The 144,179-nt window shown below is 39.5% G+C and overlaps 1 protein-coding gene and 1 long non-coding RNA gene across 4 annotated transcripts; one reads left to right on the top strand and one right to left on the bottom strand.

Moving 5' to 3' along the window:
- Positions 1-33,336: 33,336 nt before the first annotated feature.
- bahcc1a (BAH domain and coiled-coil containing 1a) lies at positions 33,337-130,413 on the bottom strand. Of its 3 annotated transcripts, none has more exons than XM_065263694.2 (29): positions 130,180-130,413; positions 127,815-128,100; positions 97,398-97,580; positions 88,514-88,636; positions 85,709-87,835; positions 85,361-85,469; positions 85,064-85,269; positions 83,777-83,932; positions 80,764-80,993; positions 79,101-79,431; positions 77,620-78,441; positions 74,127-74,296; positions 73,493-73,629; positions 72,060-72,173; positions 67,842-67,959; positions 66,336-66,537; positions 63,859-64,056; positions 62,801-62,974; positions 55,852-56,102; positions 50,447-50,524; positions 50,143-50,278; positions 48,372-48,489; positions 47,649-47,724; positions 40,102-40,210; positions 39,897-40,004; positions 38,918-39,055; positions 37,514-38,718; positions 36,903-37,139; positions 33,337-36,635 (listed from the first exon to the last, which is right to left on the bottom strand). In XM_065263694.2, the coding sequence occupies exons 2-29, from the start codon at positions 127,984-127,986 to the stop codon at positions 36,426-36,428; spliced, it is 8,238 nt and encodes a 2,745-aa protein (XP_065119766.1). In that variant the 5' UTR covers positions 127,987-128,100; positions 130,180-130,413; the 3' UTR covers positions 33,337-36,425. The 3 variants fall into 3 exon arrangements, with proteins under 3 accessions (XP_065119766.1, XP_065119765.1, XP_065119767.1); XM_065263693.2 differs by having other exon boundaries at positions 88,514-88,639; positions 130,180-130,412; XM_065263695.2 differs by lacking the exons at positions 127,815-128,100; positions 130,180-130,413 and adding an exon at positions 100,781-100,997 and having other exon boundaries at positions 88,514-88,639.
- Positions 88,083-97,390, top strand: LOC135745393 (uncharacterized). Its single transcript, XR_010531216.2, has 3 exons — positions 88,083-88,179; positions 88,531-88,658; positions 97,291-97,390. It is a non-coding gene; the product is annotated as an uncharacterized lncRNA (long non-coding RNA).
- Positions 130,414-144,179: the final 13,766 nt, after the last annotated feature.

The following is a 144,179-nucleotide window of genomic DNA, read 5'->3' as shown; positions in this document are numbered from 1 at the left end:
GGGGGTGCTGAAAGCAGTTTTATGATTGTCATGTTCAGCCACCTCAACCTGCCAATAGCCAGATGTAAGATCTAGAGTTGAGAAGTACTTTGCCTGTCCCAAGGCTTCCAATGCATCCTCTATTCTTGGCAGTGGAAAAGCATCTCTAGTACTGCAAGAAATGAGTTTTCTGTAATCCACACAGATTCTCAATGAACCATCCTTTTTGGTCACCACAACAATTGGAGATGCATATGGGCTTTTGCTTGGACGTATAACTCCTGCCTCTTCCATCTGTGATATGGCCTGCCGAACCTCCTGATACTGTGAGGGGGGTATCTTTCGATAAGGCAGGCGAAAAGGTTTTGGATCCACCAGGGGTATGTTCATGTTGCACAGTGGTGGTATGTCCATAGTCCATGAAATGTTTGGAAAAGACATCCTCATTTTTCTCCAACAACTCTTTCAGTAGTGAAAGCTGCTCTTTACTTTCCACTGCTGCATCATTAAGATCAATTCCAAACATATTTTCACTGTCTGCCCCAACACTGGTTACCTGTTGCTGACTTTGGCATGATTCCACCACTGGGCTCTTCACAGAATGTATCTCAGGCATGCATTGGTCACAACTAAACATTTGGCATTCCCCTTCTGTTTCGACAACACTTTGAACCATGAAAGCATCTGCAAGGAAGGTTCTGGGTTTGATGACAAGATCTTTCTCAGACAATTTTAGAACACGAACAGGAACACGACCCCGTTTCACATTAGCAAGCAGCCTGGCAATTACTAGACCCTCTGGGACCTTTAAAGGGGACTTACTCTCCACAAGAACTGTATGAAGCTTTTTCTTTGGTCCACCTACAATTCTGCCAGTGACATCCAGCTCCTTACCAGCTGGGATTTGTATTTTGTGGCCAGCATTTTGCACACGACCCACTTTGCCTTTAACTCCCCCAGATTCATGTTTACTTATGTCCAACAGAGCCGAGTGCCACTCAGGGTTTGTCAGCTTCACCTTGGCAAGATATTGTCTTCCATATGATGCCTGGAGGTCATTTCTAGAAGCTCTTATGACATTAGTACCAATGAGCAATGGAACATTGGAGCGATACTCTGTTACTGGGACAACAAATGCGGGAACATTCGAGTATGCTCTTCCTAAAAACTTAAGGTTGATGAGAAGTACACCGACATAAGTTACAGGTTGGCCAGCAGCACCTTCAATTGGGATGTCAGAAGGCTGCAGTTTCTGCCTGTGCCAGAGTTCATCAGTAATTGTAGTCACTTGAGAGCCAGAGTCAATGAGAGCCTTACACATTTCACCATTCACTTCTACCATTCCTTCATTACATGGTCCTACCAGGGGTGATCCAGCTGGTTTGGGGTTGCCTGTTAAATGATTCTGGGGATCCTGTTCAATGCCTGTGGTCGCCCCCGAAACCACAGGCTCTACGCGTTTAAATCTTTCCTTGCCTCACCCACACACTCAGCTCCAGCAGCATCATCTGTCAGCACCGTCCTGCAGAGACGAGCAATATGTCCAGGTTTTCCACACCGGTAGCATACCACTCCTCGGCTTGCATCATCATAAACTACTTGAGGTCTTTGAGAACTCGCAGTATTGGGTAAAGCTCCAAATCTGGCATCCAGCTGAGTCAGCCTGCTAATTTGGTCCTCCTGGCTGCTTACCAGTTTCTTTACCAAGGCTGTAAGTTCAGATAGGTCTGTGTTCGACCGGTTTACTTTCTCAGTTCTTAGATTTTCTCCACTCTGGTGACCATTTGTAGGTGTAAACTGAACTTGATTTTACATCTTTTTAGCTTTTGGCTGCATCTGAAACTTCTTTGTTTCATGAGCCAGGTTACGAAGTTCTGCTTGGAGTTCACAAAAACTTAGGAGCCTAGGCTTCATTGGAGCAAGTCTGTGATAAACCTCTTCATCACTCAGCCCTTTCATAAATTGACGTGTCAGTTTGGCATCTCGATCTGGAAACGGTTGGCCTCCATACTGTGTCTCTTCTACTGAGCGTAGGGTAGACTCCAGTGCTATGGCATATGAGCACGCTGCCTCACCAGGACGTTGGCCTCTTTCATAAAAGTCAGCTAACGGGTCCAAAGATGTGTGCATATCACTATACTCAGCTCTTAATTCTTCAAAAGCTCTGCCTGGATATTGCTCTGGAGGAGGAAGGTTCAGCACTAGCTTTCTAGCTTCACCACTCAAATGTTGCACTATTGTTGCAAATTTTGTGGCATTCCCCCGGCATCCAAGAGATACTGCATGTCTCGTATCCAATCTTCAATAAGAACCCTACAGTCTGGACCACCACTGAATACTTGTACATTTCGAACCTGATGTGTCTGTGTAAAGCCGGGTTGTGCTGTGGTCAGTGTAGGGACATGGATGTGTGCAGCTTTCTGATCAGACAGATGCAGGGGCACAGAATGAGGTTGCGGCACAAGGTGAGGCTGTTGTGCATACATATGTGAACCAGGATATGATGACATTGCGATAGGGGCATAGGCAGGAGAAGAGGAAGGCACAATAACATGGCCAGAATGCACAGGATGCAGCCTATCACTTGAAGTTTCATGTGATGGTATGGAGTCTGTTCTCTGAGGCTTGTTAGTTTCAGCTAAGATGGTAGATACTGAAGGCAGATGAGAGTCAGGTAAGGTGTTGGACATGGCTAGCGGAACACCATAGGAGGAGGGTGGAGCCTGCATGGCAATCAAAGTGTTATGCAAGTTGGTCTGAGGTAAAACTGCAGCTGCAGGAGATTGGTGCTGGCTAGAAGGAGATGCACATGTGGGAGCTGACAATGGATAAGAGGTATTAAATGGAACTTGGTTTGCCCCATTGTAGCAAGACAAATGTGTTTTGGGTGATGCCGCTGATACTGGAGCTTTATATAAGTAGTTTGGAGAGTGGGGCATGTCATTTGGCAGTCCATTGGCAAGAGCTAGAGGGGTCTGGATGGTTACAACATTGCTGTGCATGCTCACCTGGGAGTTAGTGGTCAATGTAGTTGGTTGAATGGAGCTAGCTGAAGGCATGTGTATGATGACTGGGAGATCTTGTGGAGGATTTGCTGTGGCTGGTACATGTACCTTGGGCTGAAACTGCATAGAAGGTGTGGAACTATTGTCTTCCTGGTGCCGGCTTACTGCTAATGGTGACACAGGTTTTGCATAAGCAGCGTCCTCTTGGGCCTTACAGACTTATCAACAAACAGTTTATCATCCAGCTGGGATACAGGTTCTGTAATCAAATCAACAGGCATGTTAACTTCATACTTTTGCATTCTACCCTGGTCAGATGGTAACCATGGAGTGCCCTGGAAAGGCTGCCTTATTGATAATGAAGGGCAGGCAGGTGGTCGACAAGGAGTGTCTTCAAAAGATCTCTGCATTTTTTTTTTTATTGCCTCCACAACAAACAATGTTTCAGTAATGTATGATGTGTTGTGCTTGCAGACTGAAATGTGCAAACTGTGATGGTATTGTAGGGTAATGTAGATGAATTTGTATTTCTTAGTTTGTTTCTTGTTTTGTAAAAGAAAGAAAACCTCTTAATACATAAACTCAATTATATCACAATATTCATGAACAGGTACAACAATATCAATATAGTTTTAAACTTAAAATCTTTTACAACAAAAAATTAGTATTCAAATACAAAAACATCCAGAGGTAAAACAGTTCTTTTTCCACCAGAAATTTAGTTAAGTCCACAATTTACATTAATATTGTGTGTTCACTTTTAGATCATCAACAGCATATATATATATTTTATAGCACTACCTCATAATCAGAGAGCTTACTCCAGTCTAAATATAAATCAGTCATCCGGGTCACGGCACCAAAGATGTAACCCTTATTTGTGCTTTGTCCCCTTGCCTATTTGCCTGTAGTGAGAAGTCTCTGCGTTGTGTTTAAATTTTATGGGAAAGGAGAGGACACAAGGCTTGACTGATGGTTGAACAGGGCAGCTCTCTTTATTTTCTCTGATGCAGACTCTTTATCACCACCCAGCTATCCAACTTTCCAAGAGGAAAGAGAAAATGTGTTACAATCACAAATTATGAAGAAAACTGCATATAAGAGCAAGTAAATTCGAATAAAGGATCAAAACTAAAGTCAAATCCAATTAAATACAAAAAAATGCAAAACATATTGAAATATATATAAAATGAAATGTCTTTAAATCAAGTTAAATAATGAAACAATAACATGGGATAGGCCAGACATCATGGTGCAACACATAAGTGCACAAAATACTGCTTTTAAATGTTCATCTGCCTTCAATAACTCCATGTATATTTTAGCTAACAGCAATAACGTTAGAAAATGATCCCAAATAACATGGATGGTCATTTTAAAAGAATTATTAATAAGGATTGCAAAAGAGGGAAACAGAGCATATCTTACCTTTCCAACAGGAAAGAGAAAATGTGACTAGGTCATAGCTCCACCCCCACAAAGGAAGTGCTCTGAACCCAGATATACAACACACAAGATACAGCTCCCTCTAGAGGACAAAATTTTTACATCAACCCTACATCTGTATAAGTCACTAAAGGTGGTTATCAATTCTTTTATGGATTCTCTGGGATTGGTTAATGACTCAGCTGAGAAATCCACATCTGGGACGCACTCATCCTCATCCAGAGCTATATGACTTGCCATAATAAAATATCCTGTTCAATTTTACAAACAATAGTCAGGTCCCTGCTCGGGCGCCACTTTATAACCACTACCCCTAACTTGTAAGAATATTGGTTATATATCTATTTATAGGGAGGGAACTACTAACTATTATTTTGTTTTACAGAACACAGAACATTCAATAAATCAAACAGGCTTCATATATGGTGCATATACAACAAATAATTATTTGTAAACCCAAAAGAACTGAATAAACGTTTTTCACTGCTTCAAATCCTTTTATCTATTATAATAAAGTATAAACATTTACAAAAAACATATATACACATTCAGAAACATTGAAGTGAAAGTCTTATCTGCATTAAGATGGAAATGATGATGACAAAGATGATACCAACGATGATGAATGTCCAGTTTTTCAAAGTGCAGGAGACAATTGTCTAAAAAAAATTAATTGTCCAAGCCAGTTATTCAAAGTGTCCCACTCAACAAGCGAGTCTTCATAAACTTAGGTGGTAAAGTCCTTTCTTCAGATCCACCACATTTACAAAAGGTTACATCTTTCTTCAAAATCTCTTCTGATACAATTCTTTTTGAAGGATTGAGCAGAAAACTCAAGGTTTCTCAATCAAGACAGAAGCCGTTTCTCAATGTCAAGGAAGGATCCTCGGAAGCTAGAATTTCGAGGATGCTACGTCATCGACGTCCGTCGAAGGACTGTTCCAATGTCGAGGATCCTCGAAATTTCAGCCAAGGATTGAGTCCTTCGTTTGAGAAATATCCCATATACAGGAAAGGATGCAAATTTGTATCCTTCGCGCTCTTCACGCGCTGGAAATCGCCCACAATCCTATGCACGCAGCACCGAAAGCACACCTTTCAATCACGCAATGACGTGCACTTGCTAGTCTGTTCCATTTAACGTGTTCTCCGAATGCTTAAAAGGAGCCTCGCCTAGCCTCTGAAGGAAGTGACTTGTAAGGATTATTCCTGCAAAGGAAGTATCCTTGACATTGGGAAACGGCTCTAATGTTTGTTTGGAGCTACAAGCCATGCTTGCTCCTCCATTACCCATCACTTGCTCTACACCACACACCTACTTAAACCTAGGAGTATAACTCCTCATTGCCCCCTCATGGAGTGTAATAGCATTACAACCAAAAAAACAATGTGACAGTTTTGTGACTGTTACAATATAGCCCTACCAGCATTTTGCCAGGTTGGCCTGAATCATCTTTATTTAATCTGAAGTTTAAGTTTAACCTATTTTCTGTAAGTTCTAGCCCATGTAGGTTGGTCGGCCTTTAAAATTATTTTTTTACTGACTGGAATCTGATTGTTGATTATGTAAAAAATGTTTAGGACTTTTCAGTTTGTTGGCACATAAGTGAGGAAACTTATTTTGATCTAATTTATTTTTTATCTGTTACTTATATTTTATTTATTACTTGTTTTCCAGAGATTGTGGAAGTGCACTACATTGTTGATCTTATTTGTGTTTCATTTTATTCTAATGTATGCTATTTATACATTTGAAAATGTTATTTTATTTTAAGGAGAATTCACTGTTTTGTTAAATGCAACATCTTCAGTCAGTGAGTAATCGTGTTTTCAATTATAATCAAATCAATCGGGATTATGATTTTTGCCATAATCGAGCAGCCCTAGTCTTTTAGCTCTGTCCCCTTGCACTTCTTCCTCCCCCTCCGCATTTTCCGGCGCTGGCCTGATGTGTTCGCGAAGACCCTGGGAAGGGTCTGGTGTTGGAGCATAAAAACGTCTAGTAGTGGACGAGTCGGTGTCAGTATTCCAGTCTCCAGAGGATGCACTGCTTCCTGTGTCACGTTGCCTTTGTTTGGGCCTCCCTCCAAGGCCATGATTATCCCAAAGCCAGAGGTAAACACTGTTGTGGCGATAGTTCATAATCTCTCTACAATATTTCTCCATCTGATGTAAACAATAGACTAAATATCTATATTTCACGGATTATACGCATCTGTGGACAGAAATGGTCATTGGATGATTCACACATCTGAAACAGACTGATTCGACTTGTGATCCACACAAGGGTAAAAAGTCCTGTTTATTTTTGCATGTTGTCATTCGGACTTCTGTCACAAAATACTACATATGATGCTAAAACATCTGTAACTCAAAATGGCTTTACAGGGGGTATGGCTTAGCTAAATGAGATGTAAATGAGCCCTATTGTCTCTCCCGGCAGGGAAAAGTGTAAATTTCCTTCTCTATTTTCTCGGCTTTCTCTTTCTTGAATATGTTACATTTAAATGGCCACAACTTCTCCAAATCGTATCAGATTTCCATGTGTTACACATCGTTAGAAAGCTTAGAAACTGCACTTTCAGAATCTATGAATAACTCAAAATGCCCCAGATCCGACTTGTGTCCCTACTTTCCGTGACTGGTCACATATGCTAAAGTATGGACAGTGTTCTGTCCATACTTTTTGATAACGCCAAGACATGTTTAACTAACGTCCGCAAACTGCCACCCGTTAACCCGTTTAATAGCGCTAATGTTAGAATGCACATGTAACTTAGAGGTGGCTTATCTAGTTAGCTAAACTAATTATCTTTGGATAATACGTATGTTCATATGTTTATAGCTAGGGAAAGCTAACATTTTGTAATGTTACTCAGGTAACGTCAGCTTATGCCCACTACCCAGGTTAGGCATCGCTAACTTGGCAATAAATAACAAATAAATGCATTTAACGTTCTTCGGAGATGCCAGAGCTGTTGCTTTAATTATCATTTCTCATTCTGCGGACCAAAAGTGTTCAAACCCACCACAGACTTTCACATGTTAAAGAATCATGTCTCCAACCACTTATCTTTGGCAGTACAGCATGAATGCAAGTTGGAATTGATTTTTTTATTCAAAGTCATTGTTAACATTATCATTATTATAAATGTGTAACACTTAAACAATACAATAACATATGTGACCAGTCACGGAAAGTAGGGACACAAGTCGGGGCCATTTTGAGTTTTTCACAGATTCTGAAAGTGCAGTTTCTAAGCTTTCCAACGATGTGTAACACATGAAAATCTGATAAGATTTGGAGAAGTTGTGGCCATTTGAATATAGGAACTCAGAAATACTCAAACCGAGAAAATCGAGACGAAAGGGACTTTAGCTAAGATATACCCCCTGTAAAGTCATTTTGAGATACAGATGTTCTAGCATCATATGTAGTATTTTATGACAGAAGTCCAAATGACAACATGCAAATATAAACATGACTCTTTTTATCTTTGTGGGGATCACAAGTCGAATCCAGTGTGTTTCAGATGTGTGAATTATCCAATTACCATTTTTGTCCACAAAAATCGTATAATCCGTGAAATATGGATATATAGTTTATTGTTTACATCAGATTTCGCATCAACGTCTGGTAATACAATATAATATACAATCTGAGGACTATTTACATCGTAACATGTAAGGGTATATCAGATTACACTCCGGTAATTTACGTTCCGTTTAACACATGAACCCGCCTTCAAAGTTTGTATTTAAAATAGGGAGGTAGTATAATAGATAATCCAAACAGCAAAACGTGAAGTCCTTTAGAGATGTGACCAATCGCTCACTTGTTCCTCCATCAGCCAATGACTTCATGGAAAATAGTGATAGACAAAACATGTAGCCAATTATATAAAGAATTCAACGATCTCTGCGTAACTTATGTGTGTTTGGACTCATGCTGCGCTGCAAGAACTGACAGACAGATGACTTCAATGTACCGCAAGAGTGAGTCGAAATTAAACTACTCTGTAAGATTTCTTGAAGAGCTCTCGCGGTACTTTGACGTCGTCCGACTGCGGCGCCGCATAAAGTCAGTGACGCGACTGACGTACGACGTGGCTGACTGTTATCTGTTCCGCACCCAGCTTCTTTTATTTTATTTTGTTTTGTGCGCCCGAACTTCGTTTACAGTCTGGGGAGACGCACGCTATAAGTTAAAAAAAAAAACTTAGCAAAGATGTCTGAGGAACAGGGCAGCCGTGTCACTACAAGTCACGTGACTTCACGCTCGAGCCGGAAGAGAAGACAATGCTGAATAAAGTCGTAATTCTTGCTATTTTTGGACCAAACTGAATTTTTGATGCTTTAACACATTCTTACTGACCCACTGAGGTCACATGGACTACTTTGATGATGTTTTTATTACCTTTCTGGACATGGAAACCGTACATAGATTTTCCATAAAGGGGACAGAAAGCTCTCGGATTAAATCTAACGCTAAAACATCTAAAACTGTGTACCGAAGATGAACGGAGGTCTTCAGAGTTTAGAACGACATAAGGGTGAGTCATTAATTACTTTATTTTCATTTTTGGGCGAACTATCCTTATTTAGTGGTCACGCTGTTCCCTTTGGGGGCGGAGGCGAAAACACAAGCTTATACAGTATGTAAATATACACACAGACAATGACGCCCCCCGCTGCACGCTAGAATCTCTGGAAAAACAAGCCTATTTCAACCGCAAAATGTACGCTTTTAAATATACAAAAACTGCTATCTCAAACATGGAGAGGCTTCTTCATGATCTCAACTAACAGATTCTGCAATAAAACGAAAATCACAAATTTTGAAAAAAAACGTTGTTTCTCATTTTATCGAAACTTGTGCTGCCGACTTGTGTCACTGGTTTCCGTGACGGTGACGGGTCACATATTCACTCTAAAAAAACAAACGGTGCTATATAGCACCAAAACAATTGCTTTGGATCGTAACGATAGAAGAACCATTTTAGTGCCATATAGCACCGGTGAAGAACCAGTGAAGCACCAGTGAAGCACCAGTGAAGCACCAGTGTAGAACCATATAGGGGCCATATAGCACCACATATGGTTCTACATAGCACTATATGGTTCTACACAGGTGCTTCACTGGTGCTTCACTGGTTCTTCACCGGTGCTATATGGCACTAAAAATGGTTCTTCTATCGTTACGATCCAAAGCAACTGTTTTGGTGCTATATAGCACCGTTTGTTTTTTAGAGTGTTGTTGACCTTTTTTAGCATGCTTCTTACATTAGTCTATTTCATAAATAATATAGTCATGCAAATAATACATCTTTTGTTAATTTAATCAGTTATTTCATCCCTCATTACCATGACTTGCCACTTTCAGTAAAGTGTGATCCCCCTATTTGCATAAAAAATGTAAATATGTAAATTTTGTTTTCTTTGGCAGATTTCCTTATTGTCAAGTGCAACTTGCAGTGTAGAGAACTGGTACATTTTCACTGTTGTTACTGTTCAAACATAGTTATAAGAAAAGTTCAGATTATAAAACATTTAGCATTATGCAAAAAGTTCCACATACAGAAACAGCCACTGTTGTGACAGCTGCAATCAATAAACCCATTGTCACCTGTGAACCTGTTGTCCCCAGTGCAGCAGTTGCCATCATTGAACCAGTTGCCACCAGTGAACCAATACTTCCCAGTGCAGCAGTTGCCATCATTGAACCAGTTGCCACCAGTGAACCAATACTTCCCAGTGCAGCAGTGGTTGCCTTCAAAGAAGCAGCTATGGCTGAATGAGTCTCCTTGCCTGTAAAATTCCTGCCTGTTCTCAAAAATGTTTGTATTCTGAAAAAAAGTGCAGTGCGTTCACTGTGAAGTAACCATCAACGAGAAAAATCTAAATGTTCATGTTAAAAGAACACTAAAAAGATCTGTGATGTTACAGAAAATCGTCACCTACCTTCACAGTGCATAGACCCAGTTAGTGGCATATATGCAGTTGAACATTTTTACAGACCGTGTTCTGTAATCCATGTTTAGAAAAAAAACTCTGGTCCACATCCAGTTGTAGTATGCATTACCAATGCAGAAATAGCCACTTGAAGTGGTTTTCAACACTTCAAGTGTATACACCTGATGTTGTTGCAGTTTTGTCCATGGCAGGACACCTGTTGTCCTTGAGGAAGATGTCCTGTTAAACATGATAGTCGCAAATGTCTTTGGAGAACAGACAAAAAACCCCTGCATTGATGCCAAGCTAGCAGCAAGTGCAGCTGGTGTTTCACTGTCTGTTGAGGTGACAATCGGAGGTACATCTACAAAAAAATATATTTCCATCTATGAAAGCAAAGTCTCATACTACAGTAGACTTGGTAGAGTCATTGCTTCATATGACAGCACTTTTAACACATAGCATTGTCCCTGTGCAAAGCCAGGAAGATTGTGTTTGCACAAAAACATAGTTAAGTGGCATCTGTCCCAGGTACACAGAGAGTTGTTTACTTCCGGTGCGCTGCTCGGTGGTGCGCTGCTCGGTGGCGCACTGCGTCTCAGTATTGTGTTTGCGATGTCTGATTTGTCTGTCTAAAGTCAACGTATGGTCTTTGTGGTCTTGTTAAAGTGGAAAGAGTGTAAAAGTGGAAAGATGAATGCTGAGAAAAAGGCAATCTTGATCTGGACTTTGGGGACGATATGTCTCTACGGATTATGTTCGGCCATACAAACTCCAACCGCACGCGGATCGCTGACAACATGCGATCTCACAGTTCCGTTTGCGCGTTTGTACAGCCGGGAGACGATCATGGAACTAAACTTCGTGATGACTCAAGAGTTGAAAACAAGCCAATTCAGAGATGTGCTTGGAAATATTCCCGATGAGTTGGTGAGAACCAAACGGAAGAAAAGAGGACGAAGAGGGGGCATTCGGAGACGATTGAGAAGACGATTCAACCGGCCTCCTCTGCCATCTATCGTTTTCAGCAACTTGCGCTCTCTAAACAACAAAGTGGATATGATAAGATCGCACACAAGGTACTGTCATGAATTTCGTGAGGCATCTCTGCTTTGTTTCACAGAAAGTTGGCTGAAGTCGGCAATGCCTGACTCGCTCTTTGAAGTCCCTGGTTTTACATTAGTACGAGCTGATAGAGACGAAGTCTCGGGTAAAAGCAAAGGAGGCGGTATTTGCGTTTATATAAACGATAAATGGTGCCAAGCGTATTCAGTAAAATACAAGGTGTGTGACTCTAATGTGGAATTTCTCAGCATGACTTTAAGACCTTATTATCTGCCTAGAGAATTTGGCTGTATTCTGCTGTTCGTGGTATATGTGCCACCCAGTGGTAAAACATCTCAGGCAGCCAGGCTGATTGCGGATCATGTTCATGAATTGCAACTTAACTACTCAGATGCACCTGTGATCGTGCTTGGCGATTTAAACCAATGCAAACTGGAGACTCTGTTGCCTGGATTTGAACAGTATGTGAAAACTCAAACAAGAAATCACGCTATTCTTGATAAATGCTTTGTGAACGTTAAGGACGCTTATGTGTCAAAGAGTATGCCACCAATCTTAAACTCTGATCACAATGTAGTACATATGATTCCAGTGTACAGGTCCAAACTTAAAAAAAGTAAACCAGAAAAGAAAATAATTAGATTGTGGACGAATGAAAGTGTACAACAACTGAAAGCTTGTTTTGATTGGACAAATTGGGACGTTTTTGAGGAAGAATTACTTGATGAAAGAACTATAATTTTAAATGACTACATCAACTTCTGTGTAGAGCTGGTAATACCTACAAAAGAGATTAAAGTTTATCCAAACAATAAACCATATGTCACTAAGGGTATTAAAGAAGTTATAAATTCAAGGAAAGTAGCATTTAGGAATAAGGATATTGTAGTACTTAAACAAGCAAACAGAGAGCTAAAAATTAAGCTAAAAGAAACCAAAGAAGTTCATAAGAAGCGTTTGGAGGAAGCCTTTAAAACTAATAACACAAAAAAGGTTTGGGATATTATGAAAACAATGACTGGTCTGTCACCTTCAAACAAACCCATTGTGATTGATAATGAATTTCGTTTTGGTAATGAACTAAACACATTTTTCACCAGATTTGAATCAATAGGTACTTATTCCAAATGCAGTGAAATAATAGATACTGTGGCTTTATCATCATCTGACAGAATTCTGATTGAAGTTGAGGAAGTAAGAAAAATGTTTCAGTCTATTAATACGAAAAAATCTTCTGGTCCAGGTGGATGTAGTGCAGGTCTCTTAAAGAAGTGTGCAAGTGAATTGGCTCCAGTGTGGCAGTCAGTATTCCAAGCTTCAGTTGACACACATACAGTTCCTGTGCTATGGAAGACAGCATATATAAAACCATTACCTAAAATTTCATGTCCAAGAGAATTTAAAGATTTTAGACCAATAGCCCTTACTTCAGTAATTGTGAAATGTCTTAAAAGATTGTTACTTCAGCACTTAGTCAGGATGGTTAAAAACAAACTTGATCCTTGGCAGTTTGCCTACAAGAAAGGCTGTAGTACCGAAGATGCAGTTGCTGCTTTGGTGCATATCATCTCCAAACAGTTAGACAAACCCAATGCAACCATCAGAACTCTGTTCCTAGACTTTTCGTCCGCGTTTAACACTGTTAAAGTCAATACATTGGTGTCAAAACTTGTACAACTGAGTGTAAACCCCTATTTGATTAGGTGGTATATGTCATTCCTTACTAACAGAATTCAGAAAGTTAAAGTGAATAAGACACTGTCATCTGCTATTACAACTAATGTTGGAGTACCCCAAGGCTGTGTTAGTTCTGCCATACTTTTCACCTTGTACACAGATGATTGTCGAACTGACAGGTTAAATCAGTATGTATTGAAGTATTCTGATGACACTGTGTTAATATCTGTGCTGCATGATGGGAACAGCCCTGAGTTTCATCAACAGGGTGTCACTAATTTGGTTGAATGGTGTGAGAAAAATGATCTTGTCATTAACACAGGTAAAACAGAAGAAATTATATTTGAGTCTACAGCAAATACTAATATAAATACATCGCCTGTTTTCATCCATAATAAAACAATTAGACAGGTCAAAACATATAAGTATCTAGGAGTAACGATTGACAACATGTTATCGTGGAATGATCATATTGAGTCTCTTTGTAAAAAAACTAAGCAGAGAATTTTTTTTCTTCGTCGTCTTAGGTCATTCGGAGTAAGAAAACCGATCCTTCTCATGTTCTTCTTGTCTGTTATAATGAGTGTAATGCAATATTGCAACTGTATTTGGTATAGGAGTTTGCCTGTTAAGTTAAAAACAAGGTTATTTAACCTACTAAAAATCTGTTCAAAGATTGTAGGTCAGCCCCTTGTGCAGCTATATGAGTCAGCATACTATAATAATCTAATGAGACTGGCTAATAATATAGTTACTGATCCTAATCATGTTCTGCACAATGAATTTGAATTACTACCATCAAACCGAAGATACAGAGTTCCAAAATTTAACAAAGTGAAGCTGAAAAATTCTTTTGTGTATCAGGCAACCCTAGAACTGAATAAGACGCTTAACCAAAAGTCAAGAGTACTGTGAATGTGATGTAATTGGAGAAGGGTATGTAATGTATAATGTGTCTTGTGTCTCTGTGAAGTGTATGTCATTGTTTAACGAATGTTAATTGTTGTAAACCTGGATACTGTGATGCAAGAAAAATTTCAGACTTTGTCTGACAATAAAGTACCATATCATATCATATCATCATATCACCTCTCAACCAACCTGCTCAGGGCTTAGCTCAAGAACATGCCTTTCAGGAATAACCCCCCAGTGGTGAAGGTCTCAAAAAGATGGTATATTACCTGATGAAATACAAACTCTGCCAGCCGTACTCCACCAGAAGTATGTCACAGGCTCAATGACAATCAATGACATTCCCAAACACCTTGTGCCAAAGGAGACTGTTTGTGAGAATATATCAGCAATGTGGTCCTAAGTGAACCTGTGTTAAAGGAATACTTCACCAATTTAGCATTCAGCTTTGTATCAGTAGAAACCTGGCAGTATTTCTGAATGACAATGTTTCCCTCCCTCATGTCCCCGTGAGAGGAGAGATATCTGTATTCTGGTTGTGCAAAAAATTCCTCCGATGACGCAAAATGATGTTTTTTACGTCATCGGAGTAGTTTTTGGCCTGAGGCGAAGACTTCAGCCAGTATTACGAGCTACTTCCGCATGTTTTCTCCCCGCCCATAGGGGTTGGAGTGCGAGTCCATTGGGAAAAGCCCGAATCAAAACGAGAGTCAGCCATCTTTAATCTTTGCTAAGCTAAGCTAGCCTGGATCTTGCTTTGTGGAGAAAGCAGAGTAAACAAACCACGACGGCAGAGTGAAGTTTTGAAAACGGATGGCAGAAGGGGATTTTGATGACCTGTTGCTCGAATCTGATTGTCGTGGTTACCTGTACGAGCTGCAATACGACGAGGAACAGTTACGAATGATCAAGGAACAAGAGGCTGCCTAGCAGCTGCTGTAGCCGAGGTGGTGCGAGACTTGCCTGGCGGTCAGGAGAAAGAGCCCAGTCAGACTCGAGCTGGAGCGGTGTGGTCATTTACGTGCTCTCGCTGTGCGCCTATGGACACCGAAAGAGAGTCATATTGCTGTCGCGAATTTTAGCGATGCCATTTTCTTCTTGAAATGGCTGAATCTGCTGTGGAAACGGCACCGCCAGTATGTGTAACACAGCACCCGAAGCTTTGATCCACACATGGACGGCGAGTCCTGGAAACTTATTTCAGGATTCCGAAGGTGAATTGGAAACACCAGCCAAAGCCTGCAGGTAGAAACGGAGGTATAAAGTGAGTATTTTGTTTTACACGTCCGTCAGCTGAGCTATGGTTGTTATATTTACACCTATGTTAGCCTACTGTATGTGAAAATAGCTTGCATTGCTAACGTCGTGCTTACTGTTTTTAGACAATATCGACTTACATCCTATCATCATTTCATGGAATGGGTTTTGCAAGGGCATTCACAAAGGAAAAATATTGTGCCACCATTGAAAAGCACACATTAAAATAAACAAGGACATAATTTAAATCTAAAAATGTCCTGCACAAAATAAAAACAAAGCAAAAAAAAATTATTATATGTGTGTGTATATACACACAGTATATAATAATATAAATATAAAGACAGAGTGGTGGCAGAATCTGATTAGACACAGAAATAGGACTCAGGGAAGAGGTGATTGTTATTATTAGAAAGTGTCAGTCTCAGAAGGGACTTTTGAAAGAAGTCGTGGCAGCCTCCTTTGATGGTTTAGGCACGGGTACAATGTTGGGTGGCAGCGCAGGCTGTGGCAGCGCAGGCTGTGGCAGGGCAAGTGAGGAGGTTGGCACGTTGAACACAATGTTTGGATTAAGTCTTGTCAATGGCCTTCTGGATGAGTTCGTCTACAAACTGTGTGGTGTGTGGTATGAAGCTTTTCTTCAAGACCCACTGCTTGGATCTCTTGCAGAACATTTGGTTGAACTGTGCTTCTCCTGTAAAGGGTAGGAAATTAGATTAGATTCAACTTTACTGTCATTATGCAGAGTACAAGTACAAAAAAAAAACAAAGTGTAATTTGTGTCCAATCAGAACTGCAAAAAATATAGTGCAGTGTAGACAGTAGTATACTGTTTTTTACAGAAGGTGGTTAGAGTAATATAAACAAAATTTAAATGTGTTTATTAGCTGTTACCTTGTAAGAGCAGAATAAATATGGATTTGTAATATGAAGCATGTATAAACAACATGTACAGATATGTGCGATGTAGTAGCAGTAACCTATTAGTATAAATAATAATGATTTATGCAGTGTATAAACAAAATATATTGTAAGAAAAACAGAATAAATATTCATATTCAGCAAGAACCATATAGATAAGATATGTACAGCTATGGGCAGTGTGGTACCATTGTAGTGCAGGAACTTACATTATAAGAGTAGTAATATAATATTATGTTTAATATATGGTGTAGAATGGACTTCCACCTGCATTTCAGTACCTGCATGAAAATATGATTATTATCAATAAGTCTAGAAAATTTTTTTTCCTAAAAAAGAAACAAATGTGACCAGTCACGGAAAGTAGGGACACAAGTCGGATCTGGGCATTTTGAGTTATTCACAGATTCTGAAAGTGCAGTTTCTAAGCTTTCCAACGATGTGTAACACATGGAAATCTGATAAGATTTGGAGAAGTTGTGGCCATTTGAATATAGGAACTCAGAAATACTCAAACCGAGAAAATCGAGACGAAAGGGACTCTTCTTTTCAGCTGGGGGAGACAATAGGGCTCATTTACATCTCATTTAGCTAAGCCATGCCCCCTGTAAAACCCTTTTTGAGATGTTCTAGCATCATATGTAGTATTTTATGACCAAATGACAACCCGCAAAAATTAACATGACTCTTTTACCTTTGTGGGGATCACAAGTCGAATCCAGTCTGTTTCAGATTATCCAATGACCATATTTGTACACAAATGCGTATAATCCGTGAAATATAGATTGTTTACATCAGATTTCGCATGAATGTCTGGTAATACAATATAATATATAATCTGAAGACTATTTAAATTGTAACATGTAAGGGTATATGAGCGTACACTCCGTTAAACACATGAACCCGCCTTCAAAGTTTGTATTTAAAATAGGGAAGTAGTATAATAGATCATCCAAACAGCGCCGTCGAAAACGTGACATCCTTTAGAGATGTTACCAATCGTTCCTCCATCAGCCAATGACTTCATGGAAATATTGATAGACAAAACATGTAGCCAATTATATGAAGAATACAACTATATCTGTGTAATTTCTGTGTGTTTGGACTCATGCTGCGCTGCAAGAACTGACATACAGATGACGTCAAAGTACCGCGAGAGCGAGTCGAAATTAAACTACTCCGTAAGATTTCTTGAAGAGCTCTCGCGGTACTTTGACGTCATCCGACCGCGGCGCCGCATAAAGTCAGTGACGCGGCTGACGTACGATGCGGCTGACTGTTATGTGTTCCGCCCCAGCTTCTTTTATTTTTCTTTTGTTTTGTGCGCCCGAGCTTTACAGTCTGGGGAGACGCAGGCTATAAGTTTGAAAAAAAAAAAAACTTAGCAAACATGTCTGAGGAACAGGGCAGCGCGTCACTACAGTCACGTGACTTCACGCTCGAGCCGGAAGAGAAGACAATGCTGAATAAAGTCGTAATTCTGCTATTTTTGGACCAAACTGTATTTTCGATGCATCAACACAATCTTACTGACCCACTGATGTCACATGGACTACTTTGATGATGTTTTTATTAACTTTCTGGACATGGAAACCATACATAGATTTTCAATGAAGGGGAAAGCTCTCGGACTAAATCTAACGATAAAACATCTTAAACTGTGTTCCGAAGATGAACGGAGGTCTTCCGAGTTTAGAACGACATAAGGGTGAGTCATTAATTACTTTATTTTCATTTTTGGGCGAACTATCCTTATTTAGTGGTCACGCTGTTCCCTTTGGGGGCGGAGGCGAAAACACAAGCTTATACAGTATGTAAATATACACACAGACAATGACGCCCCCCGCTGCACGCTAGAATCTCCGGAAAAACAAGCCTATTTTAACCGCAAAATGTACGCTTTTAAATATACAAAAACTGCTATCTCAAACATGGAGAGGCTTCTTCGTGATCTCAACTAACAGATTCTGCAATAAAACGAAAATCACAAATTTCGAAAAAAAAACTTTGTTTCTCATTTTCTCGAAACTTGTGCTGCCGACTTGAGTCCCTGGTTTCCGTGACGGGTCACAAATTAGAATCAAATGTCTTACCTCAACGTCCCCCTTACTGGTTGCACAGGAAAACCACATATGATTTATGACAGACCTATGAATGATAATACAATTAGTAAATTTGGACCTTGCAAACCAATGTAAAGTCTCCCACATTACAAACAAACACTGACCTGGTCCATGCAAGGAGGATTTCATTGTTCTTTTTTCCCCTTCTTCTGCATCTTCCTCTGGAAAACCTGTGAGTAAATGCAGAATAATACTTTTGCATTTCTTTCATCAAAATAACAGCAGAAGTTTGACTTTGCATGTAGTTTTTGAATTTATCAACACCACCTTATTAATAAAGTCTGAATATGAATATGGTATTTACGTGTAGCAAGCATACATTTTATTTAATTAATAATGTACATCTCGCAAATGTATCTGCAGTTATCTCGAATAACTTTACAGCAACAGGCTTGCGTGGTAAAGTAAAACTCTAGAAGTAGCTCGGTAGCTAACAGTTGTTTTATTTTGAGAACAGCCAACTTATATGTCATTGTCTATCTAACATTATTTTGCTAACTTTACTGCTTATAACTGTATCACTATGTAAAGGCTACTGTGTGATCAGAAACGAGTATTTGCAAGAGTCTTACCTCTAACGTAGACGAATGCGTTTGATACCAAGATGCTTGAAATGGAGACTGCAAACCCTCAGGTTTTTCAATTTTACCGCATCGGGGTCTTCTCGAAACTTTGGGTGGTTGATAGCCAGCAGCCATTGTTTACACTGCGGCAAATGATGAAAACTTACTGCTTGTCCTTTCCCGGTTTTGGTTGAACATCCCGGTACAACGCAACTTATCATTATTTCGATGTGGAAAAGGTAGTGTTTATAATAATATATTAACTAAATCAATGCAGACGTGTCTGTAAAAGTTGTATTTTGTCTAGTTGAATCTCCCTCCCTCCTGCCGTCTTGAACCAGTAGGCGTGACTAGGGAGTGGCCTCGTAGAGCAGCGAAGCAATGCATTCTGGGACTTGTTGTTTTTCATCCACATGAGCCAAAAAACACATTTTCTGTATTTTCTCGGCCTAGAAGGCACCAATTTCTTAAATAACTTCACACATCTACTACATAGGTGACCCAATTTAATAATATATTCAAATTTAAATTGTCTTTAATTACTTCCAAAGGAAAGTGTATAACATACACTGCAATTGTTGAGGGTAAGTATAAGTAAAATCTACCTAATTAGTGTAACATCACTATGTTAAGCTGTCTGAATGAATACTTTTTTTTTGTGATTTTAAAATACTTTCACAATGTTCATGAATACTTTTTTAACCTGTTAGCCAGCACTTCTATTTTTGAGCATTTTCTGAAAAACGACAAACCCAAACTACAACCCCAAATCAGAAAAAGTTGGGACACTGTAGAAATTGTGAGTAAAAGAGGAATGGAATAATTTAAAAATCTCATAAACTTATATTTTATTCACAGTAGAATATAGATAACATATCAAATGTTGAAAGTGAGATATTTTGAAATGTCATGCCAAATATTGGCTCATTTTGGATTTCATGAGAGCTACACATTCCAAAAAAAGTTGGGACAGGTAGCAATAAGAGGCCAGAAAATGTAAATGTACATATAAGGAACAGCTTAAGGACTAATTTGCAACTTATTAGGTCAATTGGCAACATGATTGGGTATAAAAAAGCCTGTCAGAGTGGCAGTGTCTGTCAGAAGTCAAGATGGGCAGAGAATCACCAAATCCCCCAATGCTGAGGTGAAAAATAGTTTTCTGAGTTTCTCAGAGAAAAATTGCAAAGAGATTGAAGTTATCATCATCTACGGTGCATAATATCATCCAAAGATTCAGAGAATCTGGAACAATCTCTGTGCGTAAGGGTCAAGGCTGGAAAACCATACTGGATGTCCGTGATCTTCGGGCTCTTAGACGGCACTGCATCACATACAGGAATGCTACTGTAATGGAAATCATAACATGGGCTCTGGAATACTTCCAGAAAACATTGTCAGTGAACACAATCCACCGTGCCATTCACAGTTGCCAGCTAAAACTCTATAGGTCAAACAAGAAGCAATATCTAAACATGACCCAGAAGCGCAGGCGTTTTCCCTGGGCAACGCTCATTTAAAATGGACTGTGGCAAAGTGGAAAACTGTTCTGTGGTCCAACGAATCAAAATTTGAAGTTCTTTTTGGAAAACTGGGACGCCATTTCATCCGGACTAAAGAGGACAAGGACATCCCAAGTTATAATTAGCGCTCATTTCAGAAACCTGCATCTCTGATGGTTTGGGGTTGCATGAGTGCGTGTGGGATGGGCAGCTTACACATCTGAAAAGGCACCATCAATGCTGAAAGGTTTATCCAAGTTTTAGAGCAACATATGCCCTCATTCAGACGTCGTCTCTTTCAGGGAAGACCTTGCATTTTCCAACATGACAATGCCAGACCACATACTGCATCAATTACAACGTCAAGACTGCATAGAAGAGGGATCTAAGTACTAAAATGGCCAGCCTGCAGTCCAGATCTTTCATCCACAGAAAACATTTGGAGCTTCATAAAGAGGAAGATGCGACAAAGAAGACCTAAGACAGTTGAGCAACTAGAAGCCTGTTTTAGACAAGAATGGGACAACATTCCCATTCCTAAACATTGGTCCTTCTCCAGCTGTTCCTTTATATGTACATTTAAATTTTCCGGCCTCTTATTGCTACCTGTCCCAACTTTTTTTGGAATGTTGTCATGACTGCTGGGTGATCGATGGCTGTGTGGGATGTGTGTGTGTGTTGTTTACCTGTGGTGCCGGTTCCTCGTGTGTTCACTAACTCCACCCCCTTGTTTCGGTAATTGTTCACCGGTGGTGTCTCGTTTACCTTTTCCTTTATATTGCACGTAGTCCTGTCTTTCGTTGCGCGCTCATTTGTTTTATCACAGTCTTGCTGCCCTGCCTTGTCTTGTCGGACGCTTTCTGTCTCTTCCTCTTGTTACCCCAGGTTTGGTTTTCGGCGTCCGGGGACTCGTCTTCGCCCGGACCGCTCGCTTGTGGATTACTGGAACTCATTGACTTTGTTTGTCTCTCGGAACAGCTGGTTCGCTTCGTTTCTAGGCGGTACACCAGCTGTCTCTGTTTCTCATCGGTTTGCATCATCACCCGTGAGTGGAGTACACCTTTTTACCATTGTGGATTACATTGACTCTATGACTGTTGTTTCTCGGAACCGCTGGTTCGCTTCGTTTTTAGGCGGTGACCAGTTGTTTCCGGGTGGCTTCATCTACATCAGGATTTCACAGTGGATTACCCCGTCTGAGAACTTGGATTTTCCACCTTCCATCTCCGCCTGTCATCCACCTTCAGGGCGGCGTGTTTCATCCCTCTGTTGTGTGTGGTGACTGTGCTGGTGTTCTCGACGGAGTGCGTGGGTGGCTCTCTCTCTCCCTTCGGATCTGTACTGGACTATCGTGTAGCGCCGACTCACTCTCTCCTACTGTGGGAGTGCTTCATTCCCACAGTAGTGTTGTCATCCAGAGTGAGTCAAGGGTGTGTGCCGTGTGTGGATCTACCAGGGACTTTGCTCTCCAGATCTCGCATTCTATTTTTCTCAATAAATATTGTTAACTTGCACTTGACTCCGAAGTCTTTCCTGACAAATGTGTAGCTCTCATGAAATCCAAAATGAGCCAACATTTTCATGACATTTCAAAATATCTCACTTTCAACATTTGATATGTTATTTTTATTCTATTGTAAATAAAATATAAGTTTATGAGATTTGTAAATTATTCCTTTTTTACTCACAATTTCTACAGTGTCCCAACTTTTTCTGATTTGGGGTTGTAAAACGTCTGCAGCTCTTAAACCCTATGATCTATATTCATAATTCTGGTCTTGTTTGAAACTAGACATTTTGACAAATTGTTGCCCAATAGTCATAACAACTCTGAGTGGTATAGGAACAGAGTAAAAAACAAGGTAAAATATACATTAAATGACTTCCAGTTTTCTTTGAATAACATTCACTTTGCAAAAAAGGTATGAAATGGTCATGTAAGACACCTGGGGATGCCATATAGGTAAACTGAATGTCTGACCATGTTGTGATTCAAATTTGAAAATGATGCTCCAAAAAATGTAGTTTCAGTGAGCTTTTATTTAAAAAAGTGCGCCTGGAAACTTCAAATAGACACATGATAACAAAATGACATGTTAATCAAAAGAGATAAGTTAATGGTCGTGTTTAAAATGTTGATCTTCTGGCCATGTTGTCATGATCCCTACCACAGTAGGGATCTCAGTTCGCATTAATCCAATTATTACCATCTTTTTTCTCTCCATTACAGAAGCGATGTCATCACCACTCGCACTACCACAATAAGCCAACCCACTTCCATCAACATGCTCACCTAATAATTATACAATGTTTTATTCGTTAATGTATTGACTTGACATTGCTTCCAATATAATTTCAAAGTTGATTCAAGAGTTCAAACTTACAAATTAGTCAGATAGAATTAATGATATGCTTATTTGGCGTGCTGTCTGTTTACAATCAAAGTGTATTACCGCCATCTGCTGGACTGAGGTGCAGTTCATTTTCGTTTTTTTAAAGAAATAAAGCAAAAAAAAAAAGTTCTAAATCCTACTTGCTAACTGTGTATCTTTGATGAATGCTACTATAGAGCTATTTATGCTTCCTGACCTGGGCTCTGCCAATAATGTAAGGAGAGTACTTTCTTAGCTGTATTAACCGTCCTTTTCAGTATTTCTCTTTCCCTATTAAACCTTCTACACCTTAAAAGGACATGCTCCACATCTTTGCTCTCTCCGCAAACCTCACAATTTCCAGATGCATGTTTCTTTATGATAAATAAATTGCTATTTAAACCAGTGTGTCCTATTCGTAATCTGTTAAACCAAACCTCCTCCTGTCTATTTGTGTAACTGGTCCTTTTCCTTGATATTTCTTGTTGCAATTTATATAATTGTCTACCTCTCCTCTCCCCATCCCATTCAGACTGCCACATTGCATTCACTTTTTGTTTGATTATTACCTTTATTCTCGTACAGGACACCAAACACAAGGACTTTAAATAGGGAAAACTAAATGACAAACACCTGAAAAGAATCATGAGTAAGGGATCGGGGAGAAGGTGACGAGACATGGGAAATGCGTGGTCAGAATAAACCAATACTAAAACCACGCATCTCCCACATAAAACATTGTACTGTCAGAACCCTGCCATGCTGACTAGCAATGTTGGGCAAGTTACTGAAAATTTGTTATTAGTTACAGTTACTAGTAATTCTTTTAAAAGTAATTGAATTACTCTACCAGTTACTGTATAGCAAAAGTAATTAGTTACTAGGGAAAGTAACTTTTAAGTTACTTTTATGTCTGCTTTATAAATGTAAATATGAACAGTACTGAACAGTCACCAGTTTACATGTTACTGATAAAAGTAGTGGAATTACACTCCCATCACTGCTGACTAGATCTAAATACAAACAAGGATCTGGCAGGATCCTGACAAAATTTAAGTTGGAAAAATAAATTTTTGTTGGAGGCAGAGCGTTGCGGCGGTAGAGAAATTATGTGAAATTAACCCCCCAAACAGTGAAGGGCATGAGAAGGTATTTGCAAAATCGAGCATGACCATTCAACCGGGAGGGCTCTTGCAGCATCAGACCGGGCTTAATGCTCATAGGATCGGACGGGTAAGCCCCGCCAGCAGTTGAACGGTATGCACAGTGCGAGCGGGATCGGGTTTTACTGTTAGACCAGGAGGGCTCTCGCAGCATCCGACGGGGCTTCATGCTCACAGCATTGGACGAGTAAACCCTGCCAGCAGTTGAACGGTATGCACAGCACAAGCGTGATTTGGGGTCGAGTTTAGGACCAGGAGGGCTCTCGCAGCGTCCAACGGGAGGGTTTTAGTGGCTGCGGTGGCAGGGGGGCCATGTAGACACGAAATAGCGATCTTGATAAAACCGTCCCAGAACTTATGGAGGAAGCTTTGTCGGTATACAATAAAATATACACAAGGAGAGAAACCAGACTGGTGTAGAAAACAGACAGACCGTTCCATTGTTTAAGGAAGGTTATCCATAAACTGAGCTTGTTGTGGTATGAGCTGTTTAGGGAGATTTGGTGTTCAAACACGTAAACTGATAACGCGAGATAGAGGACATTCGGGATGAAAGGGTGGCCTTGCGGGATATTGCACATCGCAAAGTTTATGTGGTCGAGTAGCGATAGCGGCTCGCGCTTAGAACAATTTGGACTGTTTATGAGTGTGGATGCGACCAGAATTTTCCTTTCAATTTTATCTTTGGGTAGAGGCTTGGAATTTTTACTGTTTAAAATGCCCAAGAAATTCGACCCATGGTTTTATCTTGAGCAATTGGAATCTCGAGCTCACTGAAAACCCTTTGAACTGCGAGAAGGTGGGCAGCTGGAATGGTGTCAGGAGGCAAGATGATTAAAAAGTCATATTGCAGGTGAATGACGTAAGGAATTGCTTAGTTGTTTAAGGGAATCCAGAAAATTGCTTCTGGTAGCATATCAGGAATCTTTGGCTGATTTGCAGCAAAAATACATTATAGGTACCAACATACAGTATGACGAATAATCCGAGTGAATGGGTATAACTTTAAATGCAGAAGTGATGTCCACTTTTCCAGCAGAGCGGTATGACTGGCGTTTTTGATCAAGAGTTATAACAGATGCACAGCTGTCACTCCCCCCGGCTTGCAAATATTCTTGTAAAATATGTTTAAGAAAGAGATTTATTTAACTTAAACTAAAAACACAAATACCTTTACTTGGTGGCTTATTAAGGGCAAAGAGATCATTAAAATCAACTCCCCTTTATTAATTATGCACATGTTGGTAATTTAATCTGTCTGTAAAAGATGTCATGGGAAGACCACTTGACCGAACCAGAGACTACCTGAAGGAGGTGGCCTGAGCTTGATTGCAATAGAACTGTAGCACAGTCTGCGCAAAAATGAAAGTACCCCGGACCTGGGCGTGCAATCTGTCTGGGAAGCAAAGCAAACTGGGCATGCGCCTTAGCCAATGACATCAATCATATGTTTTCATGCATGATCACCATGCCAACTGAGAAACTCCACATTCAAAAACAGATGTGCAACTGTCACTACCCCTGACTTGCATGAGAACAAAAACTTCCCATACGAGCGCAATGGTGATGACGCGAGACTACTCAAGTGAACCGGAGTTTGATTTACTCGAGTGACGGTTAAACCAGTCCAATGCTGCCAGGGTGCCGTGATTCCGATATAATCACCCTCGGGATCGGACCGCAGCAAGCGAGCCTAGTGCCCCTAGAAAACTGCCCCAAGACATACGGGCCTGTGCAGGTAGCGGAGGGAGCCTCACGCTTAGGGGGATAGGGTGAAAGAAGGGAGTTGAGGAAGAAAATAAGGCGTCCAGGCCTGTGAAGGTAGCAGAGGCAGCTTTGCGCTGCAGTTGGGCCACGGACAGAGGAGAGAATTAGATAGAGATGGAGAAACATGTGCTGGCTGAGTCTGTGCCACTGATGGAGGCATGCTCACGCAGAGTTAGGAAAAGCTTTGTTGAGGAGTTCGGTGGAAATGGCGAGTTAATTCCCTTTTTTTCTTGCCATGGATTCCGCCGCCGCCAGGCCTTCCGGCCATGCTAAGAACTGTCGGAGAACATAGGTGAGTTGGCTGCATGTTTATATAGGCATGTTCCACTCATGCTGATCAGGTGGACATTTGATTGCTGATTGTTGAAAGCTGGTCGTAACTCCGGGATAGTTTGGTGGATCATTTGAACATGCTCCTCTCGAACTTTGTTAATTAAACATCATTTATAACATCTCAAGTTGATTATAACATCTTAAACGTGGTTTGGTCGATGCTCTATGAATTTGATTGTCATCTATGCTTAGGCAATTGACCCAATTGACTTCATCCCCAAACGTCAATTTCTGCTAGAATTTTATAAGGAGTAAATATTGCTATTATATGAAATATTAGCAATATTGTCATTATTTCATGAATGTTTAAATGAAAACGAGTGTAACAGCCATCGTGCAAGTAGTTCATCATTAAACAAGCTTAAATGAATTTAAAGGGCTTTGACCAGTGAATATGGAAAATGTTTTGTCCAACATTGGAATAGCCGCTTCTGAATAATGTCAATCTCGCATTATAACAGTTGAATGTTGAATGCCCATGTTCACTGCATTGATTTTCCCCATAAACTTAATCGGCATATATCATTAAAAATTCTGCAAGCCAAGTGTCCTTAAAGGTTCTTTCTGTGTTTTTGGAAACTTTGATTGTGTTTACAGAGCGCAATATAACATGTGTTCATGTTTCACGTGTAAAAAAGTGGTATTTTTCACACAATTTACTTATCTGTATAGCGCTGTTTTCACTGTCCTCAAAACAGGCTGATGTCTTCCTTGTTCTATGAAGTTCCTCCTTCAGAAATACGTATCGAGTTCTGATTGTGTAGCTTGTTTAGTGTGTTGTGATTCGATAGCAGCTTAGCTTGTCGTTAGCTTAGCTGGCGACTGATGTATTCCTGTGGGCGGAGTTTAGTCAAAAAAACTACTGACGTCATTAAAGCAGGAAGTAGAGGGCTGTAGTCCAAAAATGGCCGTTCGCTGTAGGCTTTGAAAGACGAATTCTGTTAAAGAAAATATATCGTCTGACAGTGAACTTTGAGCTTCATCATTTTACAGGTATTATTTATGCTATTATAGCAACATTACACACTAACTAGGGTTAAAAAATGGGATCAAGAAGAACGTGACCTTTAAAAATGTCACTCTTCCATTCAAATTTTAAATATTTTTATTCATTTGTTGACCTCAGCATTTCTGCTAGTTATTAACCCCTTTCACTGATATTGACCTGCTCACACTACCGCTATAGTGATCCTAGCGGCTTGCGCTCTCATTCAATTATCATCGCAACATTCTCTCCCGGCTGCAACAGCGATCTTATCCAGTTCTCACTACCAAACTAGTGATTCGATCCCGCAGGAGCCCCAGGCCACGCACTTCCCATTAACTCCCGCAGAAGTCATAAGCCGAAATTTTGCACAGCATTATTCTGTACTCTCTCTGTAGGTTCAGAGCTCAGCTGCAGAGCTCCCTTCAAGAATAGCGAGCCAATTTTGTTTACCATTAATCATTAAGATCTGAATGCGCAGGCAAACTATTGAACCAGCAGCAACTAGAGACATACAGAAAGACAAAGAAAGATGCATTACTAAGGAATATCCATTGTTGATTTCTAGCATTTCTCTCTGAATTTCTTTTTTTAAGTCTTCTATAAATTTTTTATTGCTTTTTAAAAATGTATTGCTTAAAGAGATGCTTCACCGATTTGCATTAAGCTTTGTATCGTTAGAACCCCAGTCATGTTTTTGAATGGTTGTGCATTATTCCCTCAGTTTCCCCTGAGACAGGAAAAATATAGATTTCAGTGTAGCACTTCCTTCTTTCAGTGATGTAAAAATCTTAATTTTGCGTCATTAAAGAAGGAAGTGCTCAGATGACAAGATAAAACTCTGCAGTCACAACAGCTACTGTTCACAGACATAGCTCAGGCTGAGTCCTGGCCACAGACCTCGCTACAGCTGGATTGTGAATCAACACCCAAGGACGTTTCTGTGGATAACGACCAGGGAAGGCATGATAACACTCCCCAGCCTTCAGGAGCACCAGAATCACAGCTGATGTCATCACACTCTCTTTTCCTCTCTCCAACATCACCACTTCTGTGCTTTTCAGAGAAAATTGAGAAACTGGTATTTGCTGGATCAAAGCTCTCCCAATCTATTGCTGCGAGTCCCCAAATATCAACCAAGAAACGGCGGGCTCCTCAACCACCAAAGCCTTCGGGCCCAGCCCGCCCTCCCCCTCCATCTGAGAGAGCAATCCGACCTCTGCCTCAACGTCAGGGATCACACCAGCCCTCATCTGCAAACAGCACTGGTAACTGATATGTGTTGGGTCCCTCCTACAACAGCAGTAACAATCATAAAAGTTTTCACAACAAGCGGGAGCCCAATGTCCATTTAGCTTTCCCTATCTCTGTCCTGATATGTGATAGAAAGACGAAGGCCCTCTCCAGCCGCACAGCAATTCTATCTAATCTACTGCCTATTATATGTCATACAGAACCGTTTGCCACTGTACGTTAGTATTAACGACGGCAGTGGGGCCTCTGGCCTTAGTCAAACGAGTTCTGTTTCTAAAATCATAAACTATATGCAATACACTAATCTCCCAATAGCTAGCTTGTACAACCTAATAAATAAATTAATTAATGAATAAACTAAAACCTTTTTTTTCGTCAACATCCCAAAACATGGTAAATGTCATTAATACTCTTTAGTAATATGCTGAAACTTTGCATTGGTTGTCAATTGAGTCTTAATTGCCAAATATGGTCGGTTTGCAATTTTGGCCTTTTCCCATGGCCTTAAAAATAGTATGTCATACAGAACCGTTTGCCACTGTACGTTAGTATTAACGACGGCAGTGGGGCCACTGGCCTTAGTCAAACGAGTTCTGTTTCTGTTTCTAAAATCATCAACTATATGTAATACACTTAACCAGCAATAGTTAAGCCTGCCCGGAACCGAGCTGACTAAAACCACATTACTGTGTGACACCTGCTTTTTATGTGAATGGCCCCTACGCTAATAAGATTTTGTTTCTCTCTCCCTGTCTCGTCCTCAATCCCGAGGACAATAAGACAAACAGATCCAGATCCAGTTCCGGTAAATATGAAAGTCGGCACACCTCTGATCTACTGGCTGTTCTTCAACGTGATGTCCAGCTGATGCCTGACCAAAGACCACCGGCAGAACCCGCTTAATCTCCGCTTAATCTCCTTCCGTTTCAATGTATATATATATATATATATATATATATATATATATATATATCTCCCAAGGTTTTTTTCCTCCTAGGACTTTTTTTTTACTTCCCCGGCTAAAATTCCGGGGGTTTTTTCTCCTAGGGGGTTTTTCAACCCGGGGAGGCAGCCTTTTTGGGCTTAACTTCTATACGTTACATTAGTATTACGTTTGATTATAATGTTGATTTATAGCCACAGCAAATTTAGCTGCTTGTGCTATCGTGTATTATGTTATGCTATCTGTCGGTTTTCTGTGCTTTTCACTACATCTATTATGTAAAGCTGCTTTGATACAATTACCAAATTGTGAAAAGTGCTATATAAATAAAATTGAATTGAATTGAATATGTCATTCTGAGATTGATACAGTGCCAAAACCAGTTACTGTTAAGTTTGCACTTCTGAACATCCGAACACTAAAGAACAAATCCATTTTAGTTAATGATCTTATCACCACTAACAACCTGGACTTTATGTTTCTAAATGAAACCTGGTTAGATGACAGCTGCAGTGCTAGAGTCCTCAATGAATCAGCCGCACCAAACTTTAATTTTTTAAGTGTCTGTATAGCTGTTAGAAGAGGTGGAGGAATAGCTGCTTTATTCAAAGATGCCTTTCAATGCAAGCAAGTGTTACGTGGTGATTACTAAAGCAATAAACCCCAAGAAGCAGTGGGTTACCAGTGCATTTTATAACAGCTAAGGGGCGTTGGTAACCCAACGCTTCGAGGGGTTTATTGCGTTTATAAAACGGTTACTTCATATGCATAACGTTAGCAGGATTTTATAAAATAAAACACAAATACGTTGTAATTATATTAGTACAAATATTACTCTTCCGCCAAACAAAGTAGTTCCTCAGAATCAAGTGTGACTGAAACAGAGCGCAGTTCACAACCAACACAGATGCAGCAAAGACACAATGAAAATATGATTTAAGACTGTGGTGTTTATTTTATAAATCACCATTCATCTAATTTATACATTAACATTTATATGGTACCAGAGGCGATTCTAGGGTTAGAGCTTTAGGGGTGCTGAGCACCCAATGAGCTCCACTGCCACCACCCGCTCTTTTTTCCTACAGAAACCAATAATATGTCTATTGTTAAATAGCTATCATTTTAACATTGGTTTTACTAACTCCAAAATAAAGATTTTTTTGGAGACCTTTCAGGCATGAAAATGGGTCAGGGGTGAAAAAGATGAGAAGAATATTACCCCTCTAGGGTCTAGCATGCTCCCCCTTAGGGGGATAACATATTTTAAAGCATCAATCTGATGAGTTTTCAGATGCATTTTTTGCCAACCTTTTTATTTCTAATTAATGGTGAGCTAGCACATTTTTGCCATTAATGCCATATTAAAGTCTCAGGACAAAAGGTGGGCTACACCAGCAGTGTGGGTATGGTTTTATGTGAATATACAGTGTATCGTTTTAAGCCTTTGTCAAAATGACAAATCTCCTAATTTATAACTTTTATGCCTACAACATATGGTAGGTTTATTAATAGTTTGTTAATTTGCAGCTTTTCTTTTAACAGTCCTTTAATTGAACCATTACCTTTACTATATGTCTAAAACAAAACACTTGTGACTCCTGCACTAAGGGTTAAAAACGTTATCCCCTTCATATTAGTCTACATGTGACAAACTAAAAAATATTTATTGTCTAGTTTGATAGTCAGACAGTTAGTGATTTCACACATAACTTACCGGTAGCCTACTGGTGGTATACAGTGATATGTAGTTTATTTTCACTCTGTTCCAAACGCCATGTTTTCATGACGACTGACCAGAAAAGACGCACGTGATGTCATGTTTACATGACTCCCGATTGTTAAAATGAGTCTCAAATTAACGATAAATCATACAATAAACTTTAACAATGTAGATACGTATGCAACTTTCCCACTGAGACGCACAAAACTGCATGCGTCTTGCGGAAGAACATTGTAACCGGCGCTACTTCTCTCCGTTTAAGTCTATGGACGAGTCACCCAGGTACTTTGCTACTCCGCAGCGCGCGGGTATCCGCCGGACTAAAATAATCCGAAAATAAACACGGTTACACTTTATTTTGATAGTCCACTTTAGACATTCTACTAACTATAAATAACTTTGCAACTACATGTCAACTAACTTTCAATAATTTGCAACTATACGTCAACTAACTGTCATTTGTGTATTAGTAGACTGTAAGGGTTGGGGTTAGGGAAGAGGTTTGGGTTAGTGGAATAAGTTGACATGCACCTGCAAAGACACTAATAGACAGTTGAATGTCTGTTGAGATATCATCACAATAAAGTGTTAGTAGATATTAAGCAGACAGTCTACTAATTCACTAAACATTGGTAGTTGATAAGTAGTTGCAAAGTTACTTATAATTAGTAAAATGTCTAAAGTGGACTATCGAAATAAAGTGTTACCATAAACACTTATTATACGTGTACCATGGTGATTCATTATAAGACAAAAACACGGCTTGAAAGATTGATTCGTGATGTACTCGCTCATTATAAACATAACGTAAACATTTTGTAAGATTTGAACAAAAAAGTTGCATCACAACACTTTTAACTGATTCTCACTCTGCGTGTTTCGCGCTGAATGATGGACGGGCTAAGCGATGCAGGTACAGAGAAGTAGAAGAGGATGACACCATTTGCTAAGGGGGGAGGTTTTCATTTTCTACCTTATTATACATTTTAAACCACAAACTACGGAGTATGTTTTGGACATTATTTAACCTGGTCAAAGATGAACGAACATTTTAGAATAATTAAATTTCTTGCCCCAAGTTTTAGGGGTGCTTAGCTCCTTTTTAGGGGTGCTGAAGCACCCCTAAAAATGGGCTAGCCTCGCCCATGTATGGTGCAACTGTTGAAGTGATGATCAAATATGCTTGGAAGCATGCTGAACTCTTTCCCCGTCAGCATTTTGTTTTTTTAAGTTGCCACCCAGTTTTAGTTTAATGCCTTGCAGAAAAATTATCTTCTTTAAATAAACATAAAATATCAAATTTAAACAGACCATCCTCTTTCAAACAAAAACAAACAAAAAACCGTTTCATCCTACCTTCATTTGTTCTCTTATCACCTCTAAAATTTTCAGCTAAAAGCGGAGATAATTCCATTTTTGTGAAGAACTTTTGTAAGAGATCAGAATCAGAGCCTGATGAAAACATGCTGTTTTGAGTGAATTAATTTGGGTAAGATCGCCACCCCAGATCGGCAATTTGGGTAAGATCGTGTTTAAATTGGGTAAGATCGCCACCCAGTGGATAATAGCGGACGTATGAACTTGACTTATAAACTCCTCAGACAACGTTTTCTCTTTATCGACGAGATGACTCAACAATATTTATTGACAGTTATCTGGATATCGCCATTAATTGTGCAATTGTAGACAAATTAAAAATATGATTAAAGACTGTGGTGTTTATTTTCAGAAATCAGTACGCAGCAACAGTGGCTCAGTAAAACTTTGTGGTCTGAACCGTGAGGTTACCGGTGTATTTTATCACGGCTTGGAATGCCTCCCAAATACACCTCAGCATTTGTTGATGAATTCACAGAACTTTTATCAACAATTTCCTCTGAATTTGATTATTTTATTATTGCTGGAGATTTCAATATTCATATAGACAATTCAGAAAACAATACTGCGATTGAACTGTTAAATGTTTTAAACACTTTTGATCTGACCCAGCACGTGCAAGGTCCTACACACAATCGGGGACACACTCTTGATCTGCTCATTAGCAAGGGTCTAAACATTTCATCCACTGTAATCAATGATGAAGCTCTATCTGACCATTTCTGTGTTTACTTTGATTTATTGATCTGTCCTGCCACTGATGCTAGATCTGTCTATGTCAAAAAAAGGTTCATAAATCAGAACACAATTACAGTATTGGTTAAAGTATAAGGTTGAGACTTTACATACAGTACAGTTGTTTTAGCAGATCGCAGTGAAATTTATTTCACTATAACTGTGCAAAAAAATCCGGAGTAGAGCTGATGGGAAATAAATCTGTGACAATGTGTGTGTGTGTGTGTGTATGTATAGACAGATAGACAGATGCCAATAAATGTGTAATAAAAGCAAATTCAGTGGTTTTTATTTATTATATTTATTCACAAGTCTTCTATAAAAAATTTGAATACTAAACCACGTTTACAGTTGATATTCATATTTTTTTTTGGAAAATGTTTACCTCAAAATCAAACCTTACTTTACAGATTTACATTCTTTACAACATTTTTAAAGCAAAGAAAGAAAGTAAGAAAGGACTCAGTTAAACAAAATAAACATATAAAGGTACACAGTTTTTCATTAACAACGTTAGAACATCTGAGAGATTCTTGGACAAGCAAAATAGTAAATACAGGCCTTGCGACTTTCTCACATAAAAATCAAAACAACACTTAAAGTTGATTAATAGGACAGACGATCCTGCGTCCTCCTTATCGCTTCATATTACCCACCAGCTTTGCAAAAAGCTTAAAAATGCTGAGTGCTATTTGAATATTTAGCCAAAGTAGTATTGCACCTTTGCCATGGGCATGTCACCTGTTCTTTTTGACCTGAATACCCACAGATCCTCTCTGACTTTCATATGACCTAATCACCTTTCTCTCCTGATACTAAAAAACTTTAGTTAACTGATACTTAAACCAATAACAACTCCGAATCTGTGTTTAAACATCAGAGTTACAGATAGAATATATGCGTGCCTAACTTATGCCAAGTACACACATGACCCTATCCAGTGCCCTCCTGTGTCAAAACAATAAAACGTAAAAAGGCAAAATACAAAAGGCACACACACGCACGCACACACCCACACACACACACACACACACACACACACACACACACACACACACACACACACACACACACACACACACACACACACACACACACACACACACACACACACACACACACACACACACACAGAGCACTCTAATTTAATCCTTTCTTAGACAAGGTGTTTAACGCATCATAAACACGGGCTTTGTTCGGAATGTAATGCTAAATTCTAGCTGGTCACTTGGTAAATACTGCACAGTAAATACTGTTTTACATATAATAGTTCAATGACACAACAATTAACATTGTTTTCAGATGGTGTTCAAATACTAGTGTTGAATTAATTTCTGTATAGAAATGAGTGTAAATGCTCTCTCGGTTGTATGGATAGAAATGCCTGCTAAATGAATAAATGTAAATCTAGTTCATTCAAAATGCTGGATATGTTAAATCAAGTAGCACGCATTGCATTGTTGAATACAGTATTTTGGCAAATGCAGCAGGTCATCTTGGTCTTCTATTCTTACAGAAGATCTGCACAGTATATGCACTTTATTAATAATACAAATGGTAGACTATTCCAAACATAGTGTAAGTGCACATGCTTTTCTTTTAGACAAAATATGCAGATTATGTAAAAGCAAATTACAAGCCAAACTAGGCAAAGGGGACATTCTGGAAGTCCATTTGTAAATCTAAAATAGGGGCTGGGCCAGTGAAAGACCTCATGTCCCCCGACAGGGCCGGCCCATCCATGTGCTGAGAGGTCTGACTGTAGCTCAAGCCCCAGAGCAACTTTCTATGACGGGACTGTAGACAAATATGTCTCAATAAAAGACATGTCCCTCCTGGTCATATTTTTTGTGTTAAACAGTAACACTGACAATAAATAAACACTTATGATAAAAAAACTAGCACAAATTAAACTATAACACTAGTACAATACAGTGAAGATTGCATAATAAGAAATGAAGACAATTTTTGGCACAACAAAACAATGCTATGATTGTGTGAGCCATTGAAAGAGTTGACATGATTGTCTCTCACAGTGAGAAATACAGTTTGACTGTATGCCAACTTATCTATCATCTTTTGTTTTTAGTGCGTTTTAAAAAGACAAAACGTTCAGGGCTCATTTACCAAAAGAACACGTTTAAGGGTGCTGCTATTAAAATGTGGTTCAAATGGCCAAAACATTAAAGCAATATGTAAATACAGTGCAGGATGCATTTGACAAAAAATAATTAATTGGGTACAGTAATAACACACTTCTGATATTTAACAACAGTGTTTTGGGTAACTATTTGAAGAAAATGAATATTTTGGCATGTTTTCCAACAAGATAACAAGCACGATTTTTAGGATCAACACGAGTTTTGCATTGTGCCATTTCTTCCCTTCCAATCTCTTATTACAGTAATGTGGGGAAACATTGCCTATTTTTGGGGTGAAATGTGACCCTGACATTTGTTCATGTGATTCACCTTTATCTAGATTAAACCTTGATTCAATCTAAGCACTGATAACAATTGTAATGATTTTGTGGAACAATTTTAAAGTGTCACCATCCTTGGATGGAGTCTGCAAACATAGGCAACAATGAATAAGAGTAAGAGAGTAAGACATCTGAGGAAGAAATACTCTAGAAAGTGCATCTGACAGAAGGATGTGCCCCCGTGTAACAAAAAGATCTCTAGCACTTCTCTCTCGATCTCTCACTCACTATATCAGCAGGCCATGTGCAGTGCAATGCAAATATCGTCAGTCCAACATGATCTCACAGACAACAACCATATCATATACTTATACAAAAATAAATCAAAACATGTTAAGATAAGCTCTGTACAATACACTTATATAAAATAGATTTGTATATACATATAAACAACGACAAAAAAAAACTATGCACACACACAAAGTGACCTGTACAATACACCTGAATAAGAACGGATGTCAAGAGGTACTGAAGTGTATGGCTTGATAAGTCCCTATATGTACATAAATTAACTTACATAACTATATATTTAGATTTACATCTACTTAAATATCCCTGGAATTGTGAATGTGGCATGTAGGGAATAGCCCAAACATCACCGCTGCCTACACAACACGGCTCAAGTCTTTAAAGTCAAGAGCCATGTTCTCCTAACCAAGAGTTTTACTTTGGTGATCTTAGATCAGATTACATTTTTAAGAAAGTAACATCCACAGTTTGTCTATTAGATAACCTCAGAACAGGACCATGGACAAACTGCATCTACAGATAGGCTATCAATTCCAGAGTAGATCGAATAATGGTAGTCTACATCCAGGTGCACCCCAGCTCCTATATTTGGGGACGCCGGACCATGGAGAACTCAGTAGTATTCACAAACAGCCATGTGCTAACAAAGTATGGATATTCCGTCTGCATTAAGCAGCTGGCCGCTGGTGGGGTCATAGGTGCCGGCCAGGTAGTACAGGTCACGACAGTTTCCATCAGCCTTCCTGTCACGGGTCAATCTGTCAAATTCCCCACGGGTGACCACCTGGCATTTATGAGAGATTGTCTGGACGTCATTTTCGTCCTCGTGGCACGACTGGTACAGGGCATGCTGAAGAGAATGAGAGAAAAGATTTTAAAATGTGCATGCTGAAATAAACATTAACCAAGATATATAAATGTTGTAGAAGTAATGGCAGTTCATGTAAACTAATGGAACTTTTAGTAATGTGTTGATTCCGAGTGATTCCATCACAGCACATTTTGCCAATCCCCTAAAACCCTAATTACTTCTTTATTCATCTTATTATAATTGTTCAAATATTTATCAAACATAATTCTCAAACAGGTGAAATCCATAGGGAGTCTGGAAACTTACTTTGCCATCTCGGTGTCTCTTATCTAGCTTGGTCTCTTCAGGATGATAGAACCACTTGACCTTCACAACCATGTGGCTTTGCCATGATTCCCAAAAACTCTCAATGCGACCAATTAATGGCAAATGAGCGTGGCTGGATGAAAGGAACACAGCACAGTCCCCTACCCTAACCACGTCCTTGCCCCGCATTATGGCCTTGTAGAAAAGCTTCCGGGCCTTTCCCTTCAGTCCACGCCGCTGATGTAACACAAACACACACACACAGAGTTTTAGAGGTTTGCACACAGCACACAACATTTGACTTAATATTATTTATTAATAGTGAGAGTAAAGTACTGTGCTGGAACCATGGTACAGCGATGGTATCAGGAAGGGTATTATCGACTGATATTGTGGTATTCCAAACTATATCCATCATTAAAATCCTACTAGGTAATTTAAGATCATGGTACTTAAATATAGCTATTTCCGAACAACCCCAGTAAGCATGCTTTCTAGACACCTTCCCTAAACTCAAGACACTGTTTGATTTTAGTGTTGCTATGCTGAATTTGTCTGGATGGTCAAATACAAAGAGCAAACATTTTGTGGGTTCGTTGTAAGCGACTCACCTGCGTGGGGTTTCCAGACCATTTCCACAGCTGCCTAGATGACAACACAGGTGACAGTTTGGACCTGGTCTGGTCTGCCAAAAGCCGTTGCCTCTTAACCATGTCCTTCGAGGTTTTGAAGAGGGAGCTGGGACATTCTTTCCTCTTTGGTGGCTTGCTGTTAACACTGTGGTTGGCATGTCCGCTTTTGGAACCTGACACGGCCACAGCTTTGGCCACAAACGAGTGACGCTGAGGTCTTTCAGGGGGTTCAGGGGCCTGTAAAAGAGAGTGATGCGAGGTCAAACAGCTCTGCAACAACAGCGTGGAGTTTTCTTCATCCTCCGAGCTGTACGATGAGTCATTGTCAGAGGAACATAGACTGGAACTGGAGAAAGAGCCTGAGGTGGAGCTGCTCGAGGAACCCGAGGAAGATGAAGACACAGAGACACGAGAGAGAAATCTGCCGGCAGTTAAACCTCCCAAAGCTGGAGCGAGTGATGACCTGTCTGTCCTCCTTTGTGCCTCTACCTCTTCTTCATCCATGTCTGAGTAAGAGCTGTGGCAGTCTCTGTGGCAGCCAAGGTTCAAGTCTCCATATTCATCCACGCGCGAGGACAGTGACTTCCTCTGGACTGGTGTCCCTTTTAGCACAAGCTCTGCTCGAGAGCTGTCGGCTCTGCTGTTGTCCTTGACCAGGAGGACCGGGTGTGAATACGCTTCTGTCCTGCTTATTCCAGCCACACCACTGGAGCCAAAACTTGAAGCTCCCAACAACAACAGAGCTTTACTGTTCTTGGTTTTTGGAGATGTTACACCTTCGTGATCCAATTTGATGGGAAATTCAGTCTTTTTACCACGGAGAGGACCTGGCTCCGCGATCCTTTTCTTTTGCCCATAAGAGGCTTTCTTGCCCTCCAGAGACATCCCAGGGGTCCGGCCGAAAGATGAATATCCATTTGCTATGCTGCTAAATGAGTCCACCTCAAAGGAGCTACTGCCAAAGAGCCCTTTGGCTGGTGTGGCTGTGGAGACGAAAGATCTTGGAGGCGTTTCAGCCAGCCTGCCTTTTGAGATCTTCTTTGATGCTGAGCTGCTGAGTTGGAAGAAGTTAACTGCCATTCTTTTCCTGGGTGTAGGAGCTGATGTCCAGGACAGGGCAGATGCTGAACTATTCAGCACAGTGTTTGAGATAGACTTCTTTATCCCTGAGCCTTTAGGCCTCCCTTGGAACAGATAAAAACATTCAGGTGTCTATGAATAAACCTTTAGATGTCTAAAAGATTTGGCATGAATCCACAAAGGTTCACAAAATCTAACCAATGAAGTACTTAGGATGAGATTTTTGCCATGGTAGGCAGCTTATAACACAGACACAATAAGACATTTTTTGTTGAGCAAGAAAGGTTATACAACACACTGTACCTGGTCTTCGCACTGGCTTCTCGTGAACTTCAGATGTGTCTGTACCTGTTGTCCTCTCACTCAGAGATGCATTTTCTTGCAAGGAGCCGCTTTTGCCAGGTTGTCCATCGGAGACCAGCACATGACTTGACTCAGCATCTGACATAGTGGAGGAGATGTAACATTAACTTTGTGAAACACTTGCATGACAAACAAACATCTATATGTCTGACAATCAGAATACAAAGATGAAGTTACTCTTCTATGGGGCTAATCACACCAAAAGCGCTTTAAACGCTTGGAAACGCAAGGCGCGGCTTTTTATATTGCTAAGCAACCACCGAGTCAGCTGTCTTGTCAATCAAATATTGAAGCGTGAGCGCTCTTTTGCTGTTAACTGTCATATTAGCAGAAACTTTAAAAAGAGGAAACTTCCTCTGACCTTGTTTGAGGGTGAGAGGTGCACAAACACGCAGGAGAGAGTGAGTGACTGCAGTCCGGTTCTTCAAAGCAACTGTAAACTTCCCTCACTACAACTTAAGGCCCACCTCTCCCCTCATTCGATTGGACAATGGAAAGACGAGAATGAGGTCGGGCGCTTCTCCGCTCTCAGCGCTCCTTCAAAAGAGCGTGCTGCGGCCGGCGACAAAAACCGCAAGGCGCTCTGCGTGCATAAACGGCGTGCAAACGCTCCCTGACCATAGAATATCATTCAAAAAAGGCGCCTGCAACTGCCATAAATGCTTTTGGGGTGATTAGCCCCAAGAATCCTTTGCAGATAAAGGAGACTTGCAGTGGTTTTTTTTTCAGTCTCTGATTGACATCTTTTTGGTCCTGGAACAACGTTCATGTCAAAAAACTACTGTATAATCCTTACCTTAAACACTATACAATTTTGGCTTAAATGCTTTTCTACACAGAACTCACAGAATTATAACATTTACAGAAAATCTGAGTAATCTTAGTGACATGGAACTATATAAAACAAGATGGCACCTACATTCAACCTGGTAACCGGGCGGAAGGAAGCGAATATTGGAGAAAGATATCCATCCTCTGTCACCATCATCAAACTCCACCATAACACCACCAGGTTTGCCTTCATCACCTGACAGAAGCAGAATCATTGAGTGAAATCTTTCATCATTCTTGTTAAGTTTAACAAACATGAACTTAAACTAGGGAAAGAGAAAATGATCTCTCACCCCTTCGTACATATCCTGGGTAAAGGCATCGTGAACGTTCGCTCCAGTAAGCGCACACTCTTGTCCCCTCTGTTAGCACAGTCTCTGTGTCAGGACGAACTTCCAATACCTGACAAACACATGGACACAAGCGCTCCTGTCAGTCAACGACAACACAAGTGTTTTTTGGACTCCCAAGATATAATGAAAAGTCATTCACATACACATGCACAAGTCAATCCCAGTGAGGCCTTCATGAAAGCAACACTTATCTCATGCCAGCACGGAAAGGCACGGAAGCGGAGGCGCTGTAAACATCAACTTACTGAGGAATAATGAGGAGTTTGTGAATGGTGCGACTGTGATTGCAGGTCTAACAGAGCACCCAGATACAAATCCCTTTCAGCTTTCTCTAATCCACTGATGCTATGCTGATGAGAATTAGTGTGTTTGTATGTGTGTTTTTGTGTATTTTCTGTGGGTCTGAATGCATCTGCTTTACGTAGTATTTCATATACATTGTTTATAGAAATGATAGCTCACTTTTACCATCTGTGTAAAGTCTTTTTCAGTACTGAAAAGAGTGAGGAGAAACATTTTTACCCACATTTCAGGAAAGTAAAACTCCAAAATAGCAACAAACACTGAAAACATATATTTAATTTGGGTCTGTACAGTTGCTTTGGAACAAAAAAATGTTGATCAAATTGACCCGTGCACATAAAAATCGTTCGAAACATATCAGCGTGTCAAAACTTTGCATGCATGTTCAAGGCCATAAATGAGAAAAAGTCACAAAATTTCAAGAAAAAAATAACAGGTTAACTGGTTTTTCCGACAGCTTAAAATTAAAATGGGTGAAATTGATCCGGAACATAACATGAGGGTTAATGGATTCTACCAACAAACCAGTATTTCTGAATGACCTAAGGCTGGGATTTGAAGCAAAAGTATATGATGAATGTATAATACGTGCAAAGAGCATTTGGTTAATATCATTATCACATTTTTGATGGAGAGGGCGCTTTTGCATCATGAGCTTCTCAGTTATTACCAGCATGTACACAGACATGGGCATAAATACATGGAAATGTATTTCAAATACAAATACAAAATACCGTGTGGAAAAATGTATTTAAATACAAATACAGTATTTTGTATTTTGAAAATACACAAAATACATGTGAAATTGGCTCTTCAGTGCAAGTATCCCTATTAGGCTGAAATCTATTGGGGTCTATTTCTGAATGGCAAAAAGCATTTACATGTGTGCAACTGCATAGAAACTTTAATTTTGTTTTACATACCTCTTGCCTTCCCTGCCCTTTAGGAAATAAAAAACTACAAAAAACCTTGGTAACACTTTACTTGAAGGGATGTGCATAAGACCTTCATAATCATTAGATAACACGTGTCATAAACATGAAGAAGATTTTATGCACGTTTTTGACAATTGCCATTAAGTGTCATTCACTCAATTATGTCATTTTTAATGCAAAGATGAAATTGTTTGAGACATCTTTGTTATGACAACTTGACATAAACAAATACAACACAACTTGTTATAAATATGTCAAAAACAATAATTATCAAACTTAAGAAACTACCTAGCTTTGTGGGTTAACATTACATTAAACTGTCATTTAAATGTCATTAAGTGTTAATAGTATGTCACATAATATTACTTACTCGGTCAAATAAACATTATGAACTGACAAATATTCATGACGCTGTTATAAACTATTTAGCAGAGTATTAACACTTAATGACATTTAATGACAAATTAAATTTGTATCACTGGTAAAAAGTGGTCAGATATATTGTCTTGGTATTGTCAAGTTGTCATGACAAGTTATGATGTATTGGTTAATGTCAAGTTGTCATAACAAAAATATCTCAAACAATGTCATCCTTGCAATACAAATGACACTTAATAACAGTTTCATAAACATGCATAAAATCTCCTTCATATTCATGACACGTGTCATGTCAGCCTTATGAACACCCATTCAAGTAAAGTTATGTTTTATAAAAACATCATAAAAACTTTTAAATGTGTCCTCAAAATGACCCACAACCTAATCAGTTTTTATGTAAAGAAATCCATGTATTTACAAACTTCTCACGAGACGAGTGTTTGACAAATTATTCGGCAAACTACTTCCTGTCATCCCTGCTTTTTGATGGTTTTGAGAACAATTACTCAAGAGTCGCCCTCTGTCATTTCACAGAATTATACAACGGAGAGCACGTCAAGCATAAAAGTCCACAGGTTCAGCAGGTTCACGCCTTAGAGTAGAGCCATGCAAATTGCAAAAGTATAATCAAGGCTTTAAGTGCACAAATCTAAAGAGAAACCAGCAACTGTGTGCTGATTCCACCACTTGCCGCTTCACGTGTGAAAGGGCATTTAAAGGAAAACACCACCGTTTTTCAAAATTTTACTATGTTCTTCTTACTTCAACTTAGACAAATGAATACATACCTATCTTTTTTCAATGCGTGCACTTCATCTTTGCACAACGTGTCATGAATGTGTTAGCATTTAGCCTAGTCCCATTTATTCCTTAGGATCTAAACAAGGAAGAATTTAGAAGCCACCAAACACTTCCATGTTTTCCCCATTCAAAGACTGTTACATGAGTAGTTACACGAGTAAGTATGGTGGCACAAAATAAAACTTGGTGATTTTTTAAGTGGATAAAAAATTAGAAATATATTGTACAGTGGAAGAGCACTTAGTTTGCAGCACTTCGACTTCTGGTGCAGTAACATCATCACTCCTTATTTTTGAGAGTGTAAAAACACTGTCAGAAACGTCCAATCCTGTGTGGTGACATCACTACATGCATGCCTGACGTGCACCTCACAAAATGTTTAACAACGTGTCCAAACAAAAATTCCTTGCGAAAAAGCAGTCAGACCATTCAGACGACAAAAAGGAGAATTTTACACTGATGGGCAACTTCTGTCATGTCTGATCTGAACTAGTTGATGCATGAAAACAGCACCCTGACTGGTTGACTGGCTCAAAGTATTTTGTGTATTTTAAAAATAAAAAAAAATACTCATCCTAAATGTATTTAAATACAAATTACATTTCATTTTTCCAAAGGTTTTAAAATACAAACGACTATTTTGTATTTCAAATACATGTATTTGAAATACTGCCCATCCCTCCATGTACATAGTAGGGTTATGCTATGCCTGGCCAATATTAATAATTAGTCTCTTTCTATAATATGCATACTCACGGCTGTTTATTATATTTTTACTGTTTTAAGACACCTGTTAAGGCACTGGTTGCAAAGAGAGCCAAGACTAAGATCCAGGCAAGCAGCAGGCAGCGTTTGAGTATGGCAGAGTATGACAGTTGCCATACCCTAGCATTCAGACAAAACAGCAAAACAATTATAATTTTAAATAGTTTAGAAGAACATATCTTATAATTGGTCCTTCACTAAAAGTGATCATTTACACAGGTTTTCGACTTCATGCTACACATGAGCAGACAGGCGGATGATTATAATCGTGATCTCACTTAAGGATTGTGGGTTTTGTAGTTTTATACCTTTGTTTTCACAATTAAAATCCTTTTTTGTTTTAACATTCAATCAGATTCACTTTTTTCCCAACACCCGAGCTAAATTCATATTGCATACATTATTCCAGAAGTAATATGATTTGTTTTCTGTGGATATATAAAGTTCCACTGGGAATGTAGCACAGTCGCAGTAAATTGTATTAATTATTTGCACACATTTTTGAATATGGCCACTTATGCAATAAAAACTTTAAGACCTGTTTTTCCATTTAGCCCTGTTTTACTGAGAGTTTTATTTAGTATTTTAATCTTAATTGGTTACCTCATGTGCTCTATCACATCATTTAAAAGTCTGTTTATTGGCAGTTGTCACGACAAGATTTGTGAAGGGATGTCACAGTATAAATGTTTTGTTTTGATATTATTTAGTTTATATGTTGCTGGAGTTGCACTTAGTTAAACATTACAAATTACAATCATGATTTTCAGATTATTTTGCAGTCTATTTGTGTTTTCATTTGAATTGCTTCCGTATTGTTGTCTGTAAGTGTACGTCTGTGCAATCTTATGATTTTGTACACGTTGGTGGAGTTTGCACACATATAATGTAGTTTTACAGATTCGTTATTTGAGAATGTCCATCTTGTATGATGAAATTATGTCACACCCTAGGTTTTCGTGAAATGCCACCAATTATGGTACCTTTTTAAAAGGTCCAAATATGTACCATTTTTGTACCAATATGCACCTTTTAAAAATGTGTACTTTTTAAAAAGGTACAGCCCCTGTGAAAACTTTTGTACCTTTTTTCCTACAAAAGCAAAGGACCTGGGGCCTCATTTATAAAAGTGTGACATAGGAACTATCCTACATTTCATCTAAGACCATTTCTGAAGTGATCGTACGTGTGATTCAGAGAAAAGGAGCGTACGCACAAAAAAACGTGCGTAAGCCTTTTTTTCCAGATGTGCAGTTTATAAATCACAAATGATCTTGAAATTGTGCGCAGCCGAATGCTCTTAGAACTCCGCCTTGTAAACGCCCCTAATTTAATTCATTAGCATATAAATGTTAAATTATCAAAGGCCAAATTCTCTGACTGCTACAATGGCAGTGGTCAAAAAACATCTTTGTTGTTGATTGCTTAAGTTTTTAATATTTCTAAATTCTAACATGGAAACTTTATTGACATCACTCGAGTTAAGGCGATTATTAGTGGACCTTTCAATTCACGTGTTTTATTTAACTTTACAACAAGGTTCATTAGTTAACATAATGTAATGTATTAACTAACATGAACAATGAGCAATACATTTCTTGCAGCATTTATTCATCTTTGTTAATGTTAGTTAATAGAAATAAAGGTTTAATTGTTCGTCCATGTTAAAACGATTGAATTCGCATTCACAGTGCATTAACTAACGATAACAAGATTTTAATAAAGTATTAGTAATTGTTAAAATTAACATTAACAAATATTAATAAATTCTGTATAAGCGCAGTTCATTATTAGTTAATGGTAGCTAATGTAGTTAACTAATGAACCTTATTGTAAAGTGTTACCCATTTAAATATATTTTTTACACGTAAACGTAATATTTGTGTCTTAAACGTTTTGTTTCAGTTTGCCATGCCTCCTGCACGGCGGTTTCGACTTTAAAATTCAAAGATCGTATCATAAACTGTCTGAATATATACCATATGAATTCATTTGGATTTACAGATGTTTAACATTAAAATCGATGCGTGGGAATAATTTATATGAATTTTTTAAATACCCATCACGCATGTCGCATGTCCCTTATTGTAGGCTGCATCGAGGCTTTAAAATGTAGTTCCTTTCACGCCTTTTAAACATTGAATTCGCTTTTTACTTTTTATTTAATAAGCACATTTTGTAACATTTACATATGCGTTAAACACCGTGAAACAATTTAGCTATATTAGTTTTATATTTTTTGAAAAGATGACGAACTAGAAAATTGTTTCCTGAACATATGGACATATTTTTGCATCGGAATTGCCATACATTTTAAAATATCAAAATAGGCCAACATATTTTGTTTAAAATATATTCTAAAACCTTGTTTAATTATTTTGAAGTAGTACGCCTTTCCTTCTTGTTCATTTGCTGTGTGCAACATTGTTGCATGTTTTTATTATGTTTCTATTCTGAATAAACCAACAGCGCAGTTTATAACACAGTCTCACCCCATTTCGTCAATATTTGACGACACTTGACCATTCGTCATATGTTGACGTGAAGGGTATACCTTTCGCGTCATTTTTTGACGAACTGGGGACTTCAATACTATTACGTCCGTTGCATTCTCTTTCCTATTTTATTACCATTTGCGCGTCGGTTTAGGGTTAGATTACGCGAAATTAAACAGTGTACGCGAAATTAAACAGTGTATGCGAAATTAAACAGTTGTCACCTGGCGTTGGGGTTAGAAACAGTTGTCACCTGGCGTTGGGGTTAGAGTTAGGTTTGGGTAGGGATGTCATTATGTAAATCTAACCCTAAACCGACGCGCAAATGGTAATAAAATAGGAAAGAGAATGCAACGGACGTAATAGTATTGAAGTCCCCAGTTCGTCAAAAAATGACGCGAAAGGTATACCCTTCACGTCAACATATGACGAATGGTCAAGTGTCGTCAAATATTGACGAAATGGGGTGAGACTGGGTTGCAGTTTACATGCTTCGTCCTCGTTGCATTAGTTCATTAAGATAATTCTGAACAGATTTCTGTAGTTCAAACAACTCTGAATTGTAGTTGAGAACGTCATGGCGCACTATTAAAACATTGCCGGGCTTAAATTGGGCTCGAGCTTATTACAGTTAATTTGTCAGTCGGGCCGGGCTCGAACACAACGTGCAGGGAGCTTCGGTTACGTTTTTTTGGGCCCGATAAGCTCTAATACAGATGATGCTGACGCTGTAAAAGTTTCGAATATGCCTACCTGCAATACTGCAATATTGCCACAAGGAAACGTGCGTACGTCAAGTCGGAACCTGACGTGGAGGTAAGTACTTTTCCACGTCAAAGACGAGTTTTATAAATCTGAGCGTTGGAGTGGATTTGAGCGTACGCACGGTCGGTATAAGATCAAATCTGTGCGTACGGACGCTTTATAAAGGAGGCCCCTTAACTTAACTTGCTAGAGTGTGGAACTGAAAAATAGCTTTTTCACTTTAGTCACTTTTAGTGTTATTTAGTGTTTTAGTTATTCTTCTTGATAGTTGTGAAAAACAACAACAACATTGACATAAGATACTTATCCACATGATAAAGGAGGTCTTGAATGTCCCAAAAATATTTGGAAAAAACTCATTTTGGACCAATGGAGGGCAGTAATGGAGTACTTTATATTGCCAAGTATTTTAAATGCACTCCAAACTGTACATTTAATCATTCATCTTTACTTAATTGAATTGTTGTTGCACTGTCTTCTGCCTTATGTTGTCTTTGTGCACTTTCTCTTTTGTCTGGCACGGTTTGCACTAGGCTAAACTTGATCTCCTCAGGTGTGAATCACATCAAGATTGATGACCCTTGACACTCCTTTGCATATGGCTGCTTTAGACATCAAAAAGTGTCTAAACAATATACTGTACTTAATGTGATCTCTTCATGTAACCCATCCTAGTGAGTAGTGAACACACGCACACCCAGAGCAGTGGGCAGCTATCCCAGCACCCGGGTGCATTGCTCGAAGGCACCACAGTGGCAACCCGTCGTGAGCTCTCGGGTTACAAGGCCAACGCTCTGACCACTAGGCTACCACTGTTGTAAACGAATGTTTATGTGTGTTTTTTATTTACTCAAAAATACAAACATATACATCACATATTTCTCCAGGGCCCAAAAAACACCTTCAAACCCCAAAGGGTTAATGTGTGTAAAGTTGTGTATGTGGTGTGAAGAAAGCTTTTGGAGGATGTGCAGATGTATGCGGGTCCTTAGAGGCCAAAGCTCAGAGCGTAGGCAGGTTTGTTTGCTGTGAGTGGGAAACTTACGGCTTCCTGCAGGAGCTGCTCGAGGGAGTAAACTCTGGATCGGTTTCCTCTCTCCCCATCAATAACAATACTGTAACTAGAGAGAGAGAGAGTACAAAGCACAGAGTTATTTTCAGTGGTGTGTGATGTCCGGATATGGATGGCTCACCATCATTAATAGTACTGATCAAATGTTCTTTATTAACTTAAAACTCCCAAATGTTTGTGTGTGCTATGTATTTCTGTGGTATGACAACATGCTAACATTAGACTACCGGTCAATCAAATATTTAATGCGCTTCAGGTGAGTACAATATTTGTCTTGATATACAGCAAGAAATAGCAGAAGGTTTAGGGGTTGTGCATACCAAAACTTCTAAATGCGGCTGAAAACACCTGGAGGACGCCGAATGCCATCTGTTTCTCAGCTGAGTGCCAGCTGTCTTTAGCCCCTCCTCCACTGTGATTGGACGGTCGTGTGAGAACTGACATTGACAAGTGGAGCTTTTTACCCAAAGTTGAATCTCTTTCAACTCTCGACACTTGGTTTTCAGCACGGAAGACAAAACCGCTAGCTGCTGGCTTCATTGAAAAACGCCAAGCTTCCATCGGAAACAATTGAAAACATGCGCCGGCCGCGGGCGTAAAAGCTTTGGTGTGCACGCACCCTTAGTGTGACACACATCCCATAAATCCTAAAGCAAAATGTAGCTGTACCGCCTGTGTTATTGGTGACACACTTACAGATCTGGTGACTCTGTAGATCTCACACGAGCAGCATACAGAAGTTCATCTTCTTTGGAGATGAGAACTTTCAGTCCATCGGTCAGTAGCTCTTTGGTAAGCACACAGTTTGGAGGAGCTGCAAAGCAACAAAAACAACATATCAAAATACACATTTGCATACAAAACATTTTTGATTATATATATATATATATATACATCTAGAGAAACAGGCTGCAAAATAGGATGAATAAATCTCTCAGCGTTGTATTGAAGACATGAGATATCAAAGTTTTTAACATATTTAAAAGCAATGAATGAATTGGATGCTATTGGTCTGCCAAACATTGTGCCCAACTCCAAATTCTGAAACTGAACCAATCTTGTTATATCTACAGTAACCTATTTCTGTCATTCAAACAAACTAAACAAGTTTCCAAAAGCCACTGTTCTGGATTTTAAAGGCAAACCTCTCTCTTTTATAGCTGATAGGGATGTAACGAAAGGAAAATTCTTGGGCCAAGCTGAATTTAATGAAACACTCCAAATACCGAACATGTTTTTTTTCACATTATTTAACAATGAACATTTGCCTTTTTACATAACATGAAACAACATGGCGTTTTACACCAGGTCACTTCTCTGATTAGATAGTTATCTGATTTGTTTAAACTGTTCCAGTGACATTTATAACAAATGGATATTAATCCAATCTTCTATTCCTGTACAAAATGCAAATACACTATTCATTTTCTCTCCCTTAAGAAACTTACAACCAGTGGCAAGGCCAGAAATTTTAAACTGAGTGGACCTTGGTGAAATTGGGTGGACCTCAATGCCTACTCTCAAATTTCATCATGTTGTGATTAAACACATTACATAACAGTTTATGAGTCACGGATTTAATCATTTTTGGATCAATAAAAAAGGGGAAAATGAAATAACAACAAATCAAGACATTACAAGCAATGACAATACAAAAGTCAGGTACAAAAACACAGTCAAATAAATAATAACACCCTTCTTCTTTCTATAAATAAATAATTCATCTTTTTAAAGCTATAGAAGTGATTTTCACTTTAATATCGGATAAGCACGGGTTCAAATACTGACACACATTTCTTTCTGAACTGTTTACATTCACTTTAAAACATAACTGACTGATTTATGAGAATACTTGCCAAGACTGTGGTATTTTGAGATAATTTTGTGTGTATCTGTATCGGTGTGCTTTTTTTAATGCGTGTCTCAGTGTGTGCGCTTATGAGTGTGTGTACATTTGAGTATGTGTCACAAAAAGCAGCTCACTTTAACGTCATATTGTTTAAAATTGCTTGAATGTTAACATTTGCGAGGCTTAGAAACACATGCAAATGACACAAATGTTTTTGTTAGATGCAGCAGCACACCAAAGAGTCTCTCACTGTCCGTGCTTGTGCATGGAGCAGACAAGCACCCTCATATCATAATCGCTGTGGTGTCTCTTTCGTGCTCTGCATGTTGTTCAGGATGTCTTGATTTTAAATGATAAACAAAACTTGTAGTGCTGTATGTTTTTGTCTTTCTTGGGCACTTTAAATGCTTTCACTGACATTTTAAAAGCATGTGCGACTCACTATATGCTGGTTGCTATTTAATTGCGCATTAAAAAAACGTATGGTTCTGTAAAGTTTATTCCATCTTTTCACTTGTTCGGCCAAACACAGAAAAAGCTTTTTTACTCTTTTTGGCCAAATAATTTCTGTGCATTCTCAATAGCTGAAGTAGCTTTTTTGAGGTTGTTTCTGGTTACCTGGAGGAGAATTTCTGCTGTAAGATGAATGCTTCCTCTCCTCATCTTCATCTGAAAAGCTGCTGTCCTCACCCAGGTGAAAGCCGTCATCTGCAGCGAAACTCTCGAAAAGACGGCTGACCGCTCGACCTTTAGACTGGACCACAGAAATAGCAGAAACTCTGAATCAGTTGAAGAAAATGAAGGGAACTGTCCTCACACCTCCAGACAGAACGTCAGATGTGCCATCATCACCTTTACATCAAACTACATCTTAATCAGACAGAGGAAATAAAAGCTGTTCAATGAATGTGTGTGCTTGTACCTCTCGAAGTCTGGTTCTCCTTGTACCACAGTTATCATCAGTGTCTGGAGACGGAGCTCCGCTCGACCAGTAACTTCTCTACAGTATCAGAAATAAAACAACAAACTGTCAGTAATATCCTGACTACTTTTAAAGATGTAAACATCTCTCTTAATCTGGTTTTAACTCTTTCCCCGCCTTTGACGAGTTATCTTGTCAATTAAGAGAAAACATTTGCATAATTTTTTTTCCTGATGAATGTTTATGTTAATCTGCAATACCGTGAATATAAAATAAAGACATTATTTAAAAATCTGTATATGTTTTGATTATCATTCTGAATCTGACAAAATTCCTTCAAAAAAATGCAATTATTTAAGCTTTTTACTACACAATGTGCAATGTGCATAGAGAAAAAATATAGATAGGATGTGTGATGTTTCAGTTTATTTAAGAGAGACAGACACGCATGATGTGTGGTTGAACCAATGTTCCGTTTACTGAAACCTCTTTTGCAAAACATGCGCACTCATCATAGTGCCATCTATCTGCTGAACTTCTGTCTGCATACAGCGCAAACGCATTCAGAACAATCTTTTTACTGAGAACATTACAACAAATTTTTTTTTACATTTTTAACAGTTCTAAACACAGAAAAGACATCAATATGAGCATTATTTCTGAATACTGTTATTTAAATATGGGCATGGGTATGAATTACTCCATGTTTGACCTCAACTACGGAGTCCAGACTTTGAAGTTCTACTTTAAACTGTAGTTTGAAAGATATGCATGAGATGGTCTATTTTGCTGAATGGGATATCTTGTTGATGTCACAACTTCTGGAAGATCATTACCACATTCACATTGCACTGCATTTTGAGGAGAGAGGAATCTTTTGAAGAACGATGTGTACCGAGTGATGGAATAACTACCTCGTGCTGCTGTAATCATGGAGCCTTTGGTCACGGTCACAGTGTGTGGAACAGCATTGTTGGGTGTTGTGAGTTTATGTTTTTTGGGCTGCCAGGCAGTGCTTGGTCACTAATCTGTAGAGTATAGGAGGAAGCATTTCGGCGGGAATCAGCATATGCTTTCATTTTTTGCTTTGGCTACACTGTCCGTTTTCCTCAGATCATGATCAGACACAACGGGTGTTTCTGTGGCTATGTTTGGGATCATTGTGCGAATCTTGCGGTGAAACATTAGCTCAGCTGGGGATGTATTGGTAGTGCTTTGTGGTGTTGCACGATACTCCCTTAAAAAGATGCACAGCTGCTGTCTCCACGGAATCTGTATGGCTCCTGCAACGTGGAGTGCCTTGCCCAGGGTCTGGATGAATCTTTGCAGTGATGGATCCAAGGTACTCTGCGAATTTGCTGTTGAAAGGGGGTCCATTGTCTGTCTTTACAATTTTTGCAATGCTAAACATTAAGAAAATGTTGTCTATTACAGGAATCACAGCATTTCCGTTGATGAAAGTTGACACTTTTTGGAGGACTGGGCTGTTCAGGGTTTCCTGTGTGATTTGATCAATAGTCCTGGCTTTTGGTGTGCTGTATTGTTTATGTATTCTTCTGCAACTTTTGTAGCTCGAGTGTTGCATGGCATGTGTGAAAAAAGGGTGACAAGACATAGTCTGCTGGATTGTCTGAGCCTTTTTTGTACTTCACAGTGAAATCATAAGGTTAAAGTCTGAGTCCCCAACGCTCAATCGGAGCGGGTGGTTTGGAGCATGGATGTTCCAGATGAGCTCAAGAGGTTTGTGATCTGTTATCAGTGTTAACGGATTTCCGTAAATGTAAAGGTGAAAGTTTTTACAACTCCACAAGATTGCCAGTGCCTTACATTCTCTGTTTGACTATAGCATCTTTCAACATCAGTAAGAGCTTTGCTGGCATATGCAACAATGGATTGCTGTCCATTTTGGTTCTGCAGCAGAAATGCACCTAAACCCACTGGGGTAGCATCGACTATGAGCTCTTTGAGGTAATTAAATGGTGACTCTTGCTCAATACCCCTTGTTGAACTCACATTTGCTGTGCAAATTCATGACACCACAAATACCTTGAAGTGTTTGTCTGATTGCATTTTTAAATACTTCGGCAGCAGACAAAGTTCCAAAGTTGAGACGTTTGTATTTCCTCAGACCAAGATGTGTCGAGAATTTGGTGATATATCTGCTGTCAGGATGCAGTTTAAGCTGATGGTATCCAGCCTCAAGGTCCAGCTTTGAAAATACTGTGGCACCATTCAATTCATGTATGATGTCATTCATTGTTGGTGTGAGGTGACGTTCACGCACAATGACAACATTGGCTTACCTCATATCAACACAAATTTTCACTTTTTCTGGGTCTTTTGGTTTTGGAGGTGCGCCTATGGGGGAAACCCATGGTGTGGGGCCAGTTATGGTTTCTATGATATTACTGTCTTCCAGCGTTTTTAGTTCAGCTTCCACTTTTCTTCTTATATGGACTGGTACTCTCCGATGAGGTTGGCATGTTGGTTGAAAATCAGGGTTTATGTGTAAAGTGACTTGGAAATCTTTGAGCTTTCCTATCCCTTGGAACAACTCTGGGTGCTTTATGAGTTTATCTGCTACACTGCATCCCATGAATTCTTCGGTAGCTGATTAGAGAGCAGCCATTACTAGGTATCACATAAAAGGTTCCACGAGTCATGCGCTGCGAGATTTCAAAGTGCATGTGAATGTTCCGAGAATAGGAAGTGCCTGTTTTGAACCATAGGAGAATATTTGGATGTTGTACGGTCGTAATTCTGGTGGTTGCACTAGAGATTTGTATGTGGTCTCGCTGAGGATGTTCACAGAAGCTCCTGAATCAATAAGTGCAGGTATGTTTGTGTCACATAGGCGTGATGAACTTTGTTCTGTTGTTTGTTTTGCACCATACGCCTGAATTTTTTTGTGTTGTGTGTCTCTTCATTTTGTTGGAGAATCGGCACACTTTTGAAAAATGATGGGGTTTACCACAAGCATAACAAACTCTGCCTTTTGCTGGACATACCATTTTGTGAGGAAAGAGACTTCCACAATTTCTACATTTTGTAGTTGGGCGTGTTATTCATTGTCATAATTCTTTGGTTGATTTTTTAAAGTGTGGCTGATTGCATTGACAGATTCGGATGTTTTTGACCTATTTCCAATACCTGTTGCTTGCTCATCTTACCCCTCATCTCCTACTTTGGAGTCAGAAGAATCTGAGATCTCTTAGTGCCATTCATATTCCTAGACAGCCAATGTTGCGGCTGATGTACATTTTAAGAGCAGCGTGCCCCGGAGAATGGGACTCCACCCCCTGTCAGTTCAGCTGATTTGGAAAAGTTTCGACAGAGTGCAGATAGATCTGTTTGCATCTCCACAGAAAATCCACTGTCGCCTGTTCTATTCACTAACCGACGATTCACTCGTCGTGGATGCACTGGCAAACAGCTGGCCATGGGGTTTGAGCAAATATGCGTTTTCCCCAGTGAGCCTTTTCGCACAGACACTGTTCAAAGTCAGGGAGGATGAGGAGAACATTTTACTGGTTGCTCCTTATGAACTGGTTTCCCAAAGTCATGCTCCTTGCGAAAGACCCCCTGGCTGATTCCCCTGAGAAAGGACCTTCTTTCTCTTACTCCCACGCTTCCATTTGTGGAATCTCCACGTCTGGTCTCTGAACGGGGCGCAGAGGTTCTGAGTGATTTACCGTAAGCAGTATCTAACACCATCACTGCAGCATGGGTGCAGTCTACGAGACACACTTATTCGCTAAAGTGGAATACGGAATACATGATGTAGAAGTGACCGACTGAAAGGGAACATCTTGGTTACAGATGTAACCCTCATTCACAAAAAGAAGGGAACAGAGACTTCAAGTCCCATCGCCGCAGTTTGCTGGTTCACTGCAGATACTGACTGGGCACTATGCTCGGCTTTCTCATTGAAAATAGCTGATTAGGTACTGCACCTGCCTCTCGTTAAATACTCACATGGCGGGGCTAAGCTATGCTAAGCTAACAGACGATGTGGAGCGAGCCAGACTTCAAGTTACTATAATAGCGGAAGGTAATCAATATAATATGGAAGAGGGTGATTTCGCAAGTGTGATGCTCTAATCTGTGGTTTGTGGCACCTTTATGAGCCACAATACAGGGAAGAGCTGAGGCAGATGGAGGAACAGAAGGCAGAGAAGCCCGGGGAGGAGGCCTCGGCCTCTGCTGTGTAGAAGAACTTGGATGGTTAGTAGTGCCTGTACTCTCGCTGTGTACGAAATGTCTGCATCAGATCAGGATATGTACGTTTGTGAGGTGAATGGTCCCGGGGAAGAGAGGTACTTAGCGTTTCGGCGTGTTTGTTTCACAGACGCGTGTCGGCTTACAAGCACAGGTGCTGAGCCGGCGCGTCTGTGGAGTAAACATATTGTGCAGTGGAGGCGTTTGTGTGCAGGGTGAAGCATTTTCTTCTTTGGGATTTACACGTTTGGCCAAGCACTCTCAAAAATAAATAAGACACTGAGTGAAGCCTGCTCCTACGACACAATTCGTTTGTGTGGTGAACCAACCACCCAAGCGTTGTACCGCATATGGACAGCGGCGCCATGGATACATAGCTTAGAATCCTAGACTGGAAGCGTGATTGGAACTATAAAGTGTGTGTTTCTATTTTCTCTCTCATACTAACATGGCATTTATGTACACAATAGCATATAGCGGAGTGGTGTTCTGGATAAGTGGTGGGGGCTTGCAGATCTGTGCATTGTGGGAGTTGTAGTTTTCCATACAAATGCACCCTAAAGTCATGTTCTGTCTTTTCTCGGTCAAATAGGCACCAAATTATACATTTATGTTACATTTCGACTACAAATATGACCCACTAAAGATTAATAAAGAATGTTTCTACAGGTGAAATGTCCCTTTAACGTAACCTATCTCCACATGTACAGTTGAATGGTCATTTAAAGTTAAAAGCTTGTAAAATCCAACTTCCAACTCTTTGTAATGAAGAGAGGCTCTCTGACTGCTGCTCTCTATTGAGCGAGGTACATTCTAATTGATCGTGAGGAAGACATTTTTAAAAACACAACAGACAGACGGGTATTACTTTAACTCTTTCCCAGTCAGCGTTTTTTTTTTAAGTTGCCAGCCAGCTTCAGCATTTTTTATGATTTTCACAAAGGTTAAATGTCTTCCAGAAAAATGTCTTCTTTAAATATATAAACATACAATATATCAAATTAAAGAACTTTCAAAAAAAAAATTCACTAAATACACTCAAAATATGAATGGCCAAATGGTCATAAGATGAATTATAGGGAATACTTTAAATTTCAGTTGAACTATTCCTTTAATGTCAGCTGGTTGTATGGTTCATATGAGGATCTCTGTATGTGTGACGTATGTTCTCTGCTCACGTCTCTTACCGTGACTCTTAACATGGAGCTCCTCCGTGTTGCTCTCTTCAGCCTCTCGCCGGTGCTGCTGGGAAACGTGATATTCTTTCTGTAATGACCCGAGCGGGCCGTGATCCCAGGCCAGCGTTTGTCCTGCAGTCTGGGCCTGCCTGGTCTCCGTCTGACACCCGGAGGTTTGGAGACCGTAATAGGGACGGATCTACAGGGGCCGCGTTGCTTTACCTTCACGTCCCCTTCTGTTACCAAGTGAAGCTGAGAGCCTGAGGTTTTTATACAAAAAGATAGAGTGGTCAGAGAAAACATCCATGATCAAGTTTCACTTCCGGTGCTGGTACATTTCAGTTAGGTCACGGTCACTCTTTATTTCTATGTGTATTAGACTTTTTACAGAATAGTCAGAGCTCTATCTTCAACAAACTAGCATGTAGTACTGAACCACAAGATAAAGAAAAACGTCTCGGTTACGTATGTAACCCTCGTTCCCTGAAGGAAGGGAACGGAGACGTCACGTCGTGACCGACGAATTGGGAACCGCTCCGCGGGTGACCTATCTACTTCGAGAAACTATAAAAACGCCAATGAACTTGGCATGCAGGTATTTGCATAATGCCGGCGCCGCCCCGCCAGGTGCGTATATAAGCCGCAGGTGCACAATACCAAATTAGCTATATTATTGCTGAGAAGCCGAGCAACAGTGCCCGGCCTGAAAAACAGCAATGGAACAGCAAACTGTGGCGACGGGACGTGACGTCTCCGTTCCCTTCCTTCAGGGAACGAGGGTTACATACGTAACCGAGACGTTCCCTTTCAGTCGGTCACTACGACGTCACGTCGTGACCGACGAATTGGGAATCCCTACCAAAACGCCACTGCAGCTGAACCCTTCCAGTGTCTGTAAAAGCCCTCCGCCCTCCACATAGGGGGCGGAACCTAAGGCGAAATGCAGAAGGCCGGTCACTACCTGTTCCTTAACCCACGATAGTGAAGCAGCGAACTGGGGAAGCGTCTAAACTGAGCGGAGCTAGAACACTGCGGAAGCCATCCCCTAAGAAGGTTGAATGGATGACATAAAAATATGAAACAACCGATAGGTTGCTCATAAAAAGTCTCTGAACAAAACATAGTATGCAGAGAGATGCAGAGCAGGCTCTGCTAAGGAAAACGTGGAGGATTAGTACCCCACGGAGTATACACACAAATGAACCCCACGTAGGGGACAAATGTGGACGCCTAGCCTACACAGGTTTACAGAGAATACATCAGTGATAGGTTGACAGCGGATGCTCCGCAACACCAGCTATCAGGGCGGTGGAGGAGAGGCAAAAACAGTTTTTTTTTTGACGTTTTTGCCCCGATGGCCTTCCATATTGGTGCAGATGTGCAGCACCAAAATAGAGGCTCCAAGCCGACACACGAGCCGACCCTCGGCATTCTTAACTAGTTAGTAGAAAGAACCCGAGTGGAAACCGGTTCGACACGAACACTATAGAATCTTTTGAACGTATTAGGTGTCGCCCAGCCTGCAGCTCTACAAATATCTGTTAGCGAGGAACCGCGAGCCAGTGCCCAAGATGATGCCACACTGCGTGTAGAGTGAGCACGTAAATTAAATGGACAAGGCACATTCTGCTTTTGATATGCAAGGGCTATAGTATCCACAATCCAATGGGACATCCTCTGCTTGGTGACAGATTTTCCTTTCTGCTGACCACCGTAACAAACAAAGAGCTGATCTGAGGTCCTAAAACTTTGCGTCCTGTCTATATACACACGTAGTGCACGAACAGGGCATAACAAAGCCATGGCTGGGTCTGCCTCCTCCAAAGGCAGCGCTTGGAGGTTCACCACTTGATCTCTGAAAGGAGTGGTGGGAACTTTGGGCACAAAGCCGGGCCGGGGTCTCAGTGTTACGCTGGATGCAGCCGGCCCGAACTGAAGGCACGATTCATCGACCGAAAATGCATGAATATCCCCTATCCTCTTAACAGAAGCCAAAGCAAGGAGAGTTAATGTTTTCATAGTAAGAAATTTAACACTCACACTATGCAGAGGCTCAAATGGGGCTTCCTGGAGTGATTTCAGCACCAAGGACAGGTCCCATGGAGGAATAGAGGGAGGACGCGAAGGATTCAGTCTTCGAGCGCCTCTAAGAAATCTAATGACCAGGTCGTGCTGACCCACTGTCCTACCGTTTACGGGTGAATGGTGAGCTGATATCGCAGCTATATCGACCTTAATAGTGGATGGTGACAGCCTATTCTCCAAACGGCGCTGGAGATATAAAAGCACAACACTAATCGGGCATTCTCGGGGGTTTTCACTTTGGGAAGAACACCAGTCGACAAACAGGTTCCATTTAAGCGCGTAAGCCTGTCTCGTAGACGGCGCTCGCGCAGCAGCAATAGTGTTAGATACCTCTTGCGGTAAATCACTCAAATCCTCCGTGCCCCGTCCAGAGACCACACATGGAGGTTCCACAGGTCGGGGCGCGGGTGCCATAATGTGCCCTCTTGTTGAGAAAGAAGGTCCTTCCTCAGGGGAATCTTCCACGGAGGGGCTGTCGCGAGGAGAGAGAGTTCTGGAAACCAACTCCTGGTTGTCCAATACGGTGCCACCAACAGCACGCTCTCCTCGTCCTCCCGGATTTTGCATAGGGTTTGCGCAATGAGGCTCACCGGAGGGAACGCGTATTTGCGCATGTTTCGCGGCCAGCTGTGTGCCAATGCATCCACGCCGAGCGAGTCGTCGGCTAGTGAATAGAACAGGCGACAATGGGTCGTCTCTGGGGAAGCAAACAGATCTATCTGCGCTTTGCCGAAACGTCTCCAAATCTGCTGAACCGCAATAGGGTGGAGTCGCCATTCGCCGGGACGCGCAGCCCGAGAGAGCGCATCCGCCTCTACATTGAGCGTGCCCGGGATGTAAATGGCACGAAGAGACCTCAAATTCTTCTGACTCCAAGTGAGGAGATGACGGGCGAGATGCGACAGGTGACGCGAGCGTAAACCGCCTTGACGATTGATGTACGCCACGGTCGCAGTGTTGTCTGTGCGTACTAATACATCTTTGCCCTGTAACTCGTTGCTGAAACGGACGAGCGCAAGATATACAGCCCACATTTCTCGGCAATTTATGTGCCAATGCAGCTGGGGTGCCGTCCAGACCCCCGAAGCCGCAAGCCCATCGTACGTGGCCCCCCACCCCGTGTCCGAAGCATCTGTGCATACTATTGCATGCCTGGAGACCTGTCTCAGAGGCACACCGGCTCGGAGAAACGCACGGTCTGACCACGGAGTGAAAGTGCGACGACACGCAGGTGTAATGATAACACGGTGAATGCCGCGCAGCCACGCTCTCCTCGGGACTCGATCGTGAAGCCAATGCTGAAGCGGTCGCATATGAAGCAGTCCGAGCGGAGTTACAGCTGCGGCTGCTGCCATATGCCCCAGGAGCTTCTGAAATTGTTTCAGCGGGACCGCGCTCTTGCTCTTGAATGTATTCAGGCAAGTCAGAATCGACTGTACACGCGCTTCTGTTAGACGAGCTGTCAAATTGATCGAGTCCAGTTCCATCCCGAGAAAAGAGATTCTCTGCACGGGGCAAAGCTTGCTCTTTTCCCAGTTGACCCGAAGACCCAAACGAGCGAGGTGTTTTAGAGTTAAATCTCTGTGATCGCACAGCGTCTGACGTGTTTGAGCTATTATGAGCCAACCGTCTAAATACGCGAGAATGCGCACACCTTTCTCTCTCAGGGGTTTTAAAGCCCCCTCCACTACTTTGGTGAATACACGGGGAGACAGAGAGAGCCCGAATGGGAGGACTTTGTACTGGTATGCTCGCCCCTCGAACGCAAAGCGGAGAAACGGCCTGTGCCGGGGGAGAATCGATACGTGGAAGTACGCGTCCTTCAGGTCGATGGATGCGAACCAATTGTTTGGACGACTGCATGGAAATATGCGCTTGGGCGTCAGCATCTTGAACGGCATTCTGTGAAGTGCACGGTTCAGCGAACGCAGGTCCAGGATCGGTCGCAAGCCGCCGCTTTTCTTGGGTACAATAAAGTAAGGGCTGTAAAACCCCGACCTCATCTCGGCTGGAGGGACCGGCTCGATCGCGTCCTTCGCCAGTAGGACAGCGATCTCCGCACGGAGGACGTGCGCATCGGCAGCTCTCACCGCAGTGAAACGAACGCCGGAGAATTTGGGGGGACGCCGGGCAAATTGGATCGCGTAGCCGAGACGAATCGTGCGTAAAAGCCAACGCGACGGGCTGGGAAGCTGTTCCCACGTCCCCAGACACCGTGCGAGAGGGACTAAAGGCACGATCGGTGTACCCGCGGCGGGCGCAACGGAGGTGATCGCCGGTGTGTGCGTATTGGCCGCACCGACAGCAGTGTTGTGCATGATAACACTCACCTGAGTCCGCTGCTGGGTGGGTGAGTAAGGGAGGCTCTGCTGAAGACACCTCACGCCACTCGATGCACCCTCTGGCGAAGGGGGAGGAAGACGATGGGTTATGAGCCCGTGATTGTCTTCTTTCCCCTGAGAAGTCAGAGAGCGCGATGGGGTTATGAGCCTGTGCGTTGCTCTCGTACTCCTCTGATGAGTCGGAGAACGAGGGGGGGTTATGAGCCCGCTCGTGTCTCCGGCGCTCATCTGAAGACCTAGAGATGGAAGTGGAATTCGCTCTTTTTGTGGAATTGTGGGTGCCGACTGAAAAGTCGGCGGAACAGAAAATTGAAACAAAGGATTCCCCAACCGGCCCTCCTCCGGTGGGGGGAGTGGTGCTTTCACCATCTCCCGAAGAGCGATCCCCTCCATCTCTAGGTCGCCCGTCTCAGGGCCGCTTCGATTTTCTTTTTCCACCCTTTGAAGCGGGCTGAGCGGGCGGGGCGGGCTGCTGACGACCGGTTCCTCGCTTCTTAGAAGAGCCCCGGGGAGGAACGGAGGCGGCCGCCGCAGGACGCCCTCGGCGAGGAGCAGGCTGAGGTGCCGACGTGGACGGGGCAGGCGCAGGACGCTTCCGACGTGGCATGATCTGAGCGATGGCCTCAGTCTGCTTCTTGGCCGCGGAGAATTGCTGGGCAAACTCCTTGACCGTCTCGCCGAACAGGCCGGTCTGGGAAACCGGAGCATTCAGGAGCCGGGTCTTATCAGCATCCTTCATGTCCGCCAGACACAGCCAGAGATGGCGTTCCTGGACTACCAGGGTAGACATCGCACGCCCGACGGCGCGTGCGGTGACCTTGGTCGCACGGAGCGCCAGATCCGTAGCCGCACGCAGTTCAGAGAACTCCGCCGAGTCGTGACCTCCCGCGTGCAGGTCCCTCAGAGCCTTAGCCTGGTGGACCTGCAGCAATGCCATGGCATGCAGGGCAGAGGCTGCCTCCCCACAAGCCTTGTAAGCAGCACCGGACAGCAACGAAGACTGCTTACAGGCCCGTGAGGGGAGAGTAGGCTGGTCCCGCCAGGAGGAAGCGACACCGGCCGGACACAACTGCATCGCGACCGGCCGCTCCACTGACGGGATACCAGTGTACCCCTTGGCATCTCCACCCTCGAGAGAGGTGAGGGGTGAAGGCTGAAACGGTCGGTTCCGGGCGGAAAACGGGGTTTTCCACGACCGCGTCAGCTCTTCATGCACCTCGGGGAAGAAAGGCACGGGGGGCGAGGACTGAGAAGCCCTGGCACCCCCGAAGAACCAATCATCGAGGCGGGACGGTTCAGGTGGGGGAGGTTTAGTCCACTCCAAGCCAACCGCCTCCGCCGCCCGGGCGAGCATGGCTGCCATCTCGGGGTCGAACGCAGAAGCCGCAACCTGGCCCGAAGGCGGGAGCGGATCCGGATCGACGTCCGAGGCTGACAACCCCCCTTCCGATGTTACGGTGGACATCGCGTCGGGTGGAGGCTCGACAGAGCGCGAGGACACCGTAGAACACGGGCCGCTCGTCTCCATCGGGACCTCCGCTGGCAACGGATCAGGGCGCTGGGAGCTGCTGGACGAACCAGCAGACCGACCCAGCACCGTTATACGGAGATCATCCTTCGCAAGTCTGGTAGCTGCGCTCTTAGCAGCACCAGACTTGGAAGGCGGGCGCCGTTCCCGGAGAAACGACACCCGTCTCCGCAAATCCGCCATAGTCATGCCCTCACAGATGGAGCATGAACTATCACGCAACGCTGCCTCTGCGTGCTGGAGCCCCAGACACGAAAGACAACGCTGGTGGCCATCCCGGGGGGCGATGAACACACCGCATCCAGAAACCGAACACGGACGGAAATCCATCTTTAAAAAGACGACCCCGACCGTGACACGAATGAGTGGCTGTCTTTAAAAAGACACAAAGCTCAAACGTGCTGCTCTTTTAGGGAAATCACTCTTTTGTGCGAGCTGGTGAAACACACAGGGAGAGGCAACGCACTCACTCGAACTCAAGTCCTAAATTAAAGAGACAGAGAGAGAGAGAGAAAGGGTGGAGAAAAAACACTGCGAGCCTCCGCTGAGGTGTCTTTGCCCAACCAACTTCAGCAAGCTGAGATCTTATTTTCTTCCCTTCCAGAACAGGATCTACGAAGATCAGATAGAAAGCTTCTCGAGAGCAGATGTCTGCCGGCTTCGAAGCAATAAAAGCTAATTTGGTATTGTGCACCTGCGGCTTATATACGCACCTGGCGGGGCGGCGCCGGCATTATGCAAATACCTGCATGCCAAGTTCATTGGCGTTTTTATAGTTTCTCGAAGTAGATAGGTCACCCGCGGAGCGGTTCCCAATTCGTCGGTCACGACGTGACGTCGTAGTGACCGACTGAAAGGGAACTGCGGTATTCAGCACACATAGTTATGGATGTGTTTGTAATGTTACTTAATTTCTATTCATGTAGTTTATCTAGTGACTCATTAGCTAATAAATAAGCACAAATTGCATTCAACAGATGAAATTAATTCTTAGTGAATTTACCGTAAAGCTCCTGTCGTTCTCTCTTAATCTTTGCCTTTTGATTGGCTTCCAGTTTGACGACAGAGAAATGGGAGGGGCCTGTGATAGCTGGGCTGAATGACAGATTCCTGTATGCTGAAGCTTTGATGTCTCGGCCTTCCTCACTGCCATAACTGCCCTCCTCTTCATCTTCTTCTGTATCATGAAAACCAAGCAACTGATAGTTTCACTGTGTCATTGTTCGTACAATCATCAAGTAAAACAAAATAAGTGATCATTATGGTTTCATTATGGTACTACATGTACAGTAAATACATCTCTGTAAAAGTACTGCAGTAGTAGAGAGACTACAACAGACACAGTGGAATCATTGAACAAAGTTTGTAATATATTAATGGAAAACACTACAATACAATCACAACATATACAGTAGATCACATCATTACACAATGTGCACTAAATCATCAGAATTGAACAAGCAGTTACAAGGGCCTGCATCTATACAGTGCAGTGATAATTGGCTCATGCTCTATGCTTATTGGTGACAATGAATCTCGTTATCGTGAAACTTTCATGACTTTCAGTAAACTATTAAGAGTAATGCAACAGTTACTTATCATTTTGAGCAGTTGTACTAGTTAGATAATTGTAAGGAAATGAATACTGTAGACACTTATTTGATGAAATGTGTGAAATGCCTTTTGAAATAGTAGTACTTTGAAGTTAAGTTGTGTATTGAACAGGTGATTTTTCTTGAATGAACAAATGATCTAAGTTTTATGTGCATTGTATCCAAGCAATTGAGAAAGAGGTTAAGAGTTTTGAAAAAAATTGCATTTTGGTCATTGGTTGTGTGTTTTGTGTCTAGAGTTGTGAAAATGACATCAAGGTTCTGAAAATAGTAGCAAAGTGATTGTAAAAACTGTATTAAATAAATAAAAGAGAGAGAGAGAGAGAGAGAGAAAGAGAGAGAGAGAGAGAAAAGAAAAGAAAGCAAAGTAGACCTAGCTGTAGACCAAGCTGTGTAAAGAATTGTGCCACATCACCAATCTATTGTCTAACTTTTGCCCGACACTCACCTTGTTCAGAGGACTCGCTCTCGGGTGGGGATGTCTCCCTGTCCGCGTCCACTTCCGGTCTTCTGTCCTGTAAGTTTCTGCTTCGTCGTGCCGCCTGCAAACCTGCTGCATTTCCAGCACTTTTCTTCCTTCCCCTTTTAACCGCTGCTGGTTTGAGCCTCTTCCAGGACTCCTGTGGCCCACTGTCACCACTGGTAGCTTAAAAAGAGACAGACACTATCACTCTCACTTTATACTACATACTTATTTCAATGGAGTATAAGAGAATTGCAAAACCCCATGTAAAGATGTATAAGGCAGATTTTTTGGCATTGTGTTTTTTTCAAGTTTGTCCCCCTCGTCATTATATATCAGGGCTAGTCAATTGGCAGCTCACCGGCCAAATGCAGTCAAAATTATAAATCATGTTTTGTTTAACTTTATCAGTAATACTTGAATCCTTTAAAAATGATTGACTACTGATAAGTCAATTATTAACTATAAATGAAGAGTTTTGTTGCAAAATGAGACTCAGTTTTTTATTTTTCAGAAATCTCGTTTTTTGGTTGTGCATTCCAATCACTGATCTATATAAAAGACTGGATTGCGCATAGAACGCTTGACGTAACTGCGTGAGGTGAAGCCAGCATCATTGACTTCCATTAAAAATCATGATCAAAATGTACCCCCTTTACAGCATATCAGTTACACAAGGTTAATTTTTAGGATATGTGTACGTTAATTATTTGTTAATTCTGGTGTTATTTGCAATGTTTATGTTTTAATCGGGCAGGATAATGGATTTATAAAAAAACGTTAAGGTGAGTGTGTCTGTTGCATTTGTTAATGACACGGGTATAAATAAAGTTTTTTTTTGACATTCAGCTACACTGTGACGGTCAGCGTTATTTCTCTAAATAAGTTTAGGTAACTTGTAAGTTTAGATAACATAATTACAAAACTAGCAAATTATTGCATGCACATACGGTACAAAGCATGAATCTTTATTTAGATTTCAGAATGAGCACGTTTATTGTCATTAATACTAAATATGCTGCGGTCTGTCTGCTGATCTGATACTGTAATAAAGATGAATGTATAATAACTGATTAAAACGCAAAATGTACAACTTTCAGTAAATAACTATTTACATGCTTTGGACGTTTGTGTTGTAATAATGTACAGGGTAACTTCACATATAAAAACAAAGACGAGTAAAATGATCTTTTATCATTAAAATCTGATAACATCCATTGATGTAATAGAACGTTTGGGTATACCAACATGGCGGCACGGTGGCTTCACAAGTGTGACGTCATGCGCAATCCAGTCATTTATATGACTGCAGTTGGTTTGTTTTGAATTAAACCTTCATAACTTAAAAAATACAGTTAAGTAGCACAATTAAACAAAATAATAACATGATAACATAATAATAAACATTTTGACAAAAAAATTAAAAACGTTATCTCGTTTTGCAACGAAACTCTTCATATATATTCAAAGATTAAAGACTCTTGCGCTGGAATGAGCTTCTCTCTGATGTTGACAAGAATTTACAATTAAAATTACATTTCATTATGACTATCACTAGGGGGCGACTCTGACAACCATGTCTGAATGTAGTGTACAATTGTTTAGCCTATATATCTTTAAAATATATAAAAAAAGAAAACATGAAGTGCAATTTTAGTCAAACTGGCTATATGTTGTGAATACTTAAAATGTTACAATTTACGAAAGTTAAACACTTATAAACAAGAATTTTGAAAATGCAGATTCTGTAATATATGACCTATAACAAAAAGTAATAAAAACTAAATAAGTTATAACATAATTATAATAATAATATATAATAGGTAAAACTAAAACATATATAAAAGGTAGAAAAGGAGTAAAAGTTTGGCCCGCATCATTTTACAAATCTGTCCCTCGAAGTATAGTAGTTAATGACCCATGATGTAGATGGTTTGTGCAATCAGTTTATTATAACTTATAGTAGTGAAGCGCCCTCTAGCTGGAGTAAAAACTCATGAGGTTAATCTCATGCTGCGTGTATTGTCATGACATTGGAGCATCACCACCAATCAAAATGCAGGTTCATTTATATGTAATGTGTTATTTTTACATGGTACCTTATCCACTGTTTTAAATATTATTTGAATTGAAAAACATTTACGCATTTGGTAAACAATCTGGATAAGTGACATACAGTGTATTCAAGGTTTTCATTAGTATGTGTGTTCTCTGAGATCGAACCTTTCACCTTAAACGCGAGGCTCGACCAGTTGAGCTATGGTAATTCCTGACCATCACACAGGTTAAACCCCCAAGCACCACAGAGTAGTAAGGCAAACGTTTCTGTGGCATCACCTGCTTCCAGTGATTTAAGGACACTGATTTCTTGTCTAATTAGTCCCATGTCATTTAGCTCAGTTTATCGCTTTCAAAAGTGAGTGCCTATAATGGTTGTATACTTCAGTGTGATTTATTTTTACCTGTGTCACTTAAGGTCTCCGACTCATTGGCTGTGCTGGGTTTGGAGTATGTCTGTTTGGAGTAAAGGCTCTTAGACACTGAGGAAGACTCTCTGTCCTGTGATGAAGGTCCAGACAAAGCTTGTGCACCTGAAGCCTTCTGCTTTAACTGTGTTACGTGTTGATCATGGAGACTGATCTTTCGACAGCACTGTGACTTCATCTGAGAGGAGCAGAGAGCAAAGAAACAAAACATCAAACCTCCCAAAAAATAACACAAATACAGCATAGAGAAGCACATCTCTACAGCTATCAAGCTCAAAAAAAAAAATATGGACTACATTTTTATTACTTTTGTGGGGCAACTTAGGGGTAATATCCCAAACAGGCTTATAGTCCCAGACCAAAGTTTGATCTGCTTTCATTTAAAAACATCTTGCACTGACAAATCTTAACATATATCATTGCCAATGTTTTGTTTTAATATACATATTAGTATTGTTTTTTAAGGTATGTCTGTTAAAACTACTTAAAAGTTAAAAGTCCTAATATAACTAAGGCCTAGTCCTGGATTAATCTAAAACCTGTTTAGGAAAGATTTTTAGAGATTACAGCTCTGGGGCCTCATTTATAAAACTGTGTTTAGGATCCTTACTAAAAGTCTACGTACTCACAAAAGCCAAAAATAGCGTACGCAAAAAATATTCCGATTTATAAAACCATGCGTACGCACACCAGCAAGCAATGTTTCTTTTACAAATCACAGATCACCTGAAACACGGGGGTCACCGAAGCATTTATATATTTTTACAGCAATTATGTTGTACGCCTTGACAAAATCACAGCATAAATGAGAGGTATAAATAATAGGTTTCTTCATGCCGGTTTTGTTATGAACATCATTATAACAATATTATAACATAGAGCCGTCAAGCTCCCAGACAATCGCTTCTCTCCATTTCCACACTTTGACATTTGATGGTAAAAATAAACTGTAATTAGGAAAATATAATATGGTTATTTACACTGGGTTCTGCTGTTATCTAATGGATGCGTATTCAATGCTATCCCATCTCGCACTCCCGTAGTGGACAATGTGACCATTCTCCTCTGACCTCTAGCATCAACAAGGCATTTTCACCCACAGGACTGCTGCATACTGGATGTTTTTCCCTTTTCACATCATTCTTTGTAAACCCTAGAAATGGTTGTGCGTGAAAATCCCAGTAACTGAGCAGATTGTGAAATACTCAGACCGGCCCGTCTGGCACCAACAACCATGCCACGCTCAAAATTGCTTAAATCACCTTTCTTTCCCATTCTGACATCAGTTTGGAGTTCAGGAGATTGTCTTGACCAGGACCACACCCCTAAATGCATTGAAGCAACTTCCATGTGATAATTATATAAATGAGAAATTGAACGGGTGTTCCTAATAATCCTTTAGGTGGGTGTATTTCTCTTATTAAACCTGCTAGTTAACATGACTGAAAGGGCAGAGATGGGATCATCTTTAGAGATACTGACCTGTGTGGAACTCAGACGGCCAAACCCTTGACTGGACAATTTCTTCTTTATCTGTTTCGTAGAATCTCCATATGCCCGGTGCTCCTCTGTCAGAGGACTTAACCCCGCCCCTGTTAATCTGTCAATCAAATAAGGGCAAAGACAGTTAATTATCATGCTGATGTATTGATAGAGATCCAGCAAATCAAATAACCAAACTGATTCCTTCAGATTTATTAAGCCATTGAATTTGTTCAACTTGATTACAAAATGAAAAAGCAGGAGGCATAATTTTACTATATATTTTAAATATATCAGATGGTTCACATAAAAAACAATAATAATAGCCAAAATAACAAAAATCCTCTTTAAAAGGCAGAAAAAAAACCAATCACAACAGTCACAGAATAAAATGATACGTTCATCTAAAAGATTCACTCAAAAACATGAGCTCTTTTCCTCAATGTGCATTATTGTCTGTACTTGTGAATTTGTGAAAGGTCAGGGCACAAGTACTGTTCTGATTTCAACTTAAAAACACAGATGTGTTCTTGATCCGCCTCTTTTATCAAGAATGCATCAGTACTTAGGGCAAAGTTTCCCAAAATGCATTTCGCATCAACTAGAATGGAGCAGAAACCCTTCATAATATTTGAAGTATTATTTGTTCTGTGTCTGTAATTTTTAAGAGCTGTTTAGGTAAGAACATAGATGAATAAACTTCAACTCTGTAGTCACTTAGTAAAGATTTACAGGCAATCAGAGGACAGACAGCGCTCATGTACACGCCGAGAGCAGCCTTACCTTTGCAAGACCTTATGATATTTTTCGGTGTCTAATGTCAAACATGTAATATTCGCTTTGGATATTTCTAACTGGCAGAATTTTGGTCTTATTTATTAATTTCTCTTTATTCTTCGTATGAAGTCTGTTATTTGTTATTATCGTTTAAGCTGAAGTTAACTTTCATAACTTGACTCACATATAGACGCTTTTATCAGATGCATGCACGTTGTCACTTATACGCGTCTGAGCAGAAGTTAGTTTTCGGTCCCAGTTTGTTTTATTGACTGGTGGCTAAACTGAATTAGAACTAGAACAAGATCCTTGCATAAAATAACATTGTTCCACTTACATTTTCTTCCACAAAAGCCGTTTATTTATGTTGTTAGTGCTGAAAACGTCTATATTTTCTATCTAATCTTAACACTTCAATAATTACTGCCTTTGTACCTTTAACTTGAATAAAAAACATTTGTACAACATGAAATAAACTCAAGAGAAAAATCATGTTGTACTTTTATAATAAGGCGAGCTAGGGAGTTGGTGTCGATAGCCCCATGGTTAGTGCGCCAGTGCGCTCACGGCGATCCAAGTTTGAATCCCGTCTCTACGTCTCGCTCCCTTATCTCCACCCAACACTTTCCTGTCAACTACAATACTATCCAAATAAAGGTAAAAAGGCCCTAAAAAAAAGAATAGCTATGGCTCCACGACTAAATGACGACCTCAAGTACTCTGCTGTTTCATTTGCATTATATCTGGACTATGTTTAATGTCCTGTACGAAGGATAGAAGTTCAAACTTTTTGAAAAACGGCCATTGAAATAAAACATCTGTACAGCTCAGGCAATCAGAGAAAGCATGAGCCTCAGTCCCTTCTCTTCTGATAAGCATCAGGAAAAAATATAATGAAAGAAAACATGATCTTCATATGCCAATAAAAAGCCCAGCATGATCTACCAGTAATGATTTCTGCTACAACAGACATGTCTGTCTTCAGCTGAGAGAGAGAGAGAGAGAGAGAGAGAGAGAGAGAGAGAGAGAGAGAGAGAGAGAGAGAGAGAGAGAGAGAGAGAGAGAGAGAGAGAGAGAGAGAGAGAGAGAGAGAAAATGCCCTTGAATTTCCCTGGAAGCCTGACCCATAGACCACACAAACGCAAGATTACCTTCAATCCTTCTACTGGGAGTCGAGTGCTTTAGCTTTTTAGTGCCATTGCATCTCTCCAGATTCTGTCTTTGCAAAAATCTCATTGAGATTTGGTATAAAAACTAATGTTTTACTAATGTGAAAATCTTACAGCTCTTTCATAGCTTGGCAGAATAATGAGGTCTCAGTTATGTTACACTCACATATGTAATAGATTTTATGTGCCTACTAAAACAAAAACAAATGAGAGAGTGTATACTGTATCTTTGCACAGGAATGTGTGTAAATGTGTGTCTATGATTGACAGGCAGGGGGACACCGGGCACAAAGAAGTGTTGTTCCCCGCGAGGCAAACCCTGCCGAACCATGAAGTGACAAACACGACATGACACAACCCCACCACCCTGTTCTCCATGCCATCGTATTCAACTGATCTCTGTCTCTCTTACACCCTTAAATAATGGCAAGGAACACACACACACACACACGCACACACACACACACACACACACACACACACACACACACACACACACACACACACACACACACACACACACACACACACAGACACGTGTTACCTACTGACCCAATGCCCTCACTCACATGAGACTAAATGGAAAGCAGCACATTCACAATATGACCCATACATGTCTTTTACATACTGTATCATCTCAAAAGAAACATTATTCAATGCAGAGGTAACAACAACACATTATCTTAAAACACACAACTATAGCAGAAGAACACAAATCTGGTGTTTAGTGATATATAAGAATCATTTAGGTTTTAATTACATTTGACTGAGCAGCTTCACTAAAGGTTACATAAAGGATTATCTTACATGTTCTTGGTCGATATAAAACCCACTGAGCCCATGTTTGATGAGTCTTAACTGTATAGGAATATAATAATGGGCTGAAACAACTAAGAGATAACATTCAAATCAATAATGAAATTGGTTGTCATTAGCAGTCTGTGACATCACATGCTCCCGCACCACAGTCGGACAACAAGGACAAGCGTCTGCTTCATACAGTGTGAACTGTGCGCTTATAATTAAAGTTGGACACTGTTTCTTCATACAACACGAGCTGCACGTTGATCAGGTTTATCTTCTTCTTCTCACCGCACAACCAGCTTCTTTAAAAGCAAGGCAGCATTGCCCAGACCGCGGCGTTGCCAGGTCCCCTGCCTTTCGGCTGAATTCTAAATTGAACTACTTTTAAACTGTTTCTGCAGGTTGATGTTTTTCTGCTGGTTAAAAATAAAGGATTTGGTTCATTAGTTGTTGGTATTTTGGCTGTGAATAATCATTGGAATGCTATTGGACTCATTTCATATCATAATGACTTATTGGTTTTATTAATAATGAATAATGTTAAATCTCTATAGTAGTGTGTGGCTTTTGCCCTTTTTAAAGAACACTTTTACCCGTGGATACCCAAATTTGCTTCCTTTTTAGTTATAATAAGTGAAAAATCAAATTAACTATTTATGTTTTTATCCGATTAGTCAATTAATTGAAAAAATAATTGTCAGATTAATTGATTATGAAAATAATTGTTATTTGCAGCCCTAATCATTAAGTTATATACATTAAATTACCATTGTAAAATAATCTTTCCCAAGGGTTACTGTAGTTAACCCCTGCTAATCACTATGGTCACTATTGCAAGGGCTTTTTACTTGTAAGTACATATAGTTGATTATAGCTATAATAATGTGTGATTACAAGCATGAGCTCTGAATTCAGAAGGCAGATGTCTGCTTATATGACAATCATAAACACATAAACATTTATTTGAGTGTGTGTCAATGTAACCTCCTCTTCTTCTGGCCCACATTGACCCCAGTGTTAACAAACAGGAATCTGTCACATTCCTGGCAATGGAGAAGATCAGAGGAGTATTCACAGAGCTCCAATTACATTTACAGCCCGCTGAAGACCTCAGGCCATTAGCACACAAACACACACATCTGTTTATCAACAGGCGCACACACACACACACACAACTTTTACAAATGTAAGATACTGTACTAGTTCACACACTCAGGCCATGACCACAGAAACACTGGACAGAATATGTAGACACGGTCACCCGATATTTGCTGCCAAATTCATGTAACACAATTTCGACTGAGGGAATTGACCGAGACAGATGAGGTGTAACCGGTCTTCCTCATAAGGTCAATTGAGTCCCTCATATCCTGTTTATGGTTTGAGGAGTCATCGGCTGGGTTATGCTGATATAGGAGCCGAATCTAATGTGTGTGAGAAACAGTCCAGAGGTACACCAGTGACTTACTTGAGTTTTTTCTGAGGTTCTGTAAGGACCCCGGAACCGAGGCCAGCAGCCAATTTTCGTTTGCGTGGTCTGCCAGGACCTCGACGTGCAGGACTACGAGGATTCTCTTCTTTCCTAAAAGAGATTATGGTTCAAGAAATAGCTGATGTTCAACTATTGATGTTCCAAATTACTTTCTTCAGTGTAACACAAAAATTATTTTTTTTAATTAAAAAACAGTTCATAGTTATACCGTCAAGTTTCAAAAAGCACCATTAAAACAAAGTTTTAAGTTTAAAAAAAAAACACCCGTCATTGAAATGATTAAAACCGACCACTTTCACCTCTAAAGTGGTGCTTCGCATTTAGTTACGTAGGGGAGAAAACTTCATTTAAAAAAAAATGTTTTAGACAGAGATATATTTTTGCTGTGGTCAGTAACTCACACGTGTGGTCTATCAATACCAGGTGGAGTTTAAACAAATGTAAAAGGACTTCAGTATAATTTCACTTTAAACATAAGTAGCGCATTGTTACTTTTGACCCTGACAGCAGGGATGAAAGTAAGACACAGGTGAATCAAAAATAACTCAAGAAGATAGATTTTTGTGTTACACTTGTTTTTAGTAAATATACATGACTGTGACCTTGTTAATATGTAACTGCAAACATATTTTGTCAATTATTTTTGTAAAAAATAATGAAATTATTAAATTTATTTTAAATTTCAGTTTATCAAATGTTTCAAAAGCAACCGACAGTACAAAATTGTTGAGAATTAAAAAAATTGAACAGTTTGAACGCAATTAAATTAAATTAATTCAAATTAGAACAATAACAATTTTCAACATATACGTACAATAGTATTAGTAGCGGTACAAAAGCGTTACTTTCCCAAAAGGAACTCCAGACATTTTAACCTGATTTACTTTTATTTTGGAAAACTCTGAGAAGTGAAACTTCAGGATGTTTTAGAGCACTAAATAACCTGCCGATTGATCAGTACTGTAACAAATGAAACCAGAAACACAACGCGTTATAAGAAACAAATGACAGCTTTAGGATTTTACTTATCATGGTTAAAAAAACATTTTGGACCTACACGCGGAAAACGGTAAGTAAATAACGCAATGTTTGTCAGCTCTGTCAAGGGTTGTGTGCTTAAGATGCTGTCATAGTTTGGGATGCAAATGTAATCAGAGAAAATTGCTGTATTACTTTCGCCCTGGTTCTTCCCCTACTACAAACGTAAAACGACTTTTGTTTTTGCATCAGTTTCATCAACACAAAGTTTATTTGTGTGGACACAAATGGAGACTAGCTGTGAGATTTAGTAAAGATGAATATAAAGTAGGTGCAACAACATTGGGAGCAAGATGTCTCATGTGTGCATAAAGGGTTAAATGAGTTCACAGTATAATGATGGTAAACATCGTCTCTAAACTGGTGCTTACTTGTGATCGTGTTTTCGTTGAAGTTTGGCCAGTTCTTTCTGTTTCTCTTTATATTGTTGTTGCAGCTCCGCAAGCCTCATCCTCATCGCCAGCTCCTGTCCATCCATACTGTCAATGGCACCTTTCACTGGACAAACCTTGAGCAAACAAACAAAAAGACCCCTTTCCTTAGGTCAGTGGTTCCAGTCTTAGGCCATGTTTACATGACAACCATATAGTGAAAACTCAAAAGTTTTTCCTTTGCGGTTATAAATAATTTCATGTACACATGACAAACACTGTCAAAAAGATCAGCATACTTTATGAATCCACAAAGACGACTTAAAACGTTGTATTATGCGTGACAGGCCAGTAGATGGCGAGGTTACTTTGTAAAGAACAAATTCACACGTGTATATGACTTTACAGTTATCACAGATTCACATTTACAAAGTTTACCCTAGAGACAACAAGGCATCATTATCAAAAACTTGCACATTAAAACTCATCTTCAAAAAAGCGCATGAAATTGTTCTCATTTACGGTTGAAATCACTGTTGCGTAAAGAAAACCCAAGAAAAAGATTACAGCTGTCAGCTAATGCGTTTCTTCCAGTTATCAATCTATAAGTACATTAAAAACAGGTCTGTGATACCGGCTCATGCCGTGGTGTCCAGCTGCATTTTCGGCGTAGGTTGAGAGTTCTTCGAGGGGGAAACTGCTTCTCGGCATCTTTAGTGCTGTTCTCCACTGAGTCCAATTCAAGGGCACGGGCTGTTGCCAAAGTAGCAAGACTCTGTAGGTCGAAAATCCATTGCTCCTCTCCTTTAATAAAATATAAAACAGGACAGGAATACTTATTGTATTAATTTACAGATATCAGGTTGGTTTGCTTAGTGGGAAACAGTATCTCTCAAGAGATATGCTTTTAACAAATAAAATCCAGAAAACAAACCAAACCCGTTTAAATTTGATAAGTACTAAAGTATTTTGTATTTATTTAAAGCTAGTCTAATAAATTGATTTTAGCTATCAAACACCAAACATCCTTCTGCATTCAAAACTAGTATTAAATTGAGGTAAGCGTTTGAACGAAATAATGCAAATGGTTCATTAACCAAGCCATTGCTCTTTTGTAAGACAAAGCAACAAATCAACTTGTTCAACGAATCAAAAATGTCCCGTTCAATGGGGAAGACAATCTACAACTACTGGAAGTAACCCTTGCAATATATCAGTGAATACAGCCTGATGAATAAATGTGATGTGTACTCATTGACAAGTCTTATATTCTTGACTTTTACAGTAGCATAAGGTTTGGTCCACATTGCCGCTTTCTGAACCACCTATCTAGACAGGGAATGTCTGACTAACATGTAAACTAGCCAATCACAGTTTGGTTTATTTTGTTTTATCACAGCATTTAAGGTTGGAGTTATCTAAAATACATTTTTCATAATAATAAGCCAGGGCAGAAAAACATTTAGAAAAATTGTGTATACAATGTGTATCAACTTAAGAATTTAGAGTCAAAATTTAGTACTGGCACTGAAACAAAGCACTGATGTATTTAATACTGAAAAGCACAATACCTAACTTTGCTCATGAATATTTAAGTGCCTCAAACCAAACTCTAAGGGGCGGTTTCCCGGACAGGGATTAGACTAGTCCTAGACTAAAACATTTTTAAGAGCTGTCCTAACTGAAAACAACTTAAACTAACATATCTTAAAATACATCGATGCCATTTGTTTTGCCTCAAAATGCACACAGGTAATGTTTTAAGTAAGGCATGTTTGTTAAAACTAGTTATATTTCCTAATTAAACTAAGGCCTAGTCCTGGATTAAGCTAATCCTGGTCCGGGAAACCACCACTAAATGAGCAATGATCATAATAAACTTGGGCAAATCCATTAAAGCTTTTGAAGGCTTCACTATAAAAATTGATTATGCCTTAGTAGATTTAATGAAATCTAAAGAGTAAACATATTTAAAAAATTTGAATTCTTTTTTTTATATTATAATAATTTTATTGAGTAATTCTAAATGAACAAATTATTCAGTAAATATAACTTTTATCGTGTTTAATCCACTTAAAAATTGTTTAAGGGAAGTTAACTTAATAATTTTGTGTTGAAACCAGTGTTGGGCAACGCGCATTACGTAATAATATTACTTTTCTGAAGTAACGAGTAAAGTAACGAATTACTTTATAAATGTACACATTAATATTGTAGTTACTTTTTAAAAAAAGTAATGCGAGTTACTTTTCAGTTTAATTAATTCAATCTAAAAATAAAATAATGTACTGAATTAAACTGAACATATTAACGTAGAATTACGCACTATGTGTGCCTGAGCGGGAACAGTTTAAGTGAGATGGCAGGCCAGAGCTTGACATTTTTGCGATCATAAAAAACACCTGCAAGGCCTGAAAGAGATCAAGCCTCAGCCAAGTAAGAAAAAGTAACGCAAAAGTAACTGAAAAGTAATGTCAGCATTACTTTCCATGAAAAGTAACTAAGTAACGCAATTAGTTACTTTTTGGGGGAGTAACTTAATATTGTAATGCATTACTTTTAAAAGTAACTTTCCCCAACACTGTTTGAAACCACACGAATGATTTTGGTAAACATAATTAACTACTGGGCAATGGATTTGTAGTTTTCTAGATTTGTAGCATTTAGAGAGTAAAGTTTAAAATTAAACTTTTTTGGTCAATAAAATTTTTTACCTGATCATCATAATATAGTATTTCATAATAAAATGTTTTAATTTTTTTTTTAAAAGCAGTAAACTTTACATTAACAGTTTTGTGATCTTTTTCCATAATTCAACTCATTCGGCGGCAGTCTTTTTTTTTAAGTTGCCTGCCCGCATTTTCACAAAATTTTTCACAAAAGTTTCACAAATTGCCTTCAAGGAAAATTTTTTTCTATTAATATATATAGTATGGTGCAAAAGTCTTAGGCCACCATGCCAGAATTAGATCAAATGAAAGAACAGACCCTCTGCTTCCAAACAAACAAACAAAACGGGAATAAAACGTTTCATCCTATCTTCATTTGTTTTCTTTTTAGAACCTGTTAAATATGGGTAGGTTTCTTCAAAAATACAAAATTTTGAGCAAAGAGCTGAAATAATTGCATTTTTCTAAAGGAATTTTGTTAGAGATCAGAATCAGAATGATTTTAAAATGAATTTAATTAATTTTTGCCTTAGTTATTTTATAAAAGTCCCATCTCGTGGGTTATGTTTTCTCTTAATTGACGAGATAACTCGCCAATGGCGGAGAAAGAGTTAACATTTTAGGTAATTTTACATGATTAAGGGACCGATCACACCAAACGTGTTTAAATGCCTGGAAATGCAAGGCGCGCCACACTGGCTTTTTGGTCACTTTAAAAAAGAGCAGTGTGGCGTGTTTTTTATATTGCTGGGTAACCACCGAGACAGCTATCCTGTCAATCAAATATTAAAGCGTGAGCGCTCTTTTTCTGTTAACTGTGATATTAGCAGAGACTTTTAAAAGGAGGGTGCTTGCTTTGACCTTGATCAAGGGTGAGAGGTGCACAAACACGCAGGAGAGAGTGAGTAAGTGCAGTCTACGGTTGTTCCAAGCAACTGTAAACTTCTGTCAGCACAACGAAAGGCCTGTCTCTCCCCTCATTCGACTGGACAATGGAAAAAAACAGAATGACATTTCCGCTCTGAGTGCTCCTGTAAAAGCACATGTCGAAGGAGGCGGCCAAAACGCAAGGTGTTCGATGCAGAAAAACAGCACGAATAACGTTTACTGCTCAAAGAAAATCATTCAAAAAAAGCGCCTCCCACTGCCATAAACGTATTCTGTGTGATTCGTCCCGAAATCAGGGGGATTCCATTAAAATGCCTTAAAAAAGTTTGGTAACAATATAACAGATTTTTAAGTAGATATCACATAACAAGTGTTCTTATATTCTTAGATGATTTATAATCTTAACTTTTGAAATATGTTGTAGGTTAAACATAAAACTTGGACTCCAGTAAGTTGTATACTGCTTTGAGCAATCTGATGTGATTTTTTGTGCTTGGGTGCAATATGAAACTAGATTTAGTGTACAGTTATGTACAGTTGAATTTTTTTCTGATTTCTATTGTATCCTACCTTGAGTTTTACCACAACTTTGGTGGTACTGTTGCCGTTCAAGATCAGCCAGCTCACTTAGCAATTCCATGCCATGATAGGAGTTGAGTGGCGCATTGTATTTCTGCTGTGAGGAAGAGGAGGCTGGAGATGAAGGAGGACAATCTCCACAGAAGGCTGCAGCAATCAGGAGCTCTAAGCTCCAGTAGCTTGACACAAGACTCTCAGAGCTGTTTTGCTCTTCTTTCTCTTTCATTACTGCAACTTCTGATTGGTTGGTGGTGTTTGGTGAACCCAAGGAGACACAATCTGAGACACAAGGTTGTTCTAGGAGTGGAGCTCCCTGAGCCTCCAGGGTATTTTTTTCCTCCTTAGGAGGTACATCTTTACCCACTTCTTCCTTGTAGGTTACCTTCAAATCATCTTGTTGGGTTACTTCTTCAGATGAATGGACAGGTCCTTGTCCTAGTTCACCGATCGAAGCTCCAACGGCTGTGCAAAGGAGCAGTTCGGTGTGATCCTTTTTCTGATCTACAGATTCGCAACAACCCACTGCTACGACTCTCTCCACATCCTCCTCACCATGTGCAAATTCTGGTTGCTTTTCAACAAGACTAACTGCATCTTTTTCCACTGTTAACTCTTGTGTCTCTTGAAGTGGCCTCACAATTGCATGACATTCCAGGCCCTTTCCTAAGCTGGAGATAGATGGAGGAGCATGCACAACCGATTCAACTTGAACAGTCACTAGATTAGCAGGCTCTGCCAACTGAATTTCCTGAGGGGTGGGTCCATTCCTGTATTCCATGCCAATGTCTGGATAGGTGTATCCAGGATGCAGATCTGTGACAGCAAACAAAAACAAAACGTAAATGTATCACAAATAAAGCGGTAAAAAATCAGCATATAAAATGACATTTGGCTCGGTTTTACAGGTTGAATAAGCTTTGCACTGTTTGTCTGAACAAGAACACGTTTCATTCAGCATGACAGCGGCACTACGTTAGATGTTAGTTTGACTTTCGGAAATGCAGCTGCTATTGGGGTGACTCTAAGGTAAAAAAGGGCACTATTTCTGGCACTGCTGTGTCTTCTGGCACTTTATAATAGTTAGTGAGGTGTTAATGATGATAAAGAGGGTGTAGTAGGTAAGGTGTGGAGATTCTGGACGAGGTGTTTCTCCATCATTACTGATGTGACAGAGCTCAGGAGTTGAGCTGGCAGCCATTTTCTCCATCTGTTGGCAGCTTAGTCAGTTGTGCTCTTGCTTATAGAGCCACCCACACAGAGCCACAGCGTCTAAAAACAGTCTGATTGTTTCTGCATGAGATTCAACATGTGCCTTATGTGCTTTGGCAAGCATGCAACTCAGCTTCAAGAAAGAAGCACAGAGAAAAGTCTAAGAACAGAAAATCCTGTTCGACTCTTCACATGACACAACCAAGACAAAACTACTTGTCAACAAGTGTAATGTAGAGACACAGCATGCAAAAATCCCTTACCTGGCTCTATGGACGGAGGGTAGTCCTGTGGCGGCTGCCCCTCCACCATCTTATCCTGTGATTCGGCAACTTTGGGCACCTGTGATGGAGAAGGGCTGATGGCAGGAGATTGGGGCGTTGCAGCCACGGGACTAGGGGCGGAGCAGGGGGTAGACGATGTGCTTTTAGGGTGAGGACGCATACAAGGAGACTGGCAGCAGGGTGACAAGTGGGCAGTAGAGGCTTGTGGGGGTGAGGAGCTGTAAGCAAAGCACCTGGCAGGTTTAAGGGGCCTGGCGTCAGACAGGATGTCTTCTAGCTCCATGCTGTGTTCCTCTGGTTTCTTCTGCACCTGAGCATTGAAAAATGGTGAAATTAGGAGGGGGGAAATCCATCAGGATAATGAGATCTGGACAATTTGGTTAATTAAGTAAATTGACTAATATTCTAAAGACTTCCAAGGCAGACATAAACGGCGTTGTAATTTAGCATTAAGTTTGCTGAACCAGGGATCAATTTAAAATCGAATAGCTCCATTTTATTTCGTGAAAGAAAAGTAACTCGAGTCAGACAAAATTTTGTTCTTTGTTTCTAAATTGTTACAAGAACTCAGGGCATTCAAGGGAATTATGCAGCATAGGGAGCAGTTGTGGTTTGACAGGGACTTTTTTGAACTCATGGCTTTTTTACTCCCTTATTATTGTTCCACAGACAAATTTAAGCACATGCTCTCCAGTACCAAAACCAAAATCAATGCATTTCTTTAGGGGCTTTACATATTTACTCTGATATACAGAGATGTGAGGATATATATGTATTAGTCAGAATTAACTAATTAATCATAAAAGTGTTAAAATAATTGAACGCAGTTAATTGCAGTCAGTCAGCAGTGAGCTGTGGGCAGGAGGTTTATTTTCAGTGCTGTGCGGACAGAGTGGCATGTGATGGAGCAGAGCTTTGTCAGACAAAGTGCCAATCATCAGGGTTTTTTTACTCCCAAACGTTAGCTGGGAGAGAAGCAAACAAACAAAGCTTGTTGCATTATGGAGCGACAGCAGTGGGTAATAAACCTTTCAGCAACCAATAAAATAGTTCAATCGCGCCATCACATTCTCCAGCTGCTCTGTACTGCACGCGTTCCCTTCCCTACATACAGTACTACATACAGTAAGTGCTGCCTTTTTGTTGCATAAGCGTCGTCTTTTTTAAGTTTTTAAGGCGGTGTAATGAAAAAGTGCATTTGCACAGGAAAATCAGAGAAAAAGTGACCAGGTGTAAAAAGGCCCCAACATATTTTAAAGGCACGACATCATTTCAGTAATGTAACCTTAAATGTTATAGTATATTCAATTAAAATTCAGGGTGCATCGCTTGCTTTGTAGTTCAGTAACCAGTAATAAATCTCTATTAAATGCCCCCACTAATTATTCTATAAACATTAAACGTGTTCTGAACAGTGATGAACTCTGTGAATCTTATTTATCTTACGTATGTGGCTTGTGTGCCCTATGATCACTATTCATACAGTATATACAAAGATTTTACTAAGAACATTAAATTCCTCATAGATCTAATCACTTATTTTATTTACCTTAAAATGCACAAAGTGACTGAATTTGTTCAGTGATTGACAGCACTAGTATGTATATGAATGGTTGTGTGTGTTTGTGTGTGTGTGTGTTACCTGACTATGGCCAGCTCTGTGCTGTAGCTCCACATTGTTTGCTGCTCTATGTGTTGGTGGCTGATGGCTGGAGTGTTGCTGATGCTGCAGCTGCTGGTGTTGCTGAAGAGCATAAAGCTCCTGTTGCCGTAGAAACTGTGAGCGAGGATACACAGCAGGATGCTGCATATGGGAGTGAGCCCCTTGGGCCCTGTACACTGGAGGCCACAGACTAGGCTGTTCCATGACATCTAGAGAGTTGAAGATGACAGCCATGTGTTAGTTGATAATGTGGGAATAAGAAAAGCTATTTTAGAAAACAGATTGTTATTTTATTGTGGGTTAAAGGCAGGCTCGGCGTCAAGGGGCAGGCTTTGGCTCCGCCCAATCTTTTAGTCTGTGTTTTAGCGCTTTTTCAAGTTCATTTTAGAATTTCTGCAGCCAAGGCACAGAGCAGAGTAAACGTCAAAGGTGAGAACATTAACTGATAGATGAGATCTGCAAGACACTTTCCTAGGCATTTGAAGGGCACTTCGGGAAGGGGACGCTGCTTAAACTTTCACTCCATATAAAAAGAAAATTACGTTGTTTTCATTGCTCTATTCTCCAGGTGTATTTTAGCGAAAACCATGAGACATAGTTGCACAACTCTCTGGACAATAAAGAGCTCTGATCCTCGAAGGGAATATAGGGCATAGGTAATATTACTTCCAATTGGAATTCTCCCCATGTGTGACATGGAAAATTTGTCGTAATGGGCACGGGCAAAACAATTAAATAAATGTCGGTTTTCACAAAAATACGGTTATTTAGCTCTCGTCTAGTGATCCCAATGCTCCAAAGAGTAATTAAACATCCTGTATTATCTACATTTGCATGTTTTCTGAGAGTTTTTATGATGCACTGTGATGCTGATGTAAACAATTCTACATTGATACATAAAAATGAAAGATTGACTTTTAAAAAACATAATTTAAAGGGCCTATAATACATATTAATGCACAGTTTTATTGTAGACAAAAAATACATCCATTTCATACATGGACTTAATTGATTTAAATTGAAAGATATATGATTGCTTAAAGCCCACTGGCACTGACACTGTGTGCCTCCCCATACAGGAGTCATAGACCCCCTGTTAAACCGTTCTGGTGCAGGGGCTGGTTAAAGGTGTGGGCAAATCTTCATACTTTCATAACTGACTAATTGGCCTGAACAACTAGCAGTCTAGCAGCTTTTGAATAATATGTTTTGACTTTGTAAGTCTGCATGTATATTTCCCATCATTAATCTATTTCCTATAGTAGCAGTGTTTTAAAGGAGAGAAGACAGCACACTAAACTAATTCCCAAAGTTGTTTCTTGAATTTCATATCCCTCAAAGTGTCGCCACTAAAAACTAATCGACTTCACTAATCGCTTGGTGGAACATTGTGGGCGCAACGCTAAGACATGCATACTGTACATGATTATATAAACAGCCTACAATGAGTGCATGGGAGCGAACACAATAAAAGCAGATCCCATTAGAATTAATGCTAGCATGAGAAGCTAGGAATTTGTATCCACCCCCGCACCAAAAATTCCCTTCTTTTAAATCCACAGTGGGCCGATGCTGCTGAATGTAGTCTCAGTGAGATCTTAGTTCCCATGTCAAAGACAAACTCCTGCGGTTCCCCTGGCAGCGTCAAAGGCAGCCTTGCACATCCAGTATGACACATCTACAGCCCCAGCCTCCGCAAACCAAATGTGTTTTTCTACTCTTCATGTTTCACACAGCTCTCATAAATGTGCATGTCTGACACATCACAGACCTTTGCTCTGGAACATTAACCCTGTTTAGCTAATGTTTCCCAGGGGAAGGCTTTTGAGGATGCACTTCCCCTTTCGGCTGGAATTCCTGTGGAGCGCGGAAGGAAGCGTGCCATCCAAGACATGAAGATAATTGGATTTCACAGCCTGTTTGCTGAGCAGAGGCCCGTGTAGGCATATATGGCTTTTTCTACTGAAATGTGTTTTAGAGCACATTGTTTTAAGTTAACTGTGGTGGGAGCATCCTTTCCTAGACCACATGAAGGCGAAGTAGGTGGTCTAAACCTAAACTAAACCTGACTGAGGACCGTGGGATAAAAATAAATATTGCTGTGTTATATTAAAATGAAAGTTGTCCTGATTCTCCTAATTTATAATTTTATATTATTTTAAAAAATAAATAAGCAAACATTACTTTGTTTATGCATAACTAATGCAGTTTATTTTCAAAGGTAACTGTTGAGAAAAAGAAATCATTTTGCCAACCTTTCTTTGTTTTAATTTTTATTCACTTTAATTTGCAGATATCCGAAAATGGGTAAAAAGGCAGGATGTGGGTGAAGCTGAGGTGACTGGTTGCTGAAACCACGCCCACCCAGCTCGACTCTAGTGACAGAAGTGGCTATTCACCAGTCACTCAACTGGCCACGCCCTTAATTATCCATATCTTTAAGGCTTAATATAATTTAAAGGATGAGTTACAAAAAAATTCACCCCCTCACAGTTGTCATGAAGGGCAAAATTAGCTATACAAAACATAAAATATTTTTGTACCAGGCTGTAAACATATTATTTTAAAGTTGGTCATTTTAAAAGGTTGCCCCTCGCTAAAGGGGGCTAAAGGATACCTTTTCACAACCTTGAGTGACCAAGAGAAAATATCTTGCCTCATTGTTAGTTAGTTTGGGCACCTCTGGTCTATAGGAATTAGCGTGTCTATTTGCCTGCACGTTGTGTGCTGCTTAGCTGTTAGGTATAAAACGTTTTGTGCTAGTTTTGAACCGATGACCTTGAAACCAAAGTGGAATCATTGTTATACAGCACAACTGTGCAGTCTTACAGTGAAATCCTGAGCAACCAACCCTTTGAGAGCTGCCGTGTGTTTCACAAAACGAATGAATGCTAAATCTGACAAATGGGTCATGTGCAGCAGGTCAAAAAAAAAAAAAAACGAAGGATATATGAGGTAAAGAGGATAACAGGCAGAGATATTTGTGGTATACCGAGGTGGGTGGCTGGATGGGCGGCAGGTTCACTGGGCAGCACCACCAGTTGGGCAGATGGATCTTGGGGTAGGGGCAGAACCGGCTGTAGCGGGGAAGGCATTGCTGCAGAAAACCCAGGTGGGAGGTTCTGATGCAGTGCTGTATGTCCAATGCCTACAAAACACACGAGAGAGAGCAAAGATTGATAAAACACAAAGCATGTCCAATTTGAGTAAGTAAATATTTATATTGATTCATTAAGATGCTTTTATCCAAAACAGGGTTTAAATTGTATCTTTACGTGTGCTCACTGGGAAATAAACACATGGCTTTTAAGCTGATAGCGTAAGGCTCTACCATTTGAGCTATAGGAATGAGTAAATCAGACTAAAGATACTATAAGACTCGGAAAGAATAACACAACAATATAAATATGATTGAAATCTTAACTCTACTCTGTGTTGCAAGCATTAAAATTGTCAAAAGAAATGATAAAATGTATGCAAATGAGAGGTAAGTAGCTGTTAGTTTCAAAACCTTTCTAGTGAAACTAGCACTCACAGTATATCGCATTGTTGCATGTTACCATATTTTAAATTCAGTTTTTGTGTCTTATTGTGGCTTATTAGTGGCAGTTTCACAAAAGGGTTTTAAACGGTTCACACAAAAATTAAAATTTGTCATTATTAACTCACAGTCCCTGTGGCCTTATTTGTTTTTTATAAAGTAATTTTTTGAGTTTTCCATTTACAGTGGATTGTGAGTGTTTCAAAAGCTTCAAAAGGCATGAAATAATGACAAAATATGTGGAAAAATATCAAATCAGTTATCAGATGATCTGTGAGGTTTTACCAAAACTAATTTGTATGTCAGGGGTGCCAAAGTTGGAGCTTAACTCTGCAGGGCACAGGCCCTCCAGGACCGAGTCTGGCAACCCCTGCTCTCGGAAATTACAAATTTATGCCGTGAGTTATTTTAGAAGGCGTTTGCATCCTCTTTTAAGGTTTGAAAAGAGTAAGCAAAAAGTTTTGGTTCTTGATAAAGTTACATTTCGAGTATGGGTTACCACACTTGACAAAACATGTCTCATTTTTAGGTTTTTTTTATTTCAGAAAGCATGAGGAGGTTTGAACAACATGAGAATGAATAAACAGTAATAACATGCTCTTTTATACGTGAACTTTTAAAGGTAAACATATACTTTAAGCATTCAAGAATAAAGAAGACATTTTACCAACTGTAGGTTAAAACAAAAGATAACCACACTGCTGAACATTATTTAAACATACCACAGTTGACACTTACTATAAGAGTGACCTGTCATCCAGAGGGAGGGATTTCCTGTGCGTGGCATCCAGTGGTGGTGAGCAGAGTGAGTATGAGCATTCGGGTCTCCTAACTGGCTCGGCTGCATTGAAGTGCCACCTGGTACCATAATATGAGAGGTGAGGTCTCCATGGCAACTGTTAGAGGGATGAATGTGGGCAAATTCCACCGTTTCCTTGTTATCCCTGCAAAGGCAGATGGGCGGCACGTAAAAGGTTAGAAGTTAAGCGAGTGTGACAAGTCAATTAAAAATGTGTGAAGGGGTGGCTCATTCACCTTATATATGTATCTCTGTCTGAGCACCGATGCCCCATGTGCTCTATACTTGTTCTTTTCCTTTCATTCTCTCCTTGTGAATCGGATGGGTACATGGAACGTAGAGTGCCTAAAACATGGTTAACAACCTTACATTAACTTTCCTCTCATTTCATATAACTCACTCTGTGGTACTTGTGTCTGTGGTACTTGTAACCAAAACAGCAGTTTTTTAACTTTAAATCTTGACAAGCTCTGCTATTTTTTCATCAATAAAGTCTTCCAGAGGTAATGCATAAACAAAAGTATACTATACTTCAGCCCAGTGTTTGTTTTAAAAGGTCCTGACAGAACAAAGGTCTGGCTTACCTTTCATGGTGAGGTGAACCCGCCCCTGCTGGCTGTTGGGATGGCTCCCTGAGGCTTGGCATGGTGGGTCTTTCTGTCTTGCCACAGCAACTGCAATCCCTACCGGAGGCTGTCGCACTTCCCCCTCTACATGTGGCGACTCTCCTATCTCTCTGCCCCGTCCCCCACATTCAGCTCGCTCACTTTCGTGGCTTTGCCCTTTCCTAGAAAGTAGAGTTTGCTTGCCTCCCTGAAGAGAGCAGCTGGTGCCATTTGACCCTGTTTTGAGGCTTCCTAGCCCTCCAAACGGGCTCTTCTGGGACAGGAGAAGTGGTTGCTGATTGCTATACTTCAAAAGATTCTTCATGGCACTGTTTTCACCTTGCAAACTTGTGACCTCCTGTTGGTTTTGGGAAGGAGCTGGTTGACGGGGAAGAGGAGGGTGACCCATTCCTGCTGTCTGGTGGTGGTGTTGCTGTGTAGGCGGTCTGTTGTTGGCAGCACTGTTGGATTCCATGTAAGCCTTTTGCTGGTCCTCTTCAGGGTGCATATGATGTGGTTGCATGGGCCATGGTACAACTGCAGACTGTTGATGTGGGTGATGCTGCGCATTGTTGTTGTATCCATAAGGTGACATTTCCATCTTTCTTTTCATCTCCTGGTTCCCATTAGCCGGTGTTAGGTCTGCACCAGCAGTATCTGGGCCAGCTCTAATGTGTTGTTGGTGGCGAATACGGGCAACCTTTTGTCCATCTCGCTGCATGGAGCAACTTCCGTGTCCTCCACTTGCATGCTGAGCCATGTTCTTTCCTGCAAGAGGTGAGGGAATAGTTGGAGGCCTTGAGTGTGAGCAGTCCCTGTAGGGCTGGGGATTGCTGTTGGACTGATTTGTTAAGGGATGAACAGCTTTTGGCTCCTGAGCCAGTGTAGGTCTAAAAATGTCTGTTTCCATATTGTTGATGCAATCGGCACTGCGGGAACGCACAGTCTGGTGTTGCTGGGAATGGCCCTGCTGATGTTGATGCTGTAGATGGTGGTGGCTATGCATCCAGTCTGGGGCTTTTTCTGCTTTTCTATAAGGAGGCTGTTGCTGGGTTGGAGGTTGCTGTTGTTTTCTGGGCCAGTTTCTGTGATGCCCCCCATTGCCAGTCTTTTCCATGCCATTGTCTTTGACACTATTTCCTCCACCCCCGAGCCTTTGGCACTCAGAGCCCACCTGGAAGGGGTCTCCAGTTTTCTCCCCAATGTGACTAACAGATGGTAAAAATGTGGCTCCATTTCTCTTGGGGTCTCTGTATCTACCATTATTGATCCCTTTATCATGTAAGGAATGGGGTCCCACAGAGGCTGCTGGCGGAGGGCAGAAAACCTCTGAGTGATGGTGTGCATGGTGGTTGTGGAGTGAGTGATGGGGGTCGCCGGGATGGAACTGCAGACAGTGGAAGCCCCCTGGATGGCCCCCTCCAGCAGATGGGCCCATGGACAATGGAGGAGGCACTGAGTAGGGCAAAGAATGTTGCAGTGACTGACTCCGCTCCAGACAGTCTGTAGGAGGCTGCTCACTGATGCGCATCTCCCCACTTACTGCCTCTTTGCTGCAGCGCCCATTACTGCTGCCTCTGATGTGTCTGCTTTGGACACCATTGGACCCTACATTGCCTCTACCTGCTCCATCCCCCCCACATGTAGCCATGGAGCCTTTTGCCCTAGTCCCATGGTCCCCATTCTGTATCTTACCATTAAGCAGACAGGCACTAAGAGGCTTTGCCATGCTCTGTGAATGATCCTTGTACCCCAAAGGCAGGGTGGTTTTGTGTCCGTTCATCTCTTCCATACTGACTGGGTGTTGTGGGTGCAGCTGAGGTTGGTTGGGGTGATGATGGGGTAGTTGGTGGTGACTGTGGTGGTGGCGGTCTTTAGAATCCTGCTTATTACTTGGCCTGTCTTTATCCTTTGATTCTGTAACCACACCTCTGTCTATGCTAGTGTCTTTAAGCCCCTTGTGGAGGCTAACTCCACTGCCTACATCTCTGTCTCTGGTACATGAGCCCTGGGGTTGTCCTGGTCCCGCCCTTGACATGGCCTGAATGTTGTGATTGGCTGAGATTAGTGAGGGCTGGGATGGAAGGCTTCTTATATAGAAATTCTCTGTGAAGTTGAACAAATAGGATTGTTAATTATTTAATTCTACATGATTTCCTGTAAACTAGAGCAGTTTTTTTCAATCATGTTCCTTGTGATCCACTGATCTGCACATTTTGCATGTCTGCCTTATTTAACACACCTGATTCCAATCATTAGCTCATTAGGTAAGCGCTCCACTGAGCTAAACTGAGCTGAATGTCTCCGGTAAGAGAGACATACAAAATGCACAGGGGAGTGGGTGTCCCCAGGAACAGGATTGAAACCACTGAACTGTATGTAGGGTATACGGACATTTAAAACACTGAGAGAAACATTGACAAAGGGGTTCTTGTGAATACTCGGATCAGGTGAAGACTGACTTTCTAGACATAAAGCTCTACTGGGGCACTTTAGTGTAAATTTGACTCTAACTTTATGAGGAAACACAAACTGTAAATTATAATTATTGAAAATGAAAGCAATATTTTGTAGGAAATGATAATGGTAATTTATTACATAAATCCTAATATGTTCGGCAAAAGCAATAATTTTCTTCCCACTATATATTTATTTTCATGCACTATACGAGAGTAAATTTATGTGTCTACTACAATATGAATATGAAACGTAGACAATATGGCAATCAATTCCAAAGCCATTTTAGAAACATGCTCTTGAATTTTCACTTGTCATTTTACCCACCTTTTTGTGTATCATAGAATCTGTGCTGTCCATAGAGGACCCCACTGTTGGCATGGTGATCCAAATGGCTTATGGGAAGAAAGGTATGGGCTAGACTCCCTGAGAAGCGAGGGTACCCTGGGACTGCTGGGGAAAAGAAATAAAGGTGAGGACAGCAGACAGAGTAGAAAGCTCTGATAACTTGAAGACATTGACTGAGCCACATTTGCTTTGGCCGTAAGTGGTTTGGTCTAGATTTAAAGGGCCCGTATTTACATTATGACTAAGCTGATCAATTGACTTTACGAGCACAATGTGAGCAGAACATAACAGATTGGTAAGGTAAGGATACTAAAACAAAACCATGTCTGCATTTGTGATGACAAGCACTGATCTGCACTCCACAAAACTCACGTTTGAATGGTCAGTAGGAAATTATGAATTCATTAAATATGAAAACATTAGCTACTAACAGAATCTTAGTCAGCATAACCATAATGTAGTTGCAAAGTTTGAACTGCTCCACTTTTAAGAAGAAGCCTTTGTGTACTTCCAGCCTTTGTAAGTCCCCCATGTATAGAAAGTACTGTTCTAAAACCTAACCCCTGGTTTCTTAATGTTTACACAATTGGAAGGCCTAACAAATTAGTTTGCCTTTCACAGGGGAAAACACAGCACTCTACTCGACATGGTGGCAGCAACAATACTACAGCGTGATTGAAAGTTACACCCTCTAGCTTTGCATGTACATTAAAGCGGTGTTATGCAATGTTCAAAACAGTATGACGTCTAACTGCATGGTCGTGTTTAAACAAGCCGTTTTAAAATGAAGATAATAATAATAATAATAATAATAATTCATTTCATTTATATAGCGCTTTTCTGCAGCACTCAAAGCGCTTTACATATGAATTGGGGAATCTCCTTAACCACCACCAATGTGCAGCATCCACCTGGATGATGTGACGGCAGCCATATTGCACCAGAATGCTCACCACACACCAGCTTATTAGTGGAAAGGAGACCAAGTGATATAGCCAATTAGTATGAGGGGATGTTTAGTAGGCCAATGGGCAAGTTTGGCGAGGATGCCGGGGCACACCCCTACTCTTTTTCGAAAGACCTCCTGGGATTTTTAATGACCACAGAGAGTCAGGACCTCGGTTTAACGTCTCATCTCTTTTTTTATTTGAAACTTTTTTTTTTCTTTTATGCCCTGCTGAAAAAACAGCATTCCAGCAAGACCAGCATATGTTGTGTTTTGGTGCTGGTTTGCTGGTGACCACCAGCTAAACCAGCATCAAACCAGCATAGACCAGCATAATTCCCATGCTGGTCCATGCTAGTTTGATGCTGTTTTTTTCAGCAGGGTGTGCACATACATCTTTTAAAACTGTAAAAACAAAGGAAAACATGAAATCACTCCTTTAATCCACCTGTTCCAGTACAACCCCCATTCCATATTCACCAATAACCACAAGCTTTGGATCTCATATTTGTTATTGTATTTGGGTTTACTATACAAACAACAATTCAAGTTTCAATCTCAGGGATTTGTGTAATGGATTAATGCTGTGTCCCAAACATATGGTTCTCCCTGTGCTAATCTCAGCACATTCCCAGTGCTGAGGTAAGATATTTTACAGTAAACAATGAGCAAATAGCGCATGCAGTGATATAAGACAATGACCAATGAACAACTTTACTTTAGCTGTCAGGACTTTTCAACATCTGCCACAAACACAACAAAGCCATGTGGAAGGCATTTAGAAGAAAACCAATTACCTTTGAAAGCCAAAAGTCTTTGAAAATTTAAATTTTACATTCACTGTTCTGACAAATGTTAATGTTGTAACTTTCTAAGACAATTACAATGCTCTAATAGATTGTGACATTTCAAGTACTTGCAGGAAAGACCAAGAGATGTACTGTAGATCCCCGAATGGTGAATGTAACATTCCTGAAAAAGTGAAGTGAAAATAGTAAAAAGGGAGTGATATACAAGCACGCGTTACAAAAAATCAGTCTTCAGCTAGTTTCTCTGATCTCTTTGTGTTTTGTGTGTGACACTTGGCATGATAATCCCATTTCACACTGATGTCTGGCTGTGTCTGATAGTGGAGGGATACTCAGCATTAAGCTAAGACCTCTCAGGACAGATGAGTGGACACTGCTGTGCTAGGACAAGGTAAGGTGTTGTGCTAGTGGACTAGATGTAACAGATTTTATGGTTTTGTGCTGACATTAACGCCGGTAACACTGTGGAAAGATCTCAGAGATGATGGCAATCTGCAGTGAGTGACAGACAGCAGCCCACTTAGCACATTTAGAGCACTTATTATCTAAATGGGACAATATTGCCTGCAGGATATCCACATGGCAAAGAACCTGCAGATTTTTTTCAAATCAGCAAAAAGAAAAGATGAATAAGGCTCAAGGCACTCTTCTTCCTTTATGCCAATCCAGCATCTACAATCTGCCTAAGTTGCATGTTTTTGGCCTGTGGGAGGAAACCGGAGTACCCGGAGTAAACCCAAGCTGACACAGGGAGAACATGCAAACTCCACACAGAAAGGCCACCTGCCCTAGCCGGGGCTATAATATTGATTATATTCTACCTATTTTTGGGGGCACATGCAGAACACTGCAGTGCCTTAAAACAAGTAGAAAACTAGTGACATTTATTTCCAAAATGTTCATGTTGCCATAAATGCAAACTTTAAAAAACTCTTTCCTACTTTTATTTTTTGTTTAATCAACTCAGATTTACAAGTCATTTTAACTTACTATTATTTATCTTGACTAGAGAGGAGTTATTTTAACTTAAAATTCAATAGTTCACCTGCACAATCAGATCTTAATGATAAATGGTAAACAAACTTGGCTTGCTGTCCTCGACGGGAGCTCTGCAGTTGAGCTCTGAACCTTCAGACAGAGCGAACCTGAGGCCGGGGCTCGAGTCCCAAGTTCAACCTCCAAAAAGAATGTTTGAGGGACAGCAAGCTGGGCAGGTGCCTGCAAGTTATTAAGACATGTAAGATTAGTATTAAAATCCTCTCTATCCCCCCAAAAATAGGTAAAATATCATCAATATTACGCCTTATGACTTTTGCGGAAGTTAATGGAAAGTGTGTGGCCTGGGGTTTCTGCGGAAGCAATCGTGATTCACTAATGCGTTAGTGCAAGCTTGATGAAAACATTGCTGTGGCAGTGAGGAAAGTTGTGCTGTAATGTTGTGTGAAATTTCAGCTTATGACTCCTGCGGAAGGTAATGGAAAGTGCGTGGCCTGGGGCTCATGTGGGAGCGTTGGTAATTCACTAATGCGTAAGTGAAGCGTGATAAAATTTGTACAGTGAGGCAAAGTTGTACAGAATAATGCTGTGCAAAATTTCGGTTTATGACTTCTGCGGAAGTTAATGGGAAGTGCGGCTGGGACTCCTGCGGGAGCAAATCACTACTTTGGTAGTGAAAACGGGATAAGATCGCTGCTGTGGGAGTGAGAGAAAGTTGCACCGACTGTTGAATGAGAGCACAAGCCTCTAGAATCACTACAGCGGTAGTGTGAGCGGGACAAAATCACTGAATGGGGTCAATAACTAGCCAACGTATTCCTTTGATTCTTGTGATTCTTCTTGTCTTTTTTTATTTAAATTATTGTATTATTTATGACAAATTTCTATAGGAGGGAAAGGCTAAATGATGCATGTTGTGGCTATATTCTGAGTTCATCTGATTAGTGAAAAGGACTGCGTTAAGATTAGGACCTGGTTTGTCCTGCAGGACCCAATTCAAACCTTGCGGGAGCATGCACCTTACCTTTACTGCGGGCAGGACTAGGTGGATACAGAAAGGCTGATGTCAACAAGTTAATAAGATCTCAAATTGGAATGGAAGACTGACATTTAAGTACACTTGCCTTGCAACATTTTTAATGACGTATGCCGATTGGTCCGCGTGAAGGCACGTGACCTGAATGCCCGTGGGAATATGCTGTATAGAATATATGCATTTTATAGAATTTCTGCATTTGCAGTCAGTCCGTTTATGGGGGAAATAAATGCATTAAAGATGGGCATTCTCAACTGTTATAATGCATAAGATGTGAGATCATAGTTCAAGACTGGGGAATCACCATAGAATGGCTAGTATGGCTTCCATGAGGCCGGACAGCTCTATATTCACTTCATCATTAGAAAGCAAAAATCAGCATGCATAAACGTTACATTCGGTAAGTCATTCAAGCTAGCATAAAATACTTAAACAATATACTCTCTGTATGTGTGGGTGTTGGAACCACAGGTTTAGGGACAGTGGTCATGACCACTATGATCAAATTTTACTCCTGATAAAATTTTAGCAGAAACAGACGTTTAGGGATGAAGTCCTGCAGTGTGGCTACGAGGTAGGTCATGAGTTACTCCAGAGAAGCTTCTTTAGACCGTAAAGTCTATAAAATTTGTCAGCATGACAATATACTCTGTGGTTTGTCTGTCAGACAAAAGTTGTGAATGGCAAGAAGTTCAGTGTTATGATTGGTCAGGTCGCCTGTCAATCAAGTTTGCGAGGAAGGGTCAATTGCTAAAGCATAGATAATGGTCAAATTCAACGAGCATCAACCAAAACACGTTTCTTTAGAAATTATATTGAAAGCAAAGACAAGGCAATACATTAACAAATAAAACATACAGCCAGTTTTAGCAGCTAGTTCCGCATGTTTTCACCACGCCCATATGGGTGGGATCTCACTCACAGAATGTAAAGATAGTGTCAGCCATCTTTAGAAGCTAAGCTAACAGGCTATTGCTCCGTGGGAAAGTTTGAATAACAATAGCGGAAGGTAGTTTTGAGGTTGAAATGGCAGAAGGGGATTTTGAAGAGCTGTTAAGACAATTGGGTGTTTTTATGCTACCTTTAAGAGCCACAATACAGCGAAGAGCTGAGGGAGATGGAGGAATAGAAAGCAGAGAAGCCCGGAGAAAAGGCTGCAGCCTCGGCTGCGTAGAAGAGCCCGGGGAGGACGCAGCAGCCTCGGCCTCTGCTGCGTAGAGGAGCCCGGACTGGCGTGAGCTTGGACAAAAAAGTAGTGCCCGTACTCTCGCTGTGTGCCTTCTGTATGGAATTTCTGCATCACATCAGGATATGGACATTTGTGTGGTGAATGGTCAGGCGGAAGAGAATTACTACTTGCGTTTATGTGTGTTTGTTTCACAGACGCGTTTCGGCTCACAAGCACCGAGGCTGAGCCTCTGTGGAGTAAATGTGTTGTGCGGTGGATGCGTTTGTGTGCAGAATTTTCTTCTTTGGGATTATTTACATGTTTGGCCAAAATAACTAAGAAACTGACTGAAGCCTGCTCTTACGACACAATTTGTAGTGAGTTTCTACTTTCTTTCTTAAACTAACATGGCAAACCAGGTTAAAAACCAGGGGGGATCGTGCTTTTTCAGTTGTAGCCCCTAAACTGTGGAATGAGCTTAATCCACAGATCAAATCTGCCCCAACCCTCGAATCTTTTAAATCTCGTCTTAAAACGTATTTATTTTCTCTAGCTTTTAACACATGATAATAACTGTGGAATCATATATTTGCTTTGAAATATATGTGTTAGTTATTATGTGTTTATATTTAATAATGTTTATATGTGCTTTTAATGTAATATTCCTGTTTAGCACTTTGTAAACCAGTTTTTAAAATGTGCTATATAAATAAAATGAATTGAACGTATGTACACAATAGCATACAGCTGAGCAAGCGGTGTTCTGGATTAGTGGTGGTAGCTTGCAAAGCTGTGCATTGTGGGAGTTGTAGTTTTCCATACAAATGCACCCTAAAGTCACGTTCTGTCTTTTCTCTGTCAAATAGGCACCAAATTCTAAATGTATGTTACATTTCGACTACAAATATGACCCACTTAATATAAATATTAATAAATATTAATGTTTCTAGAGATTAAATGTCCCTTTAAGTAAAAACGTAAATGAAATGATAATGTTTTATTCATGTTCTTTTATGTATATAATCAAGCTTTGATGTTACAAGCACTAGTGTTTCAGCGAACGACGACTTCTATCCTTTACTTTGTGTTGTTTTTTTGCACTCGATTGTTCAAGTTGCCCCCTGTTGGTTTAAAGAATAGTGCAACGGCGAGCGCGTCAACTATGAACACCTTTCTGTTTGTTGAGACGCATGCACGATCAGCGGAGGCATGTGATGCGGAGCAAAGCCTGAGTAACCTCGTCCATCCGCGGAGACTGCTTCCTTGCTTTTGCAGACCCTTTAATCATTAAATTTGACCCAATAATCCCATAATGATATATATTTAATAAATATAGACTGTCCTTGATGATGATGATGATGAGAGAGTTTATTCATTTAATTTTCTTTTTTTTCCTTTTTTAAACTTTTTTTTTAAATCTCTGGTCCTGAAAATAGCACATGGCTAATGGCAGCCATTTTGTTAAAATGTTCCTTTTTTCTGTAAATTGTCATTGGTGTTACCGTCATTGGTGCTACTTCTCTAATGAGTACTTCCTTAGCACTATTCCTTTAACTGACCAACATAAAAGCATAAAAACAAAACAAGATGGAAAAATGTTTAAGTTTATAAGTTTTATCATATTCATTATCTATTATTATATTCTCATTTTGTCAGGTATTGAAGATACAATGTCATGGATTCTTTATTAAAATGTATTAAAAAGTTAAACATAGATAAAGCGCCCCGTTTTGCGGATTCATAGATTTGACAAGTTAATTAATGCTATTATAGAAGTTTTGGGTATTTTGAAACGAGTTAATTTAAGCAGATTTCCATCACCCGAATTCCACCTTTTCTGTAGAATGACCCTCCTATAATATATGCCACATTGTACCACGCAGGAGCGCTTTCTTCTACAGAGCTGTGAATAAACAATCGATACGGAGAAAAAACAAGCAGTTTGATTAAATTGACAATGAGGTAAGTTTCACTACAACTGACCCTGGATTAAAAAGCTCCGGTACTTGTAACTTTGGTGTAAAAGGGGTTAATAAATGCAGAATCGTTTTTTTGGATGTATGCTTTATGAAAGGACGTTGAACCTTTTATGGACAAATATTCTCTTGGTCTTCTGATACTATTGGGAGAGCGACCCCATATACAAGTAAATTGTATATGAACAACATAGTTGTACGTGAACAGCATAATTGTATGTGATATCCTAGTGACGCATCTGTTGCATATGAAAATAAAAAGAATAAAAAGTTGAAGGATAAACATCCCCAATTAGGTATATACCTAGGTATAATAGGTTGGGAGAGGAACTCAACTTTAGGCAGAACAAAAAACAATTCACCCTTAAAAGCAGTCATTTCTATCTAAAGGTAAAGACGAGAGCAATAAGGAGCAGAGAAGAGGAGAGCAATGAGCAGAGAAGACCGGTGAGGATTAATATGTGATATGCCAAAATGTGCAAAAACATATGTGAATGGAAACCTAACTAACGAATCAAATGTAAATCAGCTTTTCAAAGATGGTGTTAATAATTGGTACAGAGGATTCTAGGATTTTAAGACGTAGGTAATTTCAGGAGATACACTTATGCCGGCAGGGGACTCTGTCCCATAGGGTGCAGAGAATGGGCTGGGTAATTGTGCTCCTCATTTTGATCATTTGCTTTTTATGCAAACTGGAGAAAAGACAATTATCTTAAAGAGGAGAGAACATAATGCTGGTGATGGCAAGTCAGGATTCAATCACATTCACACTGCGTTCTGCACCATTAAACTGCAATAGAGATAACAGCCAGCTATAATAATCCCACTCATAATCAGCCTTATTACTTAGTAAGATAGCCATTTACAGAACTTTTGTTCGTACTGTTTATCTTATTTGAAAAAATGTTTGACATGCTTTCAAGTCTATCCTTTGGCCAAAGACACAGAACACAAAGCAGTTTGGTGGGCTCTGATGAATTCAGGACAATCTATGGACCGTCTGGTTCATGTAAGCATGCAAAAATGGCAACAGGTACTTTTTCAAAATTGCAAATTTCCAGGATTCAGAGCAGCCCGTTTTTATCAGTCAAGTTGACAGTTGTAGAAGAACAATAAAGCTGCTACAAATCATTCAGTTTATATCTTGGTCTGGTCCGTTCTGGGTCTCGGTCAGAAAAAGCTGCAAAATCAACCAAACTTTAGGCAGAAAAAGCAACTTCCACCTCAACAGCTCAGTCATTTTTCTCTAAAGGGAATACTTCAACTGTACCAGAAGCACAGCATAGAAAAGAAAGACTGAAAATAGTCTGGGGTATGGTGATAACTGGCATGGGGATAATGCAAATCTCAAAAATCCCCGAGCTTGCAGATTAAACCAACAACACACTGGAGGAGCTCCTAATGCTTTATGAGTGTTTGGCACATTTAGACGTGGCCCAGAGGGGACTTATGTGTGAATGAGTGCCGCGTGGCATCATGCATGTCTGGGCATCTCCTGCTCTCCTCGCTTATCTGTTCCTCTCTCTTTGGGGTTGTTCTAGTCTGTCATCTGTAAACATCTAGAGTCAGTACTTGAAAAGGACAGCTGTTGGTTTGGCAGGCTGGGGGTTGGGGTGTGGCACAGTTTCCGGCCAAGCTAGTATAAGGCGGGCGGGAAAAGCCACATTGGATTTATGACAGCTGCAACCACTGTTGTCTGTTTTGCTTTTGTGCAGCACATGTGTGTAAACTAATCACATAAATTCTTGTTGATGCATATCACAGAGCACGAGATTCTTTGGCTAAACCTTTGCCCCTTTTTCTGCACTGTTAAAACCACCAGGGCAGGAAAAAGACAGGAACAACTTGGACTTGATAAGAACAACATCTGGAGAGGGAAACACACAGACAGAACAGACAGATGATCAGATGAATGATAATAAATCTAACCTTCATGTGAGTGGGGGAACCAAATCTGCGAAGTGCTGGAGTGTGGACCTCCGCGGTAAGGAGGTGAGGAGGGAGAGGACGGAGGCCTGGATGGGTGTGGTGGATGCGAGGGAGGGGAGCCTAGACTGCTGGCCAGGAACGTCCCCATGAAGGAGGCCGAGGAATTGCCCATCAGTCCACTGCCTTTGTGGAGAGAGAAAGAAGCGGTTAGTGGTGTGGACAGGCAATGGATTGTATTTTAATGGACTGAAAATCCTCTTGTTTTAAAACTCTTGGCTTTGTTTTGGAGCTTGTTCAGAATGTAGAGTCCTACATGGTCAAACATCTGATTATTGCCATAAAGGTTTGTCTATATTGTAGCTTATACTTGAATACCAGAAAATAACTTTTTATGAAAACCTTTTTTCAGTGTTATGAAAATTGAATATAACCCAGTTTATATAAGAAAGAAACCTGGACCAAACTAGATTATTTCAACAGAAATATTAAGGTGTGCTCAAGAATATTTAGTTTACTTGCTACATCAAACGAAACTCTAGCAATTCCTTGGAAGTGTTCATTGCAACATCCTTAGAAACATTATTTTCCCAGTGATACGATTACAAGATCTGCCCTCAGAAACCTTTAAGATTGACCAAAGAAAGCCAATGAAATTAGAGTTCGCTGTTTTGGCAAAGCTCCTGCAACTCTACCAGTTAAATTAATTTGGATGGTGTGTGGATGTGCCATCTGAGGCTCAGACATGTTATTGGGTAACTTTGTAGATAACATATCAAACTTGACTGACCTGTGCCCTGAAAGCATGTCTGGTCATTGGGTAATGTGTGACAGAATAAATCATTCTCTATGAGCAACAGTGGACACCACTCATCCAACTCACACACACACACATAATATAGTTTATAGAGTCCAAGCTGGGGAACGTCAAGCCAGACAGAAATCTCATCTTATGACTGAGTGCACACACTTCAGTCAATGAATACACTGCTCTGATGTGGAACCTCTCCTCATCAACTAAATTCAAAAAGAATCAAAGATACATTTTGCTTCAGTTTAATCTGAGATTTATATCGATGCTCTCCAGAACTTGTCCACATTTATTGCTGTGGCATCAAAAAATCTGTAAAACCACTGATTTAATATGACTTGATAAATCAGTGATTTTCCCTATATCTTCACTCTGACATCAAAAATCCTGTAGTCTTGACCTTGAATACTACATCATTATTTGAAACGTAAATTGGACATGCAGTAATTACAAAACAAATTATAAACTCATGTTTTACTTCCATACACCTGTGTCAGAAACACAGAAAACTGAACAGGCAGGAACCCAAAGACATTTTAAGTCTGAAGTTAAGAGAAAAAAGACACCTCCTTAAGAGTTCAATACAACAGAGCAAAGCTTGGCCACACCAATGTCAGGGACGATGGAGTCTGATCACAAAAAGTGTTGTTTTGTCCCATGACCCTATAAACCTCACAATGCTGGAGGTAGAGAGAAACGCGAGTGGCCTTCACAGAAGAAGGACTAACTGAACAAACTTCACATAGCAACCCGTGATCTGTTTCTGTACTCCACAGTATCTAACCAGGTATCTGTGGGCAAAATCAAGACACGAGGTAGAGAAAAGATTTCAAACTGGACATAGATCTTCCCCTTAAAACTGAAAATTCAAAGAAAGAGAGCCTGAGCTGTTGTTAAGCTGTTTCTAGGTTAATCAGTCTGTGGTCAGAAGGAGAACTGAGTCAGTCTCTGTCAGCCAAAATGAAACCCCATGCCAGTTTGTAATGGCTCTGTTATCGATATCTCTACCTTTAACATGTTTATGTCTTCTTCTAGTAGCTACTGAGCTAATGGGTAGACGGACTGGACAGATACGGCACTAAGCACTGTTTATCTAGCAGGTAATTAAAACGAATAATAATAATAATAATAATAATACATAAATCTTATATAGCGCTTTTCAAAGGACGCAAAGACGCTTTACAAAATGAAACAGACAAACAAAAAAAACAAAAAAAAAATGGGAGTACTAATTAAGGTTGTATGCCATATGAAACAGGTGGGCTTTTAACAGTTTTTTGTAGGTGGTCAGTGAGTCCGAGTTTCTGATGTGGATAGGGAGTGAGTTCCAAAGGGTAGGGGCAGCAATGGCGAAGGCTCTGTCCCCCAAAGTTCTGTGTTTTGATTTGATGATGGGTCTGAGAAGGTTTAGATCGGCAGAGCGGAGACTTCGGATAGGTCGGTGATGCTGTAGGAGGTCTTTGAGGTATGGAGGGGCTAAGTTATTGAGTGCTTTGTAGGTGATCAGTAGAACTTTGTAATGAATGCGCTGTTGTACAGGGAGCCAATGAAGCTGTTGGAGGACAGGGGTGATGTGGTCTCTGGAGCGGGTATGGGTGAGGAGACGGGCAGCAGAGTTTTGAACATATTGCAGCTTGTGTAAAACGAAGATGGGACTCTGTTTGGCTAAGCTGCTGCTTGTTACTTGCTGTAACTAAAGCTGCTCCAGCGCTTTCATGCATGCTCAAGAAAATCGGGTCACGCGCATTCTTACTGACTGCGCTGAAGATTAATCCTGTTAGAGAATTTTAAAAAAGACGACAGTGTGCTGCCTACATCAGTGCACACATACATGAATCCTCACATGCACCCACACACGTGTGCTAACCAGTGGGGTCCTGGCACAACCTGAAATGTACATGTCGAATGTCATGCGGCGTAGCAGTACACACCACAGCTCCATCAGCCATTAGCGGAGGCTCGTTGTCAGCTCAGAGGGAGGCATCTGATGCTGCTGCTGTTACTTCATCCAAACCAGACGCTCTGTGGGTGGAGCTGCAACCTTTCACACTGATCTCATGTCAGCTGAGCAGTTTTCCTTCTCATAGTGGAGTGAAGACTTAAGAGTTTAGGAACAGATCCTAGGTCAGTGTAAATGGCAAAAATACGAAACTTCTAGATGACACGGCCAGTTTGGACTCGATGCTGGGATTGCTCATATTTACCATGAAATCGCATCACTGGCAGAGGCACACTTTTTTTAGACACACACATCATCCCCATTCTTTTGTGCGGTCACCACATGACTATTAAACCAGATATTTCTCCTGCACACCCATAAAATAACTAACAAAATAGTTTAGTGTCTAATTCGGGAGGATTAATGGCTTCATCAGCCTTTCTGGCAATAATGGAGTGAAGCTGGAAAGCTTAGTTAGAGCAATGGGTCCAAAATAAACTGCTACACCAATTCTGTAAGCACATCATTCCTCGTGAACCGCACACCACAGGTTACAGCGATCTCTGAGCAGTGGGCTGTCAGAATAGAAGCAAAAACTCTTTCAGCTGTGAGGAAGAAAGTCTCACTTTGACTTACCCAGTAAAAACATCCCGTGAAGGTCGCCCGAGGCCCCCGTTCTTTATCTTCTAAATATAACAGATGTCAGATGTAGAGTTCAAGAAAGCAGAACCCCAGATTCCCATAAGAAGAGTCTCGACACCTTGTGTGATTCGGGAGTACCAACAGGTCCTACTAACTCCTGAGCTTGACTGAGACGTACCACTGGTTCTCACCCTGTGACTCAGAAAACACTTCCTTGCTGTATAAAAGGAGCAAGAATTTCAAATGGCTACTAAAGCGGGGGAATTTCCATATAAGAGTCAAAGCCATCTTGAAAACATTAGAACAACTGGTAGCCAAACATTCCTATTGGTTTGCAGACAACTGGGACGGCATTGCTGTTTCACAACACTGGAGGGACGTGGAGACCAGGAAGTGGTGGGACCCTTGGGGAGAAAGCCTGATGAGTGTGTGTGTGTGTGAGTTGTTGTGTGGGTGAGTGTGGAAATCGGAGGGGGTCGGGCAGACAGCGGTCCCACAGTCTGACCAGTACTAGAATGACTCTGTTGGAGCCAGTCCAAGGCAAAAGAAACATGAAAGAGGATAGATCGCTTGCACGTGCCTCTGACAGTGTGTTCCTGTCAAGTCCAGTCCAGTGGATGTGGTCTGTTCGTGGGTGTTGATAAAAGAGTGGGAGGGGGAAAAAAGAAAAAGAATGGATGTGGAAGAAAAAGTGAAAAAAAAAAGATAAGAACAAAGGAAGTGGAGAACACAAGGCTGTGTGTGTGTGTGTATGAGGTGGCAGTTGTGTTTGTTCTTTGGCTTGGTGGTTAACCACTAAAACTCAAATCAAAGAGAGTTGGGTGGCGAACATTTCCCATCTAACATACACAGAACTGACACATAGCTTCAACCAAAACTAATGGAACTTTTTAAGCCTCAGTTGTTTACTTGATCAAGCCAGTATGATGGAGATCAAACTAAACCTCAATAACTCAAAATAGTAAGAGCATAAGAGCAGCGTTTTTATAAAAGCTTCTGCAAGATTTGAAGAGGCACGTTTGATGTCACCTGTTACTGTACAACAGTTGGCACTACCTTAGCAGCACAAAAGGTTGGGGGTTTGATTTCCAGGGAACACACATACTGATCATCACTGGTTCTCATACTTCCCCAAGTAATTAATTATATAGATTTATATAGACAACTTTTATGTTACGTTGAATTGGTCCGCTTTATGTATGCACAAACAATGGTGACATTAAGCTTAACACTGCATTTTGAATAAGAAAGACCAACAACAACATGAGTAAATATTGACAAAGTTTTTTTCTGATTTGATAATGTAAAACATGACAGGAGACAGGAGTGCATTTAGAGAATGAACTGAAAATGAAGGACTGAAATAAACATTCTCCATTAATAGCGTCTATACCTGATACTTCAGCATCTGTGAGACACTGCTCTTCAGTTTTATAATGATCAATCATTTTTAGTGCTCTGTCTACACACTGTTTGCTCACGGTCAAAGACTCGAACCTCAGACATCCTATTCCAGCAGTCAGGATAGTCTAGGCTGGTATCCAGCTATCAGACAGCTAACGGATGGTTGTCTGAATGTCAAGCACTGCAGAGGATGCGTTTTATGGGCACAATAAATAACAGAGCCGGAGCGAATCGTACCTAGGCTTTCAGACAATATTAACTCTCAACCAGGCCAACATGCGTCTGAGCTTGGTGCGAGTGTTTTAAGAATAAAGTAAAGGAGCAACAGGAAAGGGAGTGGACAGTGTGGGAATAGATAAATGAAGGGGGCGGGGCCAGTGGGAGGCTGATGATGCTGAGTCATAGCTTGTTACCATGGCGACCGGAGTCATTCCTATTTTGGACATTCAGAATAGAGGAAATTAATCCTGCTTCTTTCTCTTTCTGGAGGTGTGAATGAGATTTGAGAACTTGATTGGAAAGCAAGATTTCTGATGAATAGGGATTTACATTTCCACAAAGCTTTCGTGTGGCTTTAGAAAACTTGAAAGACGTAGAAAATACATTTACAAAGGGTTTTTTGTCCTTTTTAGAGCTCGTCACTAGACGAGCCACTAGCATCCACTTGCATCCATTACTGATTAGCGGTAGGCGAAGACTTTTTTTTCAATGTGGGTTAACAGCTAAATCTTTCATTCCTGCAAATAAAGTCTAATGTCTGAGACACGGCCGGCAGCCATTGGTCAGAGCCGGCCACCAATTCCCTCACAGCCTCTCAAAAGCTTTACTACACACATCACCTCACAGGAGCCGCAATTCACACCAGACTTCTGCCATTTGGCTCTGAAAGGAGCAGACTCCTGCTACACAGTGTTTTCTTTCCAAACACCTCCTGTTATTTTTTCATCCCACTCTCACTTTATTAAATTCAACTATTCACCACCAGCTAACAGACTGAGAATGAGCAACACAGCGCCACAAAACTAGAACATTTCTGTTTTAGTCAATAAAACTGCAAGCACATATTGTAACTCACAGAACTTTATTACTCTGAATGCAAATATTCAACTACAGTCCAGTTGATACTGAAGTATTTTTACATTAAAATGTTTTACAGTGTAATGTAAAAAAAAGTTCATTGATCCTGGTATCATTTATAATGTGAGAAAAGAACTGACCCACCAAACCCCTGAAATTGTCCCACATAAAAAATGTTACTAGCCCCGTTTGAAATTTCTTGGTTGTTTTTGCAATAGTTGCCTTTAGTTTGCTGTGTTTTTTATAAAGGCAAGACATAACACATCTATCTTATCACGTCAAAGGAAGATGAAGTGGGCTGGCGGCAGAGGCGGCGCCAGGGAGGAGCTAGGTGGTGCTGTAGCTCCCCCTATAATATCCATAGCACCCGCCCAGCACCCCCAAGAAATGTCTGTAATATTTTATATGTTTATATTTTAATGTCATGTTTGAATAGTCTTTTTCATGTTGTTAAAAAAGGAATTAAATAATAATTTAAAAATATAAATTTTAGTGTAAAATAACAAGGCCCAAACAGGTGATCTTCTTTGGCCAATGGGCGCAGCGCCTGGTGAACCTTTGACCTTAACGCACGGCAGTTTGTTTTTGATAGCAAGTTTGGAAATTTAGCAAAGACCCTTAATTGCGACAACATCATTGATGCCTTCGCACTCTTAATCAAAAGTTGTGAAGACGTCTATGGTAAGTGCTTGATTTTCCCCAGCTGTTGGCTATTACAAATTGAATTAATTTGGTGGTTAAAGCAGCAGAAATCTTGGCTCTTCATAGTTACATCTATAATGCTCCAACCATAGGAATACTGCTGATTTATCATTAGATTAGTGTTGGTAACTGGCTGTGCGATTTCGTGATCTGAGCATAAGCGTGCACAGTTTCTGTTGGATTGTGTTGTTTGTTGATCCGTTGACTTCAGGGCTTGACTGTGACAGAATTGTGAAATATTATTTTCAGAGGTTTACATTGGCAGTCTTATGTATATTGTATCTATAGCCCTTGTGTTGAATACTTTTACATAGTCACGAAAGGAGTATAGGTCAGTTAATGCGGGCGTGTACGTTACGCGTGTATATAGACTCTTTTACTGTTTGTACACAATTACGACATGTCAACGTATGCACGCGCATTTTGGCAACGGAAGTATGGCGAGAATCAGCATTGAAGCAACACAGACAAAGAAAGTTATTTTTAAAAAAAGTTGACTTTATCAACATTTTCAACACAGCTACCAGATCCGTGTACTATAGTGGAGTGGATAGAAGACGTTAGCGTATATACGTATATTAGTATACTATGTTAGTGCAACCAAACGCACAACCAGACATTTTGATTCTGGGAAACCGTTTTAATAAACTTTCTGAGTTGCTAACACGTTAGAACCAATGGGGAATAACACCACTTCTGTTGCCAAAATGCACGAGCAGGCTATTTGGTCACGGGGCCTGTAAAAGGGTCTCTTTATATATATATATATATATATATATATATATATATATATATATATATATATATATATATACATACCAAGGGTGGTCCAATGCGACCTCCATAATGAAACATCCCCAAAATTCCAAGCACCTTCTCTTAAGTGTTGAGCATCCCCATAGCACCTGCATCAGAAAATCTCTGGAGCCGCCACTGGCTGGCGGCTTTAAGACATTATGACCTGATCTTCTGTGATGCTTCTTTGAAACAATATGTTTATGTATTGCACTTCTCTAAAAAAAGATAAACAAATTAGTCAGTGATATGTTAATGATAAGTGCATTAAAATAAAAGATACGATCTTAACTTTTCAAGTACATTTTCATTGTCTTTTTGTGACAATGTAGTGTCTATAAATTACTTTCATTGGAGTTTTTCTCTTATATATTTTTTGACTGAACTAAAATGTCTTCTGCAAGGCTGATAAATTTGATTCATTTTAAGATCACAATAGCTGGGAATTCCATCACCCTGATTTTATGCTCATTTGAAGTATCGCATCAGAAACATGTGGTAGAAACGCCAAATTTCAAATAAAAATCCCTTAATTCAGAAAAAGGTTTTTATGCTCGCTTGAGGTGGTTTTTAACTTCTGCAAAAAAGAGTAAATGTGAATAATGGGAGATGGAAACACATTTTCTGAATAGATTCTGATGTAGCGAACCTTAAACCCATGTGACTGTTCGTCTAGATGTATCAGCTGAAGTTGTCTTTACCATATATGGACGTGACATCATCTCAATGCCATTGCTGTTAGTGCCTGTATGAAAAATTCTTCTATGCACAGCATTCAGTTTGACAAGTTTACATTTATGTGAGCAAATATGCACGATTTTAGACCAATTAGATTTCATTGTGGTCACAGGTACCAACACAATGCAACACAAAATGAAAACTAAGCAACTGGCAGAAATTACTTTTTGTCTAAAAGTTGTGACTGGTTAAGGCATCCCGTTACTTTATAATTTGTCCTTTTTATTTATTCACATGAAAGATACCAACTCAAGAGAGACTGTACTATGGGAAATCAAGAAGGAGTTTTGCTTTATTCCCCTTTTTCTTTACCCCTAGACCCAATTTAGTCACAGTGACACACAATTTACCTTTTTATCTCTTTATCATAGTCACACACAAACAAAGAGCAGCCCACAGCTGTGTCAGCCCATTTCCCTAAAATCCAATCTGTTCCTCTTTCCCATGATGCCTCTCATTGGCACAACGGAGAGAAAATCGTATTTCTTCCCCCACAGGGCCTCGTGCAGTGGCTCTGATATGGAAAATGATTTCAGAGAGCAGCTAAGACCCATGAAGATTATATCAATAATGAGACGCTGTCTTTCCCACCACTCAACTTACATGACAACATTTTACACACGTTTGTATTACACTAATAGTAAATTAATAATGGTGTGAACTGGTACATTGCCAACAAGTCCAAACTAAAAGAATAAAACTAAGTCAAGTGAAAAGATTAGTGGCTGTATGTGTATGCACATCCACCTGGGTCTCACAAGAAACATTGGTGGAGAATAAAATGTGAAGCTCAGTAAAAATGCATTGGCGAGGGGTTAAGGACGAACACAGTATGTTTTAAAAGGACATTTCACAAGACGTTCTAGCTCAAAATACCATATAGATCATTTATTATATCATCTTAAAATTGCTACTTTGTATTTTTGGGTGTGTCCTTTTAAATGCAAATGAGTCGACTTCTGCAATAAATGGCAGTGCCATGGTCGGATAGTGCAGATTAAGGGATGATATTATTATAATAAGACCATGTTTACATTAATGCGTTTACCTTTTACAATGCATTACTTTTTTAATTACATTTTTACGCCTTTCATTTAGCCTACATTTTTGGCCCCCTTATAAATGGAGTGATTCTAACTGCTGCTGTTTTAGTTTGAGAACTCCGGGATTGCGCTGCAGTGTAATTGAATGTAGATGGAGTCTTATATAAATGAACAGCTGGTTTTAATGTGACAGCGCATCATTTTCAATGTAATTTTTTTTCAGGTAAATGGAGGTTTGCAACTGAGGTTTTGCCCAAAATAGTAAACTTAGTGCAACCAACTAGAGCTGTAATCGGGCCTTAAAAGTTAGGCCCGAAATGTCCGGAGCCCGACAGAATGCAGCCCGAACCCGAACGTACATTTAGATTGACAGCTTTTTAAAAGCCCGAACCCGTTTACAGCCCGACATTATTTAAATGTGCGCACACACACAGCTTTTGTCAAGAATGAGAAATTTACACAGGTTTTAACATTATTTATTCATGACTAATAATCTACACGCCACTTGGAAGTTGAAACAAAGAAATAAGTAATCTGTAACATTGTAACATCTCATTCTAAATAGGCTTATGCAATAGGCTACACTATAAATATGCCAATAAAATTATTATTTCTTAACGAATTAAATTAAGATCATACATTCTGAATTAAGATGGGTATTTGGCAATAACGAAATTAAGAGGCAGGCTCCGCGGGATTTGCGTCGGCACTTCTCTCCATTACTGCCAACATTAGTCTATATCCTCTGTCTAAATTATGTAAGACTCGATTCATATTTAGTTATACATTGAAAAACCTACTCACCAAGATTAGGCTACATGTTTTTGATGAGGAAAATCATTAAATCCACTGTAATAAATGAATTCAGCGCGATCCTGCGCTACTGATTTGAACTTGACCGCTCATTTACCTCACAAAGCCGGAGCGGAAGCCCGAGCCCGCCCCGAGCCCGTGTAAAATGTTAGAAATGAAGCCCGAACCCGCCCGAGCCCGTCGGGTCCCGACGGGTCCGGGCAAAGATCTTCAGCTCTACAACCAACTATTATAAACCCTATATCAGATTGTTTTAACATGTAATCAAATAAAGAATGCCTGTTTCATATTTATGTATGAGTATTGTTGGGTTTAAATATTGTTTTAATGTTGTTTATGTTTTGTTTCAATTTAATTAGCTTATTACAAAAGATAGACTGAAATTTAAAACGCCATATAGGCCAGTATGATGGCAGAAATAGAGTGGGTCAGACATGAATTCCGAGTTTTATTTTAAAACTTTAATTTTGACTTTAAAACGAATTTCGTTTAATATAATTTGTCTCTTAATTTTAATCGATGTTTTGTTGATACGTTTTGTTAATATAAATTAAATAAGAACATTAAAAGGAACACGTCATATGAATTTGTAATAAGTTTTATTAAACTAAGTTTGAGAGGAGCATGGTCATGTGAACCAACCAATCAGCATAAAGAAGTGCCTATAAATAGCAGTCCCTTTTTTGCAGCATTTGGCCCCGCCCATGTGTCATCACATCCGGTTTCGAGCGTTGTCTGACCACAAGCCTCTCTGGCCCCGCCACTACTTGCCCAATGAGTAATTCCTCTTTACCTGAGAATTTGGGGATATTGGCCCACACTTTCCACACGCCAGGATGCCAAATCCTACTCTTGCCCCCACCAGCGAGACATCTGCCATTTTCCGCCTCGGTTTCCACCCTGGCCCATCGAGCTGAATCATTGAACAAGGACTGATAAAAACCTTGAAACGAGTCCTATTAAAACTTTTGCGCAGGTTTAACACTTAGTCATATAACTTAATGTCTCCTTCAAGTCTACTAACCATTTCCCATTCAGCCTCTCTCACCCTCATTGAGCAAGCAAGGTCACCGTGCCTAAATTTTGCATCCTGCAGCTTTCACCCCACTCTGCCAAGTAATGGGTTTTTCCATTTGCGTCTCATCAACTCTCATAACTACTGTAGATTTAACTTTGTTTAATATATTTAAATATATCATCAAACGTTTATGCCAGTGACTTACTCGACCTAAGCTTCGACTTGACTTAAATCGCTTGACATAAAGCCGGGACTTGACTTGACTTGTCTCTCACAAAAATTGACTCATACTTGCTTGAGACTTGAAGGTTAAGACTTGAGACTGACTTGTGACTTGCACATGTGTGACTTACCCCCACCTCTGGGGGAGCTAGAACAATAAAAGACTTTCACAAACACATTTTATAGGATCAAAAATGTTGTCTGTTGTCGTTGCCGGCAAATGATCCATGTATGAATTTTGCCAATATCGCACACCTCTAGGCTGCATAATTGTGCTAAAGGTAAGCTCTTATTACAATAATAAGTTATTTTACACTTTTAAGAAAAAATTCCCAGTGTGCATGAATGGTCATTTTTTTATGGGTTTATGGTCGTGTGTAGTGTGTAAGAAGATGAGGATCTTTTTGATTTTAAAATGCTGTTTTAAAACGCAAATGCTTTAATGTAAACAGGGTCTAAGATCCCCTTCTGACATCACAAGGGGAGCCAAATTTCAATAACCTATTTTACATGCTTGCAGAGAATAGTTTACCAAAACTAAAGTACTGGGTTGATCTTTATCACCTTTTCTAGGTTGATTGAAGCACTGGGGACCCAATTATAGCACTTAAAGGGACAGTTCACCCAAAAATGAAAATTCTGTCATCATTTACTCACTCACATGTTGTTACAAACCTGTATTTATTTCTTTGTTCTGATGAACACAAACGAAGATATTTTGAGAAATGTTTGTAACCAAACAGTTCGTGAACCCCATTTACTTCCATAGTATTCTTTTTTCCTACTATGGAAGTGAATGGGTTCCACGAACGGTTTGGTTACAAACATTTCTCTAAATATCTTCCTTCATCTTTATCAGAACAAAGAAATCTATGCGGGTTTGTAACAACATGAGGGTGAGTAAATGATGAGAGAATTTTCATTTTTGGGTGAACTGTCCCTTTAAACTTGAAAAAAGTCAGATTTTCATGTTATGTCCACTTTAAGTTTATCTAAATAGACCCTAACCTGACCATCTAGGTGATTTCACCAAGTAGGATGTGATCATGGATCAACTGTCTACTCTATAATAGTAATAATAATATTATAAAACACTAGTTAAGCTAAGGTATTATGCAGATGTTTTTATAACAATATAATTTATCGCTGTTTGTTTTATCAACCAACTGTTTCCTTCAATGATTACTTTGATTACTAAAAAAAATGTACTTTGTTAAATTAAATAAAGGTATCCTTCAGCCTCAGATATTTCATTTGCTTGATTTGTTTATTTTAATGAGTTACTTTAATTTAATTTAATTTAATGTTTGAAACAAACTGATGTCCTCTGAAGCCCTTGATCTGCTCGTGTATCCTAAGGTCCTCAGAGCAGCTCTGGACTGCAGACCACAACTGTCCAAGTTAAAGGCTGCATATTAAACAGTACAACTTTCTTTGATGTAAAAAATAAGAACATCTGCACAACACCTGGCTATTTTAGGACGATATATCAAAAATAGTTAACTTGAGAAAACATGAAAGTGTTTTAATCCGTTCCATTGTGTTACGCTCCATCCATTGTGAGTGAACACACTGTTACGCGACACTTTTTTAAGAAAACTTGTCTGATCAGAGTCTTGTGGTATGACCCTAAACAAGGATAAAACTGGGCTTCCTGGCTTCCTTAAGACAGATTAGGACTATAAAAAGCTCAATGAAATGAGGTAAACTAGAATAGAGAAGCTGCGAATTATCAATGGCAGACAGACAGCCGCTCTTATACGCTTGTGTCATTTTTCCTTCAAAGAGTGGCTTATACATGCAGGGTAAAAGTTTTGGTAGATAACTCTCATGCTCGCTCAAGAACAGATTTCTGCTTGATTGGCGAATTGAATGGCATAAACTGCTGTTAGGCATCTTTCTCACAGGGGAGACCTTAAGCAGGAAGCACGACTATGCCGAGGTGTAGGTGATACAGGCCATCTTAGCTGAAACACAAAGATCTGCCTCTCTCTGATCAATTGAAAGAGCTGACATCTGTTTGAACCGCGCTGGGCTTGAGTCAGCATGTTCAATATGAACAGAGTTCCCATAACAAGCCCCTCATTTCCACCCAAACAATATCACGTGACTCCCCAGTTTGGGAAAGGCATGGGGAATTTTGACGGATCTGGTTTGTTTCGACCGCTGTTGCTCAATCCGTTGGTTTCCCATGCAGGAGTGAGTAATAATATGCCACGTTTACAGGTCTAAAGTTTTTGGAGGTTCCATGGAAATACGGTTAATGTCTCTCCTAACTTTCAGTTTAGGGACAGTAGAAATGTTCATATCCAGACCGGACGCTTATTTCTTGGTTTCTTAGGATCTGAACATGTGTGTGAAGTGTTGCATAGTCAATTACTGTTTCTAATACAAGTCTTTGACTTTGTTCGCAGACGCCACCGTGATGGCTGTAAAAGTGTACGAGTGTGTTTTAACAGGGTTTCATATCCATGGCCCACACGTTTCCACATCAAAGATGCCCCTGCAGTCTAAAGCCGGGTGGTCTCTTTCAGCTGAGCCACCAATAAGAGCAAGACATGCACAGGTTTCGCATCTTACATAACATGTGTCTGGGTCATATTTCCCCCAAAATTGCAAAAGTGATTAGAAAAAAATTAGAATAAATAAACAAAACAAAAAAAAACAATAAGAAAGAAAAAGAAAATCTATTTTTCTTAAAGGGGACATATCACGAAAATCTGACTTTGTTATAATTTTGTCCCCAGTGCTTCTATCAACCTAGAAAATGTGGAAAAGATCAACCCAGTAACTTAGTTCTGGTAAACCATTCTCTGTACGCATGTGAAAAAATAAGTCATTGAAATCTGGATCCCCTTGTGATGTCACTATTCAACCATGGCACTGCCATTTGGTGCAGAGATCAGCTCATTTGCATTTAAAGGAACACACCCAAAAACAACACGCTCACACGTACAAAGTAGCAATTTTCCCATGCTATAATAAATGATCTATATGGTATTTTGAGCTAAACCCTCACATAGATACTCAAGGGTATACCAAAGATTTATTTGACATCTTCAAAAAGTCTTGTAAAATGTCTCCTTTAAGGTAATTAAAGTTCAAGATCATTCATGTGAATTTATTTCCTGTTCTATGATAATAATGTGTCAATGTGTCCCACCATTGGGTATTGGTGCTTATTGTTATGGAAAGGATGTCACAATATAAAAACAGAAATACTTGATGGCCAACTGAAGTGTCTTGAAACGCACAGTATTATTTAATGTGTGTTGATGTCATCTTAACTGAAACGGGAAGTCAGTGTGGAATTATTGAGAAGACCCTCCCTAGGACTGGACAATATGGCCCAAATTTCCAGTATACGGTATAAATCTGATAACAATATGAATGTTAAAAAAAGCCTTGGGATAACTACAATGTGTCCACACTGAATGTCTGAAATTAATTGGAAAAAATTAAGTAGCCAAGTCTATGAAGCCTCCTTCTATAAAACAATATAATATAAAAAAATAATAATGGTATAAATAAATTGATATTCATCTTTAATTTGTATTTAGCCTTCATAAAAAATTAAATGTAAACTCACTGTTAAATAAACATAATGGATCATTCTTATTACTAATTCTTCAGTCACAGTATAAAGTTTCATTGTTCCATAGTTTTGATCACTTTGCTGTTATAGTAATATGTGAAAAAAAATAATAATAAATAGCTAAAACAGTGAAAGAGACTCAAACATTTGAATGGTAGTAGGTTATTTAATGATACATAAGATAGTTGGACAGAAATATTTATATTAAAGCTCTATTTGTAATTGCATATCAAGCTATATAATGATATATTAGATACTACATTATGTTATACTCATAACCAGACGATTGTCATAGCTTTATACATACTTTTATCTTTTGCACATTTCTTATCTTTCCCCCTTTATTTATCATGTGAACCTGATTTTCCTTTTCTTAGTTCAGTTTGTGTTGCATTACATCTCCTGTTCTCCCTCCATATATTGTGTCGTCATTGGAAGCTGTGAATTGACGCAAACTAACCCCGCACCTCCTTCTGGTACAGTTAAGGGTTGCCATAATAGCTAATAAAAATGCAGTTAATCTTTACAAAACATTTGTTTTAACCCCATGCACAAGAGCTGAATGTGTATGTGGGGCACATGCACTCATGATCTGTATTTACAAATCCATCCAGTAAAACCTTTCATAGAAACTAACAGTAAACAATAAATACAATAATTGTTTAAAAACAACTAATATTATGCTGATAAAAATAAGCTGATTTATTTATTCTGCTACTATATATTATTACAAAAATGCGATTACAGTAGAATATATGCGACATAATCTGCTTAGTTAATGTTTATAATAGGTCGTAATGTGTTTGAGCGTACTTTTGTTATGTCTGAAATGATAAAGCAAATACTTTAAAAAGTAAGAAAATAATTTCATTAGCTCATGTCTCCACCTAGTGCATAAGAAGCAAAGTAATAATATTTTTATAAAACGAAAACAATAATTAATACATGGAGTAGTTTAATATGTTTATTACGGTTTGTTCAAATAACTTACAATGTGTTGAATGATACCGCTGACTGTGTCAGACCGTGTGAAGCTCGACGTGTCGCCAACAAGTGCATTAAAAATTGCGGTTTAAAAAAATGTTTGGTTCGACGGTTCATGGCATGTGCATACGCAATGTAGCCTAGTGTCCTGTATGTGACCTCACATAGCGTGTTTCCCTTTCACGTAAAAGAAGAGGTGACTGGTGTGGAGTGTAAGTGCTGCAGGTCATGTTACGTGTAGAAATGGCAAGTGGGAGAGAAAAGGATGTCTGTCCGGAGTTGGAGGATTCGCCAAAACAATAACAAAACAATAGATAGAACTTCTGGCATGAACACACGGTGTACAGCGCTATTTTTAGAATTTCATTGATAAAAACTAACCCGCTGATTTCCACAAAGTTTCATTTTGCTAGCGTGTGAAAGTTTTTTATGTAATATATCATATAATATATCATATGCTTAAGTACATTTCTGGTGTACTTAAGTGACCCTAAAACCATGATACAAGGCAGAGGCAGGTGTAGTAAATATTAACTGTTTAAATCATGTTTTCTGCCGGCTGGCTATTGAACAGGAAGTCTCGCACCGGAAAGGAAATACGTCACATCACTTACTTCTACGTTCGAGAAAAAGGTGAATATGGATTTGGGTTAAAGATGTCTGTCCACAACAGAAAAAAACTAAAAGATTTAAGAACACAATAATGCTTTAAATTCCTATTTAGTCTTGACTAATGCAATGATTTAATACACTCAGTCCAAATCTCCAGATTCAACATTAGCCCTGTGTGTTTTGTTAGAAATGTATGCATCAAAATCTTTCATGTCAACTTACCTGTGAAAGAAAACTCTGTGACTCCTGTTAGCATTTTAAAACAATGCACATTTTGTCTAAAGTTTGCATATTTAGAGCAGGGGCGGGTCTACAGGGGGGCAGGTGCCCACCCACTAACTTGGGTGATCCAAAAACTGTACTTGTAAAAACAAACAAACCGCCACTATGTCCAGAAGCTTCTCCAAACATTAAACTAAACAATACACTTACCAAAAGTGAACAATTTAATTTTTAATTTTAAATGTATTCTTATCTCCCCTCCCTTCAAATAATTAGCCACGCCCCTGATTTAAACGTGCGAGCGGCGTTCGAATCGAGTCTAGCTCACACACACAGCGAGTCAAGTAAAAGTGTTTGACGAGTGTCACAGTTATGTCCATCTGGCAAAAATATACAGCTGCAAGATATTACGTGTTTTTAAAATACAACATGTTTTTAGTTAACATTTTGTTTATATCCGCATTTAAGCAGAGACAGTGAATGGGTCTTAGGCACTGACAGGCCCCCTCACAAAGTTGCTTAGGGCCCCCGGAAGGCTAGGATCACCTCTGATGGCATAGTCCAGGAAAGCTGCATTTGACAGCTTGTGAGCTCCAGAGTTAGAATGAAGTTTAATAGAGTCCCGATCTATATGAAACTGTTATTACAGAATAAAAACAATGATAAGATCCAGATGGAAAGCATATGTATACTGTCTGAACTGTATCTTATCCCATACACAGTGAATGCTTATATCTTCTACTGGGCCATACCAGTTTACATTTATATATCTTTTTAAGATGCCAAAGAATGCATTGAAAAGTTAAATTGTTTTCTAACATCTAGAGATGCTCCGATCAGCATTTTTGGGGCCGATTACCGATCACCAAGATCATGATCTGCCGATCGCCGATCAGTGCCGATCACAGAATGGCAGTGGAATGGGAATCTTTTATCTATAATCTAGCAGAGTTTGCACCATTTGTAGAAATGAAACTAACTATAAATTAGGTATGTTATTGTTTTAATAGAGAATCAAAAAAAATAAGCACAACAAATATTTCTTCTTCCAAAGAGAAATGTAATATGCCTTTAAAAAGGTTTATGTCTGTTAAAAGTAATTAAAATAAAACACTTCACAGTCTTTACTGTATGAATTAAATATACATGCATTCGTATGTACAACAGTAAGTACAATAGTTTTTCACTGATGAGCAGAGAGTGATTTTATTGAGAGATGAATTAGGATACTGTAGCTTTAAGACGTGGGAGAGATCGTTCTCTTCACGTGCACTGATGACAGGCTGGTGTGTATGCGTGCGGCAGGTGTCCGCAAACAAGAGCAGCTGTGAGGAAAATGGAAGTTTAAACCTTCAAAACTTTAAAACGAATGCAAGTAATAAACTTTCGGCATGAGGATGCAATTGTCCGCGATAGATATGTGTTGTATACGCTGTTTGATTAGGGATGTGAAGATGCATCGCGCTCCGGAGCGCGTCCTCATAGAAAATACGCATATCTCTGTAAAGAGAGAAATCAAATCTGCACGTCACACATGAGCAACGGGTTACAAAATGCTCGCACTGTCTTAAATGGTGTCTAATTGCAGCCGCATCAGGAACGCTATGATGACAAAAGTAAACGTTATCGGCCGATTACGATCGGCGGCCGATCGATCGGAGCATCCCTACTAACATCTACACAGAAGATATGTGGCTTTATTAAGTGCAAGAATTATCTAGAGACAGAGATGTCTTTTTACAACCTTAGGATTTGCCAATTAGAATGAAATGGTCTATTATTACCTTATTTGAAAGGGTCATGAATAATAATGTTGAGCTCTGCTCTGATTGGCTGTTCCTCAGATTTTGAGGAATCATCAATTGTTTGGAGATTGTTAATGGACGTTTCTGAGTGGTAAGTTTGTCTTTTTTTGTATGGACCTGCAAAATGTAGCTGTAACGTCAATAGTAGAACTTCAGCCTAAATGCTAGCATATAACATTAACATTTATCTGACGCTTTTATCCAAAGTGACTTACAATTGGTATATATGTCAGAGGTCGCACGCCTCTGGAGCAACTAGGGGTTAAGTGTCTTGCTCGGGGACACAATGGTGTGTCACAGTGGATTCAAACCCAGGTCTCTCACACCAAAGTCTTATCCACTGCACCATCACCACCACAACTACCATATAGCACTAACTCAGCAGTCCCAACTTTGTTTTTAGCATTGTAACAACATTGTACTTAATTTAATGCGCAATTTAATATTGGGGTGTATATCTGGACTGTAACAGTTGGGGAGGTTTTTCCGCGGTCTTTTGCATGCACGAGGTTTACATTAGAAGAAGGAAACAATTGTGTTTGAGGCTCATGATATGTTATTACCATGTACACAACTCTTATTATTCATCTATGTCTACATAAATACAGTTTTACATTTTATGGTACCTTTAAGCAAAACATACTCATAATAAAAGGAAAAAAATATTCGGTTTTAATGGGGACTTTACCTGCGGCTATGTTTTACTTATCAATATATTATTTTATTTTCTCTTTAAATTGTAGAATGTAGGTTTTACAGGATTCATGAAATTCACCCAGAGACACAGAGCTATAGTTTCAGTTTTATGTTGTGACCTGTGGAAAAGCTCTTCTATGGCTAATGTATGATACATGGAGCAACACTGTATAAATCTACAGGGCTGATTTACTTCTCAATGTCTTTATGTTTCCTCTTTTCAGTTATTCAGCGCTCACTCATCTTCAGTTTTTCTTCTCTTTCCATTTTCCTGTCCTCCCCAATCCCCTCCCTTTTCCTGCTTTCTCTTATCAGTCTATAACTTTCAGAGTCCTTTACAACATCTTTCTGTCTTATTGCTTTTGGCTCATTTGTCACTTTTGAAAAGGATCAGTACACTGTGCTATTGTACTCCACATAAATCAGATCCTCAGTATGATACAAACGTCCTGGGTTTGTCCTCCTACACTTTATTTAAGCAGGGGTTTAAACTTGGTCCTGGAGGGCTGGTTTCTTAATAGTTTCAATAACCATATGTGATCTGATGTGGCTTCGGATCACAAAATGAGACAAAAATACATTTAATGGATTTCTAAAGATTGCTTTGGCTATTGTCGATTAGCATAGCATTATAAATATACTCTATCGTTATAAAAAATACCCTACTTGTGTTGAAGAACACAGATAAACCATATATCATCACAGTCGTGTTTATTGACTTCTTGCTACCTCAGTCAAAACAGCTTTATTTGCCTGTTATTGAACAAAACAATGATTTCCACATGACTGTACATGGACACGTCTGACCTGACACCTGACCTTTGACACTACGTGTTCTTCTCTGAGAATGAAACAGTCTGAGTGTGAATGACTCTTAGTCTGCTCAGTGGCTCATGTAAATAAAGAACGCTTAAGTACGTCCTCATTCTGAAATTTAATGATAAATACTTACTTGACTTCAATAATATTGTAATGTGCTATTTTAAACCAATCTAAGCCCCCCCTCCAAAAAAAAATGTGGATCTTGAATGTTTTGGGATCATATGATGTTTTATGAGCTTCCTAAAGCAGCAAAGCAGAATAGCACTTAGTGTAAAGTCACATGTGACTGTGTTTTTATGATTTTATGTATAAGCAAAATAAGGAGAAGAAAGATCTTCTGACATAAAAGGCAGTAAATGTAACAGGAGCAGTCAAATTGCTGATGAATCTCCTATTCTCACACGTGTTTATTCACGCCTGCCATAAGCTTTATCATGTACAAATCTGTGATGCTGTAGCTTCTGTACAGCTCTTACAGCACAGAGAAGACAATAAACAGACTAGGGGCCATATTTAAAGTACGATCTAAGTGCATGGTCTAAAACGCACGGTGCACAGTCTAAAAGAGTGTGTCTGAATCCATTTTTGCTAATTTAATGACGGGAAAATGGTTTGTGTGCCAAGCGCACAGTCTGAAAAGATTGGTGCTATTCTCATAATGAGTAATGGGTGTGTTTGGGGCGTAACTTACAATAAACTCACCTCTAATCCCCTTTAAAAGCCATGCCGAATTGCCGATTCTCTATTTAGATGGTGGAATTTGTCATTCGAAAAATTAAGTGGAGGAAGAAGACCACCGGTTTAAGATTGATGTTAAAATTTGTGGTGTTTTCATTTGTTTTGAAACAGTTATTTTTGTATTAAAACCTTCTTTCAGTCATCAATGAAAAATTAGCAGGCTTTTAATTGCTGTAAATGGAAGGATAGCCTAAATGATCTGTGTAATCTAAAAAACAAATGTACAGGTTTGTACTTTATTTGTAACAAACAAGAGATAAAGAATTTACAAACGTGTAGAGATCCAAAACATTTCAGCACTTGAACAGTGCCGTGTTTTGAAAAGTGATACTTAAAAATGTTCTCATCTCACCAAATCCACAGGTACAAAGTCATCATATACAATACATTTGTGGGATAGCATTAACTCTTTCACCGCCAGCGTTTAAAAAAAAAAGTTGCCAGCCAGCGCCAGCGTTTTTCATGATTTTCACCAAAGTTTAATGCCTTCCAGAAAATGTTCTTCTTTAAATAAATAAACATACAATATACCAAATGAAAGAACAGACCCTCTGCTTTCAAACAAAAAAAAACGTTTCATCCTACCTTTAATGGTTCTTTTGCAATCAGCTTTTGAATATGGGTAGGTTTCTGCTAAAACACCACATTTTGAGCAAAAAGCAGAGATAATTCCATTTTTGTGACGGACTTTTCATAGAGATCCCATTCAGAGCGATCTTTAAAACAGACACGGACATGCAGCAGCTTGCCATAGGGCAATACTTCTGGGTTTAAAAAGTTGCGGAAGGGCGCCACATGGTGGATAATAGCGGTATTGCGGAAAGACGGAAAATCTCGTCATTGGCGGGGAAGCGTTTTCTCTTAATTGACGAGATATCTATCTTTTAAAGCAAAACATTGGCTCGCTTACCAGGCTACAGGTGAAGTAGCTCTTACACCTTCTAACGTCTTATAATTGGTCCTCATTTATGTCCAAGAGACTCAATAATAATCTTTTACATTGTAATCCTTTGATTTTTATATTTAAAAACATTTGTGTGCTGCTGCGCATCCATGTGCGTGATAAGCAAACGTGCGTTGTCATCCCGTTTATAGGCGCATATTACTAACACTCTCATTAAATATTGCGCCCATATTAACAATATAGTCTAGTTTAATTGTCTCAAAATAGCAACGCGCCAGCAATGCGCCTGACACACCACGTTTTCAGACTAGAATGCCCATGGGCACAAATGTATTTGGCATTTAAACAACGTGGCGCTAAATGAGAAAATGATCATTGTGCCGGGTTTAAACTAGTAAAAAACACTTGCGTTGCACATATCGCCACATTGTAACAGGTCTATGATAGGGCCCTATGACTTTTATTCAACTGTGTTTAAGTAAGCACTTGTGGAAAGTAAGAGATGTCATCCAAAATTCATCAGTAGGATGCTGCCTTTAAACTACACCTCATCATGACAAAGCTGGACATCGTTTACAGATGAAAGTTGATATCCCCATACATACACATGCAGATGATTTTAATAAAGCTGCTGTCAGCTGCTCATTTAACCCCTCATAAACTCAGCAGAGCATCACTATGGGCCCAGAAAGAAAGAAAGAATATATGCTAGTTAATGCTATATGCTAGTCAGGTATACTACATGCTGTATACTGTATAGAGAGCATATACAGCTGGAATAAGAGTAGTATGGTTGTCTCATTATGGAGTTGATCATGTTTGCTGAACATTCTCTGAAGGAGAGCCACAAAACTGGAGACAAATGAGAGCAAAGTGTGAAGAGATGAAGAAATAAAAGCGACATTATAACAGTACAGCAATGTGAAGGAAAGAGGTCCGGTTGAAAGAATGCAGGCTAATAAAGAGAGAAGAAGTGAAGAACACAACACTAGCATCATTACCCAGAGTGCTGCTCGGGTGTCACTTCAAAGCATTCCCAGTTATTAATCAGATGGCTATCCTACATCCCCCTCTCCCCTTTATCCACAAACATCAACTATACCACCCAACACAACACCTCACCCAAAAACTCTCCCGTTCACACCATCAGCAGCACCAATTAATTCTCCTGCCCACCTTTAGCCAAAAAACCTTTTCTCTGTTTATTTACTTTCACAAAAAGCACAAAGATTTATACTGCTGTTCAGGACCAACCACAATTTGTACTTGCCCTGCCAATATCTTTTATTGTTTTTTTTTCACAATATAAAAATATTCTTTTTTTAGCTTTAACATATTTTCACATACAATATGAATATGCTGTCCAGCATGCAGTGCAATTTCAGGAAAGAGAATGAAAGAGAAACTTATTCGAAAATAGATGTGAACAGATTAAGAGACAGTTCAGTGACCAAAAGCCTGACTGATTTTGACTGTTTTGTTGTTTTTAACTGGCACCTCATTGTTTGTTATAAATACTCTGAAAGAAACACACACAGAGAGAGAGAGAGAGAGAGAGAGAGAGAGAGATTCTGTGTTAACACCTGGCTCTTACTGTATACAGTGGACCGACAGCTACGTAATGAAAGCACCTGTCCCAGTGTGATGGGTGGGTGTTGATCTGTAAAGGCAGACGCACTCCTGCCACCATACACACCCTCAGAGCAATAAATCCTCACTCCAGCCTCATAGCATAGGATTAACTTCTGGAGCGCAGCTGTCTCTTTAATATTAGATAGATGTTATACAATACAAATCCCTCTCACTAACCGCTTTACCATTTTCTTCACTGACTGATGTGCTTTTCAAACAGATCCAAGGAGGTTAGATGTTTTCAACGAGAGTCATGTTGCTGCTATGTAGTTGCTAAGGTGTTTTGAGAGGATGATGCTAAGCAGTTGCTATGGAATTCTGACATATTGAGAAAGAGAGAGACAGAGGCAGATTGAGAAAAGAGATTTGTACACTGTAAAAAATTTGCTGTAATTATGCAGCTGGTTGTCAGTAACTTACTGTAGAAGATAAAGACTAGAAATGTTTTATGTTCATTTAACTTTAAACAAAATGTTGCCAGTAAATAACGTCAATGTAAAATCTACAGGAAGTTACTGGCAGCTACTGTAATACTGTAATTTCTACAGAATTTTTTTTACAGTGTACAGTAGATACACTGATAGCTCAATGTTGAGAAACAGCACAGTAGATTATTTCATTAACAACCTAAATCCAAACTCTCTTAGAGCATTCACTGTTAGCCCCTTGACCCCACTGTCAGACCATAGTAAAATCATCTTCACAGATCAAGACCTAACTCAGAGATATAGAAACACACCTCTACAGCCTTAAACACACAAATAGATGGTAACAAAATAGTAAGATACATATCGAAGAGTAATTTGTGAACCAAAAATCCAAAACCTATTAAATAACTTTGTAGCTAAACCATTCCTACATAACAGTGCAGGCGTCAATGTAGCAATAAACAGAATGAACCAAATATTTGCAATATATGCTATTTTTGACTAACCTAAAACCACTAACAAAAAACAAACAGGGTGCATGTAAACAAAAAAATGGTTCGACAATAACTGCAGAAATATTAGAAAAGAAGTAAGAACTCTGTCAAATCAGAAACATAGAGATGCTGACAATGTAAACGCGAGTGAACTTTACCAAGAGAAACTTTTATAATAATACTCTGAGAGAGAGAGAGAGAGAGAGAGAGAGAGAGAGAGAGAGAGAGAGAGAGAGAGAGAGAGAGAGAGAGAGAGGATGCAGTGTACTCTAGTGGTCAAAGTAAGCAAAAATGAGGTAGAGAATCCTATTGTTCTTTATATTCACTATATACTGAAGCAATATTGATGATCGGTTCACCGTTTACATTTGTCAACGTGTGCAATTAAAAAATGTAATGCCAAATTACAAATCAGACCACCGATGCTTATCATAAAGATTCACTTTTATTGAGCCCAGAACATGCATTTTATATTTACATTTTATTACTTACATTATCTGTGATATTTTTAGTGATATCACTACTGTTATATTGGCCAGGCTGAAAATTTGGTGATTGAGCATATTGCCATTAGCCAATTTGAGTATTTTTAAAGAGCACCAATGGTCTGATTCATGATTTTACATTTCCTTTGGTGTGTAATGGCGCTTTTCCATTGCATAGTACCCCACGGTTTAGTTTAGTTTGGGTCGGGTCAGCTCACCTCACTTTGGCGTGGTTAGCTTTTCCATCGAGTTTAGTATCACTTCGCAGTGGGAGGGATTATAGGCGTGTCGTTATATTTACGCTGCCTACTGCTGTGACATCATACAAGTGAGAGCGTTGTTGTACATTCCCATACATTCATTTATTTCTCAGTCTGCCACAAAATTGGCCACCACAAATAGACGTTTGCACATCGCGTTTATCATAATTCCTCCCGCTTCTGACTCACAGCCTGTAAATTAACTCATGTTATATTGCATTGTGAGCAAATCTTTCAAACATGGTAAGGAGCTTCACACTTCTGGATGATGTCAGAGGTATTCAGGCCAATCACAACGTTACTGTACTTAAAAGTATTTTTTTCACGTATCTGTACTTTAGTCAAGTCCTTTTATTTTGGGAGACTTAACTTACTACATTTTAGAGAAAAGCTGCATAATTACAGCACATTTTTTAAGGTGTAAAAAAACTTAACTGGGCAAACTGCATAAGTTGCACACTTGACACGTCAAGCTACCAATAAGGGTACAGCACGCGCTTCGTTTTGGTTGCCCCAGTAACGTTATACTTTAGTGCGAATACACGGTTCATGAAGCGTCAGTGTAGCAGCCAGCCAGCGTAAATCTTAACCAGTAAATCTTGAAATGAGACTTACTGCTCTCAAATCCTTGTATTTCATTTGGTTCTAAAGGAAATTTTTTGTCTTTAAGGTTTTAGGCTTATGATAATTTTTAATAGACATCAGTGTCTGATTAATTAATGTCCTTCTATTAATAGATTGTTGAGCCAAGAGAGTTCTTCATGAGTTCAGCAAGAGTTTTGTGACAAAAATGATAAAGAGATAATAAATCAGTACTTTTTTATACTTTAGTACATTTTGAGGCAAATACTTTTCTACTTTTACTCAAGTCATACAAAATGTGCAGGGCAGTGGGCCTCCAGGAATAACATTAAGAACCACTGCTTTAAATGATCCCAAATGAAGCATAACGCCGCATTAGCACGGTCCGTCAGCGTTAACGCTTAACGGAAGGCTTGTCTGAAGCGTGGCCAACAGCCAATCACTGTGGCCGCAACACAAGCTCCGGTCTTCAATAAACGTAATTGGCTGGCTCTGCCTAGGTTATTTGCATAAGGCGATATGATTGGCTGACGCACGCGTTGCCGCTTGAAAAGTTGAGAAATATTCAACTTCTGCCGCGAGCAACGGCACTGACGCGGCGCCGACGGATCCACAATTCAGTTCGACAAAGCTTGACGTCACCCATTAAAAGTGAATGGGAAGCGTCAACGCTTACGTGTGAATGCGCGTAAGGGTTTTATGTAGAAACGATAGTTATGCGTGACCTTTCGACATGTTTACACAATACAGCTGGCGCATCACACCGCTACTGAAAGATGAGAAATTGTGGTTTAAAAGTGCAAACTGTGAACTGTCTATTAAATTGAGAAAAATCCTGGAATGTTTTCCTCAAAAAACTTAATTTCTTCTCAACTGTACAAAGAAAGACATAAACATCTTGGATGACATGGGGTTGAGTAAATTATCGTCTTTTTTATTGGCCTTTGTCCACCCCACTTCTCAGTTTAAGGGCTTAAATGTGGCCTGTTATTGATGACAACTATTGAAAAGCCCTTATTGGTCAAGCACAAATTTTTGTTTATAATTGTTTTACTGCAGTGGGTTATGGTGAATGTGTGTACTGTTAATAATTATGAGTAAAAGACACATGACTGAGGTCAGTAGTGGCTTCAGGGTGTCCCACAAAGCACAGACCCAAAATACAGCTTTGTCCAAAACACAACATGCCTTTATCTAAAAGATTACAATAATACAATTGAAATGAAAAACAAGTCATCTGGATTGTAATTTGCTTGAGCCGTTAATAATGTTTAGTATTGAGAGAGAGAGAGAGAGAGAGAGAGAGAGAGAGAGAGAGAGAGAGAGAGAGAGAGAGAGAGAGAGAGAGAGAGAGAGAGAGAGAGAGAGAGATCTTCACCAGCACTTTTTTAAACATCTCTTCTCCTCATGTTGCCCTATCTTTATCCTTGATATGAGTTTCGTGAATGGTAATGTGATCTTCCTCGGATGAAGACTACAGCTGAGTACCACATTACATACACGCATCTACTTATCTATTTAAATAAGGACATAAAACAGGTGTCTTTGGTTTTTTTCTGTAAAGCTATAAATACTTATGATTAACCCAAACTACACGTTATCCCTAGAAATTTTTTGAAAATTTCAGGGTATAGATGTGAAGATTCTTGTGAAGAGTAGCTTAACCCCGTTAACTGGCGCTGTGCCGTGAGCGGGACACCTAAGTTTACTTACTATATATTGTTGGAAAGGTCTAAGAATGTAGTTTTCATACTTCAAAACCTTTTAGCAGTAATAATAATTCAGTAACTGTAATTTATTCATTTGTGACAAGAGTATGCAGCAAACCATACCGGAAACCTCAGTTTTTTGATAATTGTATGTGTTAAAAATAATATGAATTAAATTGAATAATATGAATAAAAACAGTTTTTTTTTATTACAAATAAATGTAAACTGCTATAAAAAAATTATTGTCACCTCCAGACACTTCCGTAAAAAACATTAAAGTGTCTTCTTTGAGACAAGACCAAAAATGTGGCTTCTAGACCAAAAAAATGCCAGAGTTATATTAATTTGAAGGTGTACATCACCTTTTCACCCCCCCCCCCCACTCAAAAAGGGCTGTGCCAGTTAAAGGGTTAATTTTGTTCTCAAACTACAGATAACAAAACACACACACACACACACACACACACACACACACACACACACACAAACCTCTGTCAATATCAGCTAAGCCTTTGATGTGGGCCCTAAATTCAGATCTCATAGTTTTACAACCAGCCGCAAGCTCATATCTCCCTAAAAATCCCTTCATCAGGTCTCTGTCATAAACACCAAACATACTTTCATAACACCACTAAACACCTGCATCTCCCTTTTGAGATATTCATGTAATGACTTCTCAAATAAAATCCTGCAGTAACGTTATTTATTTCCCTGTGGAAAATAAAACACATGTGTATGAGGCAGTCAGCACACAGAGAGGTTACTGAGATATCCAGACAGGATGTCAGAATGAGGGGACATTCGGCCCATCCAACACAATAAAAGAGGAGGAGGGTCGTGTTTTTATCTTTCGGCAACATGCTGTAAAACACAGATCTGCAATCCGTGTGTGTGAGTTGTGAGGGGGGTTACAGGAAGGAAGGTGCACCCCACCCCAAAATAAGACATGGTCTGAAGAACAGAAGAAACAGGGGTTAAAAATGTCCAAATCTCTTTTCTAATCTGCTCTCTAGATAAGGTTTGAGCTGTTTTTATGCATTTATTGTCTGTCACGCTAAAATTATAAAATTAATCGATTAGAAAAGCATTTGCACACCTCTCAACTAGCTACATGATTTACAGTTACATTTACAGCCAAATCACAAACTTTAAAATCGAGTTAAAAACAAAAATAGCTAAGATTCTTATCTGAGATTCATTTAATCTCCAGTAAGGTAGGAAAATGCACGGCACAAATTTGCATCTTTAATCAAACCAAAAGGGACAAGCAAGATAAGTGAGTGAGAAGATGTAAAATTAAAAGCTTTCTCAGAAAGGTCATAAGCCTTTGAGCAACATCACCATTACAATGCCAAGGGTGGTTGAGACAGCAGCGTCCATCACTACTAGCCTCCAGGTGCGACTGAACAACAAAGACACCATAGAAGATCTTGTACTAAACCTGAATCCAAACCTGTATCTAAATGCATTTCTAGATCAATTCTCTGAAATAGTCATGTTGTGTGTAAAGAATTCTTGTGAGGCCATCAGGAAAGCAACACCCTGGAGAATCTTCCTCAAACACAGCACACATCCCATTCACATCTTTTTACTTAACAAGAAAAATTGGTTCTGTGACTGTCAAGCATAATTTGCATTTTTAATATTTTACATAATTAAATAAATAGTTAAGATGCAACGATATTAAATTTTTACAGAAAGACGGTTATTCAGACTGTTATCTGCTTATACCGATGCTAAAGTTAACTTGCGTTAATCTCTAATAAATAGCACATTTGTTTCGCTTAAATATAGCTTAAAAGTTATTGCAGAAATGTCTTAGAAAGGTAAAGTAAGTGTTGAGAAATATCTAGGTCTTTCATACAGGTTTCCATTGGTATTTTGCTGTGGTTTTTAAATCTAGTCTGTATTCCTTTAATCCACTTGATTAAAATCAACAGAGAAATCCATGGACTCAACTGGGTGCGTCAAATACTGTGCTGTGGGTCCCCAGATAAAAAAATAAATAAAAAATAGCAACACTGATCTAAGGTAATGTTTTGCTTATGTTTGTATAGCATATGTATTTTTTTATATAAACAAAATTCACAAAAATGCCTTTTTTCGAGATTTTGAAAGAGTAAGAACTTTGCAGAAATTATAGCTTAAATAGGAATGAGCCAATGATCTAAATGCCAAATATCACATAATTGATTGAAACGGTTAAAATCCCTGGTAAATAAAAAGAGTTGTGTAGGAACACAACTTATCGTCAATCACAGAAAATGCTAAATAGTTTTTATCATTTCATCATGATGTAAAATAATGGTGTAGTGGTGGTTGAAGGTAATAATACAGTGAAAAGGCACCACATGAATCAAACAGTAGACCTGGATGAGACGGTAATGTTCAGACAAAGCTATAAAACACTGAGGTGTGTAAATTTTATCTGGAGAAACAATACCTCACCCATTGAACTGTGATGACAGGTAAGGGCAGGTCTGCATGGTGGTGCAAACCGAGTGTATGACCAAAAAACATGTCATATTATCCAGTTAATAGCACACCTGTACCTTTAAGCTAACATCAACCTAAATAGCTAACCAAGACCAAATAAACACATATAGGCCTACACCTGTCAGTGAGTGTGATAAAGACTTTTGGAATTATGTTATACTGTACATACTTATCATTAAATAGGATAACATTTTCTTTCTATTAAGATTTAAATCAAACTGTGTGGTTTCACTTTGATTGTGTTATAATTAAAAATATAGATTCATCATGGATTTGAAAACATGATTTGATGTGTTTCTACAAAAAAAATCAAAATGTAGGTCAAGGGAAACATTTTTGCTCTTATCTTAACAAATATAAGAAAATGTAGAAATTAAGTTTTTCTGAATTTATTTGCATAGTCTGATATGGCACATTTAGCATGACATACATTTATGTACATTTGTATTGTGTAAAAACAATATAAAAAATTGCCAATAGAAATATTGCTCAATAATAATTAGGTAATAGTCCTAAATGTTGAACACATTAAACAATAAAAAGTAATTTAAATTTAAAAGGCTAGACTGAAACAAAACGACATGTAATCTATCTATCTATCTATCTATCTGGTTCGTATATAAAATATCAACACCAAGTGAATTTTGAATAATGTAATTTTCTGTAATGTGTCCAACATATAAATGACTCGCTTTTCTCTAGTATTGTATGTAATCTTTCTGTAAGTGTATGGGGAAGAAACGCGACAGACCTGAGTGCGCCGTCATCGGCAAGTGAGACGGATAATATTTCCCGGGTGGAAAGTGAGGCGCGTGCTGTACTGGGCCGTGGCCGCCGGAAGAGATGCGAGAGGCGGCGCGAGGCACCAGCGTGGCCCGCTCTGAAAGGAGGTGTGCTTGAGCGGAGAAATCACGAGCCTCCATCCCTTTATAATCCAAAATCCAGCGGAAATCAGATGAAATCTGTATACTGTAATCCGTTAGTGTCCATATGAAGCTCACCTCTCCTGTTCATGATGAACTTCACAATCATCTTTTCTACAAAGACAAAAGAAACGATATTATGTATCAATCTAACAAACCATTAACTTAGCCTACAGCTGACATGAGATGCGACGACTCATATAAAAGAAAAAAACTCGATACAAATGTAAACTTCGTTTTAATTCACATTTTCACGAGAATCCCTTTTGTTTTGTTAAGATGCGGTTAATTTGGTGTGAAATGTTTGCGAGAGGGTCATAGAAAATAGACGTGATTGAATACATCTATACCTCTCTGTGCATGAATAAAATGCACACCATTATAAACACAGAGACAAACCAAAAACAGACAAGGTTTTGCAAGGACATGCATCACAGTGCACTTTGTAGTTCGAATAACAAGTAAATACAAATGTTTACAGATGAATCCTATTATAAACACGATGTGGAAAATATTTGTAAATAAAACGAATTAATTTGTATTTAACATGGTAGTGCAGTGCATTTATAATATTGTGTTTTTATATTATTAAAGGATAATATATTTGACAAACTATATAGTAAGACCATAACAATGCTTTGAGTGATAAACCGTCAGATCACTTTTGAAAAATCTTTTCAGATATTATTATACAACAACAGAAAAAATATATACAATAAATATACCTTAATTGAATTCAGTTCATGCCTGCTTTGAAATACACTGCTGGTGCGTGCAAAAATGCAATTTTTGTTTTTTAATTGACCTGTTCTTAGCATTTATTTAATACTACATTTAAATCCAACAAAAATTAATAATTAAACCTACGGTCTAGTTTCTGCTATTAATGTGCCAGTATTTATTATTTTCACCATACATGAATGTCTACAAGCCTTTTGTGCCATCTCTGATTCACGCCAGCTTGTTTAGGGAATAATGCAGTGACACTCAATACAGTAGGCTATTTATTTAAATATTTTTACTAATGAATGCACGCAAAATATGATCACACATTTCAGAAAATATAGTAACAAATAAAGCTAATAAAGTGAGGTTTTTTTCACATGATGCTGGAGAAGCAGGCCATGCACACGAGCCTTACAGCAAGCAGCTTTTGTCTCCCCGCAAGGACTGCATGCTCTCTGTCAGCCATTACCGTACACAACCAGCCGTCCATTTGCAACTCACATTCAGTCCCACACTGAATGCTTTGTTTTCATCCAAGTATTTACATTCAATTGAATGCTTTAAGGCTTTATACAGAACGTCGAATCGCTTGAATGTCGTCAATATTTGCATAATGTAGAGGCAAAGAAGCCAGTTGCTTTTGTCTCGTGCATGACAATGCATTAATTAAAATGCTCGGGAATGTCTGTCTTAATGTGCCTTTAAAGCCATAACTCAAGCGACAATCTTGTGTTCATCGAAGACAGAAGCTCACAAAGAATAATAGCGTTATATTCATGGGTTGGTAATTCATGTCGGAACGTATTCGGGTGAGATAACACCCTGGCGGACACCAAGCAGGATAAAACCCCCTATCTTCCAGATTTGTTCAAATTAATCACTGTTGATCATTACAAATAAGTATTGAACGGCGAAGAAAAATACCGATCTGAATACGATAATGAACACAATATTTTTACATTTGGATGTGGCATGTTTCATTCGTCTTCAAACGAGGGGAAGCAATTAAAGATCATGAGAGACAAAATGGCAAAATAAACTATAGCCTAAAGAAATACTTAATTTGCAGCTCTTTGAAACATTTTAAGAAGGACAGCAAGCACTCCTATATTAGTAGACTACTCGTTTTAATTCAAATGTGATTTGCACGTATGTTGTTACAGATTTTATTTAAAAAAAATATTTAGTAATTTAAGTCATTATTGATATAAAGAAATAAAAGGCCTTAGTTTTAGCTAAGCATGTTTACTTTGACAAATGCCTTATTGAACAAAGATACAGGACATTTTTTTAAGGATTTAAATTAAACGAATAGTGCAGGCTATGGCACGTTGACCTACTACACAGAGTAATTTGTTACTGTTTAAAATTTTCAATCCCCTTTTGTTATTAATTACCTGTGCTCCTTTTTTCACAATGAATATCATTTTTATGCACAACCATGAAAGAAAAAAATATATTACTTACTGGTATGATTTATCCTTGCATAACAATAAATAATTGTAATATAAGAAAATATTCAAAACGATGCCGCGTAATTAAAAAACATATTTCAATGGCTGGGTCCTAGTTTCCGGTCGTAGCCTTTAGCATTTGTCGCTCGCCGGTCTCGGGCTGCTATAGGCCACTGAAGTCACAGATCGCGTCTTCACACGGCGATCCTCTCGCCCATCGCCGATCTCGCGTCTCAACGCTGAGAGAGTAAACACATGCGCTCATTGGTCAGTTTCACAAAGATAATGAGCTTGAGCTGGGACATTCCACGCCCTGATTGGTCCAAATCAGTGACCAATAGGGTTTCGACATGAATAGAGCCTCAGTGAGGCGAGCGGCAAATTCAAGCAAAGCACAGAGGCCTGAGATATTTGCTCGAACTTTTAATCAAATGTTCCCTTCGAACTGGACAATCCTCTCTACTTTATGTAGTGAATGTCTTACACATGTACAGGGTGCTTCATCCCTGCGTTACACAGTTTATGATGCGTTTTACAGTTTTGCGCAATCATTTGAAGCATTTCTTGTAACCCTCAAATGTGCAAAATAATGGTGCATTTCTCAGAATAATTTGTACAAACTGCACAACATCATGGATGTCCTGCAAATGCCTGTAACCCCAAATCCTTAGTTCATCTCTCAAAAGTAATTGTTTAGAGGTGTAAGACTATTCAACAAAAACTAGTATAATGAATTTTGATGAAAATTACAATTGAAAATGTAGCAAACAGCATACAATTGTATATAATCATCTGCATGATTGTACTAAAGCATTTGCAATTTGTCCAAAACAATGAGAATTAGCTTTTATTGTGTTGTGCACAACTAACTTAATGATGAGGTTCAACAAAATGTTTTGTAAAAATAATATCTGATCTGAGAAATGCTCCAAAGCAACTGAGAAATCTGTAAGTGAACTTGTGCATGTTGGAGTTGTTGTATTTTCTGTGTAGCCCTGTGCCACAATAAATGTGGAAAATGACTGCACTTATACAGAAAGTAAAATCATTGTGATAGTGATCCGATCACATATTGTGTTATTTTATGTTATGTTATGTCATCAAATGTTGTGTATTGCAGTGGTTATTAAACGCTGAGTCTGAGGCAGTTTTTTTTTTAAAACACGCTCCATTCACATTTGATTGGTTGGCAAAATGTCAGCGTATTGTCACTCGCTGAGTGTAAACAAGAGTCTGATTGGTTGCTCGGCAGTCCGCACTGGGCTGAGAGAGAGAAAGAAATAACCGGATTTGCGGTTTCAAGGCGTCCCATGCAGCGTTACAGGACGAAGACAGATAAGAGGGTGGACAGTTTCTAGGCGCACGAGAAGGCGAATGTTACTGACCCTGGAGCTACATTCATAGTGGGAACATGGACGGGGAGTTAAAGAGATAAATGTTTGTTATTTGAAGAAAATACCTACAGCTCTGCGAGGGAGAGACGCGGTATAACACAAGACTGCAGTTTGCATTGAAGAATGAAGAAGAAGATGAGCTAGGCTACTCAAAGAAACTATTCACCTGATCTCAGATTTAGTTTTCACTGTCGCCAACGACAACTAAGTTAAGCTTAAACGAAAACGATTGTTTAATGTTTTTTTTAAATAAGCTGCTACCGACCATTTACGTTTTTTATAGTGTCATGTATTTCTGTCAGGTTGGACCTTTTTTATCATTTGAATGTAAATGTACCTAAGAAAACATATCTTATAAAATAATCTTGTTTTCATAGAGGTACAAGTGCAGTAATGTGTTTTTGGCGTTTTGATGACCATTTTGACGGCTTGAAATAAGCCTCTATCTGACATTTATGTCCAAAATGAGTTATTCACATAGGCTATTCTTATTCGGTAACAGCATACTTACATTATGCGACGTTCTCGTTCATTTTGTGTACATTTTAAGACTTTTTATTAAAAAAACAAAAAGGTTTTATCTACGAAGTCGAACGGAATGCAGAAACTTTGAAGCAGAACGAAGATTGCAGACCGACGCTTATTATTCTAAGGCAGCGATTAATTATAGTTAAAACCGTGCTTTTTATGGTTAACGTAACACAACTAATGTTTCATTTTTATACATGTTGTAGTTAAATCATGATTATTTTATTTGTAGGTTTTTTTTATCAGACTCATTTGAAGACTTTGGATAAATAAGAAAGTATATTTTTTACGGAAGTTGTATATTTTTATACAGTAATCATTTTGGTGATAATAGCTGTATTTTTATATAGGGTGATAATTTAATTGGTGTTAAAACATTTTAATTGAAATTTTCTGTTCTGATTTAGGTTAGCATGAAGTGTTTGTACTTAGACACACAGATTCTAGTAATGTTATAATTTTGTATTGGAATTTATTCAAATTCCTTTGCTTTTTCTCTTGATTGTAGACCACATATCAGTTTATTTACATAGGATTTTAGTTTAAATGAATATCTACAGAGCGAATGGTTTCCTCATACACAGAACAACAAGAGCGATGAAAGTCTCAGACGTTATTTCTTTAGAAACAAAATGATCCACCTGGATATGACCGGGATGGTTATTATAGTATTAGTATTTATTCCACTATTACTGCCACTTAATGAAAATATAGGCCTAGGCATACAACATGGTAAAACAATCTGGAAATGCGTTGACATTCTTTTGTTAAAATTATGATTTTTATTGCACAATAATTTATTTGGAGTGATATTTAAGAGATGGGAAAATAAAATGTTTGTATTGAAGTATATGTAACCATATAGGTAATAAATTCTGGAATGTGCTTTCTTTCCGTTCTCGTTGATTCTTGTTTAACATCTCTTACGAAAATTAACCATGGTTTTAGTTAAAATAAAAAACATGGTTAATGTAGTTTTCAAAAACCATAGTCAAACCATGGTTAGTGTAGTAAAACCATAGTAATCAATACACACACACACACACACACACACACACACACACACACACACACACACACACACACACACACACACACACACACACACACACACACACACACACACACACACACACACACACACACACACACACACACACAAACATGGTTACTACACTTTTACCACAATAAAACCATGGGTAATTTTTGTAAGGGATTATACACCAGACAGTCTCGCTGAATGAACAGATCAATAACCTGCAAGTAACCTGACAACGTTTTCTTATGAAGATTAAGACATGTATTTTTTTTTTTTTAATAAGAAATTATTAATGACATGATATCTTTCACATATCACAGTCTCAGTGCTGATGGAAGTTTATTTTTCATATTAAAAACACAATGCTTCTTGTCTAAGTTTTACATTGAGGCTTTTAAATATAAAACTCTAGTAGTTTGTTGTAGAAATTGTATTGGATTGATGATGAGACATGTCAAATAACTCCAATATCTTTCAGCTTAATAAGAGCTAACAACAGCATTTTAGCTGTGTTAAATGTAACCTCTCTGAACTAATAGCAGTTTATTGATATGACTGTCAAAAACTGGTCAATGTAAATTCACACTAATAATTGCAAATGTAATACAATTCTTTATCAAATTAATGCTTTAACAAGTATAACACATATACTCTGATGTTAAAAGACTAATCTCATACTATTTTTTAAGACTTTGTTTTGGTAAGAGAAGACTCTTGAATTATGATATCTGCCACTTTAAAGTTAGCCCCACCCACAATACTGACGTTATTTGTTCTATTAACCCTTTCCCTACCACCTTTCAAATGTTGAAAAAATTTTACAAATCAAAATACAATATGTTTGTATCAATGCATTTAAAAGTTTTTGGTATGTACAGGCCACATGCTTATCCTATAAGAATTTAACTGATGAAACAATCCTTCCAAAGTGTTGGGACAGTCTGGTGTGTTAATAGGTCGATGATTTGAAGCAGGAGACGCTTTCCACAAGAATTTTATATTTTCATGTAAAATTTAAGTTCACGTCTGTCTGCCCAATTATCATCATCGCTTTTAAAACATCACAAGGTGCATGTTTTCCCCAAAATGACCTCGAACTAAATCTGAACAAAAAGACAAATGGTCCGAAAGCCACATATGTGTTTCTGAGGGGGCCCTGCCGGCTGTCTAAGGAAAGCCCAAAGTGCTCAGCTGGGAAAACTTTGACTATTGGGCCATGACAAATATTAATTCACACATCCTATTAAGTCTTTTTTCTATATTTAAGTCTTCCTTTCCATTTTAAGTCACTTGTATGATCAAGTTTGAAATCTTTTTGATATGTACTGTATATAAACAATTCTCAGAGCTTCCCTTGAGACCGATGATAAAATATAATAAAAGTAAAAGAACATAATAGTAATGCATTAATAATGACATAATATTACCCATGTTACCATGAAGTGTTACAATAAATTTAAATATAATGACTAACGCAAAACAAAGTTGTTCTGTCTAGCCATCTGAATGAAACATTTAGGTCCTGTTATGTCATCCTTGCTGTCACCTACTGTATGGAAGACTTATGATTGGCTTGAATCTAAAGTATTAGTGCCCCTGCACTAACATCTGAAGACGTATTTGAAAATCATTGGTAAATAACCACTCAAATACATGCACACAAGTTTGAACTATGGACTGGGATCGGCTCCAGCTTTCCCTACGATCCCACATGGACTGACAATACATAAATGGATGTTAAACGAGACCACTGTCAACTTTGGCATCTATATAATTTGGTAAATGGTCAGCTTTGATCTTGTTGTATATAAGCCAAACTCATTATTTGACAGTCTGTCATTGTTTGTGGTTATTACTTAATAAATAATTTATTGAATGAATGGTGTCATGAACTAAAATGTACCTGTTCCAAAATTGTCTGCCACTTGTTTTATGAAACGGCTATAATCTATTGTAAACTCTAAATATAACTTTTACTAAAACAAACGCAATAATTAATGCAAACATGTTAAGAGTCTGTGGACAGGCTATCATTTATTAAATGATTAAAGTTTTTCTTTAGAAATTTAGGCTAACATGAGTGTAAAATCTGATGGCTTTATGAAACTTAAAACTTTAAGTTTATTTTAACTTCATGTGCACAATTGCAATAGACAAACAAATCAGTCTAGCATCTTTAATGCCCAGGCAACAGTTATGCCCAATTGTTTAAGATCAGTAATATATGTCTCAGGTGTGCCTAGAATGTTTTTTTTTTTTTTAAGTTTTAGCTCAAAATAACCCAGGGATCATTTATTATATGTCAGGAAATAACTGAAGCAATAATCCAATAGCAGGCAAAACAGCACTTTAAAACTGCACCACATAAAATAATGTCCTGGAGAGAAACAGATGACCACAGGACCAATGCCAGGGAAATATTCAAAGAAGCACAGGACCGACGACAGGGAGAGATTCGGACAACCACAGGACCAATGCCAGGGAGATATATGATGATGATAATCACAGAGATCGACTGGGCATTGGCAATGAAGGCCACTAAGCTTGGCTGAAGTGTGGCAATTAAGGCCACAGAGCTTGACTGGTGATTGGCAGTGTTTGGTGAAAAACTCGACCTGGGGTGTATTCCAGAAAGCAGGGTTAACTTACCATCAGATTAACCCTTAACTTTGGGTTGATCAACCCCAAACTTGCTTACTCTGGGTATGTCGGTTGCAAAACACAGTTTAAGAGTTAGTTCAATCAACCCGCTGAAAGTAACCCAGAGTTAACGCGCGCTCACGGTAACAACATAAAGGCATTGTCAATGGATCACAGATTTCACGAGTCACCATGGAAACGTCAGAGAACTTTAAAGTTTTTAAATGAGAAATAACATTAGAAACCAATACTTTCTGTCAAAATCAACGTTTTATAACGTTACATAAGTGCGTGATTACAAAACAAATAAAATGTATTAATTAAATAATTAATTAATACGAACCTATTTTACCCCATTTAAGTCCAATATTATATGTGTCTCAACGAAAATACACATATTTTTTAAATATTATTTAAAAGCCTGTAAAAAGAATCATATATTTTATGTATGATTTTAAATATATTAATTATATCTAATTAGTAGTGATGCACCGATGTATCGGCCGCCGATATTTATCGGCCGATTTTTGATGAATTTGAAACCATCGGCATATCGGCAATAGCATGAGAAAGGCCGATACCGATTGTTTATTAATTAACTGCATAAAGCAATCCATTAAATGTAAAAAATGAGTTAATGTTGTTAATAAAATAAATGCTGAATAGCAAAAACCACATTTGAAGGTTGTCATGTTGTCTTATTATATTTGTTTTAGCTTAATTTGTGTCTCTCTTATTATGTTGGTCAGTTGAATGTTAATTAGATCCAATCCATGTTCAGTAAAAATAATGTGATGCAGAAATAAACTAGCTAATAGACCAACTGTATAGTATTGTATACAAGTGTTTAATATCGGTATCGGCATCGGTATCGGCCAGAAGTTGTCTGATTAAATCGGTATTGGCCCAAAAAAATCCTAGCGGTGCATCCCTACTAATTAGATATAATTTGACATATTTAAGATTATCTTTTCTCTTACAAAAATTAACAATGGTTTTACTACAGTTAAAACAAAAAACATGGTTACAGTAAAACCATGGTAACCACAAAACAATCATGGTTTTGACAACCATGGTTTTCAAAAAACATAGTTAAACCATGGTTAGTGTAGTAAAACCATGTTTTTGCTGATTGTAATCAATGCGCCAAAAAAAACAAAAACAAAACATGGTTACCACAACTTTACACCAATAAAACCATAGTAAATGTTTGTAAGGGTTGTGGCACATAAAGTGCAAATCTGTCATAAGGCTTATTTAAAGGTTGTTGTTTTTTTAGATATGATTGTATTGTGTAGGCATAAAATGCACTATGATTATATTCACTATATTGTACTTATTTCACTTCTGCTCCTTTGGGTGACCCTGTTTAGTTTTTGGACTTTCCATTGTATGACACTCTATCACCATCTTTTTAAACATTTACGTAGCTGATAAATGAACCCTATTTTAATTGTAAAGCTTCCTTACAGTTCTTACAGATTTTCAATAATTTTGTGTAATGCTTTTCAGTACACTACACTTAGAATGACCATTCATTTGCATTGGACGATTATGATCTGCTGTAACAGAATTGGAGAATAGAAATGTTACATAAGTGTCAATAGTAACATGTTCTAATATGTCCTGTATCATTTAATATAACCAAATATCTCAATTTCCCTTTGGCTCACAAATGATAGCTCAGGAAAGCAGCTACAAAAGGCCCATTTTAAAGAAACAAAAAAGTGATTTAGAAAAAGATTCTAGATCAAATGTAGAGAGGGGGCTAAGGATCTGCAGTGCATTTTTAAGATATAAATATTATACTATGAAATATATATTTATAATTTTATTTCATTATGTACATGATGTAACTGATGATATTGCAAGACTAGGTTAGAGCTAGAACTAGACAAAGGCAAAAACAATGACGAACTTTCAAGGAGAAAGGGGCAGGGGGTGAAGTTAAAATGATCAAAGAAGAGTACCCAGCAAGCCTGAAAAAACGGGACCTTTAAATCAAGTTTTTCTTGATGAGCAAATTACCTTATAATAAAAATAATAATAATAATAATAATGTTTATTTATATAGCGCCTTTCAAAACCCAAGGTCGCTTTACAAGGATAGGACAAGATAACCATATACAAACATAAAGGTACACAATATTAGCATTAACTTTCAAGTATAATGTAAGAAAAAAATTATAGACTATGAGCAGAGGAATAATATTCAGAAAAATAATGTGTTTTAAAGAGCTTTTTAAAGGAGAGAAGGGTGGATGCTTGACGAATATCTTGAGGAAGGGATTTCCACAACCTTGGAGCCGCAACACTAAAAGCCCTTGCTCCCATAGTCACTAGATCAGTGGTTTTCAAAGTGTGGTACATGTACCACTAGCTCTCACCTAGTGGTACGCGTAGGAATCAGTGAATTTAATGTAAATTCATAAGTTTGCCAGGCAACCTGTAACTTGTGTTTTGCAACCTTCTACTCATGAAAGTGCACTGGAACGGCAGTCAAACCCGTGAATTCGCACTCGTAAACTCGTACTAGGTCGATGTACTCCCAGTTCCGAGTTGTGAGTCGTGGTTTTAAAGTCGTGATTTACCGGTTCAAAAAGTCTTAACATTAAATGGTTCACTTGGTTTGCTTTCCTCGAAAGTAGCTCAAACCTACGAGCTCAAACTTCATTTGATGTTAAAACTAGGGCTGTCAGCGTTAACGCATGCGATCATTGGCGATTTAAAAATAGTCAGTCAGACCACCAGCACTGAGCCAGTGCTTGACCCACGGGCACAGGTTTGTTTTTAGTGCTGTGAGGACCTTGTAACGATGGTCCGCGACTCCGCGAGAGTCTTTCGAAAGAATACAGAGTAACGTTAGGCTACTCTGCTCTCGCAGAACTTCATCAACAACTGTTAGCACATGAAGACAAACACACAAGCACGCGTAGTTGATCTGGTTTGCCTGCGTGTGTGAAGCACATGGCTCTGAATGTGACAGATGTTTAACTATGCAAGTTACAGTATCCTCTTTAAATTCAGGGAGCAAAGGTTGCTGTGGAGTTTATTAATTAATAATAAATCTGTATTAAATGCTCTCACTAATTATTACATAATTTTTCTGTGTCATATTATCACCATTCATATAGACATCGCTAAGACACGTGACAAACTGGGCAGCAACGTCATTAGATCGCAAAGAATTATGGGTATGTTTGGCCCGTTTACATTATGGGTATGTTTGGACTTGCATAGCAGGCTAGTGTTCTGGCATGAAAATAATGAAAAATTAGCGTGAAAAACAGAATATAAACCTACAAAATGCAGCAGGCTAAAGAAAACATTGTTCACACCATACCGCCTAAAACTAAATCCTAATACAAAGACGAGATATGTGAGTGAGAGAGAGAGAGGTTAGCAAGAAGATTCCCGGTTCGAGCCCCGGCCAAGGCAGGTGGCTTTTCTGTGTGGAGTTTCTGCATGTTTTCCCTGTGTCAGCGTGGGTTTACTTCGGGTACTCCGGTTTCCTCCCACAGGCCAAAAACACGCAGATACCAAATTGTCCCTCCGCCAACTTGTGTATGAATCAACTTGTCTGAATAAAACTTGTGTATGGATTATCTGGCTCTCGCCATGAATATAGCCGTACATGCTGGAATGGCGTTAATAAATAAAGGAAGAAGAAGAAGAAGAGTGAGAGAGAGAGAGGTGCGGGCGCGATCGAATAGGAAACATGAAAACATACTCCGTCATTTTGGTTATACAGGACATCATTCAAACTGCAAAGTATTTACACATATTTATACACTCAACACAACATTGTGCTTTTGTCAAACTGTAAACTTGTCAAACTGTAACTTAACCAAACTTAACCCTTGACGCCGGTCACTTTGTCGCTAGATTAAACAACTCTCTATCACTTTAGCGACTTTATAGGACAAATCTAGCTTACTTTTCTGGCATGGTTGTAGACTGACATGAAAATACGCGGCATTTTCTCTTCTCAACAAGCAGCGGTGCTGCTGTGCCCCATCTCAAAGCACTGACATGCAGCCCGGTCATCACTCTGAAAATACTGGCGACAGGGCGATGGCAAGTACAAGAAGCTCAAAGGTAGCTGTCGCAAACACGAAGTATCAAGCACTACTTTTCCATTGTTGAGGTGAAAGGCAAGAATGTTTGGGTAATGTGCAACTTATGCCCGGGAAGAAAGTCTCTTCACGTCTGTGGCAAGTCATTCTGATCTAATAAAGCATCTCACATCGTCACATGCTGCCACAAAATTAGGGATTTCTATTTAGTATCCATTTTAGTAATTTAACATATTTAATTTTGTAAGGCGCATTCAAGTTATTTGAAATATTAGAATTTTTTAAAGGCGCTGTATGTAGTTTACAGCGGCCTCTAGCGGTGATGTTTCAGATTGCAACCAATAAGTTTACAAGCGCGTGCTCGAACTCATGAGCGACGGCGAGACTGAGATGCAACACACCGGAGAAAGCACCACACAACATGCTGGAAACTTAGGTAAACTCCCATTGCAACGTTTAATTGACTGCATTTAGCCTATGTAATGTGGTGTTACGTAGGTAAATTTACGATAAGATAACGAAAACTATTAGTGAACTACACTGAACAATTTCAGTATAACAGTAAAGCCCGGTATATACTGTGCTATTTTAAATCGTCTTTTAGGATTGTTGCTTGCCACACTGTGCGATCAATATCGTAGTTAATTCCATGTCACACTGTATAATCTCAGTTTCCATCAATGCCAGACTGTACGAGTTTAAAGACTTTTAAAAAGCGGACGCACGCAAAGTAACGCGTCCGCAGTTTTACGTCATCGTCCGACGACGGCTGAGCAAACATGCTAAAGCGAAGGCTAGCAAACCGAAACAACATCTGAAAAACTAAAGCACAAAATCGAAATATATTTTACATGCTTTGTAGTAATGTTAGCTTACCTGTCCAAAAGGATGAAAACCAACTCCGGATCCGTTTTTATACCCGAACCAAAGCGGAGGTTTCTCCATAATTCAAATGCCCTGCCGATGTTAATCTGTGTTTTTGTCCGAAGATGATCCGATTCACGTTTTGCCTTCAGCTTCAGCAAATAATTTTTTTTCTTCACAATATGTGGAGTCTGTGTTGTGCTGGGAGCAGGTCGTTTCAGTCTGTTATCAGACATGTTGCAGTGTCATCGCTGTTGAGTGCAAAGTCAGTAGACGAGGCAAGAGGCTCGGGAGCGCGCATGCAGGTGACGTTACTGGATTTCGCGCCAAATCCGGCCCGGTACTTTCACATAAAAATAATAATTTTTTTTTCAGAGGTAATAACAAAACCCGCAAAGTGGATCATTTTAATGTGAGATTACAACCCCTTCACACAAAGGCAATTGAAAAGAAATTAGTTTAAGTAGAAACACTGCGGACAGCTCCTTTAAGTAACACAGTAATTACTTTTCCTGGTAATTAATTACTTTAGTAACTGTAACTGTAACTAATTACTTTTTCAAAGTAATGTTCCCAACACTGATCATGAGAACGACTATTCCAGTTTATAATACAGCAAGTAGACGGCATTTTGAACACTGCGTCCTTCCCTCCATGCAAAGAAGTCTGCCGCCTGTATGTTTGTGCTGCGGATTCCCAAAATGCTTTGCGTTCACCACTGGGAATACGTCATGATGACGACACATTAGCAATGTCTATACGCAACCAGAGTTTCCTAACAGAGCACAACATTGTTTACAAGAACATAAATTTCCTCATAAATCTAGTGACTTATTTTTAATTTCAAAATGCACAGCATTGATGTATTTACACTTAAATCCACAAAGTGACTGAATTTGTTCAGTCTGATGGTTTACTGTGTGGCATATAGTAAATGATGTTTTACAAAAAAAATTTAACAAAATTATTATTATATTCTTTATTTAGCAAATTAACAAGTAGGGTGTGATTAATCCGAAAATATATTTAAGTACAGCTTTTCAACTTTTAAGTACAGTACAGTGTTTATTTAACTTTTGGGAACAATTTAATGTAATCATTAATCTTATTTGAATTTTTAATTTACTTGGAAGCACAGTGTAGTCTTAATGTTCAAACTCTGTAATGGTTGGTTGAAAATAATAAATATTTGGAATACAAATAAGAAATATTCTTATTAGGAATAAAACTTTGTTTTTGAACTGTGCATGATAGCTCTAAATAGTAAGGCCTACTACACTTCTGGATTTTGATGTCGGTCATTATGGTGGTACTTGGAGAGCCAAATATATTTTGAGGTGGTACTTGGTGTAAAAGGTTTGAGAACCACTGCACCAGATTGATCTTTGGAGTGGCTAACAGACCTGCACTAGAAGAGCGTAAGGCACGAACCTGGGCATAAAGCCGTGTAATTTCTCAATGTCAAGGAAGGATCGTCAGAATCCAGATTTTTGAGGATGCTATGTCATCTACATCCGTCAAAGGACTGTTCCAATGTCAAGGATCCTCGGAATTTCAGCCAAGAACTGAGTCCTTCGTTCGAGAAATAACCCATATACAGGAAAGGATGCATATCAGTATATATGGAGAAACGACAAGCAAAAATATCTGCTAATTGTCACGGTAGGAAATCCATTGTTTCCTCCGTGTCATGTGTGTGTGTGTTTGTTTGCTCACCTCCCAGCCATGTGCTCGTTAGAGCGATTCAGATCACCTGTGTGTTGTGATGATCACCTCCAGCTGATCATCATTGCATCTCCTCCATAAATACTCACATGACTTTCTGTTCCCTGCCAGATTCTCACTCTTTGTTTGGTTCCTGTGTTGTTTGGTTCATCGTGCCGTTTTGTGGATTACCGTGTGTCAAGTTGGATTGTGTATTGTCGTCGTCGTCTCCGTGTGGATGTTACCGTGTACAGTCTGGATTCTCACCGCTGCTCACCACTCCACCAACGCCGCACTCAATATACACCGTCACCAACTGACCACCGTAGTCATCGCCACCATTGCCAACAACAACGGACTTTGCTTGCCTTACCATTTAATCTGTCATTTTCACCTGTGTTTATTAATAAACCTGGTATTTTTCACCTGCAATTGCTTCCGCCTCTCACGTATCATTACACTAATGGGGTGAGAATTTTCTTGAATTAAGTGTTTAAGAAAAAGGTAAACTTATTTCAAGATTTTTTACTTACCCCATCAAAGCATCAAACCACTCCAACTGGTTCAGAACACAGCAGCTCAGCCCATCTTCCAAGAGCCCAAAAGAGCTCATGTTATGCCACTCTTCATCTCTCTCTCCACTGGTTACCAATTTTCAGGTGTACGTCACTACTGCTCAATTACAGAACTTTCACTGTCACTGCATAGGCATACTTTCACACTTTCCGGCCTTCCTACACCCCATCCAGAAACTTACGTTCAGCAAAGGAGAGGCGGCTTGTGTTAAGTTCACAAAAGGTCACTAAATCATGTTCCTGCTAATTTTCCTTCACTACTCCCTGCTGGTGGAATTATCTTTTTATAGGAGTCTGATAAGCCACATCTCTCGCTACACACCTCTTCTATTTGGATAAAAGCATCTGCTAAATACTTTAATGTAAATGTACTCACTGATGGAGACTTGCTCCCTGATGATGTCCTTCTTGTTGGGGAGGGGGGTGTGGGTCAGGCTTCTCATCCTGGTGTTGTGGTAGGTCAGGAGGAACAGGTATATCATTCCTCTGTGCAATGTTGTGCAAAATGACAAATGCCATGATGATCCGGCATACTTTTTTTGGTTGAAATATATGTCACGGAGTGACTTCTAGGGCAGAACCAAAAATGGAGAGGAGAGGTTCCGCCCGGACCAAATTTTTTAAACACGATCACTTCCTGGTTTCCAATGGCAACACAAAATCATGGCTTACGAGAAACAGGTGGGGTAATGAAGGCAGCGTTCCACGATTGGGTGATCAGAGGAAGAGGAGGAATATAAATGTGGCAGTGAGGAACTAGAAGCAGGTCGATTTTGGGCGAGTCAACTTCTGCTTTGGGCAGCACAACAAACACCAGCGGCACTGCACGACGTAGCAAAGTACGATTCTACCCCCCGATTCAGGCGTAGTCCCGCCAGGAGAGGAGTACGGACCCTAACCTATTCACTGGAGTGTGTGCTGTGCAACGAGTGAGTGATCTATTTGACGTGAGTACACAAAGCTTTTGAAGTGTTGTGCTGTGTCCTTGTTGTTAGTACTCACCTCAGGAGGGATTGAACCCTGTGGATGCCATCGGGAGCCGCTACGACGGTGCGTGCCCAGCCAAACAAATTATGCCTTGTAACTGTGTCCAGCCGGAGCTCGACGGAAACACCAAGTAAGGTACTGTGAGGAGTCCTGTAGCTACATCAGCCCGCCAAGCAGCAGAGGAGTAGTCGAGGGTGATCGGGGAG

The sequence above is a fragment of the Paramisgurnus dabryanus genome, chromosome 3, assembly GCF_030506205.2.
Source record: "Paramisgurnus dabryanus chromosome 3, PD_genome_1.1, whole genome shotgun sequence".
In the NCBI taxonomy this organism is placed as follows: domain Eukaryota; kingdom Metazoa; phylum Chordata; class Actinopteri; order Cypriniformes; family Cobitidae; genus Paramisgurnus; species Paramisgurnus dabryanus.
The sequence above is the reverse complement of the archived record's forward strand: the minus strand, read 5'-3'. Positions and strand labels throughout refer to the sequence as shown.

Coding starts and splice junctions, on each gene's coding strand:
- bahcc1a (XM_065263693.2), bottom strand. CDS start 127,986: ATGGAGGCTCGTGATTTCTCCGCTCAAGCACACCTCCTTTCAGAGCGG. Junction 85,270..85,360: donor GACAGAGATACATATATAAG/GTGAATGAGCCA, acceptor CTGCCTTTGCAG/GGATAACAAGGAAACGGTGG. Junction 79,432..80,763: donor ACAGAGCTGGCCATAGTCAG/GTAACACACACA, acceptor TTCAATGCTCAG/GTGCAGAAGAAACCAGAGGA.